Genomic DNA, 144,179 nt, shown 5'->3' with positions numbered 1-144,179 from the left:
CTACATCGACCCTTTCTTTCTTAAGACTTGATAATATCTTCTTCCTTTTGATTGGTAAATTGCTTCCATTGATATTCCAGGTGCACCACCTAAATGAATGGCTAGCCATGTTCGTCCAGGCAAGCCTGAGACCCCCTAGGAGGAAGAACCCCACCCAAAAGGCCTTGAATAAAGACCATAGAAAATTCACAAATGCAAAAATTCTGTAAAACATTTAAACCAACACAATTAAAAACTACTCCTAAATTTAAAAAAATGCAAAACATATTTGAAAGGAGACTTTCCCCCTTGCTCACAGGGGGCATAATTACCTATCAATAACCACACCATAATTTCTCCTAGCTGGGGCCCTGCCCTTGGCCTAGGCATTGTAAAATGGAGTAAAAAAATTCAAGTGTTTTATAAAACTAGTTAAAAGTGAGTGATCCCCCCCCCCCCCCCCCCCACACACACACACACCCCAACACCAACAGACTGCCTGCAACAGTAGTAGACAAACACAGTAGTTTAACAAACACAATACAAAATAGAAATATATAAAGTTACAAAATTGCAATCCCAGCAAGTATTAAGCAACTAAGTAAGATGAAGAAAGACGAAAACCCCGGTCCAGAATAAAAAGCAAAATAGAACAAACCTCCCTCCCCACAAATCGAGTAAACCGCACATACGATAAAAAAAAAGCGACCAAAAGAAGGTTAAAGAACTAACGCCCCCCGGGAAAGATGAGTGGAAGAGAAATGAAGAAGGAAAAAAAATGGGTAAACAATGGGGCAAAATAAAGTTGTTACCATATGGTTCGAGTCCCGCAGTCTATTTAAGAGAGTCCAAGAATTCTTTTGCTTTCTCCAGTGATCCAAAGTTATAAATGGATCCTCCATGGCTGAGGCGCAGCATTGCCGGATAACGCATGGAGTGTTGAATATTTAGGTCTCTTAGACGCTTCTTCGCCTCATCAAATGCCCTCCTCTTGCGGACCAGGACTGAAGAGAAGTCCTGAAATAACATTATCCTTGTGCCTGCGGGTCCTTCCCCAGGACTCTGGAGGTTTCCAGGAGCATTTGTTTTTCTTTGTAGCATTGGAGTCGGATTAGGACTGGGCGGGAGCGTTGGTCCGACCCGGGCCTGCGTACAGCAACCTGGTGGGCCCACTCCACCCGCTACTGGCCCAATCCAGACTCCAACTTCAATAATTGTGGGAGCCATTGCTCCAAAAAGTCCACAACCTGGTCTTCCTCTTCCCGTTTGGGAAGACCCAGCAACCGAATATTTTTCTGACGACCCCGATTATTGAGGTCGTCGATGCGCTCCCTCCAGGGTCTGGATTCGCTGCTCGAGAGCCTGGACCTGACCCACAGACGACTTGGCAGCCATTTCCGAGTCCGCGGTGCGTTGCTCTTCTGACACGCTGCTTGAGTTTTTCGATCTCTCGGTCATGCTTCTGCAGCATGATGGAGATCAACTCCCACCTGGACCACGTCTCTTCAATGAAAGCGTCAATCTTCTCCTGGAGTTTGGTGATCCTGGAGAGCAGGCTCGCCACCGAAGGTAGGTCCCCCGAAGCAGCCGCGGATGTCTCTGCTGCTGCGGGAGGGGTCATTGCCAGTTGCAAGCTGCGGGAGTTTTTCCCCTTAGACATTTAAAAAAAACACCAAACTATCCAAGTTTGAAGTAAAATGACTGAGTACACTGGGCAAAAGCTATCCTAAATGATTTAAAGGGTGAGGTGAAGGTGGGTGCCCCACTTTGCCTGAGTCTTATGCAGAGCACTGCAGACTCAGACTTACTGGGTCGCTGCAATCTTGAATCTCCCAGCATAACATGTTTTTAATGCATAAAATCCATAAAAACCACCTCAGAAAGTGACGTATAAAGTTCATGTGTTATATCTGCAAGGGGAATATCAAGGTTTTCTTCAGACATTCCATTTGCTTTTCCACCTTTTCAAATGACATAAAGAATGACTGCACATCTACTTCCTCATTCTATTCAGGCCTGTATGAGTTTAGACATTTGTTTATTGGACTTTATAGGATGTGTTCTCCTGTTCAGAACCTCCTTCTGCCCTATGGCTTCTTTTATAACCTGCAACCTTTTTTTTTGCTTATCTTGCTTTCTCAATTTCCAATTTATCCTTTTCTCTCGAATTTCTAGTTCCAGCCTCCTAAATGCTCTGTATCTTTCCACTCTCTCCGAAGTTCAAGTTCAATTCTTTTCATCTCCATCTCCATTCTATTCGATTCCAATGTTCTTTCCTTCTCCATATCATAATTTCCTTTTTGTGTTCATGCTGCTTTAAGAGTAACTCAGTCATAATTACATCTAATGACTCACTCCTTGGAGTATTTGGTCTTTCTCATATTTCCAACACTCTGAAACACTGTGATAATATGTTAATTATGTCCATTTTCTTAGCTTTTGCAGGAAATTCTGCCTTTATATCCTTTGTCAATTCTGTGGTCTTAGCCATTGTCAAGCTGCATCCAGTGCCAACTTATTTTATAGTGTGGGAAACCTGGTATCTATCCTTTGATCCTTTACCAATTAATCTATTTCCAATTTCACATATGCATTTAATGATCCTGCACAACAAGCCTCCAAACCTTTGTAACAATGCTGATGGGAAGAGCGGGTTGAAAATAAAGTTCCATCATTCCATGAGTCACCACAAATGTAAATATGAGTCGAAAGTGTGGTGCTGGAAAAGCACAGCAGGTCAGGCAGCATCCAAGGAGCAAGAGAGTTGACATTTTGATCAAAAGCACCTCATTGGCTGACTGGATGATTAATTTGCCTAACTGTGTCTACACCAGGTTTAATTAAAAAAAAGGAAAATTAGAATTTATTTATTACAACAAACTCATCTTTTAATAATTGTCAAAACGGATTATTAATTACTACTATGCAAACTGAATCATACTCTGAATTTAAATGCACAGATTAATTCACAAATAGGATGGTCAAAACAGAGTTTCGCAGAAATATTGTTGATTGAAAACAGGCAAAAAGGAACAACTTCTATGGGTCAAGGGTCCAAACATGTAATTGGAATGAGATAACTTTCTCACAGTTCTTTTGCTTTTTGATGATGGTATCACATTGTTGCTGACAGTGGCACTCCTCAATATGGTAGCGAGTTGTTTGGAACTAGGTGTTTGCTTGAGTTAGAAGTTCTTCTTTTCAAAGTCTTTTAGTGCTGATTTTCTTCCATTCAGAGAATGAGAAGAGAGAGAGAGCTGGTGTAATTAGAGGCCTGAGTGCAACTGCCCTTGCAGTTTTCAGATTAGATTCCCTACAGTGTGGAAACAGGCCTTTCGGCCCAACAAGTCCACACTGACCCTCTGAAGAGTAACTCACCCAGATTCATTTCCCTCTGACTAATGCATCTAGCACTCTGGGCAATTTAGCATGACCAATTCACCTGACTTGTACATCTTTGGACTGTAGGAGGAAACTGGAGCACCCGGAGGAAACCCATGTAGACAATGTGCAAACTCCACACAGACAGTCACCCAAGGCCGGAATCGAACCTGGGACCCTGGTGCTGTGAGGCAGCAGTGCTAACCACTGAGCCACTGTGCCAAACTACCTCATGTACCTGTACAGAATTTGTTGCTGAACTGTTCTTTTTTTTCCCCAAATGAAAGGCACCTGGTGCCAGCTAGTGTCATAAAGGATTAAATCTAGCTTCTTCAAAAGTTACACGCTACTGTGTAATCATTCAGTGAACAGCATACAGTTCCACTTTTGCTGAGTTTTTAAAAGAAGCTAATTCTTTTCAATACAGCAGTCCAAGCGTCTCTTCTCCAGTTTAAATTTCAAATAAGATACATAAAGTCCTTACATAATTATGATGGAACATATCGCACAAGAATTGTGCTATTTTTTGAATTAGAATCCCTAAAGTGTGGAAACAGACCATTCGGCCCAACCCTCCGAAGAGTAACCCACCCAGACCCATTCTCCTACTCTATATTTACCTCTGACTAATGCACCTAACCTACACATCCCTGAACACTATGGGTAATTTAGCATGACCAATTCACCTAACCTGCACATCTTTGGATTGTGGGAGGAAACCAGAGTACCCAGAGAAAACTCACGCAGACACAGGGAGAATGTGCAAACTCCACACAGTCACCCGAGGTTGGAATTGAACCCGGGTCCCCAGCACTGTGAGGCAGCAGTGCTAACCACTGCTAACCATTTTCTGTGAGACTTATTCAAAAATTGGTTTGAGTGACAAAAAAAAACTATAGGGTGAACATTAAACTAACAAAAACTGCTTGCTTGATATTCCTATATTATAGAGGTTGAGGAGCTGGGAGTTGCACAATTTTGACCCAATAGCACCACTGCGAGTGGGTGGTGGAATTGCAGAAGGACACATTTGTATAGGTAGTTTTCATTTTAAATATGGACTTGGAAATTTATCATTCTATACAGGTGTATGTTTTTAATGTTATGGAGTAGCTTGAAACAAAAAGTCAAAAATGCTAAGAGGATATGTAGAGAAAAACTGGTATGCCGTATGGGTAACTAACAAAATTAGGTACGGGCCTTTCCAACAGGGCGAGAGAGAATTCTTTTCAAACGATTTTATCATTACTGTCCCCAGGTTGGAAGGGACGCATTGGCTCATTACTAGGTATGGGAATGGAATTTTTTTACTAGGTTATGATTTTTGGTAATCATCTTGCAGAGTGCTCTGACATAATCCAGTAAAGCCAGTGTTAGAAGCAGTGCAACATCCACAGGAAAGTTTGGAGGACTTGCCCCTGTGGGCATCAGTCTTCCCACCAGGACTTCGAATAGATTGAGTCCAGTGACTCAGTTGCTCTGATTTCTTATAGTATACAGAGCTAGGGGTAAGGCTTCGGGCCAAGGTAGGCGCGTACCTTGAGTAATCTTGGTCAGGGTAGTTTTAAGGGTACCATTCATCCATTCCACCATACCTGAGGATTGGGGTTCATAAGGAATATGATATTTCCATGCAATGCCTAGAACTTCACTAATACCTCCTGTCACTGTCGTAGTAAAATGAATGCCTCCGTCACTATTAATGCCACCTGGAACTCCAAACCGGGGAATCACGTCTTTCATAAGGCACTTGACCACTGTTATAGCAGTATTATCAGTCATTAGGATGGTTTCGATCTATCTACTAAATACATCTACTATTATTAGACAATATTTGTAACAATGTACTCGAGGTAATTCTATAAAACCAAGTTGTAGACAAGTAGAAGGGCCCACCAGGCAAGGGAGTAGTTCCAGAACCACAGGGACATCCCTTTTACAGCACAAGATTTACTTTTCCCCAACAGAATGTTAAACAAATTAAGTTGAACAAGTAATTAAAGATCATGTATGGCTATTGGATATGAAACATGAAACCTTTGGAAACTAACTGAATAGTACAAATCCTAAATGAGCTCAGTGGTTAGCACTGCTGCCTCATAGCACCAGGGTCCTAGGTTCAATTCCAGCCTCAGGCGACTGTCTGTGTGGAGTTTGCACATTCTCCCCGTGTCTGTGTGGGTTTCCTCCGAGTGCTCTGGTTTCCTCCCACAGTCACAAAGACGTGCAGGTCAGGTGGATTGGCCATGCTAAATTGCCCATAGTGTTAGGTGCATTAGTCAGAGGGAGATGGGTCTGGGTGGGTTTCTCTTTAGAGGGTTAGTGTGTACTGGTTGGGCTGAAGGGCCTGTTTCCACACTGTAGGGAATCTAATCTTTTCTCAGTTTTTGCAGCAAGGGTACAAGATAAGGAAGTGGAACTGTTTGAAAGAATAACTAAATAAAAGAAAATAATGCTGGAAAGAAAAGTGATGGTAACAAAGAATAAGGGCATCAGATCTCTGACAGCAGACAGACCAGAATGTTGGAGGATGTCAGAAGGAACTAGCAAGGCCATGACTATAGCCTTGAGGCATTGATGTGTATGGAAGTTGTGCTGCAGAAGTGCAGAGTTTTCAATTTCACATTTGTTGAACAAAGAAGAAATGAATTAATCCAGGTCCAAGGTTGAAAGTGGCTAATTTAAATATTCAACAGTAAAGTTTGTATACATGCATAAAGGCATGGTGTTACAACATGGGCACAGCAGGTCAAACCCAATCATACCCCCTTTCCATGGATTTGCAATGCAGTAAAATTAAAATATTCAATGACCTTTAAAATCATCTACTTGTCCTAATCAGGCTTTGCAATAACAGATATCAGATACAAAATTTATACTTAAACAAAAAACTTAATGATTTATTATTATAGTGTAACTTTAGCAGAACATGGATAAACCACAAACCACGGTGGCACAGTGGTTAGCGCTGCTGCCTCACAGCGCCTGAGACCCGGGTTCAATTCCCGCCTCAGGCGACTGACTGTGTGGAGTTTGCACGTTCTCCCCGTGTCTGCGTGGGTTTCCTCCGGGTGCTCCGGTTTCCTCCCACAGTCCAAAAGATGTGCAGGGTCAGGTGAATTGGCCATGCTAAATTGCCCGTAGTGTTAGGTAAGGGGTAAATGTAGGGGTATGGGTGGGTTTCGCTTCGGCGGGTCGGTGTGGACTTGTTGGGCCGAAGGGCCTGTTTCCACACTGTAATGTAATCTAATCTAATGTAATCTAAATCTAATCTAATCAATCCACTTAATATCTATGATCCAAGCCAAACCTTCGTAAAACACCACCCCTACTCATATACAGATGGACAGAAAGACGCAATTGAGGGATAAATTAAAAGAAAAATAAAAAATTGTAATATGCTAGTTCAATGGATTCATAATTGGTACTACTTCAAAAATCCTTGAACAATGTGTTATATTCCAGGCACGTAGGATTATAGTTTCTTTGAATTCCAAAGTCATTGGTTCATACAAATAACCTTTGCAGATCTCTGGAGACTTTTATTTATGTCTAATAAATTCTTTCCTCAAATCTTCAACAACATTATTTGATTGGGTATAAAACCAGAGAGGGAAAAAATTCGTATAGCTTCTAGTAAGCAGCTTCTATGCACACAGCCTTCTGCCCAAAACCCATAATTCAAACTATGGTTTCTCTTTCTTTTACAACATTCTCTGTGACTGACTAGTCAACACCATTTCCTCCCTTGATTGACCCATTCAACAACCAATCAGCTGCCAGTCCCTACGCAACAGATCACTGCTGAAAATTGCATAGTGTTTTGGGAGCAGCAATCAAACAATAATTATCTCTTCAGGCCAGTTCTCATAACAAATGTCAGTTTTGTTTGTCCTCTCTTGTTTTACAAAACAAGTTACTGTTCAAAGGTCAAATTTCGACTTCAACTTAGTTCCAAACCAAAAATGAGATAAAATAATGAAAATCTCAACAATAGATTAACGAAAGCGGGTTTAAGCTATTACTCTGCGCTGTACTCCATGTTGACTTAGGGGATTGTGTTTTCAGCTTTTCTTCCAGAGACTTGAGCACTCCAGTGCAATACTGAATGAGTTCTACACTGCCAGAGGTATACCTTTCAGAACGGACATTAAACTATATGCCATTTTCAATAGATCAAGCTGTAATAGTCAGTACATTTATTTTTTTCTTGGAGATAGCACAAATTTGTAAAATAAATTTATTTGATGAAGCATGAGAGTATGTTAGTGAAGGAAGTGCAGTCTATGTATAGTTGTTGGATATTTCTCAGATAGTTGACAGCCTCCTTGTATAGTTGTTGGATATTTGTGGGCGGCACGGTGGCACAGTGGTTAGCACTGCTGCCTCACAGCGCCAGAGACCCGGGTTCAATTCCCGCCTCAGGCGACTGACTGTGTGGAGTCTGTACGTTCTCCCCGTGTCTGCGTGGGTTTCCTCCGGGTGCTCCGGTTTCCTCCCACAGTCCAAAGATGTGCAGGTCAGGTGAATTGGCCATGCTAAATTGCCCGTCGTGTTAGGTAAGGGGTAAATGTAGAGTATGGGTGGGTTGCGCTTCGGCGGGTCGGTGTGGACTTGTTGGGCCGAAGGGCGTGTTTCCACACTGTACGTAATCTAATCTAATCTAATCTAATCTAATCTAATAGTTTTTCTGTCATCATGGATGTTTCAAAGAGCTGTTTCTAGTCCTGAAAGATGATTGGGGATCAGCAAGAAGACAACAAAGAACCTGAGCAGCTTTTTCTTGAGGCAAGTGAAGAGAGCACTTTGCAGAACACTCTTCCAGGACCACTTTGTTTCATGTGCCTTTGCTTCATCAAGGAGGCTGTCACTAAGTTATTTCATCTGTTGCAGCCACAATTGCAGTCTTGCAGCATGACATGAACAGCACTGTTTGTGACTGTCAAATTAATTGTGAACTTCAGCTTTCAATGCATGCCAGGGTTGAAAGCTTGAGCTGTAGGGAGAGGCTGAATAGGCTAGGGCTGTTTCCCTGGAGTGTCGGAGGCTGAGGGAAGGGACCTAAGGGGCAATCTTTTTCCTCCCGCAGAGAGTGGTACAAGTATGGAATGAACTGCCAGAAGAAATGGTGGAGGCTGGTACAATTACAACATTTAAAAGGTATCTGGATGGGTGTATGAATAGGAAGGGTTTAGAGGGATATGGGCCAAATGCTGGTAATTGGGACTAGATTAATTTGGGATATGTGGTTGACATGGACAAATTGGACCAAAGTGTCTGTTTCCGTGCTGTACATCTCCATGACTCTGTGACCAGTTTCCAGGCTTCAGCAGGTCATAGCAATGATATTTCCCAGCTTGCAGTTTGGGTGTTCCATTTGGGTGGTAGTCGAGACTTTGTTTGCTAGGAAGAACATATACATTTTGTTCCCATTAGAAAGAGAGATGGACGGCAAGAGAATGATAAACACTTCCTATAGGAAAAGCTTTCCAAAGGTCCCATGATGTCATCAATAGCACATATTGCTTTGTAGATTTGCTTAATGAATGCAATATTTTAATCAAGCATTAAGAAATTCACAACCTTATTCAGCTGGATTGTGATCACAGGCACATATGCAGACCACTGCCACTATTCTGTTTACAGATATGAGGGTTTATTCCAACTAAATTACAAGCTGAAATAAAAAGCAGTAAGTGCTGAAGAAACTCACCAGGTCTGGCAGCATCTGTAGAGAGAGAAAAACAGAGTTCATATTTCAAAATCTGTGGTACTTTTTCAGAACCCTGTTCTCCAGCATTTTCTGTTTTTATTTTGGATCTCAAGCATCTGCAGTATCTTGCTTTTCTTATTTTGAGTTAAATTTGAATTGTTAGTCAAATAAGCAACCAAAACTCAGGTATACAGTTAACAGCCAATTGTTACATGTATCTATTTAGGAACAGCCTGCCTTTTAGCTGTTCTGTTTTGTTCTGGCAGCTGAGGTTATACTTTAAATTTACTTTAAAATTCAGAAAACACTTTCCTTTTTAAAGTGAACAGACACTCTTTTGAGTTTGTAACAATATGATATAAATAATGTTTGATAAAGATATGTAAATAGCATGCCAACCATTGCATAAACCAGTAACATGACTATATAAATGTTCAGGGCAACACTGTGACTTATGAATGCGCACAATCCTTATGGTTGCCCTTTTGCCCTGGGGTAGCAGTCAATTTTTATTGAGTGGTGTAGACTATGAAAAGAGTTGTTGGCACTAAGTCGATGTAAGTACAATAAAAGACTATAGAGATGAGTGGGTGTGTAGGTCATGAATTAAAGCTAAGTTGTCATGGGGCTGGGAGGAGGCATGGGTTGGCATGGTGGATATGAGGACTTTTGAGAGTTGGAGGAGGGTGTGGTGTGAAGGGTGAGATCAGGAGGGCCTAATGCTCAACAATATGAAGACATAGAGCACTGAATTGTGTCTTGTTTACAGCCCATCTTGGCACTTGGTAGCCCATGTGGCCACATTCAGTCAGCTTCTGAAGATGATGTGCCCATGTCTAGTTGGTTTGGACACATTTGGAATATTGTGTGCAATTCTGTTCTCCTTCCTATAGGAAGAAGGTTGTAAAACTTGAAAGGGTTCAGAAAAGATTTACAAGGATGTTGCCTGGGTTGGAGGGTTTGAGCTATATGGAGAGGTATATAAAATCATGAGGGGGGTAGATAAGGTGAATAGCAAAGGACTTTTCCTTAGGGTGGGAGAGTTCTAAACTAGGGGGCATAGATTTAATGTGAGAGGAGAAAGATTTAAAAGGGATCTGAGGGGGGAGATTCAAGATGGCGGCGACCCAGCAAGTCTGAGTCTGTAGTGCTCTGCCTAAGACTCGGGCAAAGTGGGGCACCCACCTTCACCACACCCTTTAAATAATTTTAGATAGCTTTTGCCCAGTATAGTTAGTCATTTTACATCAAACTTGGACAGTTTGGTGTTGTTTTTTAAATAATTAAGAGCAAAAATTCCCGCAGTTCGCAACAGGCAGGACCCCTCCTCCACCCCCTTCCACAGCAGCAGAGACATCCGCAGCCGCTTCAGGGGACTTACTTGCAGAGGCGAGCCTGATCTCCGGGATCAACAAACTTCAAGAGAAGATCGACGCCTTTATTGAGGAGTCCAGGCCCAGGTGTGAGTTGTTCCCAGTTATGCTGCAGAAGCATGACCGAGAAATCAAAAAACTTGAACAGTGCGTCGGAGGGGCGGAGCAATGGGCCATGACTTCGGAGACTGCTGGTGAGTTGTCCATAGGTCAGGTCTGAGCTCTCGAGCAGCGAATCCGGAACTTGGAGGAGCACATTGATGACCTCGGCAGTCGGGGCCGTCGAAAAAATATTCGGTTGCTGGGCCTTCCCGAACGGGAAGAAGAAGGCCAGCTTGTAGACGTTTTGGAGCAATGGCTCCCACAATTATTGAAGGTGGAATCGGGACCAGGTCAGGTGCGGGTGGAGTGGGCCCCCGCCTGGTTCTATTCTGACTCCAATGTTATAGAGAAAAACAAATGCTCCTGGAAGCCTCCAGAGTCCTGGGGAAGGATCCCCAAGCCATGATGTACAAGGGTTCCAGGATTATGTTATCTCAGGACTTCTCTCCGGCAGTGGTTCACAAGAGGAGGGCATTCAATGAGGCGAAGAAACATCTAAGAGACCTAAATATTCAATACTCCATGCATTACCCAGCAACGCTGCGCTTCAGCCATCCATAACTTTGGATCACCAGAAAAAGCTAAACAATTCTTGGAGTCTCTTAAATAGACTGTGGGACTTAAACCGTATGGATAACAATTTTATTTTGCCCCCACCTTGTTTACCCTTTTTTCCTTCTTCATCTCTTTTTCATTATCTTTCCCTGGGGCTGGGCATATTCTTTACTCTCTTTTTTCCAGGTCGTGCGGCTTATTCGATTTGTGTTGGAGGAGGGTTTGTTTTGTTCTACCTCTCTTTAGAGCGGGGTTTTATTTTGTCTTTTTATTTAGTTACCTAATACTTGCTGGGATTGTAACTTTGCAGTTTTATATATTTAGATTTTGTATTATGCTTGCTAAACACACCTAGGTGTTGGTGTGGGGGTGGGGTCACTCACTTTTAACTTTGGCTTTATAGAATATTTGAATTTGTCTACTCCATTCTATAATGCCTGGGCCGAGGTCAGTGCTCTAGTTAGGAGAGGTTATGGTGGAGTTATTGACAAGTAGTCATGCCCCCTGGGAGCAAGGGGGGAAGTCTCCCTTCAAATGTGTTTTGCGTTTTTTTTAGATTAGATTAGATTACTTAGATTAGATTCCTTGTGTGGAAACAGGCCCTTCAGCCCAACAAGTCCATACCGACCCTCTAAAGACCAACCCACCCTTAGGATTAGTTTTTAATTGTGTTGGTGTAAATGTTTTAAAGAATTTTTGCATTTGTGAATTTTCTATGGTCTTTATTCAAAGTCTTTTAGGTGGGGTTCTTCTTCCTGGGGGTTCTCGGGCTTGCCAGAACGATCATGGCTAGCCATTCATTTAGGTGGTGCACCTGGAATGTCAAGGGGAGCAATTCACCAATCAAAAGGAAAAAGATATTATCAAGTCTCAAAAAAGAAAGGGTTGACATAGCTCTCTTACAGGAGACACATCTACTTGACAAAGAGCACATAAAGCTACAATAAGGTGGATTTGATCAGGCTTTTTTCTCATCTTTCAGTTCAAAAAGTAGGAGAGTAGTCATTCTTATTCGGAAGAATCTTCCTTTCCAAATGTTAAGCCAGATAAAAGATGAGTCTGGACGGAATATACTGAACAAAGCCCTAATATATAGAGAGGAATATGGAATTTTGAATCTTTATTGCCCCACCCAGCGCGCCCCTGTAAATTTGTAATGAAAGTTTTCTCTAAGTTGATGGCTTTTGGGGTCCGCCATAAAATTATAGGAGGAAATTTTAACTGTATTATGAACCTAGAGACAGATTGCATAGCTAAGAATACAATGGGTATATCTCTTAGATCTAGACAACTGGTGGATCTGAATAAGGAGCTAGGGCTAATAGATGTGTGGAGGTGCCCCTGCTCATGACTCCCTCCCCCATTCCCTCCACCATCGCACCCACTCCACTTACTGGCTCCGCCCCCACTCCCAGCTCCACACCCACACCAGATCCCAGCTCCCAGCCCAGCCAAGTTTTCACCATCCCTCCAGACCTTCCCCTCACTGAGGACGAACGATCAGTCCTCAGCAAAGGACTCACCTTCATCCCCCTCCGTCCACGCATCAATGAATTTAATACACGCTGTGACGTCGAACACTTCTTCCGCCGCCTCCGCCTCCAAGCTTACTTTCACAATCAGGACTCCCACCCACCTTCCGAGGACCCCTTCGCCCACCTCCAACACACTGCATCCACCTGGACACCCCGCGCTGGCCTATTACCTGCCCTCGACCTCTTCATTTCCAACTGCCGCCGGGACATTAACCACCTCAACCTGTCTACCCCACTCCCCCACTCCAACCTCTCACCCTCACAACGCGCAGCCCTCCAATACCTCTGCTCCAATCCCAACCTCACCATCAAGCCAGCAGATAAAGGGGGCGCAGTGGTAGTCTGGTGCACTGACCTCTACACCGCTGAAGCCAAACGCCAACTTGAGGACACCTCTTCCTACCGCCCCCTCGACCATGACCCCCCCCCACACCATCACCAAACCATCATCTCCCAGACCATACAGAACCTCATCACCTCAGGAGATCTCCCACCCACAGCTTCCAACCTCATAGTCCGGGAACCCCGCACTGCCCGGTTCTACCACCTTCCCAAGATCCACAAGCCTGACCACCCTGGCCGACCCATTGTCTCAGCATGCTCCTGCCCCACTGAACTCATCTCTACTTACCTCGACACTGTCCTATCCCCCTAGTCTAGGAACTCCCCACATACGTTCGAGACACCACCCACGCCCTCCACCTCCTTCAAGACTTCCGTTTCCCCGGCCCCCAACGCCTCATCTTCACCATGGATATCCAATCCCTCTACACCTCCATCCGCCATGACCAGGGCCTCCAAGCCCTCCGTTTTTTCCTCTCCCGACGTCCCCAACAGTACCCTTCCACCGATACTCTCATTCATTTGGCTGAACTGGTCCTCACCCTTAACAATTTCTCCTTTGAATCCTCCCACTTCCTCCAGACCAAAGGGGTAGCCATGGGCACACGTATGGACCCCAGCTATGCCTGTCTCTTTGTTGGCTACATAGAACAGTCAATCTTCCGTAATTACACCGGCACCACTTCCCACCTCTTCCTCCGCTACATTGATGACTGCATTAGTGCCACCTCATGCTCCCGCGAGGAGGTTGAGCAATTCATCAACTTCACCAACACATTCCACCCTGACCTTGAATTTACTTGGACGATCTCTGACACCTCCCTCCCCTTCCCGGACCTCTCCATCTCCATTAATGACGACCGACATGACACTGACAATCTTTACAAACCCACCGACTCCCACAGCTACCTGGATTACACCTCTTCCCACCCTCCCTCTTGCAAAAATGCCATCCCGTATTCCCAATTCCTCCGCCTCCGCCATATCTGCTCCCAGGAGGACCAGTTCCACCACAGAACATACTTGATGGCCTCCTTCTTTCGAGACCGCAATTTCCCTTCCCACGTGGTTAAAGATGCCCTCCAACGCATCTCGTCCACATTCTGCACCTCCGCCCTCAGACCCACCCCTCCAACCGTAACAAGGACAGAACTACCTGGTGCTCACCTTCCACCCTACCAACCTTCGCATAAACCAAATCATCCGCCGACATTTCTGCCACTTCCAAAAAGACCCCACCACCAGGGACATATTTCCCTCCCCACCCCTCTCCGCCTTCCGCAAAGACTGTTCCCTCTGTGACTACCTGGTCAGGTTCACGCCCCCCTACAATCCACCCTCCCATCCTGGCACCTTCCCCTGCCACCGCAGGAACTGCAAAACCTGCGCCCACACCTCCCTCACCTCCATCCACATCCACTAATATCATTTATTGCATCCGTTGCTCCCGATGCGGTCTCCTCTACATTGGGGAGACTGGACGCCTCCTAGCAGAGCGCTTTAGGGAACATCTCTGGGACACCCGCACCAATCAACCACACCGCCCTGTGGCCCAACATTTCAACTCCTCCTCCCACTCTGCTGAGGACATGGAGGTCCTAGGCCTCCTTTACTGCCGCTCCCTCGCCACCAGATGCCTGGAGGAAGAATGCCTCATCTTCCGCCTCAGAACATTTCAACCCCAGGGCATCAATGTGGACTTCAACAGTTTCCTCATTTCCCCTTCCCCCACCTCACCCAAGTTCCAAACTTCCAGCTCAGCACTGTCCCCATGATTGTCCGCACTTGTCCTACCTGCCTATCTTCTTTTCCACCTATCCACTCCACCCTCCTCCCTGACCTATCACCTTCATCCCCTCCCCCACTCACCTGTTGTACTCCAAGCTACTTTCTCCCCATCCCCACCCTCCTCTAGCTTATCTCTCCATGCTTCAGGCTCTCTGCCTTAATTCCTGATGTAGGGCTTTTGCCCGAAACGTCGATTTTGCTGCTCCTTGGATGCTGCCTGAACTGCTGTGCTCTTCCAGCACCACTAATCCAAAATCTGGTTTCCAGCATTTGCAGTCATTGTTTTTACCTACAAAGGATCACAGCGCTTAGGGTAGCCTGGAATACCGCACTTACCCAAACAGCAAAGAGGGAAATATTACTCACAAAGCAGAGATTATATGAATATGGCGACAAACTTGGCAGATACCTAGCATATCTTGCTAGGAAAAAAAAGGCTCCTCAAGCTATTATGTCCATTAGAGAAAGTGCTGGTACTCTGACTTGTGCTCATAAAAAGATCAATACAGCCTTTAGAAAGTGTCATTTTGAACTGTGTACATCGCAGGACTGTGAGGATAGAACTGAGAAGATGGAGTCCTTCTTTAAAAGCTTGGCCTTTCCCAGCTTAACCTCGGAGCAGGTGTCGATCTTGAATGCCCCCCTGAGAACCCAGGAAGTACTCAACGCAATTAGACAGCTTCAGAGTGGGAAAGCTTCTGGACCAGATGGATTCCAGGTTGAGTTTTATAAAGAATTTAAAGGGGAACTGGCTGGGCCAGTTATAAACATGTACAATTACTCACATAGTCAGGGCTGCCTCCCGCCTTCATTGAGAGAAGCAAATATCTCTCTCATTCTTTAAAAAGGAAAGGCCCCAGAAGATTGCTCATCATATAGACCCATATCCTTGCTAAATGTGGATTTTAAAATTCTTTCTAAAATGTTAGCATTAAGATTGGAGAGGGTCTCATAAAAGACGGCCAGACGGGGTTTATAAAGGGTCGCACGTCAACTAATAATATTAGAAGGGTCTTAAACATGATACAAGCCTGTCAACAGGGAACAATACCGGGGTTAGTTGTCTCCTTGGACGCAGAGAAGGCATTTGATCGGGTAGAATGGTCATATCTTTTTTATAAACTGGAAAGGTTCGGTGTCGGAGAGGTATTTTCTAAATGGGTCTCAGTATTATATAATGACCCCAAAGCAGCTGTGATCACCAATGGTTTAGGTTTGGATAGCTTCAGTGTTGGTAGGTGCTGTAGTCAGAGATCACCATTATTTTTCACGCTAGTAATCGAACCACTAGCAGAAGCTATACAAACTGAGGAGAAAGTGAGGACTGCAGATGCTGGAGATCAGCGCTGAAAATGTGTTGCTGGAAAAGCGCAGCAGGTCAGGCAGCATCCAGGGAAGAGGAGAATCGACGTTTCGGGCATAAGCCCTTCTTCAGGAATGAGGAAAGTTTGTCCAGCAGGCTAAGATAAAAGGTAGGGAGGAGGGACTTGGGGGAGGGGCGTCGGAAATGTGATAGGTGGAAAGAGGTCAAGGTGAGGGTAGTAGGTCAGACTTGGGTGGGGGCGGAGAGGTCAGGAAGAAGATTGCAGGAAGGCGGTGCAGAATTCAATGGATTTGACTGAGACAAGGTGGGGGGAGGGGAAATGAGGAAACTGGTGAAATCCGAGTTCATCCCTTGTGGTTGGAGGGTTCCTAGGCGGAAGATGAGGCGCTCTTCCTCCAACCGTCGTGTTGTTGTGGTCTGGCGATGGAGGAGTCCAAAGACCTGCATATCCTTGGTGGACTGGGAGGGGGAGTAACAGGATTCTCCTGTTCCCTGGATGCTGCCTGACCTGCTGCGCTTTTCCAGCAACACATTTTCAGCTATACAAACTGACCCTAACATAGTGGCTCCGAAGGTTGGTTTGGATAAACATAAAATTACTCTCTATGCAGTTGATGTCCTCCTTAAGTGATCCTTTGATATTCGTGCCCTGCCTAATTCAAGTGGTCAATCTATTTAGTATGTTCTAAGGCTATAAAATCAATATTATGAAATCGGAGGCCATGTCATTGCATGGTCTCGCCAATCTATCCAGTTGCTGGACGGATCTTGCTTTCCCTTTCGGTGGTCACTGGAAAGTTTTCTATACTTTGATATTTTTATCACCCCTGTATATGGTCAGCTGTATAAAGCCAATTTTGTGCACCTATTAGAGAAAATAAGGCAGGACTTTCAACACTGGGGAGATCTCCCAATATCCTGGCTAGGCAGAGTAGCCCTAGTTAAAATGAATATTCTACCTCGTCTTCTATATCCTGTGAGAATGCTCCCCCTGATGTTGCTGAGACTGGCATTGCGTAAGCTCCGCAGCTGGCTTGGTTCCTTTATCTGGAATTATAGACGGCCCTTTATCAAATTAGAAAAGTTGCAGCTTCCACAGGCAAGGGGAGGACTGGAGTTTCCAGACTTTAGGAGTTGAGCTCTTTTTTGTGCAAGGAAAAATATTTTAATGAATTGGGCAACTGAAGGCCCTCCAGGACTTTCAAACTGGCACAGGTTAATCATGGAATATATCCCCCTTGACTTACTCACAAATATGGTGCACCAAAAAACTGAATTATTCTATAAAATATGGCAGCCCTTTTATGTAGCTGTTCGGGTCTCTTGTGACCCACAATCAATTTGGTTAGACATTGAGACCTCCCAAGCAAGGTGTCCCCTTATCAATCTTTTATTTATGGATAAGATGAGAGCTATTATGGACTATTGCAAAAACCCTATTGTATTAAGTACATTTACAGCCTGGAGGATACTGCGACAAGATGAGAGTAACTTGCAAAGAAACCTCCCCTTATACTCCTATAGTGGGAGCATCAGGATTTCAGCCAGGGCTAACAGATGCTACATTTAAAACTTGGAAGTCCAGAGGTATCTCTTGCTTGGGGGACCTGTTCAATGGGAGGTTATGATGTCTTTTGAGTAGTTGCACCAGAAGTTTGGACTGCCTAACAGGGTCCTTTTTTGGTATTTTTAAATACGAGATTATATACAGAAGAAGACCACATTGATAGGCAATCCCTAGAAATCAGATAGGGAAAGAAGAGTGCTATGGCCGATGTGGCCGCCCTTGGTCAGTACTATTTATCACTCATCATATAATGAGGTATCGAAAGACATGGAATGATTATTTAACACATGGAACCAAGAATTGGGGTTAGAAATCTCTTTAGAAATATGGGAGGACATCTGGGAAAATGCCAGAAAGATCTCTATTTGTAATAGAACTCAGACTATTCATTGAAAGATACTTCACAGGGCTTATATAGCATCTGAACGACTTGCAAAATTTAAGGTAGGAGATTCCCAATGTGTCCTAAATGCAAAATAGAAGTTGGCACTCTCACGTATTGTCTATGGACATGCCATAAGATCTGCAGGTATTGGAATAGAGTAGCGAATGCCTTGACAGAGATCTTGGGTACGGAGATTAGATTGGACCAGTGTCTCTACTCTTGGGCTTTTCAGATTTTCCCTCCCTGGACATGCACGGGAGGAAACTATTTGTGCAAGGAAAAATATTTTAGTGAATTGGACAACTGAAGGCCCTCCAGGACTTTCAAACTGGCACAGGTTAATCATGGAATATATCCCCCTTGACTTACTCACAAATATGGTGCACCAAAAAACTGAATTATTCTATAAAATATGGCAGCCCTTTTTGAACTATATTGACACAGATATTTCGGCCATATTGTCATATGTGGTAATGGTTCTGGATGGTCCGCGGACCTCCGGGAGGAGGAATCCCGTATAAATACGGGTTTCACTATGACTTGGTGTACATCTATTTTGAGCATGTACTTAGTTATTTAATTATTCTGTTGTTTATCGTTAGTAATGTATATTATCCTATTTTATGTTTTGGTTGTTTGTAGGAGAAATCAGTAGTTAGTTGGGTTTTTCTCTTCTTTTTTTGATTATTATTTATTTATTTTCTTTTTTCTTATTTATTTAATTTTATATTAGTGTTTATACTTGTTTGTATTACTTTTGTAATTTTGTCAAAAAATGTTTAAAAATTTCCTTTTTTTCAATAAAAATACCTATTTAAAAAAAGGGATCTGAGGGGTAACTTTTTCATGCATAGGGTGATTTGTATGTGAAATGAACTGTCAGAGGAAGTAGTAGATTTAGGTACAGTTACAGCATTTAAAAGATATTTGGACAGGTACATGAATAGGAAAGGTTTGGAGGAATATGGGCCAAACACAGGCAAGTGGGACTAGTTTAGTTTGGGAAATGTGGTCACCATGGTCGAATTGGATTAAAGGGTCTGTTTCTGTACTGTATGACTGACTCTATCTGAAGTTAAAAATAGTTCGGCAATCCACTCAATTTGTTTCCATTTTCATTCATCATTTTCTTTTCCTTTCTACATTTGAGGTTGGAGTTCTCAGTGAATTTAAAGTGATTGAAGGTTTGTCGCTGCAGGAAATTATATCATTATAATTTGTACTCCTATTTGAGAGATTCACTGACAGTGATTGCTTTTAGTCAGAAATGCTTTGATTTGTGTTACACTGTATATTTTACCTAATATAGATGTTGTGAAATAATGTATTGAGAAAGGCGTCTCCACCAGTATTTTTATTAAAGTTATTTTCTCTCTTTATAGTGGTGTTTTAAACCCTGGATTAAATGCTATCCTTGGCCCAACAGGCAGTGGAAAATCTTCGTAAGTTGAAATCTAAGATTTATTGCAGCTACATTAATATTGTATATTTTTGTGTGTAATGTGTTAGATGTAGCTCTTCAATATCTACATTGATGTTCTGTTGCACAAATGCTAAGTGTTAATTAATGTTTCCAATAAATACTAACAATTCAAATGAGTTACTAACTTAATTTGAGAATTTACACAAACATACAGTAGTTGGATGCTATTTTATGATCATTCCTCACCACTGACCACCTTTTGTATGAGCTGTCTGCACTCTTGCTCACTGTGGAGTAGGTTTGCTCCCATCAATCTCTTTTAAAGTAGGTATCTACAGGGCCTGCTTAATCTGATATGGTGGAGGAAGATTATTTGCTAGTAAAATGAGAAAAAGCTCTTGTTTGAAACGAGTTGAAGTTTACCATGTGGTGGAATTATGTACAAGTTACAGTTATATGATGCATATTGTTACAGAGACTAAGAGAGGTGTTGATTATTAGGTCTAACACAAAATCACCCCAAGCTCTTTTTCTTCTTATTATATCTTACATTATGTGTCTCATTATATTTACTATTATACCATCTTTCTTCCCACTCTCCAACCCCTCCAAATTCTCTGACTTGTGTGAATATGCATGATGTGGAGGGAAGGTCTTACGAGGAAAGGCTGAGGGACTTGAGGCTGTTTTCGTTAGAGAGAAGAAGATTGAAAGGTGACTTAATTGAGACATATAAGATAATCAGAGGGTTAGATAGGTTGGAAAGTGAGATCCTTTTTCCTCAGATGGCAATGGCTAGCATGAGGGGACTTAGCTTTAAATTGAGGGGTGATAGATATCGGACAGATGTCAAAGGTAGTTTCTTTGCTCAGAGAGTATTAGAGGCATGGAATGAACTGCCTGCAATGGTAGTAGACTCGCCAACTTTGAGGGCATTTAAATGGTCATTGGATAGGTCAAGAGTGGAATAGTGTAGGTTAGATGGGCTTCAGATTGGTTCCAAAGGTCGGCGCAACTTCGAGGGCCAAAGGGCCTGTACAACACTGTAATGTTTTATGTTCTGTGTTCTATGTTCTAAGACTGCAAGAACCTTTAAACTTGAGGATATTACATGTCACAGAGAATCTCTTTCCTGTTGAAACAGACAACCACTCCATTGCCTCATCTGGAGGACCTTGACCTTTGCCAAGGACAACTATTGCACTGAAGCACATGATTTTGTCTTCTCAGTAATCTGGATCACTGAACCAGGCAATGTCTTATTGACCAAATCTCAGGATATTGATCATCCTTTCTCAGTAGTGGCTTCCCAGAATTGAATGCACGACATATTCAATCTGTGTCAGCAGATATTTAATCTTCGTCTGCCAGTAAATCTGTGTTAAAGTGTATAGATTCATTACTTTAACTTGATGATTAACTTAGATGTTTTCATTTGGCCTAAGTGGTGAAAACAGTATTGGTGAAAATGCCAGGTTTACTTCCTTAGTTCTCCTATTTAAGGATTTCTTCTTGTTTGGCACAATCTCTACCACCGTTACTGAGGATTCTTTCTGGGAAGATAAGGAAATGAAATTCCATGTTGAACTTATGTCTTATTAATCAGGTCATGTCTGATATCAGAATTAAAGCTATCATGAAATGTGTTGCTTCTGAGTTACCTAAGTTTAAGATTCATCTGTTGAGCTTGAGGTATTTTGCTCATTGGCTTTCATTGCTTATGTTTGTTGACAGTTCTTGCTGACTGAACTCTCATCAGTATTGATAGCACTGGAAAATATTTTTGTCAATGCAGTATAGTTACAGGTTTCCATCTTGATGACAATATGGAAAAATGTACCAAAATAGCTATTCTCAATGGATTTCGGCTTTGATTTAGCTCCCGTGATGAGTCTAAGGAGTTTTATCTTCTGTTAGTTGTCCTTTGATTGATTGTTAGACAACTGGCTGTTCCTTAACTGGATGTTAATTTATCCAATATTCCATGACCAGCTGTTCCTAGACCAGTTGTTTCTTGATTTTGACTAGTTTGACTCCTTCCACCATTTTGTTGAAGATTGAGATCAAAATACATGTTCAGATTCAAAATTCAGAATTCTTGATTGTGAAGTGCACGTTAGTTATCTATTAACTGATGCTTGTCGAGTTGGAGAGTTGCTTCGAGCATACTTTCAATTTTAAGTGCCATACCTCTTTAATCATGTAATTGCACTGTTGTCATCTCTAGACAATTTTCTCATCCCTGGTTCATTACCTGATAATATAGAGATAAGTACTCCTGCATTAAGCTTCAAATCAGTGAGATGGTCATTGACATAAATATCCTCTTGCCAAATAGGTCTGAACAACCTATTTCCCCGAAGAACTCATTTGATTCTTCTTCTATTGTGGACTATTCTACCAAATTAACCACTGTGTGAGTAGCTATTTGACAGCTTGCTTTCTGTGAGTATGTCCTGCTTTTGCATATTTTTCTGCAAGGACCTATAGGTAATGAATTCCTTCTTAATAATTGGGCACTGCCTGTGCTGTGAGGGTTTCTTGCTCCACAATGCTGGTAAGGACCTTTAATATATTGTGCCTGTCCTACTTATTGTATGATTTTATATGTTAGGAATTGAATGCATTCTGCTGATCTCCTGTGATAAGGTTCATTTTTTCATGAAAAATTGATGTGTGCTGCTTCTGAACTTTGGCTTAACTCACTATCTGTTTCATTTTCTCTAGAATCAATCTTCTTTTGATTGTAATAAATCTGACAAAGGCTCATCAGCAATTCGAAGAACTATTCTTTCTGTAATGTACTTATGACTTTTAATCACCATTTTTTCTCTAATCTGAGGAGCTAATCAATGAAATTATCTATGATGCACCTATGATGCTGAAATCTTCGATCTGTTCTGAGGTTAAAGTAGTTTCAAAGGCTTTCAGTATGTCTTGAAATGTATGTTGTTTTATATCTTGATACCTTCGCATTCTATAATGTCACCAGCTAAGATCTCAATTGGACGTGTTGCACCTGAACTGGAGGGGCACCAATATTCTGGGCAGTAGGTTTGCTAAAGCTCTTTGGCAGGGTTTAAACTAGTTTGGCAGGGGGATAGAAACCAGAGATATGGATCAGAGGACAGAACAGCTGGTAAACAAGAGATACAGTGTGCAAAGAGTCCCTGAAGAAGGGAGAGTTTCTAGGGCAAAGTTACAGTCATTGTGATGGGGCGAAGTGTATTTTAATGCAAGAAGTGCCAGGAATAATAACGATGAACTTAAAGCATGGATCAGTACTTGGAGCTACAATGTTGTGGCCATTATGGAGACTTGGATATCATAGGGGCGGGAATACTTGTTGGATGTTCTGGGGTTTAGATGTTCAAAAGGAATAAGGAAGGAGGTAAAAGAGGTAGTGAGTGGCATTGCTGATCAGGGATACATAGAAACATAGAAAAATACAGCGCAGTACAGGCCCTTTGGCCCTCGATGTTGCGCCGATCCAAGCCCACCTAACCTACACTAGCCCACTATCCTCCATATGCCTATCCAATGCCCGTTTAAATGCCCATAAAGAGGGAGAGTCCACCACTGCTACTGGCAGGGCATTCCATGAACTCACGACTCGCTGAGTAAAGAATCTACCCCTAACATCTGTCCTATACCTGCCACCCCTTAATTTAAGGCTATGCCCCCTCGTAATAGCTGACTCCATATATGGAAAAAGGTTCTCATGGTCAACCCTATCTAAACCCCTAATCATCTTGTACACCTCTATCAAGTCACCCCTAAACCTTTTTTTCTCCAATGAAAACAGCCCCAAGTGCCTCAGCCTTCCTTCATACGATCTTCCTACCATACCAGGTAACATCCTGGTAAGCCTCCTCTGCACCCGTTCCAGTGCCTCCACATCCTTCCTATAGTATGGCGACCAAAACTGCATACAATACTCCAGATGCGGCCGCACTAGAGTCTTATACAACTGCAACATGACTTCAGAACTCCGGAACTCAAATCCTCTACCAATAAAAGGCAGTACGCCATAAGCCTTCTTCACCACACTATTTACCTGGGTGGCAACTTTCAGAGATCTGTGTACATGGACACCAAGATCCCTCTGCTCATTCACACTACCAAGTATCTGACCATTAGCCCAGTACCCCATCTTTTTGTTACTCTTACCAAAGTGAATCACCTCACACTTAGCTACATTGAACTCCATTTGCCACCTTTCTGCCCAGTTCTGCAACTTATCTATATCCCGCTGTAACCTGACACATCCTTCCTCACTGTCTACAACTCCTCCGACTTTCGTATCATCCGCAAACTTGCTCACCCAACCTTCTAGCCCCTCCTCCAGGTCATTTATAAAAATGACAAACAGCAATGGTCCCAAAACAGATCCTTGCGGAATACTGCTAGTAACTGCAATCCAAGATGAACCTTTACCATCAACTACTACCCTCTGTCTTCTTCCAGCCAGCCAATTCCTAATCCAAACCTCCAACTCACCCTCAATGCCATACCTCCGTATTTTTTGCAGTAGCCTACCATGGGAAACCTTATCAAACGCTTTACTAAAATCCATATACACCACATCTACTGCTTTACCCTCGTCTACGTCCTTAGTCACCTTCTCAAAGAATTCAATAAGGTTTGTGAGGCACGACCTGCCCTTCACAAAACCATGCTGACTATCCTTGATCACATTATTCCTATCCAGATGTTCATAAATCCCTTACAATTCTCTCTAAGACTTTGCCCACAACAGAAGTGAAACTCACCGGCCTATAGTTACTAGGGTTATCCCTACTCCCCTTCTTGAACAAGGGAACCACATTTGCTATCCTCCAGTCTTCTGGTACTATTCCTGTAGACAACGAGGACATAAAAATCAAGGCCAATGGCTCTGCAATCTCCTCCCTTGCTTCCCAGAGAATCCTAGGATAAATGCCATCAAGCCCAGGGGACTTATCTATTTTCACCCTTTCCAGAATTTCCAACACCTCTTCCCTACATACCTCAAAGCCGTCCATTCTAATTAATTGTGACTCAATATTCACATCGGCAACAATGTCCTGTTCCTGAGTGAATACTGACGAAAAGTATTCATTCAGTGTCTCCCCAATCTCTTCAGCCTCCACACGCAACTTCCCACTACTATCCTTGACTGGACCTATTCCTAGGTAAAAACAATGACTGCAGATGCTAGAAACCAGATTCTGGATCAATGGTGCTGGAAGAGCACAGCAGTTCAGGCAGCATCCTAGGAGCTTCAAAAAAATCGACGTTTCGGGCAAAAGCCCTTCATCAGGAACCTATTCCTACCCTAGTCATTCTTTTATTCCTGACATAGTATCACAGCTGCAGAAAGGGAGGTCATTGAGGAGGGTTTGTCTACTGAATCAGTATGGGTGGGAGTCAGAAACAGGAAAGGAACAGTCACTTCATTTGGAGTTTTCTACAGACACCCCAATAGCAACACAGACACGGAGGAGCAGATTGGGAGGCAGACTTTGGAAAAGTGCAAAAGTAACAGAGTTGTTGTCATGAGTGACTTCAACTTCCCTAATATTGATTAGAACCTCCTTAGTGCAAATTGTTTGGATGGGGCAGATTTTGTCAGGTGTGTCCAGGAAGGATTCCTGACATAATATGGAGATAGGCCAACTAGAGGGGAGGCCATATTGGATTTTATTCTTGGCAACAAACAAGGTGTCAGATCTCTTGGTGGGAGAGCATTTCAGTGATAGTGGTTATGGCTCCCTGACCTTTACTGTAGTCATGAGGAGCGATAGGAGCAGACGGTATGGGATAGTATTTAATTGGGGGAAGGGGAATTACAATGCTATTAGGCAGGAACTGTGGAGCATAAATTGGGAATATATGTTCTCAAGGAAATGCATTACAAAAATGTGGAGGTTGTTTAGGGAGCACTTGCTGCGAGTGCCGGATAGTTTGTCCTGCTGAGGCAAAGAAGGGATGGTAGGGTGAAGGATCCTGGATGACAAGAGATGTGGAACATCTAGTCTAGATGAAGAAGGAAGCTTACTTAAGGTTGAGGAAGCAAGGATCAGACAGGACTTGAGAGGTGACAAGGTAGCCAGGAAGGAACTGAAGAATGGACTTAGGAGGGGGCATGAAAAAGCCTTGGCAGGTAGGATTAAGGAAAATCCCAAGGCGTTCTACACTTGCATGAGGAACAAAAAGATGACCAGAGTGAGGGTAGGGCTGAATGGAGGGAACTTGGGTCTAGAGTTGGAGGAGGCAGGCGAGGTCCTTAATGAAAACTGCTTTAGTATTCACGAGTGTGTTTGTGAGGATAGTGTGAAACATGCTGAAGTGCTCGAACAGGTTGATGCTAGAAATTTTGAAAAATGTGAGGATGGTTAAGTCCCCGGGGCCAGATGGGATAGACGCAAGGTTACTACAGGAAGCGAAAAAAGAGATTGCTGCGCCTTTGGCGATGACCTTTGCATCCTCATTGTCCACTGGAGTAGTACTAGATTATTGTAGGGTGTCAGATGTTATTCCCTTGTTCAAGAAAGAGAGTAGGGATAACCCAGGAAATTACAGACCACTATGTCTCACGTTTGTGGTGGGCAAAGTATTGGAGAGGATTCTGAGAGACTGGATTTCTGATTATTTGATTAGATTAGATTAGATTCCCTACAGTGTGGAAACAGGCCATTTGGCCCAACAAGTCCACAACAATCCTCCGAAGAGTAACCGACCCAGACCGATTTCCCTCTGACTAGTGCACAAACACTATGGGCAATTTAGCATGGCCAATTCACCCGATCTGCACATCTTTGGACTGTGGCAGGAAACCCATGCAGACACAGGGAGAGTGTGTAAACTCCACACAGACAGTTTCCCGAGGCTGAATGGGTCCCTGGCACTGTGAGGCAGCAGTGCTAACGACTGATCCACCATACCGGAAAAGCATAGTTTGATTATACATAGTCAGCATGGCATTTTTAGGGGCAGATCATGCCTCACAAGCCTTTCTGAATTCTTTGAGTGTATGACAAAACATATTGATGAAGATAGAGCAGTGGAAGTGGTGAATATAGATTTTAGCAAGGTGTTTTGATAAGGTTCCCTATGGTAGGCTCATTCAGAAAGTAAGGAGGCATGGGATACAGGGAAAGCTTGCTGTCTGGAAGACAGAGGGTGTCAGTAGATGGAAAGTATTCAGTATGGAGCTCAGTGACCAGTGTTCCGCAGAGATCTGTTCTGCACTTCTGTTCTGTATGATTTTTATAAATTACTTGAATGGGGGAGTGAAGGGTGGGTTAGTAAGTTTGCCCATGATACAAAAGTTGGTGGAGTTGTGGATAGTGTGGAGGGCTGTTGTAGGTTGTAACGGGACATTGACAGGTTGCAGAGCTGGACTGAGGAGTGGCAGATGGAGTTCAATCTGGAAAAGTGTGAAGTGATTCATTTTGGAAGGTCGAGTTTGAATGCAGAATACAAGGTTAAAGGCAGGATTCTTGGCAGTGTGGAGGAACAGAGGGATCTTGGGGTCCATGTCCATAGATCCCTCAAAGTTGCCACCCAAGTTGACAGGGTTGTTAAAAAGGCGGATGGTGTGTTGGCTTTCATTAGCAACAGGAATGACTTTAAGACCTGTGAGTTTATTCTGCAGCTCTGTAAAACCCTGGTTACACCACACATGGAATATTGTGTTTAGTTCTGATCGCCTCATTATAGGAAACATGTGGCAGCTTTAGAGAAGGTGCAGGGGAGATTTACCAGAATGCTGCCCAGACTGGAGGGCATGTTTTATGAAGAAAGGTTGAGGGAGCTAGTGCTTTTCTCATTGTAGTGAAGAAGAATGAGAGGTGACTTGATAGAAATGTGCAAGATGTTGAGAGACATGGGTAAATTGAATAGTCAGAGACTCTTTCCCAAGGCGGAAATGGCTATCACAAGAGGGCATATTTTAAGGTGGTTGGAGGAAGATTTAGGGGAGCTGTCAGAGGTCAGAAAGTGGTGTGTACGTGGAATGCACTGCCAAGTAGAGTCAGATACATTTGGGATATTTAAGCAACTCTTGGATAGGCTCATGGATGACAGCAAAATGAAGGACATTTAGGTTAGTTTGATCTTAGAGTAGGATAAAAGGTCAGCACAACATCGAGGGCAGAGGGGCCTGTACTGTGCTGTACTGTTCTATGTGTCTGCCGTACATGATCTAATTCTCTAATTAACGCAGGAGGTTGGGTACTGTGGCTGCTCTGTAGAGCTGTGCTGGGTTTAAAAATTGTAGAAGAAAGTGAGGACTGCAGATGCTGGAGATCAGAGCTGAAAATGTGTTGCTGGAAAAGCGCAGCAGGTCAGGCAGCAACCAAGGAGCAGGAGAATCGACGTTTCGGGCATGAGCCCTAAAATTGTAGACTTATATAACCATATTCAGTTTATGACATTGTTTCTAATTTAAAAACTGTTCTGCATCTTTGTTTTCACCAAGCTGTTCAACTGTGTTCTATTTGGTTGATCTGTAAAATTAAGTCTTCCTGGCAATGTTATTTCAGATACTATTTCTTATTGATGTGGTGATCATTTATTTTCCTTGCTTCAAAGGCTTTTATTTTCACTAAGCAATGTTGCTGCTTTGTGTTGCTTCTTGTGGGTTTTCCTGCATTTTTGTATTAATATGGAGGATTTCTCATCATAGAATCACTAGACTGTGGAAACAGGCCATTTGGCCTATCAAGTCCCATTCCCCTACCCTATTAATCTGCATTTCCCTGACAAATGCACCTAATCCACACATCCTTGAACACTATGGGTAATTTAGTTTGGACAATTTGCCTAAGCTGCACATCTTTAGACTGATGGAGGAAACCGGAGCATGTGGAGGAAACCCACACAGACATGGGGAGAATGTGCAAACTCCACACAGACAGTTGTCTGAAATTGATCGAATCTGTGTCCCTGGCACTGTAAGGCAGCAGTGCTAGCCACTGTGCCACACATTTCTAAGTTCTCATGCCTAAAATTTAAGTCTACCACTTTATGTTGCTAAAATTGAGGACTCCTGCTTTCTTTGGGTAAAATGGAGGACTCTCTCATTTTTTGTGGTTTATCTGAATGAATCCCACTATTGTGGCTTAAGTAAACAATTCCTTCCCCTTAATGACTTTATGAAATGAACCCTAGATTCAGAGTGGTTAACAGCTCAGAAGAAGGCCCTTTGGGCCATTGCATCTGCACCAGTCAAACACAACTACCTAACTATTCTAATCCCATTTCTGGCACATTACCTTGTATGCCTTAGCGTCACAAATGCACATCTAAATAATCTTTAAATGTTATGAGGGTTTCTGCTTCCTGCTGCCAACAGCTTTAATAACCACTTTAATCATCTATTTTTCTGACCATTTTTTGTTATCTACACCTATAATAATAATTTATGTTTCTTTCATGAATTTTTTAGGAGTATTTCCCTATGTCTGTGATTTCAATAATGGTAAGACACTTTAGTTTTGGGAAAGAGTAGAGAAAGAGTTTTGGGGAAGGAGCTACAAATCTTCTCAAAACTCGCAAAGAGTAGAGAAGTTTAGACTGTTTTCCATGGGGAGGAGAAGGCTAAGAGGACATTTGGTAGAATTTTTCAAAGTGTTAAAGGGTTTGGATAGAGAGTAATGCTCCCACTTGTAGATGAATTGATAGCCAGAGGGCAGAATTTTAGAATGTTTTGCAAAAGAAGCAAATGCGAGGTGAAATGAAACCTTTTCATGCCAGCAGATAGTTAGGGTGTGGAATACATTGGCTGGAAGTATGGTGGAAGCAGATTCAATTCAGGCATTCAAAACAGATTGGATAATTATTTAAGTAGAAGCAATATACAGGGTTATGGGGAAATGACAGGAGATTGACACTAAGTTAAAATACTCAAACAGCAAGAGTATAAGTGATGGGCTAATGGCCTTCTTCTGCATCTGTGCATTCTCCCTTTGCTTCTTTTAAATGCCACGAGTCATCCCTCGACCTTATTTACCTTGACTAGCCTTGCTTCAATCTTTTTAATTTTTCTGGGTTCTATCCTGACTCTTTTGTACTATGCTGACCTAGTGTAATCTCTTTGTAACAAAAGTGGCTTCCTCTGAGTAGCTTCAACCCTTGGAGGTTCTATACCCTTGAAGGACCTCTGAGCCTTTCTTGTCTTTCGGCATCTGTTCCAAACTCTGCATGCTTTCTTCACCTTCTCAGCCTCTCTGGACCATCCTTAACTACTTGCCACTAATTCATAAGTACTCAGGATAGTATTCCTAGATGTTCAAGATATACTGAACATTTATCAGACAGCAGGGAATATATATCTTGGGTTTTCCTGGTCAGTTATTTTGAAGTAATAGGATCCACATCTCCACTGGACACTTAATTGCTTTGCAACATTTTTCAAATGCGATGACATAGGCTTCCGCATCCCTTTCATCGAAGTTCATGCTTAACTGCAAAAACCTCAAACTCAACACTTGGTTCAGAGCTAGATCCAGTCCCTCACCAGAGGTACCTTTCCTAATGTCAGGAGCTCTGTCCCTATGCATTTCAATTTGCTTTAACTTAAATCCCTTCTCTGCTTCTCTCTCTCTCTCTCTCTCTCTCTCTCCTCCCCCCCCCCCCCCCCCACCCCACCTTTGAAATCCATTGCACCTTTTTGTTCTTTACCTTTCTTGAAATTCTAACTTCGTTGCTCCAGTTCAATTTTTCTAAGGCTGAATGGTATGTTTTGTAACCTCACTCATACTCAGTTGAAGTTTGCCAGGACCATTTAACTCTTAACTTGATTGCAACCTTAGTTCATACATAGACAAAAGAGCTGAACTCCAGAGTTGAAATTATATGACTGATGCAGCCTCCTGCCTGTCTATCTTGATATCAAAGCTGCATTTGACAAAGTGTGACATTAAGGAGCCTTAGCAAGACCAGAGCCAATGGGATTCGGGACAACTTCTCCACTGGTTGGAATTATGCCGACCACAAGTGAAGATGGTTTAGGTTAGTCGTCTCAACCACAGGGCACCATTGAAGGAGTTTCTCAGGGTAGTGTTCTCGGCTCAACCATCTTCAGCTGTTTCATCCATCCATCTTAATGTCAGATGTTTGCTGATCATTGAATAATGTTGAACACCATTCACAACTCTTCAGATATTGAAGTTGTCCTTGTCCAAGTGCAGCTAGACCTCACAATATCCAGGTGAAAGGTGAGAAGTGGCAAGTAACATTTACAGCATACAAATGCCAGGCATTGACCATCACCAAAAGGAGAGAATTTAACCATCGCCTGTCGATGTCCAATGGTATTACCATCACTGAATCCCTCACTATCAATATCCCCAGGGGTTACATTGACTTCGAAACTGACTTGGACTATCCACTTAAATACTACGATGACCAGAGCAGTTCAGCGGCTTGGAATCCTGAAGCAACTAATTCATCTTTTGTGAAATCAGGACAAAATAGCTTGGTTGACCAGTTCCATAAGCTTTCATTTCGTCCACCATTGATGTACTGTGGTAATAGTGTGTACGATCAACTGGATGCATTACTGAAATTCACTGAATAGTTTTCAGTTCCTACTTCAAACTTCATTCCCTAATTATTGATTCCATACCTCATCCATGCAACAGTCTGACACTAAACTAGGCTGTTTGCAGTCTTGGCCTCATTTTTGATCCCAAAGTGATGTTCCAACCTCAGATTCATGCCATTATTCAGGCTGCCATTTCCACCTCCATTAAGTGACCTGACATGCCTCTGTCTCAGGTCATCCATACTTTTATTCTGTATGTTGCAATGCACACCTTGCTGGTCTCTCACATTTTTGTTTTCCCTAAATTCAAAGTTTCAAACACTCTGCTGCACATATTTTAATTCACATAATGTTCCACTCACTAATTATGCAAGCGTTCACTGACTCTTGGGCAGGCAATATTTTGAAATGGGAAATCCTCATCCTTGTTTTCAAATCCTTGCAATCTCCTCTTAATCCGCAACCTCACACATAATTGCTTATGTAAATCTGATCTCTTGGGTATCTTAATTGTCTTATCACTGGTTGGCATGCTGACAGCTGCATAAACACTGAAATTCCCACTACACCTCTCTGCCTCTCTACTCTTGCTTTCCTCCTTTAAGACATTCCTTAAAACTATCTTTTTGACTAAATTTTTGGTCATCTGACTTAATATCTCTTTAAGAGGCTTGGATTCATACTTTGTTTTCTACTGGTTTTGCGAAACACCTCAGGAACATTTTATAATTTTTGAATGCTATCTGAATATATGTTGTTGTTGTCACCATCACAGATACTCACATTCATTATTTAAATGAATCTCTAGAATTTGGAGCAATGTCATGGTGAGGAAAAAATGTTAACAGTTTAACTTTCTATGGATATTTTTATTGTTTTATGGGATGTAAGAGTTGTTGAGTCAGCCAGCTTTTATTGCAATCTCTGATTACTTTTGAGATGCTGGTAGTGATCTGTCTTCTTGGTGTTGCCTGCAAGTAATGGGCATATGACAGATTTTTAAAATCATTTACATCAGATTGTTAGATATTCTGGCTGCAAGAAAGGATCGCAGAGGGCTATCTGGGGAAGTCCTGATTGATGGAATTCCGCAACCTTCCAATTTCAAATGCATCTCTGGTTATGTTGTTCAGGTAAGTGCATTTATATTTCTTAAATATCAGCCTCACAAAATTACATTCTGCTCTGTCCGAGACGTGGTTGGCACTGTGATGTCTGAACAAAGTTTTCTAGGGTCATGTCACCGGACAAGTAATCAAAAGGTCCAAGCTAATGCTCTGAGAACATGATTTCAAAGTAGCTATGCTGAAAGTATCAGATTGTCAAAATTAGAGGTTTACCAGGATGATATCATGTTTAAGGGACTTCAATTATAGGGAGAAATTGGAGCAGTCAGGATTGTTCCTTAGCATAGAGAAGATGACGCCATGTGCTGGAAAATAGAATTAGAAGAGATGGTAATTTGACAACCATACAGACATAGTGGGCTGAAGGGCCTCTTTCCCTGCTGTAATACCTCCATGATTATATGGGTAGTGCATTAAATTTAAAAAGGGGGCAATATTGGCGCTGCTCTATTGACTTCCTAAAAGATGGAACAACAGGTATGTAGGCAATTTTCAGACAAGGTGGAAAATAATTCTGTAATCATAGTAGGGGATTTAAACTTTCCCAATATTAACTAGGGTAATTAAATGGGGTGGTGGGGGTGGGTGCATTGCTGGAGCCAAATTTATCAATGGGGTGTTTCTTGTTGATACTGACCATAATTTAGTAACATTTAAGATAATTAAGGACAAAAGTGTACTGGAAAAACCTTTGAACTGGTGGAAGGTCAGCAATAATATCTGACCAAAAATGGTCTGAAAGCAGCTATTTGCAGGAAAATTTACATCAGAGTAGCGTGAGCCCTTCCAAAGGTAAACAGTGAGACTGCAGGGCCTGTAAAGGTGAAGGGTGTGATCAACCCTCAGAGAAAACTGGGTATAAAGGAATGTATTAGATGAAGGGAAAAAAAGAAGCATTCGGTAGGTAGTGGAAGCTTAAAATGCCAGAAAGCCTCAAGGTGTATAGAAAGTGCAGAGGGGGAGGTCACTTTAAAATTAAATCTGGAAAGCGTAGAAGGAGCATGAAAAAAAGCACACAAAACAAAATCCAAAGGTTTTAAGAATATATATATTAGGGGCACGAGGATAACCAGGGAAAGTGTTATGTTCATTTGAGACCAAGGTGAAACTGCATGTGGAGTCAGAAGACGTGAGTGAGGGTTTAAAAGAGTAGTTTGCATCCGTATTCACTATATAGAAAGAGTTTTACATTTACACACAAGAGATTGACTACCAGCATATAGTCTAGGAATCCTGCAGAGAGTAGCTCCTCCTGATTCCAAAGTATGTTCACATTCCAGAAGGCACAAGTAAAGAATCTGATGGATTATTCTTCACTTGCCTGGATGCCCTTGAGAAGGTGGCAAATTGTAGAACCGTTGGTGTAGCTAGATTCTCAATACTGTTAAGGATGGAGTTCCAGGATTTTGACTCAGCAACACTGAAGGAATGAGGACGTTTCCAAGTCAGGATGGTGTGTGGTTTGGAGGGGACCTTGCAGTTGGTGATGTTCCCATGTATTTGCTGCCCTTATCCTTACAACTGTTAATCGTCATAGGTTTGGAAGATACTGTTTAAGGAGCCTTGGTGAATTTCTACAGTGCATGTGATGGAATGTGTATACTGTTGCTACTGAGCATCATTGGCGGGGGGAGTAAATGTCTGTGAATATCATGCCAAATAAGCAGGGTGCTGTGTCCTGGTGGACATGATGTGTTGTTAGAGCTGCACTAATTGATGCAAGAGGGGAGCATTTCATTCCATTCCTAATTTGTGGACAGATTTTGGAAAGTCAGGAGATGACTTACTTGCTACAGCATTCCTAGCCTCTGACCTGGTTTTGTAGGCACAGAATTTATATGGCTAGTCCAATTCAGTTTCTAGTCAAGAATAACCCAGAAGGCTTATATTGGGGGTGGGGGGCATTCGGTGACAGTAATGCCATTGAAAATTAAGGGAAAAAGTTAGATTTTCTCTTGTTCAAGATTAGGTAGTGTTGTAGAATAGAGGGAGTTAGGTGTTCAGGTACATAATTCTTTGAAGTGTGCATCACATATAGACAGGGTAGTTAAAAAGGTGTTACCACGCTTGCCTTCATTTCTCAGTCCTTTGAGTATAGAAATTGGGAAGTCGTGTTGTGCAGGACATTGGTGAGGCCTCTTCTGGAATACTGTGTCCAGTTCTGGATGGCTAGTTATATGAGGGATATTATTAAGCTGGAGAGGGTTCAGAAGAGATTTACCAAAATGTTGCTGTGTATGGCAAGTTGAGTTATAAAGACAGGCTGGATAGGCTGGAACTTTTATCACTGGAGCATAGGAGGTTGAGGGACAACTTCATTGAAGTTTATAAAATAAGGAGGGTTATAGATAGAATTAATGGTAGTTCTCTTTTCCCTATGGGGGATTTCAAGGTTAGGGGGCACAATTTTAAGGTGTGAGGAGAGAGATGTAAAAGTTTTTTACAGTGAGTGGTTCACGTGTAGACTGAACTTCCTGAAGAAGTGATAGATTTGGGTACAATTACAACTTTTAAAAGACGTTTGGATAAGTACATGATAGGAAAGATTTGGAGGGATATCGGTCAGGAGCAGGCAGGTGCAACAACTTTAGTTTGGGATTATGTTGGACCAAAGAGTCTGTTTCCGTGCTGTATGACTCTATGACAAAGGTAGCTTCTATAGTCATTGCCTTATACTTGTGGGGCATGAATGTTACTAATCACTTTGTCAGCACCAACCTGGATAATGTCCATATCTTGCTTCAAAGGTGTGCAAGTTAGATGGATTTGCCATGCTAAATTGCCTAGAGTGTTCAGCAATGTGCAAGTTAGTTCCATTAGCCATGGGAAATACAGGGATAGGGTAGGGAGATAGGTGTAGGTGGGATGCTTGTCGGAGAGTCAGTGTGGACTTGTTGGGCTAAGTAGCCTGTTTCCACACTGGTGATTCCATGAATTTTATGAATTTACCATAAACTGTTTCAGTATCTGAAGAGTTTGTCAGGTTTGTCTCCAACTGGTGGAGAGATTTCATCCAATTCGCATTGACTCTAGATTTGCAAGGGCTCTTTCATGTCACACTCGGTCAAATTGGCCTTGATGTCAAGGGCAGTCACTTTCACCTCAACTCTGAAATCAGCTCTTTTGTTCCATGTTGGAAGTAAAGCTGTAATGAGGCCAGGAGCGTTCACTCCTGCGCGTCAGGAGCAGATTATTGCTTAATCGTTACTGCTTGATATCCGTACTGATGCCACTTTCCGTCTTATTACCTGTGATCAAGAGTTGACTAATGGAGTGATGATTAGCTGGGTTGTATTTGTCCTGCTGTTTGTGTAGAGAGCATGAGGGCAATTTTCCAAATTGTTGGGACAATGCCAGTGTTGTAGCTGTACTGGAACAGCTTGGCTATGGTTGTGGTAAGTTCTAGAGCATGTTTTTATTCCTATTTCCAGAATGTTGTCAGGTCCCAAAGTCTTTGCAGTATCTAATGCTTCCAGCCATTTCTTGATATCGCACAGTGAGATTTGAATTGGCTGAAAGCTGGCAACTTGTAACACTGGAAACTTTTGGAGGCGGCCAAGGTTAATCCCTGAGTATGGACTGTTGCTTGATGAGTCTGTGAGGCATTACTCCTCATTTTGGCAGTCGTTCCACATATTTGTAAGGAGGGCTTTGCAGGGTTGTCATTGTCTTTGCTGAAACTTTATTGCTGGAACAGCACAGCAGGTCAGGCAGCATCCAGGGAACAGGAGATTCGACGTTTCGGGCACAGGCCCTTCTTCAGGAATGAGCAGAGAGTGTTCAGCAGGAGAAGATAAAAGGTAGGGAGGATGGACTTGGAGGAGGGGCGTTGGAAATGTGATAGGTGGAAAGAGGTCAAGGTGAGGGTGATAGGTCGGAGTAGGATGGAGGCGGAGAGGTCAAGGAGAAGACTGCAGGTCAGGAAGGCGGTGCCGGGCTGGAGGGATTCGGCTGAGACAAGGTGGGGGGAGGGGGGATGAAGAAACTGGTGAAGTCCAAGTTCATCCCCTGTGGTTGGAGGGTTCCCAGTCGGAAGATAAGACGCTCCTCCTCCGACCGTCGGGTTGTTGTGGTTTGGCGGTGGATGAGTCCAATGACCTGCATATCCTCGGTGGAGTGGGAGGGGGAGTTGAAATGCTGTGCTACAGGGTGGTTGGATTGTCTTTGCAGTTGTGTTTCTTGTGCCTCAGTCAATCCCAAATGGGCTGTCCAGCTTCATTCCTTTCTTGAGGCTCGTAAGATGGAATGGCTTGTACAGCCATTTCATAGAGAAGTTAAAAGTCAACCACATTGTTATGGGCCGGGGATGCATTTAGGTCAGATGATGTAAGGATAGCAATTTCCTTCCTTAAAAAACATTAGTGACCAGATGGATTTTTACAACTGTCAACAATGGTTTCAAGACCACCATTAAAGTTTTACTTCCAGATTTTTGTTGCATATTAGAACATATGAAGGTTGGTAAGTCTTCTGGTCTTGACAGATATATCCAAGAACACTGAGAGTGGTTGAAGGAGAAATTGCAGGGACGCTGGCTGATATTTTTGCATCATCGTTGACCATGGGTGAGGTCCTGGAAGATTGGAGGGTAGTGAATGTTGTGCTCTTTTTCAAGAAGGGCTGCAAAGGAAATCCTGGGAACTATAGACCAGTGAGCCTAACATCTGTGGTGGGTAAGCTACTTGAAAAGATTCTGAGATAAGATATACATGCATTTAGAAAGGCAGGGTTTGATGAGAAGTAGTCAGCATGACTTTGTGCATGGGAGATTGTGCCTCAAAAATTTGTTAGAGTTCTTGGATGAAGTGACCAGGAAACTTGACGAGGGCAGGGTGATCGACTTAATCTAGTTATTTCAGTAAGGCCTTTGATAAAGTTCCACAAGGTAGGTTGCTCCAGAAGATTAGATCATATGGAATTCAGGGAAAGCTGGCAAATTGGACTTAAAATTGTCTTGATGGTAAAAAGCAGAGGGTAATAGTGAAAGGATGCTTGTCGGACTGGAGCCCTGTGACTAGTGGAGTGCCTCAGGGATCGGTGTTGGGCCCTTTGCTGTTTGTTATCTGTATCAATGATTAGGATGAGAATGTATAAGGCATGATTAGCAGTCTGCAGATAAAATAGGCAATGTTGTGGACAGTAAAGAAGGTTATCAGAAATTTCTGCAGGACCTTGGGAAGTGGGCCGAGAAATGGCAAATGGAGTTTAATATAGACAACTGGGAGGTCTTGCATTTTGGAAAATCAAATCAAGGGAGGAGTTTCATGGCTCCTGAAGGAATGTAGTGGAACAGAGGGACTTTGGAGTTCAGGTGCATGGTTCTCTAAAAGTGGGGTCAATGATTGGTAGAGGAATCCAGGAGATGGAGTTGCAGGAGCCTCAGTCCCTGTCCCTGTCCAATTGGCTCATGAGTTTTGCTCCCTGTGTGGATGGGAATGGGGACTGCAAGAGGATGAGCCGACTGACAACAGCACCACGGTGCAGGGAGCCATTCAAGTAGGGGAGAGAAGAGAAATGTTGTTATAGTTGGGGATAGTATAGTTAGAGGCATTGACACTGTTTTCTGTGACCAGGATCGAGAGTCCCAAAGATTGTGTCACCTGCCTGGGTCTGGCATATCTCATCTGGACTGCAGAGGAACTTGGAGCGGGAGGGTAAATATCCAGTGGTTGTGGTCCACATGGGTACTAATGACATAGATAAAACTAGGACAGAGGTTCTGCGCAGGGAGTATGAACAGTGAGGAATTAAATTAAAAAGCAGAACCAAAAAGGTAATAATTCTGGATTACTACTTCAACCACAAGATAATTGGCACAGGATCAATAAGCTTAAACAGGTAAATGCATGGCTCAAAGATTGATGTGGGAGGAATGGTTTTGAGTTCATGGGACATTAGCACCAGTACTCGGGAAGAAGGGATCTGTTCCGATGGGACGGTCTTCATCTGAATTGTGCTGGAACCAGAGTCCTAGAAAACTGCATAACTGGGGCAATAGACAGGGCTTTAAACTAAATAGGGGGAAGAGTTCAGTTATAGGGGAAGTTAGAAAACCCGAACTAAAGGAGGAGATAACAGTGCAGAACTCAAGAGAAGTTATTAAAATCTCCAGCACAGGCACAAATAAGGAAAGAGTGTTTGGAAAAGATTAGCAATCAAACTTCAAGCATATTGGACAAATGAATGACAATGAGAAGAGGGATGGCTAATGCAGGATTGAAGGTATTATATCTGAATGCATGCAGTATAAGGAATAAGGCAAATGAGGTTGTGGCGCAATTGAAATAGGCAGGTATGATGTGGTGGGCATCACGGAGACGTGGCTGCAAGGGGATCAGGATTGGGAGCTGAATATTCAAGATATACATCCTATTGAAAAGATAGGCAGGTGAGTAGAGGGTGTGGGGTTGCCTTATTAGTAAGAAATGAAATTAAATCAATAATAAGAAATAATGTAGGGTCAGATGGTGTAGAATCTGTGTGGATAAAATTGAGGAACTCAATTCCTAAAGTATAAAATTCATAATTGGAGTTCTGTACAAACAATAGTCAGGAGCTGGGACGCAAGATACACCAAGAGACAGAAACGATGTGAAGGAAAAGCAAATTTACAGTGATCATGGGGGATTTCAATATGCAGGTGGAGGTTGGTATCAGGTTGGTAGTGGATTGCGAGAAAGGGAATTTGTGGAATGTCTACGAAATGGTTTTTTGGGGCAGCTTGTGGTAGAGCGTGCTAGGAAACAGGGCAAAAATAAGGACTGCAAACGCTGGAAAACAGAGTTTAGATCAGATTAGAGTGGTGCTGGAAAAGCACAGCAGGTCAGGCAGCATCAAAGGAGTAGGAAAATCGACATTTTGGGCAAAAGCTCTTCATCAGGAATGAAGGGTTTTTGCCCGAAATGTTGATTTTCCTGCTCATCGGATGCTGCCTGACCTGCTGTGCTTTTCTAGCACCATTTTGATCTAAACACGCTAGGAAACAGGCAGTACTGGATTTAGTGTTGTGCGATGAGGAAGGCTTGATAAGGGAGCTTAAGGTAAAGGAACCCTTAGGAGGCAGTGATCATAATATGATTAAATTTACTCTGCAATTTGAGGGGGAGAAGATAGAATCAGAAGTAATAGTATTACAGCTGAATAAAGGCAATGACAGAGGCATGACAGAGAATTGACTGGAAGAATAGCCTAGCAGGAAAGACAGTGGAACAACAATGACAGGAATTTCTGGGACTAATTCAGGAGACACAGCAGAGATTCATCCCGAGGGCAAAGAAGTAGGGAGGATGAGGCAACCATGGCTGATTAGCAAAGTCGGGGATACCGTAAAAGCAAAAGAGAAAACATGTAAGGTGGCGAAGGGCAGTGGGAAACCAGAGGATTGGGAAGCTTACAAGGATCAACAGAGGGCATGAAAAAAGGACAGAATGAAGAAGAAGATTAAATATGAGGGTAAGCTAGCCAGTAATAAAAAGGAAGGCTGTAAGAGTTTCTTTAGATATGTAAAGGGCAAAAGAGAAGCAAAAGTGGACATTCAGCTGCTGGAAAATGATACTGCAGAGATAGTAGTGGGGAACAAGGAAATGGCTGAGGAACTGAATAATTACTTCATGTCAGTCTTCACGGTGGAGGACGTGAGTAATATCCCAAAAATTCAAGAGAGTAAGGGGGCACAGAGGAGTATGGGAGCCATCACCAAGCAGAAGGTGCTAGAAATACTGAACAGTCTGAAGGTGGATAAATCACCTGTACCAAATGCAATACATCCCAGAGTTCTAAGGAAGATAGCTGAAGAGATAGTGGAGGTGTTAGTGGTGATCTTTCAGGAATTGATAGAATCAGGAAGGGTCCTAGAGGACTGGAAAATTGCGAATGTGTGACACTCCTGTTTAAAAGGATAGTAAGGCAAAGGATGGAAAATTTCAGACCAGTTGTTGTTTGTCACCATAGTCTTGCCCGACCATAGTGACTGCTCTCTTACTAGAAGTGACTGGTTGTGATTTAACCTGAGGGCCACCAGAGCTTAGACAAGGGAAGAGGTTGAGAAAGAGAGTCCTTCATGGTAACCTCAAACTGGTGATGGGAATTGAACCCACACTGTTGGTATGACAGTGCTCTGTAGACAAATGATCCAGGCAACTGAGCTAAACCAATTCCCACAGACTGATTAGCCTAACCTCGGTTGTCAGAAGATCCTGGAATCCATTGTGAAGAATGAAATTTCTGAATACTTGCAAGTGCATGGTAAAATAGGGAAAAGTCAGCATGGTTTCATCAAGGCCTGACAAATTTGCTAGAATTCTTTGAGGAAGTAATAAGCATTAATAAGGACAGCCAATGGATGTTATCTACCTGGACTTCAAGGTGCCGCACAGGAAGCTACTGAGTAAGATAAGGGCCAATGGCGTTAGAGGCAACGTGCTGGCCTGGATAGAAGCCTGGCTGTCTGGCAGGAAGCAGAGAGTGGGGATAAAAGGGTCTTTCTCAGGATGGCAGCTGGTGGTAGCAAACAAGTGGTGTTCTGCAAGGCTCAGTGTCGGGACCACAACCTTTCACTTTATACATTTACAATCCAGGTGAAGGAACTGAGGGCATTCTGGCTAAGTTTGCAGATGGTACAAAGATAGGTAGAGGGACTGGTAGCATTGAGGAGACGAGGAGGCTGGAGAAAGATTTGGACAGTTTAGGAGAGTGGGAAAAGAAATGGTAGATGGAGTACAACATGAGAAAGTGTGAGATCAGAAAAATCCATGGAATTAATTGTCACAGAAAACTGTGGATGCCAGGTAATTAAATATACTTAAGACTGAGATATAGAGATTCTTGATTATCAAAAGAATCAAGGGTTATGGGGAGAAAGTGGGAGGATGGGGTTGAGAAACTTAATAGCCATGATTAAATGGTGAGCAGATGCCATTGGCTGAATGACCTAATTCAGGGCAGTGAAGAAGGTTTTTGGCACACTGGACTTCATCAGGCAGGGCATTGAGTGTAGAAGTTGGGAAGTTATGTTGCAGTTGTATGTTGATGAGACCACATTTGGAGTATCGTGTTCAGTTTTGGTCACCTTGCTATAGGAAGGATGTTATTAAACTGGAAAGAGTGCCGAAGAAATTTACAAGCATGTTGCCAGGAATCAAGGGTCTGAATTATCGGTCAGGTTGGACAAGCTAAGACTTTTTCCTTAGAATGTAGGAGACTGAGGGGGGATCTTATGGAAGTGTATAAGATCATGAGAGTAATGAATAGGGTAAATGTACTCAATCTTTTTCCCAGGGTTGCAGAATTGAGGACAAGAGGACATCATAGAACATAGAACATAGAACAGTACAGCACAGAACAGGCCCTTCAGCCCATGATGTTGTGCCGACCACTGATCCTCATGTATGCACCCTTAAATTTCTGTGACCATGTGCATGTCCAGGAGTCTCTTAAATGTCCCCAATGACCCTGCCTCCACAACTGCTGCTGGCAACGCATTCCATGCTCTCACAACTCTCTGTGTAAAGAACCCACCTCTGACATCCCCTCTATACTTTCCTCCAACCAGCTTAAAACTATGACCCTTCGTGTTAGTCATTTCTGCCCTGGGAAATAGTCTCTGGCTATCGACTCTACCTATGCCTCTCACTATCTTGTATACCTCAATTAGATCCCCTCTTCTCCTCCTTTTCTCCAATGAAAAAGGTCCGAACTCAGTCAACCTCTCCTCATAAGATAAGCCCTCCAGTCCAGGCAGCATCCTGGTAAACCTCCTCTGAATCCTCTCCAAAGCATCCACATCTTTCTTATAATAGGGTGACCAGAACTGGATGCAGTATTCCAAGTGCGGTCTAACCAAAGTTTTATAGACATTAGTTAAGGTTAGAGGGGAAAGGATAAATAGGAACCTGAGGGGCAACTTTTTTACACAGAGGGTGGTATGCATGTGGAATGAGCTGCCAGTAGAAGTGGTTGAGGCAGGTACATTAACAACATTTAAAAGGCATTTGGACAAATACATGGATAGGAAAGGATTAGAAGGATATGGGCCAAGTGGAGAGTAATGAGGTTAGTGTGGATGGACATTTTGGTGAGCATGGACCAGTTTGGGCTGAAGGCCCTGTCTCTGTGTTGTACGACTATGAATGCAGTGACAATATCACAATCCTATGTTGTGGAAATTGAATCCATGAGCATTAGATCGGACCTCAGGATTTCTAGCCTAATAACGTACTGGGACCTCAATCTATGTTTTAAACTTTATAAAGTGCTAAGGATGCCAATATATTGTGCATTGTGCATAATCCACATCCAAAGGAAAAGGACAATGTCTAACTTTTGAGTTATTCGCTTGTGTAGATAGACAGTTGGCTGAGATTCACTGATAGGATGTTAGCAAACTGATTCTCTTAAGAATACTTGAGATGTACATTGTGATATGTCTTGCAGGCTAGCTGAATAATATATGTAGTGATTGTAACAAGGTGAGCCACGTGGACCTCAAAGAATACAAGTTCTTGATTAGGACTGTTACCCTGGTTCAATCAGGGAGCCCTGGTTGATAGATATAAGCAGGAGTGTCAGAGGTTCTATTCCCTCTGTGAGGTGGCTCTGAGGAACCTGGGCCAGTGTCAAGTGCTATGCATGTATAAATAAAGGTTGATGTGGTGACAGGATACCGTTCTCTATGGAGTCATTTCAGTGGTGACGAGAGAAGAAAAAAGACCAGATAGAGAAGGAAGGTTTGGGGGTCATCTTTGATGTGAGAAATGTCCATCCATACCTTAATGGGCGTAAATTTGTAATAGTTAAGACCACAAACCCCTGCTAGGGCTACTCAAAGAGAATAAGGCTGAGCCACTCACAGCTTCAGATCGGATTCGGCGGTGGGCTTTCATTCTGAATGTGTACAATTCCAAGTTGGAACACTGTCTGGAAGGCCAAGTAGCAAATGTGGATTCCTTGAGCCACATCCTGCTGGCAGATACACCACCTGTTGTTCCGCCACTGGAAGAATCGAGACTGTGTTGCTGGAAAAGCACAGCAGGTCAAGCAGCACCCGAGGAGCAGGACATTCGATGTTTTGGGCATAAGCCCTTCATCAGGAATGAGGCGGTCGATGTCATGGCAACAGTTTGAAATGAAGAGGTCAAGGCTGGGTAACAGGCCAGCACAGGACGTCCAGGTGGATGGAGTGTGTTGGAGGCGGGAGAAGTACATGAATGTTAGTTTAACTTGCATTCTTTTATGTCCATGTGGCGGAGAAAAACTGTTTGCTGAGCGCATGAACCCTTCTGAGAATGTAGAAATGCAGAGGTCCATTGGGTCTGGGAAAGTGTGGCTCTGAGCTGGGGTAGGACTGACTACAGGTAGAGTAGATGGTGGCACATGGCTGATAGCGTGGAGCGGAGGATCCGGAAAGAGAATCGTTGTTGAAGGTTTCTGATTTGTAGTGTGTACTGGGTATCCTGTTCCAAGTCCAAACTGGGTTGGTCTGAATGTGGTCTGGAGTCCATGTGGGATCAGATGGTTCCGTAGGCAGGCACTGAGGAAGGAGATGCGACTGTGGTAGCGAGTCCGCTTGAGGACGTGGCGGAAGAGCTTCAGGGCAGAGGGGAGGACTTGGGGGGTACAGTGAGAGAGGGACTCACTGAGATCTTTGTAGAGAGAGGAGGACAATTTCTTCAAGGTAGGCATCCTTGCAAGAGGCTTCGCAGTAAGGTTAAAATCAACTAGGAGAAAGTGAGGACTGCTGATGCTGAGGATCAGAGTCGAGAGTGTGTTACTGGAAAAGCAGAGCAGGTCTGGCAGCATCTGAGGAGCAGGAGAATCGACGTTTCGAGCATAAGCCCTTCATCAGGAATGAGCACTGGAAGAGTTTGTTCTGGTTTTAAACTTTCTGAATACGCTTCCTGTCATTGCTGATAATATCAGAGACTCTGAACACAAAAAGATCTTGTCCTGGCAAAACTAAAACAGGTGGTAGAGATGGGGGAAACAAAAGGGCCATCACAACCAGAATTGAAGCCTTTTTTAGACCTGGTGAGACCTGATCACCGTAGAGAATAACATTCCATTATGGGAAGCAAGAGTGATTGTCAAATTGTCAAAGCTTGCTGCAATATACTGGCAAAACTCCAGCAGGGGTCATCTAAGGTTGTCCAAATGAAGATGTTGGCAAAATGTTAAGACTGATGTCCAGGATTGGATAGCCGTGTTGGTGGGGCAGTGCCCAGAATACAAAGGACAAAAGTTACACCAGCAGCACTCGGGTGGGCTCCCAGAAGTATTGATCACAGACAATGGGCCAACATTTACCAGAATGGAATTCAACTATTTCCTAAAGTCGAATGGCATTTAGCATATAAGGACAGCTCCATATCATCCGTTGTCCAATAGTCATGTGGAAACAGCAGTCCAAACATTAACGGCAGGCTTAAAGAAACAGCCTACAGCTTCACTCAATACCAAATGTCCTGGTTTCTGTTTGATTATTGGACCATCTCTCATGCAACTACAGGGATAGGTCCAGCAGAGTTGCTAATGGGGAGGAGATTCCGCACCAGTTTAAATCTGATCTTTCATTCCTCTGTGGTGGAGGGTGAAATGGCATCAGGAACGTCAATGCCGGACACAAGACTCCTCTAAGCAAGAGAGACAGTTTACTTTGGGACCGAAGTTTGGTGCCAAAAATGTGCAACTGTCATCCTAATTTATTTCCACAGGATTTGCAAGGACAGCCAAGAACTCTTTTCTCTTCCCTGTAATTGCCTTTACCATACTTAAGCTTATGTTCACAGCAGTTTAAGAATAATACTTGTTGTTGATGGAATTGTTTTGTAAATATAGTCCGCATTTTAATCCAGACACAAAAAAAAAATCAAAGTCAACACAAAGGCAACACAAGTCAATTGTCCCAAACACTTTAGTAACCCACAGTTAATCCACGAGTAGTATCAACAATTTATTTTATAGAGATGAATAACAGTTGTTGACTTAGTTAAATGTTAAACTGTTGCTTTACAGGATGATATTCTCATGGGAACATTGACTGTGAGAGAAAATTTGCTGTTTTCTGCAGCTTTGCGATTGCCCAGTTCAATTAGGTTCAAGGAGAAAGAAGAAAAGGTGGAGCAAATCATCTCTCAACTTGGACTAACCAAAGTGTCTGACAGCAAGGTATGTCAGAGGCAGTTGATCAATGAACATTTTGTACTTTGAGAAGAGTTGAGGAGATCACAGAAAATAACTAAGAGAAAAAATGACTATGATTGAGTCAACTGTTGAAATTTCACTTGGCAAGGTTTTATTCCCTTAAATTTTCAACGTTCTAAATTTATCTGTACTTATATTTTCATAAACAATGACCTGTTTGTGTATTTCTACCCTCCTAATCTCCCAGGTACTGGGAATTTCAGCAAACTCAGCCTTGTTGATTCTGCAAAGTCCTCCGAACTAACATCTGTGGGTTTGTGCTAAAATTGGTCGAGCTGCTCCACAGCTTGTCAAGCACCCACTTGACATATTTCTATTTAGGAAATCGTACCTGACAGACAATGTCCAGGAAACGTAATCACATTGCTTGAATATGTCCTATCGTGCCAGCAGGATAGACATTCCAGAGGTGGTGACAAAGTGGCATGCACTCAGGAGGGAGTTGTCTTAAGAGTCAGCAACATTGACTCAGGATCCCATGAAGTCTCATGGCATCAGGTCAAACATGGGTAGTGAAGTCTACTGCTGATTACCACCCACCCACACCACCCCAATTCCCACCATTTGGAGAAAGCACTGAGGGAAAAACCTACTTGACACAGTCATTGCCAATTTAGCTGCTGCAGATGCATTTGTCTTTGACAATTTTGATAGATGTGACCACTGCACAATCCTTAGAGACAAAGTTCTATCTTCACTTTGAGAAGTCTCCATTATTTTGTGTGGCACTGTCATCGTGCTAAATGAGATAATTCAAAACTAGTCATCCACAAGGCAATTCAAGTCATCAGCAGCAGCAAAATTGTATTGACCCATAATTTTTTCTGTGTATAAGAAGCATCATCAGAAGACAACTGACTTTTGAACAAAGTCCAAGCCTACACTTTTAGCTTTACTTCAGTTAACCAAAATCAATAAAACTTGAAAATGATTGCTTACTAGTTACTCATATTTATATCACCAACTCATATACAATTAAATCTTAATTAATATTACCTGTTCCCTTGGTCCGTTAGATCTCAGGCATAGGTGGTAGCAGATTTTCTTTTATCTTTTATAAATAGATTGATATACAAGCAAAATACTTCAAAAACAAAAAGAATGACAGTATTCCTGTTTTCTTTTCTTTGCACAATAAAGTTTCAAGCATTCTTTTCTCAGTATGGCCAACAGTTTCTTGGAGTTTAGAGGTCTACAGCACAGAAAAAGCCCTTCCCGATGAAGGGCTTTTGCCTGAAACATTTTTTTTCTTGCTCCTTGATGCTGCTGACCTGCTGTGCTTTTCCAGCACCACACTCTTGACTCTAATCTCCAGCATCTGCAGTCCTCAAGTTCGCTTAGCACAGAGAAAAGCCCCATTAAGTCTCCACCTGTCAAAATCTAGTACCTCGCTTGCTCCTTAATTTGTAAAACAATCAAGTAACTGATAGAATAGTACAGCACAGTACAGGCCCTTTGGCCCTTGATTTTGTGCTGACCTTTTATCCTACTCTAAGATCAAACTAACCTACATACCATTCATTTTATGTGCCTATCCAAGAATCGCTTAAATGTCCCTAATGTATCTGACTCTACTACAGCTGCTGGCAGTGCATTCCACGTACCCACCACTCTCTATGTGAAGAACCTACCAATTACATCCTGGTAAATCTCCTCTGCACCCTCCCTAAAGCTTCCACATCTTTCCTATAATGAGGTGACCAGAACTGAACACAATATTCTGAGTATAGTCTAACTAGGGCTTCACAGGGCTGTAGCATAACCTCGCAACTCTTAAACTCAACCCCGTGCTAATGAAAGCCAACACACCATATGCCTTCCTAACAACCCTATCATTTTCATTGGCAACATTGAGTGATCTATGGACATGGATCCCAAGATCCCTTTGTTCCTCCACACTGCCAAGAATCCTGCCTTTAACCCTGCATTCTGCATTCAAATCACTTCACACTTTTCTAGGTTGAACTTCATCTGCCACTTTGCAGCCCAATTCTGCATCCTGTCAATGTCCTGGAGACGCTTCTCTGAAGCGTTCTGTAAGTAGGCGTCTTGTCTCTCCAATGTAGAGGAGAACACATTGGGAGCAACAGATACAGTAAATGGCATGTGTGCAAGTGCAGGTAAAACTCTGATGGATGTAGAAGGTTCCTTTGGGGCCTTGGATAGAGGTGAGGGGGAGGTGTGGGCACAGGTTTTGCAATTCCTGCAGTGGCAGGGGAAGGTGCTGGGAAGGGAAGGTAGGTTGGTGGGGGGCATGGACCCCAAGGGAGTTGTGGAGGGAATGGTCTTTATGGAAAGCGGATGTGGTTAGGAGGGAAATATATCTCTGGTGGTGTGGTCCACTTGCAGTTTGTGGAAATGGCAGAGGATGATGCAATGTATATGGAGGTTGGTGGGGTAGAAGGTGAGGACCGGCGTGGTTCTGTCCTTGTTACAGTTGGAGGGGTGGGGTTCAAAGGCAGAGGTGTGGGGAACAGGTGATTTGCGCTGGAGGGCATCATCAACCACTTGTGAGGGGAAATTGTGGTCTTTAAAGAACAAAGCCAATGATGTGTTTTGTGATGGAACTGGTGCTCCTGGGAGCAGATGCGGCAGAGGCGGAGGAATTTGGAATCAGGGATAGTGTTTTTTACAGGAGGCTGGGAACAGGTATAGTCCAGGTAACTGTGGGAGTTGGTGGGTTTGTAGAAGATGCCTGTGTTGAGTTGGACACTGTTGTTGGAGATGGAGCGGTCTGGAAAGCGGAAGTGGTCCAGGTGAACTTAAGGTCGGGGTGGAGTGTATTGGTGAAGTTGATGAATTGTTCAATCTCCTCGTGGGAACACAAGTTGGTGCCGATATAGTCATCAATGTGGCGGAGGAAAAGGTGGGGAATGGTGCCGGTGTAACTCCGGAAGATGGACTTATCCAGGTAAACGACAAAGAGACAGGCATAGCTGAGGACCATGCAGGTGCCTATGCCTACCCCTTTCTTCTGGAGGAAGTGGGAGAATTCAAAGGAGATATTATTGAGGGTGAGGACCAGTTCAGCCAAACGAATGAGAGTGTCAGTGAAAGAGTACTGGTGGGGAGTACTCTGGAGAGGAAGAAATTGAGGGTTCGGAGGCCCTCATCATGGTGGATGGAGGTGCATGAGGTGGCCCGAATGTATGTGGGGAGTTCCTGGATCGGGAGGGGGATAGGACATTGTCAAGGTATGTGGAGATTACTTTGGTGGGTCAGGCGCATGCTGAGATGATGGGTCGACTGGGCTAGTCAGACTTAGATAGAAGCTGAAACATGTGTTGCTAGAAAAGCACAGCAGGTCAGGGAGTATCCAAGGAGCAGGAGAATCGACGTTTTGGGCATAAGCCCTTCTCCTGCTCCTTGGATGCTGCCTGACCTGCTGCACTTTTCCATCAACACATTTTTTCAGCTCTGATCTCCAGCATCTGCAGCCCTCACTTTTTCTCCTAGACTTAGATAGGAGATAGAACCGGGCGATGGGGGGGGTTCCCAAACTATGAGGTTGGAAGCTGTGGATGGGAGATCCCCTGAGGTGATGAGGTTGTGTATGGTCTGTAAGATGATGGGAGGTGAGGTAGTGTTTGAGAGGGCAGTAGGAGGAGGTGTCTTCGAGTTGGCGCCTGGCTTCAGCGGTGTTAAGGTCAGTACACCAAACTACCACTGTGCTTTCTTGTCTGCTGGTTTAATGGTGAGGATGAGGTTGGAGCAGAGGGAATGGAAGACTGTGTGTTGTGAGGGTGAGGAGGGAGTGGACAGGTTAAGGTGGTCAATGTCCTGGTGGCTGTTGGAAATAACAAGATTGAGGGTGGGTAACAGACCATCATGGGGTGTCCATGTGGATGGGGTGTGTTGGATGCGGGAGAAAGGGTCCTCGGAAGATGGACGGGAGTTTTGGTGGAAAAAGTAAGCCCAGAGGTTGAGGCAATGGATGAAATGTTCGATGTCACAACACGTGTTGAATTTGTTCGTCCAGGAGCAGAGGGGGATGAAGGTAAGGCCTTTGCTGAGGTCTGATAATTGGCCCTCAGTGAGGGGTAGGTCTGGGGAATGGTGAAAACTCGGCAGGGCTGGGAGCTAAGAGCTGGTGTAGGGATGGAGCTGGGAGGGGGGGAGATTCACACCACTTCCTTGGTGGAAAAGATGGGCTCCAAGCTCTGGAGGAAGCTCCTGTTCCAACATATTTCCCGGCTACCAACTGAAGGTGACCTGCCCATCTCCTCGACAGCATTTTCATTACAGTTTGCCACAGTGAAGTCTTCATCTGCATTCTCCACAGTGGAATTTGTCTTTAATCTTGCCCTCCTGGCAGCTGGAACCTTAGCTATCCTTTCTCCCTGACCTGACACAGGCCTTCTCTTGGCTAGTGACTTACCACGTACTACATCCATAGGAACCTATGACAGGCACAGGAGCCGGCCATTTCAGCCTCTTGAGTCTGCTCTGCTATTCAGTTATGTTTGATCTGATCCCACCTACCACTGATAACTTTTCATCGCTTGCTCAACAAGAATCTATTTATCTCTGTCTTGAAATGTTCAAGGACTCTGCATCGATCACCTTTTCACGAAGAAAGCTCCAAAACTGACAACACTTCAAGGGAAAAAAAAACATTTAGCCTCCTCTCTGTTTTAAATGGGTTGCCATTGATTATTAAACAGTAACCTCTGGTTCTCTCACAAGATGAACATCCTACCGACTGAGTCTGTTTGCAATTCAATGAGATCGTAGGAGATCTGATTATCAACCCCACATTCTGGCCTTTTCGCCATAACCTTAGATCCCCTTATTGATTAAAAATCTATCTTCTGCCAGTGTCTACAGACCAAGGTGGTAAAGAATTCCACAGATTCACTACCCTCCGAGAGAATAAATTCCTCCTCATCTCTCTCTTAAAGGTGTAACTTCTTATTGTGAGATTATATCCTCTGGTCCTAAATTAACGCATCATGTTCCATGTCAAGGCCCTGAATAATTTTATAACTTTCAATATGGTCTCGTCTCATTCTCCTAAACTCCAATGACTACAGGCCAATTTTACTCAGTCTCTCCTCATAAGAAACCTCTCCATATCGGAGATCAACTTATTGGGCCTCTGTGGACTGCATCCAATGCTACTACATCTTTTCATTGATAAGAATACCAAAACTATTCACAGTATTTCAGACATAGTCTGAATAGTGCTTTGTATACTCTTAGCAAGATTTCCCTACTGAACTTGCCTTGTTATTTGCTGAGCTGAAAATGTGTTGCTGGAAAAGCGCAGCAGGTCAGGCAGCATCCAAGGAACAGGAGAATCGACGCTTCTTCCCCTGAAGAAGGGCTTATGCCCGAAACATCGATTCTCCTGTTCCTTGGATGCTGCCTGACCTGCTGCGCTTTTCCAGCAACACATTTTCAGCTCTGATCTCCAGCATCTGCAGTCCTCACTTTCTCCTTGTTATTTGCTGAGCTTGAATGAAGGGGATGATGCTTTTCATGGTTCATGTAAGAGGCTCTCCAAATCCCTTTGTGCTGTGGATTTCTGTAGTCTATCTCCATTTTAAGTAAATCTCAGCTCCTCTAATCTTCCAGCCAAAGTGCATATCCTCAAGTTATATTCCATCTGCCAAGTTGTTGCCCACTCACTTAACCTGTCTTTATCGCTGTGTAGATTCTTTGTGCCACCTCACTTTTTGCCTTCCAACCAATTTTTGTGTTATCCATATACTTGGCAGTAGTACATTTATTTCAGTCAGCCAAGTCATTAATAAATATTGTAAATAAATGTGACCCAGTACTGATATTTGGGGTACTCCACTAGTTACATGTTGCCATTCCTGAAGAAGGGCTTATGCCCGAAACATCGATTCTCCTGTTCCTTGGATGCTGCCTGACCTGCTGCGCTTTTCCAGCAACACATTTTCATTCTGAATAAGCTCCCTTTATCATAATTCTCTCTCTCGTCTATCAAATGACCAATCCTTTATCCCTTTGAATCTATCTGTAGTGAAAGGGAGATAGATGCCTTACAAACCTAATTGAGTTCTTTGAGCTGGTGACCAAACAGGTGGATGAGGGTAAAGCGGTTGATGTGGTGTATATAGATTTCAGGAAGGCGCTTAATAAGGTGCCCCACAGTCGGCTATTGCACAAAATACAGAGGCATGGGAATGAGGGTGATGTACCGGTTTGGATCAGAAATTGGCTTACTGAAAGAAGATGACAGAGAGTGGTGGTTGTTGGTTCATCCTGGAGTTCAGTTACTAGTGGTGTACCACAAGGATCTGTTTTGAGGCCACTGCTGCTGGTCATTTTATAAATGACCTGGATGAGGGCATAGAAGAATGGGTTAGTAAATTTGCAGATGACACTAAGATCGGTGGAGTTGTGGATAGTGCTGAAGGACGTTGTTGGTAACAGAGGGACATAGATAAGCTGCAGAGCCGGGCTGAGATGTGGCAAATGGAGTTTAATGCGGGAAAGTGTGAGGTGATTCACTTTGGAAGGAGCAACAGAAATAAAGGGTACTGGGCTAATGGTAAGATTCTTGGTAGTGCAGATGAACGGAGAGATCTCTGTGTCCATGTACATAGATCCCTGAAAATTGCCACCCAGGTTGATAGGGTTGCTAAGAAGCCATACGGTGTGTTAGCATTTATTAGTAGAGGGATTGAGTTCCAGAGCCATGAGGTCTTGCTGCAGCTGTGCTTCTGGTGTGGCCGCACTTGGAGTATTGCGTATAGTTCTGGTCACCACATTATAGGAAGGATGTGGAAACTTTGGAAAGGGTTCAGAAGAGATTTACTAGGATGTTGCCTGGTATGGAGGGAAGGTCTTATGAGGAAAAGCTGAGGGACTTGAGGCTGTTTTCGTTAGAGAGAATAAGATTGAGAGGTGACTTAATTGAGACATATAAGATAATCAGAGGGTTAGATAGGGTGGACAGTGAGAGCATTTTTCCCCAGATGGTGATGGCTAGCACAAGGTGGCATAGCTTTAACTTGAGGGGTGATAGATTTAGGACAGAGATAGTTTGTATACTCAGAGCGTAGTAGGGGGATGGAATGGCCTGCCTGCAACAGTAGTAGACTCGCCAACGTTAAGGGCATTTAAATGGTAATTGGATCAGCATATGGATGAAAATGGAATAGTATAGGATAGATAGGCTTCAGATTGGATTCACAGGTCGGCACAACATCGAGGACCGAAGGACCTGTAGTGCACTGTAATGTTCTATGTTATATATTCTAACATGTCCATGCCGACCAGTTATCCTAACCTAATCTAGTCCCATTTGCCAGCACTTAGCTCATATCCCTCTAAACCCTTCCTATTTGTATACCCATTCAGATGCATTTTAAATGTTGTAATTGTACCAGCCTCCACCACTTCCTCTGGCAGCTCATTCCACACACACACTCTGTGTGAAAATGTTGCCCCTTAGGTCCCTTTTATATCTTTCCCCTTTCAATCTAAACCTATGCCATCTAGTTCTGGACTCCCCCACCTCAGGGAAAAGAGTTTTGTCTATTTATCCTGTCCATGCTCCTTGTGATTTTATGAACCTCTATAAGGTCACTTCTCCGCCTCCAACGCTCCAGGGACAATAGCCCCAACCTATTCAGCCTCTCCCTATAGCTCAAATCTTCCAATCCTGGCAACATTCTTGTAAATCTTTTCTGAACCCTTTCAAGTTTCAAGAGGCCAGAATTGCACGCAATATTTTAAAAGTGGTCTAACCAATGTCCTGCACAGTCACAACATTACCTCCCAACTATTTTACTCAATACTCTGACCAAGAAAGGAAAGCATACCAAACACCTTCTTCACTATCCTATCTACCTGCGACTCTCAGCAGCGACACCAGTAGTGACCCTTACCTCCCACATCCTGCAAAAGGTGCATGTAGCTGCTCTAGCTTCCATCCCCTCTGCTCTAAGTTGCCAAAAGAGATTTTAAAAACCCTTTCCTTACCAACCCTCCACACAGAGTCTTTCATTTTGGTTAGTGGGGGAGGGCGGGTGGGAAATACGACAAGTGTAGTTTTTCGGGTTTACGAACATAGAACATAGAACATTGCAGCGCAGTACAGGCCCTTCGGCCCTTGATGTTGCATCGACCTGTGATATCAATCTGAAGCCTATCTAACCAAACTCTTTGTTTATCATCCAGCTGTTTACCCAATGACTATTTAAATGCTCTTAAAGTTGGTGAGTTTACTGCTGTTGCAGGCTGGGCATTTCACCCCCCTACTACTCTCTGAGTAAAGGAATTACCTCTGACATCTGTCCTATATCTATCATCCCTCAATTTAAAATTAGGTCCCCTTGTACTACCTATCACCATCTGAGGAAAATGGCTCTCACTGTCTACCCTACCTAATCCTCTGATCATCTTGTATTACATTAGATTAGATTAGATTACATTACAGTGTGGAAACAGGCCCTTCGGCCCAACAAGTCCACACCGACCCGCCGAAGCACAACCCACCCATACCCCTACATTTACCCCTTACCTAACACTACGGGCAATTTAGCATGGCCAATTCACCTGACCTGCACATCTTTGGACTGTGGGAGGAAACCAGAGCACCCGGAGGAAACCCACGCAGACACGTGCAAATTCCACACAGTCAGTCGCCTGAGGCGGGAATTGAACCCGGGTCTCTGGCGCTGTGAGACAACAGTGCTAACCACTGTGCCACCGTGCCGCCCACTTGTATGTATCTATTAAGTCACCTCTCAACCTTCTCTAACAAAATCAGTCTCAAGGCGCTCAGTCTTTCCTCATAAGACCTTCCCTCCATACCAGGCAACATCCTAATAAATCTCTGTACCCTTTCCATCTATATTGCTCCTATAATGCGGCAACCAGAACTGTATGCAATATTCCACGTGCAGCCATACCAGAGTTTTATACAGCTGCGACATGACATCATGGTTCCAAAACTCCATCCCTCTACCAATAAAAGCTAACACACTGTATGCCTTCTTATCAACCTTATCAAATCTGGGTGGCAACTTTCAGCGATCTATGCACATGGACACCAAGATCTCTCTACTCATCCCTACTGCCAAGAATCTTACCATTAGCCTAGTACTGTTTATTCCTGTTGCTCCTTCCAAAGTGAATCACCTCACACTTTTCTGCATTAAAGTCCATTTGCCACCTCTCCGCCCACCTCTGCAGCTTATCTATGTCCCTCTGTAACCTGCTACTGCCTGACTTTATTAGTTCACTTAACAGCAGTCCCCATGTGCCCTGTTCAGCCTTCAATGTGCCGATTCATGAGGTAAGTATTTTATATTCAAATTTACTTCCTGTCTGTCCCCGACTCATGTTCTCTAGACTCCCACTGTTTAAATGGAGACTGCTCAATAATGAGGTAAGTATTTTGTATTCAAACTTACATTCATTGCTGCCTCTGGCTCGCGCTGTCTCGACTCTCACGCTGAAATCAAGGCTGCTGATAAGGTTTTTATAAGAAGCTTTGCTAATAATAGCAGGATCCTAATTAGTTCTGATGATGTAAATTTTAAAATACATGCTCCATTTGTAACCTTTTCAGCATTTTGTTCACCCAAATAATATCTTCCACATTGGGATTTTTCATAGTTGTACTCAACTCTAATACTTCAGAACTGGCATCTAGCCTTACATTAGTACCCAGTCAATTATGCTGTCCAAATTGACTTTGCAATTTCTCCATTTCATTTTCGATGCCGCTGCCTCTTTTTGTGAGCTCCTACTTATTTCCCAAGTAAGATTGCTGATGCAAAGTGATACTTGATTGATTCTGCCTGATTCCTGAAGAAGGGCTTATGCCCGAAACATCGATTCTCCTGTTCCTTGGATGCTGCCTGACCTGCTGCGCTTTTCCAGCAACACATTTTCAGCTCTGATCTCCAGCATCTGCAGCCCTCACTTTCTCCTCCTGATTCTGCCTGATTTCCAATCCATTGTACTTAAAAGCCCCAGAAACCTGACTTCCAATTTTAAATTCTGTTTTAAGCCCATTCATGGCAACGTTTTCAACTTTATTGTTCCCGCCCCCACAAAAAGTTACGTATACGCGGCAGAAAAAAAGCCTGTAAGATGCCCCTCGGGGTGCCAGTAAAACATGGCAGAGTCTGTTCTTAACTGAAGATGATCCAATTTTAATAAATCTTTAATAGAGCTTACTTAGAAGTACCAAACTCTTGACACATTATTTAGGGCATATATATATTTATTTAACTACTGGAGTGTCTCCACAGCATTTGATTCTTCTTTTTCAAGATAAGAAACCCTTGGTTCTTAAGCTGATCTTCGTGCAGAAATGTCAGTTGATCTATATTCCCTAGCATTTGTTTCTAAAACAGCCAAGAAATTTTTCAAAATTACTTTACCAGCCATTGGTGAATGTATTTTTATGGCTTGGCTTTTCTTCAAAACCTTGTATCGCTAGTTTTGCTTTAATCTCATAAATCCCATCAGGTGACACCTTTTCTGTATATATTCACCTCTGTGATAGGGCTGATTGTATCCTATCTAGCACCTCTAGGTACACCCCAAATTTTCTCCATTTTATAGAGTCGTGTTTTTGACATGTTTTATTAATTTGTCTTCTAGTTTGTTCATGGTCATTAAGATTTCTCAATCATAAAGGCTTCTGCTTATGGTAGTATTTTTGGTTTGTACTATATTTTTTTGCCCTTATTAAACGATGTTCTGTATCTTATCATCCATCACTTTCTGGATTGCTACTTTTTGACCTCCTGCCTGTGCTAAGAGGATACTTTTCAACAGTTCATGATCTCTTTCTCATGGCATGTTGCTATCAGGCCAACCATTTGATCTTACACTGCACTTTCTTGCTTTCCATCTTTATACTTGTTCTCAATTCACGGGCCTAATTTTCTGCCCCTGATCCTATACGTTCATCTAGGTTTTGTATTATCCGGTGTACTGGAATACTGTACAATCTCCTGCTGTACTTACAATAGTTGCATTTCTCCAGTGACTAGCCACTTCTGATAAATATTTGACTTTAGTACCCACTTTTGTTAGTCGCCTTTTGGGACCAATGGGTTCATGTTGACCATCAGAACTGATCTGTCCACCAGCAAACAAACAGTGAATTGTGGCAGTTTGATCCACATAAAAGTGTAATGTTTGGATTTGAAAGGTACCTGCCACCTCATTATTTTCTATATGTCTTTCAACACGGCATTTATTCAGCAGTGTATAAAATTGCCTAAGTATGTTCTGTCTACAAAAAGCAGGAGAAATTCAACATGGCTTATTATTGCTATATCAGTCTACAGATTCAAGGACAGCTTCTTCCCTGCTATCAGACTTTTGAACGGACCTCTCAAATATAAATTCAGGTCTCGCTCTCTCTGTACCTTCTTTGCAGTTGTAATACAGTATTCTGCGCTGTGTTCTGCTACTCTGATGCACTTTGTATGGTATGGGCCACTTGTATAGCACACAGAACAGTTTTTACTCAATTTCAGTATGTGACAACAATAAATCAAACTCAAACTCAAGCATCAGCAAAGAAGTGGAAGGGGTCACAACCTTATCAAGTAGCACTCACTAACCAATAAGCTGCTCACTGATTTTCACATTTGTGTTCCACCAAGGCCACTTACTCTTGACCTCAGTATGGCCATTATCCAAACATATACACATGAGCTGAACTCCAAAGTGAGGTGAGACTCACTGTGATATTAAGGCAGTATTTGATAAAGTGTGACATCAAGGAGCTTTTGCAAAACTGAAGCCAGTGAGAATCATGGGAAAACTCTATGCTGGCTGTAATTAAACCTTGCAGAAAAGAAGATGATTGTCATTTTTGAACATCAATCATCTCAGTCCCAGGACATTACTACAGGTCTTCCTCACTGTAATATCCTAGCCCCCAATATCTTCAGCAAGAACAAAAACAGATATTGCTGATAAAGCTCAGCAGGTCTAGCAGCATATATGAAGAGAAATCAAAGTTAACATTTTGGGTCCAGTGACCCTTCCTCAGAACTGATGGTAGCTAGGAAATGGGTGAAACTAAGGACTGCAGATGCTGGAGAGTCAGAGTCGAAAAAGATGGTACTAGAAAAGCGCAGCAGGTCAGGCAGCTTCTGAGAAGCAGGAGAGTCGACGTTTTGGGCTTTAGCCCTCCATTGGGAATGTGGAGGGAGAAAAGGGATGAGAGATTAATGGGAGGGGTGTCGTCTGGGGGAAGGTAGGTGGGAAGGCGATAGGTGGATGCAGGTGGAGGGTAATTGTGATAGGTCAATGGGAAAGGTGGAATGGATAGGTGAGAAGGAAGATGGACAGGTCTAGAGGGTGGTGCTGAGTTGGAGGGTTGGATCTAGGATGGGGGGGGCGGGGAGATTTGGAAACTCATGAAGTCGATGTTGATGCCTTGTGGTTAAAGGGTGCCAAGGCAGAAGATGAGGCACTTTTCCTCCAGTTGGCGGGTAGCTTTTATTTGTGGTGGAAAGGCCCAGGACTTGCATGTCCCTGGGGGAGTAGAGGGAGGAATTGAAGTGGTCAGCCACAGCGCGCTGGGTGTTTGGTGCCTGTGTCCCAGGGATGTTCCTTGAAATGCTCCGCAAATTGGCACCCTGTCTCCCCGAGGTAGAGGAGATCACATCAAGAGAAATGGATTTTTATGTAGAAAATAGGGTGGGAGGAGGGGATAAGGAGTGAATGATAGGTGAGGATAGAGCCCAAACAGAGAGAATAATAGTTGAACAAGCAAATGAGTAGACAATGATCTGGCTAGGAGAGTGAATAGCTGTTAATAGACACTGTTAGTGGCTAACAATGGGTTGTGTGTAATACAGACTGTGTAATAACAAGGTCTGATGTGTGGGGTTGGGGGCTATGACATAGCAGAATTCAAACTCTTAAGGTATTGAACTCGATATTGAGTTCAGAATGCTGCAGGGTCCCCAAGCGGAAAATGAGGTGTTGTTCTTCCAGCTTACGCTGAGCTTCACTGGAGCACTGCAGCAAGTCTGAGACACAGATATTGGCCTGGGAACAGGTTGGTGTATTAAAGTGGCAGACAAATGGAAGCTCAGGGTCATTTTTGCAGGCAAAATGTAGGTGTTCTGCAAAGCAATCACCCAGTCTACGTTTTGTTTCCCCAACATATAGGGGACCACATTGCAAGCTTTGCCAGTAATTTCTGTTTTTGTTTCTGACTTACAGCAGCCGCAGTTCTTTTGGTTTTTACCTTCAGCAAGACCTGGAAAATATTCAGACTTGGGCTGAAAAGTGACAATCAGGAATGTATTGAAATACTCCCCACCTGCCTGAATGAGTGCAAATCCAACAATACTCAAGAAGATTCATACCACCGAGAACAAAGCAACTCGATTGGAACCATATCCTCAAACATGCATTGCCTTCACCATCAACACTCAATAGCAGCAGTAGGTACTATATATAAAGTCCAGTGTAGAAATTCACCAAGGCTTCTTAGATAGCACTTTCCAATCCCATGACTACTACTTCCTAGAAGGACAGGGGCATCAGATACATAGGAATGCCACTTGCAAGTTCTATCCAAGCTAATCACTTTTGTGACTTAGAAATATATTGCTGTTTCTTCAGCGTCATTGGGTCCAAATCCTGGAATTCCTTCCTTAATGACATTATGAGTCTACCTACAGCACAATGGACTGCAGCAGTTCAAGAAGGCAGCTCACTACCACCTTCTCAAGAGCAACCAGGAATGGACAATAAATGTTGGTCTAGTCAGCAACAGCCTAATTTGTAAATTTAAAAATGAATTGCACATAACTGTTTTAAAATTCCAGCTCCCTCTGTACTTTAGAGTCCTTCAATTTCTCACCAAAAAGTTTTTTTAAAAATTCTTTCTGCCAAAATGTCAATTTTATATTTTCCCATATTAAGATTCACATTTCATATCTTTGGCTACTCACCTAAACTACCTGTACCCCTTTGTTGCTTGCTTCTTCCTCACAGCTTACTTTACCTGTATTTGTATTATCAGCAAACTTAACTATCATGCCTTCCATCTCTTCATCCAAGTCATTATGATAAATTATGAAAGTTGAGGGCTCAGCACTGATTCCTGTGGTACATGACTTGGCACATCTTGTGAAACAGATAATGACCTGTTTAAGTCTATAGGTGGGCCTCCAATTTATGGATGTCGGACATACAGTCGCTTGTACTTATGAATGTGGTCTTATACAGTGTGTAATTTTAAAGACCCAACATACAAATTTCTGTACTTAAGTTTGATGCTTTATATTGTTCTCTAACGTGTTCTGACTTGCGTACAAATCAACTTGCAAATGGACTCCATTCACAACATGGGAACTGCCTATATTGCAATTTTCTGTAGCTAGAGAGTGCTTTATCCATACCAATATGCTTACTTCTACACAGTGAGTTTTCATTTTCTGCAATTTGATGTGGCATCTTATCAAATGCTTTTTGGAAATTCATGTACAGCATTACTTCTCCAAGAACTTCAAAAAACTGGTTAAACATGACTACCTTTTAACAAATCCATGTTGACTCCAACTATACAGTTTGAGCTTCTCTAAATACCCTGTGATGATATATTTAATTGTAGCTTCTAACATCTTCACTGTGACAAATGTCAGGCTAAATAGCCTGTAGTTTCCTGCTTTCTTTCTCCTTTTTTGAATACAGCATAGAACATTGAACATTACAGCACAGTACAGGCCCTTCGGCCCTCGATGTTGCGCCAACCCATGAAACCAATCTGAAGCCCATCTAACCTACACTATTCCATTTTCTCCGTATGTCTAATCCAATTACCATTAAAGTTGTCAAGTCTACTACTGTTGGGGGCAGACTGTTCCACGCCCCTGCTACTCTCTGAGTAAAGAAACTACCTCTGACATCTGTCCTATATCTATCACCCCTCAATTTAAAGCTATGTCCCCTCTTGGTAGAACACCATCCAATGAAAAAGGCTCTCACTGTCCACCCTATCTAACCCTCTGAATATCTTATATGTCTCAATTAAGTTATCTCTCAACCTTCTTCTCTTTAACAAAAACAGCCTCAAGTCCCTCAGCCTTTCGTCGTCAGACCTTTCCTCCGTACCAGGCAACATCCCAGTAAATCTTCTCTGAACCCTTTCCAAAGCTTCCACATCCTTCCTATAATGCAGTGACCAGAACTATACGCAATACTCCAAGTGCGGCTGCACCAGAAGTACAGCTGCAGCAAGACCTCATGGCTCTGAAACTCAATCCCTCTACTAATAAATGCTAACACACCGCATGGCTTCTTAGCAACCCTATCAACCTGGGTGGCAATTTTCAGGGATCTATGTACATGGACACCGAGATCTCTCTGTTCATCTACACTACGAAGAGTCTTACCATTAGCCCAGTACTCTTCATTCCTGTTGCTCTTTCCAAAGTGAATCGCCTCACACTTTTCCGCATTAAACTCCATTTGCCACCTCCTAGCCCAGCTCTGCAGCTTATCTATGTCCCTCTGTAACTTACAACATCCTTCGGCACTATACAACTCTACCAACCTTAGTGTCATCCGCAAAGTTCTACACCTGTATTCCTGATGAAGGGCTTTTGCCCGAAACGCCGATTTTGCTGCTCCTCGGATGCTGCCTGAACTGCTGTGCTTTTCCACCACCACTAATCCAGAATCTGGTTTCCAGCATCTGCAGTCATTGTTTTATCTACACCCTCATCCAGGTCATTTGTAAAAATGACAAACAGCAGTGGCCCCAAAACAGATCCTTGCGGTAGACCACCAGTAACTAAACTCTAGGATGAAAGTTTCCCATCAGCCACCACCTTCTGTCTTCTTTCAGCTAGCCAATGTCTGATCCAAACCACTAATTCATCCTCCATCCCATGCCTCTGTATTTTCTGCAAAAGCCTACCGCGGTGCACCTTATCAAATGCTTTACTGAAATCCATATACACCACATCAACGGCTTTACCCTCATCCACCTGTTTGGTCAGCTTCTCAAAAAACTCAATAATGTTTGTGAGGCATGGCCTATCCATCATAAAACCATGTTGACTATCCCTAATCAACTTATTCCTTTCTATAAGATCATAAATCCTATCTCTTATAACCTTACTCTAGTCATTCTTTTATTCCTGATATATCTATAGAAAGCCTTAGGGTTTTCCGTGATCCTATCTGCCAACGACTTCTCATATCCACTCCTGGCTCTCCTTAGCTCTCTCTTTAGGTCTTTCCTGGCTAACTTGTAACTCTGAAGCACCCTAACTGAGCCTTCATGTCTCATCCTAACATAAGCCGTCTTCTTCCTCTTGACAAGACCTTCAACGTCTTTAGTAAACCATGGCTCCTTACTCGACCACTTGCTCCCTGCCTGACAGGTACATACTTATCAAGGACCCGCAGTAGCTGTTCCTAGAACGAGCTCCACATTTCAGTTGTGCCCATCGCCTGCAGTTTTCTTCCCCATCCTACGCATCCTAAATCTTGCCTAATCACATCATAGTTGCCTTTCCCCCAGCTATAATTCTTGCCCTGCGATATATACCTATCCCTTTCCATCACTATATTCATTTATATTGTTAAAAATCACATCTTTGTCGCTCCGAAAGCTAGTGTGCTTCCAATTAAACCTGTTGGACTATAACCTGGTGTTGTGTGATTTTTAACTTTGTACACCCCAGTCCAACACCGGCATCTCCGAATCATTCATTTATATTGTTATTACCAGTTATATTCATTATTTTACAATCTAATGGAACCTTTCCAGAATATTGGGAATTGTCACCAGTGCATAACAATGGTATGACTAGCCACTTCTTTCAATGTGATTGGATTAAGTCCATCAACACGTTGGGATTTGTCAGCCTGCAATTCCAACAAGTTGCCCAGTAACACTTGTAATTTTCTCATGTTTTCCCTTCTTCTAATTTCATAATTTGCAGATAATTCTGGGATGTTACTTCTGTCCTCAGCATAGAACATAGAACAGTGCAGCACAGGAAGAGGTCCTCCAGTCCATGATATCTGTGCCGACCGTGATGATATTCTAAATTAATCTAATTTGCCTGCACTTGGTCCATATCCCTCTATTCTCTGCTTTTGGAGGAGCTGTTGATGGACTGGGGAACCTGGTGTCGTGTGATTTTTAACTTGATTTTCTGCTTGTTCATGTGTCTTTCAAAATGCCTATTAAACTTTGTTGACATATCTATATCTGTTACCTCCCTGGCAGTGTGTTCCAGTCACCTGCTACCGCAGTGTAAAAATCTTTCTTTGCACATTTCTTTTAAAATTTCCCCTTCTCACCTTAAACCTATTGATCTAGTGTTTGACATTTCTACCTGGGAAAAAGACTCTGCCTATGCACGCTTCTCATAATTTTATATACCTCTATTAGGTTGCCTCTCGGTCTGTGACCTTGCAGTGAAACATTCCAAGTTTGTCCAACCTCTCCTTATAGCTAATACACTCCAATCCAGGCAACAGCCTGATAAACCTCTTCTACACCCTCTTTAATGCATCCTCATCCTTCCTATTGTGTGGCAACCAGAAATGCACATTATACTCCAAATGTGATCTGACCATAGTCTTGTACAGTTACAGGATGACTTGCCAGCTTTTATACTCAACCCCTCAACTGATGAAGGCAAGCATGCCATAGGCCTTTTTTACCGTCTTTGTGATAATACTGTCACTTTAACAAGGTTATTTTGCTCTTGGTTCTTCTCAAGAGAGGTGGTAAAGGCAGAAGTGGCAAAATGTCTGGGCAAGAGCCAAGTTTAACAATAGCAGGAGAAAGGTCAGTTCTCCCAGTTCAGGTTTTTTTCTAGTAGATTAGATTCCCTACAGGAAACATCCACACCAATCCTCTGAAGAGTAACCCACCCAGAACCATTCCCCTACATTTACCCTGAACACGATAGGCAATTTAGCTTGACCAATCCACCTGACCTGCACATCTTTGAATTGTGGGAGGAAACTAGAGCACAGACACAGGGAGAATGTGCAAACTCCACACAGACAGCAGACCGAAACACGAAACATGAAACATGGCCTTACTGAAACATGTAAAATCCTGGAGGAATTTCACAAGGTGCCTCCAGAGAGTATATTTTCACTTGGGGAATAGAATTGGGGTATGCAGTTTGAGAATGTTGATCTCCCATTTAAGGTAGAGATGAGGATAAATTTTGACTCTCCAGAGAACAGTGGAGCCTGTTCTAGTGATTGTAACAAGATCAGCCAGGCGGAACTCATAAAATATGAGTTCTTGATTGGGGCTGTTAATCTGGTTCACTTAGGGAGCCCCAGTTGACAGATAAGAACAGGAGTTTCAGACATCCTGTTCACTCTGAGAGATGACTCTGAGGGAGCTGGATCAGTGTCAAGGAATGTCACTTGTAAATAACTTGGTGACACAATATTGGTTTCTGTGGAGTTATTTCATCTGAGCAATTGAATATGTTCAAGCTTGAGTTAGATAGGTTTTTGGTTAGGAAGGTGAAGAGTTATGAGGAGCAAACAGGTCAGTGGATCTGAGATCATGTTAGATCAGTCATAATTTTATCAAATGATGGAGCATGTTTGAGGGGCTGAATGGCCTACTCCTGCTCCTAGTTCTTGTGGTAACCTTTCAACTTAGCCACAGATGGATTTCTTTTCATGTTGACTTTTTATTTCCACAAGGTAATTAATTGATCCTCACCATGAATTCGTTGACTTTGCATTTAAAAACTGAAGAAATTCAAATACACATGCACATCTTCACTAAATGGCAATGCTAAGAGAAATTTGTTTATCGCTTCTGTTCTTATGCTGGCCATTACTGCAGGGAAAAAAGAAACCAACTGCAGTATTCTTTGACACAATATCATTGTTAAAACATTTAAATTCAATGAACAAGTCAATCCCACTAATCTAATAAATTCCTAATACTGTTGACATCTGTGTTACAATTAACATTTCAGAGCAGAATTTCACGATTGAAACACGTGTTTGTTACTGAATCCAAAACTTAAAAATTGTAATTCCTTGTAAAACTACATACTGGGGTAAATAAATTAATAGGAGGAGAAAGTGAGGACTGCAGATGCTGGAGATCAGAGCTGAAAATGTGTTGCTGGAAAAGCGCAGCAGGTCAGGCAGCATCCAAGGAGCAGGAGAATCGACGTTTCGGGCATGAGCCCTTCTTCAGGAATGAGGAAAGTGTGATTTACTATAACACGGACATTTACTATAAACCGACCAACTCCCACAGCTACCTAGACTACACCTCCTCCCACCCTGCCCCCTGTAAAAACGCCATCCCACATTCCCAATTCCTTCGTCTCCACCGCATCTGCTCCCAGGAGGACCAGTTACATACCGTACAACCCAGATGGCCTCCTTCTTCAAAGACCGCAATTTCCCCCAGACATGATCGACGATGCCCTCCACCGCATCTCCTCCACTTCCTGCTCCTCCGCCCTTGAGCTCCGCCCCTCCAATCGCCACCAGGACAGAACACCACTGGTCCTCACCTACCACCCCACCAACCTCCATATACATCGTATCATCCGTCGTCATTTCCGCCACCTCCAAACGGACCCCACCACCAGGGATATATTTCCCTCCCCTCCCCTATCAGCGTTCCGAAAAGACCACTCCCTCCGTGACCCCCCACCAACCCAACCTCCACTCCTGGCACCTTCCCCTGCAACCGCAAGAAATGCAAAACTTGCGCCCACACCTCCCCCCTTACTTCCCTCCAAGGCCCCAAGGGATCCTTCCATGTCCGCCACAAATTCACCTGCCCCTCCACACACATCATTTACTGCCTCCTCTATATTGGGGAGACAGGCCGCCTACTTGTGGAACGTTTCAGAGAACACCTCTGGGACACCCGCACCAACCAACCCAATCACCCCGTGGCTCAACACTTCAACTCCCCCTCCCACTCCATCAAGGACATGTAGGTCCTTGGACTCCTCCATCGCCAGACCATAGCAACACAATGGTTGGCGGAAGAGCGCCTCATCTTCCGCCTAGGAATCCTCCAACCACAAGGGATGAACTCAGATTTCTCCAGTTTCCTCATTTCCCCCTCCCCCCACCTTGTCTCAGTCAAAACCCTTGAACTCAGCACCGCCTTCCTAACCTGCAATCTTCTTCCTGACCTCCCCGCCCCCACCCCCACTCCGGCCTATCACCCTCACCTTGACCTCCTTCCACCTATCGCATTTCCAACGCCCCTCCCCCAAATCCCTCCTCCCTACCTTTTATCTTAGCCTGCTGGACACACTTTCCTCATTCCTGAAGAAGGGCTCATGCCCGAAACGTCGAGTCTCCTGCTCCTTGGATGCTGCCTGACCTGCTGCGCTTTTCCAGCAACACATTTTCAGCTCTAAATAAAGTAATAAAACGATCTGTAAGAATTTAAGAAGATTGTACAATGGCAATGTTTAAACAGCCTATTTTTTTCCAGGTTGGTACAGAATTGATCCGAGGTGTCTCTGGTGGGGAAAGAAAAAGAACACATATTGGTATGGAACTCATAACTGATCCTCCTGTTTTATTTCTGGATGAGCCCACAACAGGTTTGGATTCCAACACTGCAAAATCTGTGTTGACACTATTGAAAAGGTATGAGTTTTATTATGACACTACAATGCTTTAATTCTAACAATGAATGAAAAACATTTAAACCACCTCAAAAACATTGTCCTAAGATTACAAGACCAGGTTCAAGTCTTACCTATTTTAGAGTGTGTCATAACATATCTGCTTCAGAGGAAATGTTGATTTAGATAGGAAATTGTAAGTTTACCTCATTACAGCTTTGGTTCAAACGTGGGCAAAGAGCTGAAATCCAGAGGTGACATAGGAGTGACAGTCCTTGACATCAAGGCTGTTTTCAACTGAGTGCATCATTGAGGAGCCCGAGCAAAACTGGAATAAATGGGAATCAAAGGAAAAATCTCTGTTCGTTGATGTCATATTTGGCAAATAAGAAGATGGTTGTGTTTGTTGATCAGTTACTTTGTTCCAAAGTTCCTCAGGGTAGTGTCCTAGGTCCAACCATCTTCAGATGTTTCATCAATGACTGTGTCCCTCCCCCCCCCCCCCCAATATAAGGTCAGAAGTGGGCATGTTTGTCAATGGTTACAAGACATCCAGTGCTATTCTTGACTCCTCAGAAACTGAAACAGCAATAGTTCATCTTCAGATTCCCAAATCCAGTGCACCATCTACAAGGCACAAGTCAAGACTGTGATGGATGCAATCCAACAACACTTAAGAAGCTTGACACCATCCAGGATGAAGCAACCCATTTGATTGGCATCACATCCACAAACATCTACTTCTCACACCACTGAAGATACATAGCAGCAGTGTGTACTATCTAGAATGTGCACTGCAAAAATTTGCTGAACATCTTTACACAGCACTTTCAGTCTAAATGTCCAAGGGCAGATGATACATGGGAATACCATCATCTGCAAGCTCCCTTCCAAGCAACTCATCATTCCAACTTGAAAATATGTTGTCATTCATTGCCTATTGCTGGGTCAAAATCCTGGCATTCCCTCCCTCACAGCATTCTGGATCTACCTATTGCACATAGACTGCAGCGCTTCAAGAAGGCAGCTCACCACCTTCTCACCTTCTCAAAGGCAACTAGGGACAGGCAATAATGTTGGCCAGCTAGCAAGCCCAGGTCCCATAAGAAGATTTAAAATAAAGTTATTTTGCCAGTTATTTGACCTGTGTTTCTATCAATTGAAAGACTTCCCCGGGTTTATTGGAGATGAAATTTTAATCTTTACCATATGGTATTTCACCACATGGGCGGCACAGTGGCTCAGTGGTTAGCACTTTTACCTCAAAGCGCCAGGGATTCGCATTCAATTCCTGCCTCAGGCAACTGTCTGTGTGAAGTTTGCGCATTCTCCCAGTGTCTGCGTGGGTTTCCTCCGGGTGCTCCAATTTCCTCCCACAATCCAATGATGTGCAGATCAGGTGAATTGGCCATGCTAAATGTCTCGTAGTGTAAGGTACATTAGTCAGGAGAAATGTAGAGAAATATGGGAATGGATCTGGGTGGGATACTCTTCGGAGAGTCGGTGTGGATTTGCTGTGCCGAAGGGCCTGTTTCCGCACTGTAGGGATTCTAAGTTGTAAACCATGCTGGTTGCCAGGTACCATTTGAACCTAAAAATGGCTGAGTTGACATCACCTTATAGTGATCATCAACAAATTCGATGATCATGGTGAAAAATGTATATTAACTGCTACGACACGGGGTAAATCCCCCTGTTTAATTTAACCCAGCAACGCAGAAAAGATTTATCCCATGTGGTAATCTGTGAAAATTCGATAGGCCAAGAACTTGTTAAAGTAAAAGTAAAAACTTTATTTCTTTAAGTATAATAGAGGATAATTAACTAACAATTATTTACAACTCCTTCCTCTAACCTAGCTTTTACTTCCCCTTCTATAATACTAGTCCAATAAAACACCTGATGAAGATTTACAAAAGAAAGCTTCTTATCTCAAAACCAGCCAGCTTTCAGTTCTTCTCTGTTTTCCGGTCTTCTTTTCTTCTTCTTGGAGATTCTGCCTCACATGCCCCTGATCGATAAAGGTACCTTTAAAAGAGGTATTTTTCGAGTCGTCTCTACATGCTGGCTTGGCGGTTCTCCTCCCAACTGTTCAATTTTCCCTGGTCTTATACCCCCAAAGCATCAGATTGTGTCATTGGCTTTTAAGATTGTCAACTTCAAACTTGATTGGGATTTGGATTTTCGGGGGTATAATTTAAACTGATTGGCCTAATTCAAATATGTATTTGTCTCCAGACAACCAGCTACACTAAATGCTGGAACAAAAGGTTACATTATATCTTTTTTTCAGAACACTTGGTAGTGGCTTGGCTGTCTTGTAGTTCTGTTGCTTTTAACTGTCTTAAAGCTACAGTGCACCCACATCTTCATAACATAACAAACTCCATGTGAAAATCATCCCACAATAGTTATATATTTTTAAAATGTCTCTAATAAATCAATGCTGTAATTAGGGATCAGGAATACTAGCAACAGGTCAGAAGGGAGACATTTGGAAAGGTAGCCAAAGATTTGTATAGACATGGACTTTGAAGCAATTGTTAAAGGAAGAGAAGGAAATAGAGAGGAAGGATGAAGTTTCAGACTGAGGCCAGGCTTTGAAGATGGGGTCATACTCAAATGTCAGGCAGACTGGACTGAGGGAAAGAGGGTTATAGAGCTAGAAGAGAGTACCCAAATAGGGTGGAGTGAGATCATAGAAGATAACATTTTAATTTAAATTGTTGAGAAACCAGAAGTGGAAGTAGATCAACTACTTAGTGTGGAAGAGGATACATAGAGTCATAGAGTCATACAGCATGGAAACAGACCTTTCTTCCCAACTCATCCTTGCCGACCAGGTTTCCCAAACTAAACTAGTCCTACTTGTCTGCATGTTGCCCATATCCCTCTAAACCTTTCTGATTTAGCTACCATCCTGGTTGATCTTCAGGTCCCTTTTAAATCTTGCCCCTCTCATCTTAAACTTGTGCCATGTAGTTTAGGACTCTACTAAATAGAATAAGATTTTTGCTATTCACCTTACTTATGCCCCTGATCATTTTATGAACCTCTATGAGGTCACCCCTCAGTTTCCAACACTCCAAAGAAAAAGGCTCCAGCCTATCCAGCCTCTCCTTACAATTCAAATCTTCCAGTCCTGGCCAAATCCTTATAAATATTTTCTGCATCCTTTCTAGTTTAACATCCTTCTTGTAGCAGGGCAACCAGAATTATACACTGTATTCTAAAAGTGGCCTACACCATGCCGCAGAAGTTTGCATAGTAGAAGTTTATGAAGGGTGCAGGAAAGGGGCTCATATGGAAAACATTTGAGTAGTTAAGAGTCAAAGGCAAATGTAAAAGTTTTGGTGGCAGAGGGCAGGAAAGAATTGACAGCAAAGTGAATTGACCTTTTGTCTCTGGTGCTGAGAGCTTTTGTTTCTCATGTGAACATTTATACAAATATATCAGGTAAGGCATCAACTGGAATTTTCTTGGCAAAAATTTCAACAAGAAAGAACTTGCATTTATATCTTTTACATTTCAAGGTGCACTTAGAGTTAGTAGAATCCCTACAGCGTGGAAACAGCCCCTTTGGCTCAAAAGGCCCACACTCTCCAAAGGGAAACCCACCCAGACCCATTCTCCTACCCTATTATCCTATATTTATCCCTGACTAATGCATCTAGCCTCTACATCCTTGAATGCTATGGGCATTTTAGTAGGGCCAATTCGCCTAACCTGCATTTCTTTGGATTGTGAGAGGAAACCGGAGCACCTGGAGGAAACCCAGAAAATGTACAAATTCCACACTGACAGTCGCAAGAGGCTGGAATCGAACCGGGTACTTGGCACTGTGAGGCAGCAGTGCTAACCACTGTGCTGCCCCTTTGCTAGGTTGATGTGTCTGTTTAGAGAAATAGAATGCCTCTGCACTGCAAAATGATAATGTTGGATGTGATAATTGAATTAGAGTCATAGAGTCATAAAGATGTACAGCATGGAAACAGACCCTTCAGTCCAACCCGTCCATGCTGACCAGATATCCCAACCCAATCTAGTCCCACCTGCCAGCACATGGCCCATATCCCTCCAAACCCTTCCAATTCATATACCCATCCAAATGCCTCTTAAATGTTGCAATTGTACCAGCCTCCACCACTTCCTCTGGCAGCTCATTCCATACACGTACTACCCTCTGTGTGAAAAACTTGCCCCGTAGGTCTCTTTTATGTCTTTCCCCTCTCACCCTAAATCTATGCCCTCTAGTTCTGGACTCCCCAACCCCAGGGAAAAGACTTTGCCTATTTACCATGCCCCTCATAATTTTGTAAACCTCTATAAGGTCATCTCTCAGCCTCCAACGCTCCAGGGAAAACAGCCCCAGCCTGTTCAGCCTCTCCCAATAGCTCAAATCCTCCAACCCTGGCAATATCCTTGTAAATCTTTTCTGAACCCTTTCAAGTTTCACAACATCTTTCCGATAGGAAGGAGACCAGAATTGCACGCAATATTCCAACAGTGGCCTAACCAATGCCCTGTACAGCTGCAACATGACCTCCCAACTCCTGTACTCAATACTCTGACCAATAAAGGAAAGCATACCAAATGCCTTCTTCACTATCCTATCTACCTGCGACTCCACTGTCAAGGAGCTATGAACCTGCACTCCAAAGTCTCTTTGTTCAGCAACAGTCCCTAGGACCTTACCATTAAGTGTATAAGCAATTAGATTAGATTAGATTAGACTACGTACAGTGTGGAAACAGGCCCTTCGGCCCAACAAGTCCACACCAACCCTCCGAAGAGCAACCCTCCCAGACCCATTCCCCTACACCTAACACTACGGGCAATTTAGCATGGCCAATTCACCTAACCTGCACATTTTTGGACTGTGGGAGGAAACCAGAGCACCTGGAGGAAACCCACGCAGACACGGGGAGAATGTGCAAACTCCACACAGTCAGTCGCCTAAGGTGGGAATTGAACCCAGGTCTCAGGCGCTGTGAGGCAGCAGTGCTAACCACTGTGCCACCGTGCCGGGGAAAGATATAAAATGTTAAGATTTGCTTTCCCAAAATGCAGCACCTCGCATTTATCTGAATCAAACTCCATCTGCCACTTCTCAGCCCATTAGCCCAACTGGTCAAGATCCTGTTGTAATCTGAGGTAACCCTGTTTGCTGCCACTAGACCTCCAATTTTGGTGTCATCTGCAAACTTACTAACCATACCTCTTATGCTTACATCCAAATCATTTATGTAAATGACAAAAAGTAGAGGACCCAGCACCGATCCTTGTGGCACTCCACTGGTCACAGGCCTCCAGTCTGAAAAATAACCCTCTACCACCACTCTCTGTCTTCTGCCTCTAAGCCAGTTCTGTATCCAAATGGCTAGTTCTCCCTGTATTCTGTGAGATCTAACCTTGCTAATCAGTCTCCCACTTCCTCAAAAAACTCAGTCAAGTTTGTGAGACATGATTTCCCACGCACAAAACCATGTTGACTATCCCTAATCAGTCCTTGCCTTTCCAAATACATGTACGTCCTGTCCCTCAGGATTCCCTCCAACAACTTGCCCACCACCGACGTCAGACTCACTGGTCTATAGTTCCCTGCTTGTCCTTACCACCCTTCTTAAACAGTAGCACCACATTTGCCAACCTCCAGTCTTCTGGCACCTCACTTGTGACTATCGATGAGACAAATATCTCAGCAAAAGGCCCAGCAATCACTTCTCTAGCTTCCCACAGAGTTTGTGGGTACACCTGATCAGGTCCTGGGAATTTATCCATTTTTATGCGTTTCAAGACTTCCAGCACTTCCACTTCTGTAATCTGGACATTTTGCAAGATGTCACCACCTATTTCCCTACAGTCTATATCCTCCATATCCTTTTCCACAGTAAATACTGATGCAAAATACTCATTTAGTATCTCTCCCACTTTCTGCGGTTCCACACAAAGACCGCCTTGCTGATCTTTGAGGGGCCCTATTCTCTCCCTAGTTACCCTTTTGTCCTTAATGTATTTGTAAAACCTTTTTGGATTTTCCTTAATTCTATTTGCGAAAGCTATCTCATGTCCTTTTTTTGCCCTCCTGATTTCCCTCTTAAGTATACTCCTACTTCCTTTATACTCTTCTAAGGATTAATTTGATCTATCCTGTCTATACCTTACAAAAGCTTCCTTCTTTTTCTTAACCAAACTCAATTTCTTTAGTCATCCAGCATTTCCTATACCTACCAGCCTTTCCTTTCACCCTGACAGGAATATACTTTCTCTAGATGTAATTATTTTGACTGTTCCATCATTGCTCTGAATAGTCTGTTAAAAATTCACAAGATTCAATAGTCCTGCCTTTTGAATGCTTTGATGTATTCCAGGCATGTTGAATATGCAGTGATACCCAGATAGGATTATCTGATGAGGAAAGGCCAGATAAGCTGGACCGATTTCCACTGAACTTTGAAAGAATGAGAAGTGATCAAGGCCCTTGATGGGTGAGCACTGAAAGAATATTTCAGCATGGTGGCTCAGTGGTTAGCACTGCTGCCTCACAGCGCCAGGGACCCAGGTTCAATTCCCACCTCGGGCAACTGTCCGTGTAGAATTTGCACCTTCTCCTATGTCTGCGTGGGTCTGCTCCGGTTTCTTCCACATTCCAAAGATGTGCAGGTCAGGTGAATTGGCCATGCTAAATTGCCCGTAGTGTTAGGTGCCTTAGGTAGGGGAATGGGTCTGGGTGGGTTGCTCTTCGGAATGTCAGTGTGGACTTGTTGGGCCGAAGGGCCTATTTCTACACTGTAGGGAATCTAATCAAACCTTGTGGGAGAGAATGGAACTGGGGGCACAGCACAAAGGTAACACTTAACACAGCATAAAAGTAACATTTAACACTGAGATAATTGAATTTTTGTCTGTCAGAGAGTCTTTGGTACTCCTCTCCCCACAGAGCAGTGGAGGCAGTCAATAATTTTGAATAATTTTGGGTCCAGAGGTAGCTAAGGATATTGACAAAGGAATCAAAATTTATCTGTGATAAGTATTATGCGGGCATGTCAGCCCACTGTGTTGCTGCTCATAATTAAAATTATTAATATTATCATTTAACTAAGGGGAACTACAGGGCCTGCTTTGTCTAGCACAGTAGAGAAAAACCACTTCCTTGTCCAACTAGAAAGGTCTCTTGTAATTAACAAGATACAGCTAATTGCCAGTTCATTTTGTCCATGTAAAAAACGTTATATGTCATTAGAGCAAACTAAATAAAAATTGTCATCTCAGAGGTGCAAACATTAATGGAAATAACTTAAAAGGTGTGACTGCTGGACAAAAGCACCCATCATTTGTGGAAGTTCCAAGGATGCTGCAAGTCAAGAGGAACATCTAAGTCATGTAAATATGGAATCTAATGAAAGCAATAGAAAGTGAATTGGTTGAGGAGGATTTGGGATGGAAATGGTGCCAGACCACAGCAGGCATTCCCTGCACATCCCATTGGATGCAATGTGTTGGTCACTCAGCTGGTGCAGTACCTTTACCAAATTGATGATTCAATAGATGAGAGGGCAGCTCAAGGTAGGGTTCCAACTGGGTATCATTCAATGTCGTCCAGATAGATTGTGTCGCATCATCCTGGCGTGCTGTGCTCTGCACAATTGGAGCTGAGGATGAGGCGATGTGATAGATGCTGAGGAATTAGGAGAACGGGAGCAGATGTCCAAGAAGAATGATGAGGTAATTGAGCTGGAGGAAACTCTCCTTGATAGAACTCGGCTGCATTAGCACAAGGCAGACAGGACCTAATTAACACTTGGTTCCAGTAGATGCCAGATGGGTGAGAAGACCATCACGGACTGTCAAGGTCAAGATGCGAGCATCTGGTTTGCATTGTGAGTATGAACTGCAGCCTGTTTGTTGGCTGTCATAAAAGTTCATGTTTGTTCTTACCTGAATAGCTTGCTAGTAATTAACAAGATGTTCTCCTACTGGGCAATGACAAGATGTGGGTTTCCAGTGGGTATTGGAGGAAGAGTAGAGGGGAGTCCGAGAAGGTCTTCACATAAAAATGTATCTAAGAACAGGTGAAGTGTGTAACCTCGTGGTTAAACAGTTATGGGGGTGAGAGACTGGGGTTGTATGTACAAGGGAGTGCCAGCCATGCTGCAGTGTGCCATGGGCAGTGTGGCTGCTATGCCATTACACTGCCGGTTAGGGGGCAACACTGGCTTTGCCAACACTGATCCATATGCATAGCATCCTTTTAAAGATGGCGTGGGTGTCAATGATGCTAGTCTTTTGGTGGATGTCTGATAAGTAGTGGGAACATGTGTGGTGAGATTGGAATCGAATCGGATATGAGGGACACCATAAGGGTGGGTTAGGTAGTTAATGAGGCATGCTTGAAAAGATATGTTGAGAAATTCTGTTGGTCTCACAGAGAGAATCCCTCCAAAAAAGTTGATGCAACTCACACTCAGCCAAGGATGCACAAGATTCAGCTCTCTGAAACAATCGTGATCAAGCTTACATGCACTTAGATGTAATAATAATTTAAGACTAAAAGCTTGCATAACAATTTCATACATCATGGCCATTTTGAATTGTTAGATGTTTTGGGTTGCAGCAGCTGAAGGTTTTTTGTTAACCCTAATTGTACTTTTTTGGGGAGTGTTTGGAATTGTTTAATATAATGAGAAGTTCTATTGCAGATGTAATTAAGTTCCTGCCTCACTGCTGGGTGAACAGCAGCCATTGAAAATGGAGAATCTGAAAGTAGCAGGTGTAAAGGCCAGTTAATCACAACCATTTTTCCATGATCATGGGAAGACTTTTAGGGATGTTTTGGATAGCAGCCAGAAAGCTCCATGGCTGGAAGTTAGCACAGGACTCATAGTCAATTCCCCTTTCCGTTTCAAGCACCCTACTCTGTCTCCTACCTTCAAGCCAATTTTGTATCCATATGGCTAGTTCTTCCTGTATTCCATGTGATCTACTTTTGTTATTGTATGTCAAAGGATATAAAGAGACACTTAATGACACTGGTGATAGGAGTTAGACCTTGTCTACTTGTGATGGAAGGTCCATGCTAGTTTAAAGTTTTGTGAAGAGAGCTGGTTGGATTTGTTGTTTGTCTATTTATTGAGCTGGTACATTTGTTGGCAGACATTTCATCCCCTTTCTAGGTGACGTCATCAGTGTTATGTTGCCTCCTGTGAAGCACTACTGTAAAGTTCCACTTTGAATTTATGTGGTTCTATTTGGTGAGGCTATTTGGTATGTCCTGCTGAAGTCGTAATGATCATTCAAGAGACCTTGTGGAGTTTCTTGTGAGATTTGAAGCATATTTTCAATATACTTCGTGATTTTTTCATTTTTTTCATTCTAGCCTATCGAGATATGGTCGAACTATTATATTCTCTATCCACCAGCCTCAAATGGATGACCTAATGATCTGAACCAATAGCATGTTCAAATCATTTCAGTGGGAGAGATTAGCACATAAACAGTTCCAAGTATATCTTACCAATTGAAAAACAGTAGGCAGAACAGAATTTCCATTTAAACCCCTGGAAACTGCTTCTCCTGATTATTCAAATGTCAATTCAAATGCCCACATTATTTCTTTGCACACTTTTCCCAGAAATAGTACAAATGACTGTGATGTTTTCGGTAGATTCTGGTAATGGATTAACTTTCTTGTCATTGTCCCCAAGTATTAGAAAGCCCTTACTGTATTTGGCAGTGGATCCGTTATTTGAAATTTGCTTTGTGCTAACTCCCAGGAATTTTTGTCTTCTGTTAAAAATTGGCAATGACTCTGCCCAGATGTGAAAAAGAAAGTTTTTGTGATGTCCTGCTGAAATCGTAATGATCAATCAAGAGACCTTGTGGAGTTTCCTGTAAGTTTTGAAGCATATTTTCAATACATTTTGTGATTTTTTATTTTTTTCATTCTAGCCTATCGAGATATGGTCGAACTATTATATTCTCTATCCACCAGCCTCAATACTTCATATTTAAGCTATTTGATAGCCTGACACTGCTGTTGAATGGAAGAATGGTATATCATGGTCCAGCCAGCACAGCATTACAGTACTTTTCATCTATTGGTGAGAAACACTTTTTATCAGATGTTAATTGTACAGGTTAGGATTAAGTATACAAAGGTTGGGGGCACTCATTGGTAATTACATACACTCAGAGAATGTTGAGGCTTTGGATTATCTGTCCAGAGGAGTGTGAACATTCATTCATTAGAAATGTTCAAAACTGAGATTGATAGATTTGTTCTCATTGGAATTGCAAACAGATATGGGGAACGTGCAGGATAATTGTATTGAGATAGAAGATCAAAAATGATCTCATTGAACAGCACAACATGTTTGAGGAGCTGAATGGACTCCTCCTGCTCCTGTCTCTTTTTTGTATTCTTTTCTGTTTTTTCTGTTACAAAAATGCTATAACACACCTCTGGGTTTTCTTTAACACTACCAAATCATTCGTGTTACATATTAAATTAATAATTATCAAGCATCACCCTTGGGCCTGCTTCTATTTCCTATATTCTTAATTGTTTGATCACTGGATAATATGTTTACAGAGACGTAGAATTATAGAGATGTACAGCACGGAAACAGACCCTTCAGTCCAACTCATCCATGCTGACCAGATATCCTAAATTAATAGAGTCCCATTTTACCCATATCCCTCTAAATACTTCCTCTAAACCCTTACCCATTTATGTGCCTTTTAAATGTTATAATTATACTAGCTTCCACCACTTTGGCAGTTCATTTCATACTTTCCACCTCTATGTGAAAAAATTGCCCCTTAGTCCCTTTTAAATCTTTTCCCGCTCTCTTTAAACCTATGCTCCCTAGTTTTGGACTCTCCTACCCTGAGGAAAAGACCTTGACTATTCACCTATCCACGCCCCTCATAATTTATAAACTTCTACAAGGTCACCCCTCAAGCTCCAACACTCCAGGGAAAACAGCCCCAGCCTTTTCAGCCTCTCCCTATAGCTCTAACTCTGGCAACTTCCTTTTCTGAACCCTTTCAAGTTTAACAACATCTTTCCTATAGCAGGGAGGCCAGAATTGAAGACAGTATTCCAAAGGTGGCCTAACAAATCTCCTGTACAGCTCCAACATGACCTCCCAATTGCGATGCTCAATTCACTGACCAATAAAAGTAAGCATACCAAACATCCACTAACCTGTCTCCTTGCGACTCCATTTTCAAGGAACAATAATCCTGCACCCCAAGGTTTGTTTGTTCAGCAACATTTCCCAGGCCCCTACCATAAAATGTATACGTCCTCCTCTGATTTGCCCTACCAAAATGTTGTTATTTATCTAGATTAAACTCCATCTGCCACTTCGCACCCCATTGGCCCATGTGATCAAGGTCCTATTCTACTCTCAGGCAAATTCCGTCTTCAAGCTTACTAACCACACATATGTTCACATTCAAATCATTGATATAAATGACAAAAACCAGTGGATCCAGCACTGATTCATGCGGCACACCACTGGTCAGAGGCCTCCAGTCCAAGAAACAATCCTCCACCACCCCACTCTGTCTCCTACCTTCAAGCCAATTTTGTATCTGTATGGCTAGTTCTTCCTGTATTCCATATGATCTACTTTTGTTATTGTATGTCAAAGGATATAAAGAGACACTTAATGACACTGGTGATAGGAGTTAGACCTTGTCTACTTGTGATGGAAGGTCCATGCTAGTTTAAAGTTTTGTGAAGAGAGCTGGTTGGATTTGTTGTTTGTCTATTTATTGAGCTCGTACATTTGTTGGCAGACATTTCATCCCCTTTCTAGGTGACGTCATCAGTGTTATGTTGCCTCCTGTGAAGCACTACTGTAAAGTTCCACTTTGAATTTATGTGGTTCTATTTGGTGAGGCTATATTTGTAGTACTGCATGCAGTTCTGGTCACCCTACTATGGAAAGGATATTAAACGAGAAAAAATGCAGAAAAGACTTAGAAGGATGAAATGTGGACTTGAAGGTTTGAGTTTTAAGGAGAGCTTGGATAGTTTGGGACTTTTTTTCCCCGGAGCATAGGAGACTGAGAGGTGACCTTATAGAGGTTGATAAAATCATGAAGGCATAAATAAAGGAGATAGCCAATAACTTCTCCCCAAGGCAGAGCAGTCTAAAACCACAGGGCCTCAGTTTAAGATGAGATAGGAGAGATACAAAAGGATTCTGAGGGCATTTTACAGTGGATGGTGAGTATCTAGAACGGCAGCCAAAGGTAGCAGGAGAAGTGAATACAATTTCTCATTTAAGAAACATTTAGACCAGTACATAGGTGGGTTGGTATGGAAGGATATGGATCAAACGACGGCAAATGTGACTAGTTTAATTGTGAAAATTGTGGAGCATGGGCAAGTTGGGTCGAAGGGCCTGTTTCTGTTCTGTAGACTTCTATGACTCTGTGAATATTGGCACAGGGCTAAATATTGATCACACCATCAAGAAATAGGAAAGGAACCGTCACTTTATTAGGAGTTTTCTACAGACCCCCAAATAGCAACAGAGACATGGAGGAGCAGATTTTAGAAACTTGCAGAAGTAACAGAGTTTTTGTTATGGGTGACCTTAACTTTCCTAATATTGATTGGAACCTCCTTAGTTCAAATAGTTTGAATGGAGCAGGTGTGTCCAGGAAGGATTCCTGACTCCGTATATAGATAGGCCGACTCGAGGGGAGGCCTTGTTGGATTTGGTGCTTGCCAACGAACCATGCCAGATGTCAGATCTCTTGGTGGGAGAGCATGTTGGTGATAGTGATAAAACCTCCCTGACCTTTTATTATAGTCATGGAGAGGGATAGGAGCAGATGGTATGGGAAAGTATTTAATTGGGGGAGAGGTAATTATAATGCTATTAGGCAGGAACTGGGGCACCTAAATTGAGAACAGATGTTCTCAGAGAAAAGCACGACAGAACTGTGCATTTAGGTTGTTTGCGGAGCGGTTGCTGATAGTGCTGGACAGGTTTGTCCCATTGAGGCAAGGAATGGATGGTAGGTAACAGGGGATGTGAAGCATCTCGTCAAGAGGAAGAAGGAAGCTTATTTAAGGTTGAGGAGGCAAAGATCAGACAGGGCTTAGAGGATTACAAGATTGTCAGGAAGGAACTGTAGAATACATTTAGGAGAGCTAGAAGGCGGCATGAGAATGCTTCAACCGGTAGGATTAAGGAAATCCTGAAGGCATTCTATATTTAACATGAGGAACATGAGGATGGCCAGAGTGAGGATAGGGTTGATCAGGCATATTGGACAGAACTTGTGTCTGGAGTTGGAGGAGGTAGGAGAGGTCATAGAGTCATAGAGATGTATAGCATGGAAACAGACTCTTCGGTCCAATCCGTCCATGCCGACCAGATATCCCAACCCAATCTAGTCCCACTTGCCAGCACATGGCCCATATCCCTCCAAACCCTTCCGATTCATATACCCATCCAAATGCCTCTTAAATGTTGCAATTGTACCAGCCTCCACCACTTCCTCTGGCAGCTCATTCCATACCCGTACCACCCTCTGTGTGAAAAACTTGCCCCGTAGGTCTCTTTTATGTCTTTCCCCTCTCACCCTAAATCTATGCCCCCTAGTTCTGGACTCCCCAACCCCAGGGAAAAGACTTTGCCTATTTACCATGCCCCTCATAATTTTGTAAACCTCTATAAGGTCACCCCTCAGCCTCCGACGCTCCAGAGAAAACACCCCCAGCCTGTTCAGCCTCTCCCAATAGCTCAAATCCTCCAACCATGGCAATATCCTTGTAAACCTTTTCTGAACCCCTTCAAGTTTCACTTCTTTCCGATAGGAAGGAGACCAGAATTGCACGCAATATTTCAACAGTGGCCTAACCAATGTCCTGTACAGCCGCAACATGACTTCCCAGCTCCTGTACTCAATACTCTGACCAATAAAGGAAAGCATACCAAACACCTTCTTCACTATCCTATCTACCTGCGACTCCACTTTCAAGGATCTATGAACCTGCACTCCAAGGTCTCTTTGTTCAGCAACACTCCCTAGGACCTTACCATTAAGTGTACAAGTCCTGTTATGATTTGCTTTCCCAAAATGCAGCACCTCGCATTTATCTGAATTAAACTCCATCTGCCACTTCTCAGCCCATTGGCCCAACTGGTCAAGATCCTGTTGTAATCTGAGTTAAACCTCTTCGCTGTCCACTACACCTCCAATTTTGGTGTCATCTGCAAACTTACTGCCTCTTATGCTCGCATCCCAATCATTTGTATAAATGACAAAAAGTAGAGGACCCAGCACCGATCCTTGTGGCACTCCACTGGTCACAGGCCTCCAGTCTGAAAAACAACTCTCCACCACCACCCTCTGTCTTCTACCTTTGAGCCAGTTCTGTATCCAAATGGCTAGTTTTCCCTGTATTCCATGAGATCTAATCTTGCTAATCAGTCTCCCATGGGTACCTTGTCGAACGCCTTACTAAAGTCCATATAGATAACATCTACTGCTCTGCCCTCATCAATCATCTTTGTTACTTCTTCAAAAAACTCAGTCAAGTTTGTGAGATATGATTTCCCACGCACAAAACCATGTTGACTATCCCTAATCAGTCCTTGCCTTTCCAAATACATGTACATCCTGTCCCTCAGGATTCCCTCCAACAACTTGCCCACCACTGACGTCAGGCTCACTGGTTCCCTGGTTTGTCCTTACCGCCCTTCTTAAACAGTGGCACCATGTTTGCCAACCTCCAGTTTTCTGTCACCTCACTTGTGACTATCGATGATACAAATATCTCAGCAAGAGGCCCAGCAATCACTTCTCGAGCTTCCCACAGAGCTCGCGGGTACACCTGATCAGGTCCTGGGGATTTATCCACTTTTACCCGTTTCAAGACATCCAGCACTTCCTCCTCTGTAATCTGGACATTTTGTAAGATATCACTATCTATTTCCCTACAGTCTATATCTTCCATTTTTTTTCCACAGTAAACACTGATCCAAAATACTCCCCCATTTAGTATCTCCCCCATTTTCTGCGGCTCCACACAAAGGCCACCTTGCTGATCTTTGAGGGCCTCTATTCTCTCCCTAGTTACCCTTTGTCCTTAATGTATTTGTGAAATCCCTTTGGATTCTTCTTAATTCTATTTGCCAAAGCTATCTTTTGTCCCCTTATTGCCCTCCTGATTTCCCTCTTAAGTATACTCCTACTTCCTTTATACTCTTCTAAGGATTCACTCGATCTATCCTGTCTATCCTTTACATATGTTTTTTTCTTAATGAGTACTTTACGTCAATATTCACTAGTGGGAGACACCTTGACGTTTCTAAGAACAACGTGAAACAGACAGATGTGCTCGAACAGGTTGATGTTAAGAAGGAGGATATGCTCAAACTTTTGAAAATCATGAGGATAGATAAATCCCCTGGGCCAGACGGGATATACCTGACGTTACTATAGGAAGTGAGGGAAGAGATTGCTGCGCCTTTGGTGATGATCTTTGCATCCTCACTGTCCACTGGAGTAGTGCCAAATTATTGGAGGACAGCAAATGTTATTTCCTTGTTCAAGAAAGGGAATAGGGATAATCCTGGGAATTACAGACCAGTTAATCGCACATCTACGACGAGTAAAGTATTGGAGAGAATTCTGAGAGACAGGATTTATGATTACTTGAAAAGCCACAGTTTGATTAGAGATAGTTCGCATGGATTTGTGAGTGACAGATCGTGCCTCACATACCTTACTGAACTTTTTTGAGGAGGTGACAAAACACATTGATGAAGGTATAGCAGGGGATGTGGTGTACGTTGATTTTAGCAAGGTCTTTGATAAGGCTCCCCATGGTAGGCTCATGCAGAACATAAGGAGGCTTGGGATACAGGGTAATCTGGCTGTCTGGATACAGAATTGGCTGGCCCATAGAAGATGGAGAATGTTGGTAGATGTGTTGGTATTCAGCCTGGAGTTTGGTGATCCGTGGTGTTTTTGCAGGGATTGGTTCTGGAACCTCTGCTCTTTGTGATTTTTATAAATGACTTGGACAAACAAGTGGAAGGGTGGGTTAGTAAGTTTGCTGATGACACTAAGGTTGGTGGAGTTGTGGATTGTGTGGAGGGCTGTTGTAGGTTGCAACTGGACATTGACAGGATGCAGAACTGGGTTGAAAAATTGGCAGATGGAATTCAACCTGGAAAAGTGTGAAGTGATTCACTTTGGAAGGTTGAATTTGAATGCAGAATACAGGGTTGAAGGCAGGATTCTTGGCAGTGCGGAGGAACAGAGGAATCTTGGGCTCCATGTGCATAGATTCGTCAAAGTTTCCACCCAAGTTGATAGGGTTGTCAAGAAGGCAGAAAGTGTGTTTGCTTTCAATAGCAAGGAGGATTGAGTGTAAGAGCCAAGAGGTTATGCTACAGCTCTGTAGAGCCCTGGTTGGACTACATTTGGAAGATTGTGTTCAGTTTAGGTCACGTCATTATAGGAAGGATGTGGAAGCTTTGAAGAGGTTGCAGCAGAGATTTACCAGGACGCTTCCTTGACTGGAGGGTATGTATATGAAGAAAGGTTTAGGGAGCTAGGGCTTTTTTCATTGGAGTGAAGAAGGATGAGTGGTGTCTTTAGAGGTGTACAAGATGATGAGAGGCATAGATAAAGTGGATGGCCAAAGACTTTTTCCCAGTGCGGAAATGGTTATCATGATGGGGAGTAATTTTAAGGTAATTGGAGGAAAGTTTAGGCGAGATGTCAAAGGTAGGTTCTTTACACAGAGTGGTGAGAACAAAGAACAAAGAAAATTTACAGCCCAGGAACAGGCCCTTCGGCCCGCCAAGCCTGAGCCGATCCAAATGTACTGTCTAAACCTGTTGGTCAATTACTAAGCATCTGTATCCCTTAGGAGAGCTAAGAGAGGGCATGAAAAATCTTTGGCGGATAGGATCAAGGTTAACCCCAAGGCATTTTTATGCGTATGTGAGAAACATGAGAATGACGAGAACGAGGGTAGGTCCGATCAAGGACAGTAGTGGGAGACTATGTATTGAGTCGGAAGAGATAGGAGAGGTCTTGAATGAGTACTTTTCTTCAGTATTTACAAACGAGAGGGACCGTATTGTTGAAGAGGAGAGTGTGAATCGGACTGGTAAACTAGAGGAAATACTTGTTAGGAAGGAAGATGTGTTGGACATTTTGAACAACTTGAGGATAGACAAGTCCCCCAGGCCTGACGGGATATATCCTAGGATTATGTGGGAAGCAACAGAGGAAATTGCAGTACCGTTGGCAATGATCTTTTCGTCTTCACTGTCAACGGGGGTGGTACCAGGGGACTGGAGAGTGGCGAATGTTGTGCCCCTGTTCAAAAAAGGGAATAGGGATAACCCTGGGAATTACAGGGTTACTTCGGTGGTAGGCAAAGTAATGGAAAGGGTACTGAGGGATAGGATTTATGAGTATCTGGAAAGACACTGCTTGATTAGGACAGCCAGCACGAATTTGTGAAGGGTAGGTCTTGCCTTACAAGTCTTATTGAATTCTTTGAGGAGGTGACTAAGCATGTGAATGAGGGTAGAGCAATAGATGTAGTATACATGGATTTTAGTAAGGAGTTTGATAAGGTTCCCCATGGTAGGCTTATGCGGAAGGTCAGGAGGCATGGGATAGAGGGAAATTTGGCCAATTGGATAGAAAACTGGCTAACCGGTCGAAGTCAGAGAGTGGTGGTAGATGGTAAATATTTAGCCTGGAGCCCAGTTACAAGTGGAGTTCCGCAGGGATCAGTTCTGGGTCCTCTGCTGTTTGTAATTTTTATTAATGACTTGGATGAGGGAGTCGAAGGGTGGGTCAGTAAATTTGCAGACGATACGAAGATTGTTGGAGTTGTGGATAATGAGGAGGGCTGTTGTCGGCTGCAAAGGGACTTAGATTAGATTACATTACATTACATTACAGTGTGGAAACAGGCCCTTCGGCCCAACAAGTCCACACCGACCCGCCAAAGCGCAACCCACCCATATCCCTACATTTACCCCTTACCTAACACTCCGGGCAATTTAGCATGGCCAATTCACCTGCACATCTCTGGACTGTGGGAGGAAACCGGAGCACCCGGAGGAAACCCACGCAGACACGGGGAGAACGTGCAAACTCCACACAGTCAGTCGCGTGAGGCGGGAATTGAACCCGGGTATCTGGCGCTGTGAGGCAGCAGTGCTAACCACTGTGCCACCGTGCCGCCCACGGTGCCAGATATGGTGCAGAGCTGGGCTGAGGAGTGGCAGATGGAGTTCAACCCTGCCAAGTGTGAGGTTGTCCATTTTGGAAAGACAAATAAGAATACGGAATACAGGGTTAACGGTCGGGTTCTTAGTAAGGTGGAGGAACAGAGGGATCTTGGGGTCTATGTTCATAGATCTTTGAAAGTTGCCACTCAGGTGGATAGAGCTTGTAAGAAGGCCTATGGTGTATTAGCGTTCATTAGCAGAGGGATTGAATTCAAGAGTCGTGAAGTGATGTTGCAGCTGTACAGGACTTTGGTTAGGCCACATTTGGAGTACTGTGTGCAGTTCTGGTCGTCTCACTTTAGGAAAGATGTGGAAGCTTTGGAGAGGGTGCAGAGAAGATTTACCAGGATGTTGCCTGGAATGGAGAATAGGTCGTACGAGGATAGGTTGAGAGTGCTAGGCCTTTTCTCGTTGGAACGGCGAAGGATGAGGGGTGACTTGATAGAGATTTATAAGATGATAAGAGGAATAGATAGAGTAGACAGTCAGATCCCCGGGTACAAGGGGACATCAATTTAAGGTGAAGGGTGGAAGGTATAGGGGAGATGTCAAGGGTGAGTTCTTTACCCAGAGAGTGGTGGAGGCATGGAATGCGCTGCCTGTGGGAGTGGCAGAGTCAGAATCATTGGTGACCTTTGAGCAGCAATTGGATAGGTACATGGATGGGTGCTTAAGCTAGGACAAATGTTCGGCACAACATCGTGGGCCGAAGGGCCTGTTCTGTGCTGTATTGTTCTATGTTCTATGTTCAACTCCCCACCTACTCATGCATTTATCCAGATGCATCTTAAATGAATCTACCGTGCCTGCCTCAACCATCTCTGCTGGCAAAGTGTTCCAAACGCTCACCACCCTCTGTATGATGGACTTGCCGCATGTATCCCCCTTAAACTTTCTACCTCTCACCTTGAAAGCGTGGCCTCTCATTATTGAATCCATCACCCTGGGAAAAAGCTTGTCTCTATCCACCCTGTCATAGTCTTCATGATTTTATAAACCTCAATCAGGTCCCCCCCTCAATCTCCTTTTCTCTAATGAAAATAAACCTAACCTACTCAACCTTTCTTCATAGCTAGCACCTTCCATACCAGGCAACATCCTCGTAAACCTTCTCTGCACCCTCTCCAAAGCGTCCACATCCTTTTGGTAATGTGGCGACCAGAACTGTACACAGTATTCTAAATGCGGCCGAACCAATGTATTATACAATGTTAACATGACTTGCCAGCTCTTATACTCAATGCCCTGTCCAATGAAGGCAAGTATACTATATGCCTTCTTGGCTTCTCTATCCACCTGTGCAGCAACCTTCAGGGTACAATGGACCTGCACTCCCAGATCTCTCTGCCCATCAACTTTTCCCAAGGCTCTTCCGTTCATTGTATAATTTGCTCTAGAATTAGTCTTGACTAAATGCATCACCTCACATTTGTGTGGATTGAAATCCATCTGACACTTTTCCGCCCAACTCTCCGGTCTATCTATATCCTCCTATATTCTCTGACAGTCCCTTATGCTTTCTGCTACTCCACCAATCTTCGTGTCATCTGCAAACTTGCTGATCATACCAACAGTGCCCTCTTCCAGATCATTTATGTATATTACAAACAACAGTGACCCCAACACTGACCCCTGTGGAACACCACTGGTCACCTTTCTCCATTTTGAGAAACTTCCTTCAACTACTACTCTCTGTCTCCTGTTGCTCAACCAGTTCTTTATCCACCTCGCTAGAACACCCTGCACACCATATGACTTCACTTTTCCATTAGTCTACCATGGGGAATCTTGTCAACTGCTTTACTAAAGTCCATGTATATGATATCAACAGCCCTTCCTTCATCTATCAACTTGGTCACTTCCTTGAAGAACTCTATTAACTTGGTAAGGCACGATCTCCCCCACACAAAACCATGTTGCCTATCACTGATAAACCCATTTTTTTCTATATATAAATAGATCCTATCCCTCAGTACCTTCTCCAGCAACTTTCCCACCACCGACATCAGGCTCACTGGTCTATAGTTACCCGGAATATCCCTACTACCCTTCTTGTACAGGGGGACAACATGAGCAACCCTCCAGTCCTCCGGCACCTCACCTGTATTTAAGGATGCCACAGAGATATCTGTTATGGCCCCAGCTATTTCCTGTCTCGCCTCCCTCAGCAACCTGGGATAGATCCCATCCGGTCCTGGGGATTTGTCCACCTTAATGACCTCTACCCAACACATCTTCCCTACTTATGTCAAGGTGATCCAGACTAATCAAACTTCTATCTCTAATCTCAACATTCATCATGTTCCTCTCCTCAGTGAGCACTAATGCAAAGTAATAATTCAGAATCTCACCCATTCACTCAGGTTCGACACACAGCCTTCCTTCATTATCCTTTAGTGGACCAATCCTTTCTCTAGTTACCCGCTTACTTCTTATATAAGAATAAAATGCTTTGGGGTTCTCCTTAATTCTGCTCGCTAAAGCTATTTCATGACCCCTTTTAGCCTGCTTGATTCCTCATTTAAGACTTGTCCTACTCTTCCGATATTCTTCCAGGGCCCGTTATGTTCTTAGCTGCCTAGACCTTATGCATGCTTCCCTTTTCCTCTTGGTCTGGAATGCACTGGTAATAGAGTCAGATACATGAGGGACATTTAAGCGACTCTTGAATAGGTGCATGGAAGATATGTAGGGTATGTAGGTTAGTCTGGTCTTAGAGTAGGATAAAAGGTTAATACAACATCAAGGGCCGAAGGTCTGTACTGAGCTGTACTGTTCTATGTTCTAAAAGCACACTTCTGTTTTCTCTAAATTCCAATAAGCAATCATTTATATCTACCTAAACAGATGAACAGGCTGTTGGCTCCACTTTTCTTCTGAAAGCTAGATTTCTGTCAATGGAAGAGTCCCATAAACTTGCTTGGAAGTTCTAACTGCAGAGATAATAGGGCCCCTTAAAGATCAACAAGGTTGTCTATGTGGAGATTGGAGAGATACTAAATGAATATTTTGTGTCAGGTTTTACTGTGGGGAAAGTTATGGAGTCTAGGAAACGCAAGGAAATAAATACTGATTTCTTGAAAATGGTTCATATTATGGAAGAGTCGGTGCTGGAGATCTTAAAAACATAAAAGTGGATAAATCTCCGAGACCTGATTAAGTGATAATCCCAGAACATGGTGGGAAACTAGGGAAGAAATTGCGAGGCCCTTAGCAGTGATATTTGTATAATTGACAGCCAAATGTGTCCTTACTAATGTCTTGTACAACTGCAACAAGACATCCCAACTCCTATGCTCAATGTTCTGACCAATGAAAGTAAGCATGCCGAAAGCCTTCTTCACCGCTCTGACTACCTGTGACTCCACTTTCAAGGAGCTATGAACCTGTAACCTAGATATCTTTGTCTTATAACACACCCCAGGGCCCTACCTGCCCTGGTTTGACACACCAGAATGCAAGACCTTGCATTTATCTAAATTAGAACATAGAACATTATAGACCAGTACTGGCCCTTCGGCCCTCAATGTTGTGCCGATCTTTAGAACCAATCTGAAACCCATCTAACCTATGCTATTCCATTATCATCCATATGCCTATCCAATGACCATTTAAATGCCCTTAAAGTTGGCAATTCTACTACTGTTGCAGGCATTGCATTCCATGTCCCTGCTGCTCTCTGAGTAAAGAAACTACCTCTGACATCAGTCCTATATCCAATCTTATATCCAATCTTATATCCAATTTAAAGCTATGTTCCCTCGTGCTAGCCATCGCCATCTGAGGAAAAAGGCTCTCACTGTCCAATCTATCTAACCCGCTGATTATCTTGTACATCTCAATTAAGTCACCTCTCAACCTCCTTCTCTCTAATGAAAACAGCCTCAACCAAAGTAAGGTTCACAGATCTATAATTTCCAGGGTTGTCTCTACTCCCCTTCTTGAACAAGGGGACAGCATTTGCTATCCTCCAGTCTTCTGGCACTATTCCTGTAGACAATGATGACATAAAGATCAAAGCTGAATGCTCGACAGTCTGGCTTCCCAGAGAATCCTGGGATAAATCCCATCCGGCCTAGTGTGAATACTGATGAAAAATATTCATTTAGCACTTCCCCTATCTCCTCTGATTCCACGTATAACTTCCTACTACAATGCTTGATTGGCCCTAATTTTACTCTCGTCATTCTTTTATTCCTGATATACCTATAGAAGGCCTTAGGGTTTTCCTTGATCCTATCCGCCAGTGACTTTTCATGTCCTGTCCTGGCTCTTCTTAGCTCTCTCTTTAGGTCTTTCTTGTTAACTTGTAACTCAAACGTCCTAACTGAGCAATCACAGCTCATCCTAACATAAGCCTTCTTCTTCCTTTTGACAAGAGATTCAACTTCCTTAGTAAACCACTGCTCCTGCGCTCAACAACTTCCTCCCTGCCTGGCAGGTACATACTTATCAAGGACCCATGGTAGCCTGTCCTTGAATAAGCTCCACATTTCAACTGTGCCCATCCCTTGCAGTTTCCTTCCCTATTCCATGCATCCTAAGTCTTGCCTAATTGCATCTTAATTGCCTTCCCCCCAGCTATAACTTTTGCCCTGTGGTACATACTTATCCATTTCCATTGCTACAGTAAACATAACTGAGTTGTGGTCACTATCACCAAAGTGCTCACCTACCTCCAAACCTGGCCTGGTTCATTACCCAGTACCAAATCCAATGTGGCCTTGCCCCTTGTTGGCCTGTCTACATAAACCCTCCTGCACACATTCGACAAAAACTGACCCATCTAAAATACTTGAACTATAGTATTCCCAATCAATATTTGGAAAATTAAAGTCCCTCAGTTCCCCATAACAACTACCCTGTCACTCTCACTCCTATCGAAGATCATCTTTGCTATCCTATCATCTACATCTCTGGAACTATTTGGAGGCCTATAGGAAACTCCCAACAGGGTAACCTTTCCTTTCCTGTTTCTAATCTCAGCCCTACTACCTCAGTAGACAAGTCCTCAAATGTCCTTTCTGCAACCGTAGTACTATCCTTGACTAACAGTGGCACACCACCCCCTCTTTTACCATTTTCTCTGTTCTTATTGAAACATCTAAATCCTGGAACCTGCAATAACCATTCCTGTCCCTGCTGTACCCATGTCTCTGAAATGGCTACAACATCAAAATCTCAGGTACCAATCCATGCTACAAGTTCACCCACCTTATTCCGGATGCTCCTGCCACACTTCAAACCAACTTCTTGCTTCTTGAAATCTTAGTTCTGACCTCACTACTCACAATCTCCTGGACACTGGAGCTACAATTTTTGTTTCCATCCCCCTGCTGAATTAGTTTAAACCCACCTGAAGAACATTAGCAAATTTTCCCCCCGGGATATTGGAAGCCCTCAGGTGAAGACCATCCTGTTTGTAGAGGTTCCACCTACCCCAGAAAGAACCCCAATTTACCAGGAGTCCAAAACCTTCCTTCCTGCACCATCCCTGTAGCCATGTGTTCAAATCCTCTCTCTCCCAATTCCTCACCTCGCAACTCGTGGCATGGGCTACAAAACCGAAGACAACAACTCTGTTTGTTCTAGCTCTAAATTAAACTCCATCTTCCATTCGTCAGCCCACTTGCCCAGTTGATCAAGATCTCACTGTATTCCCAGATCGCTCTTTTCACTATTCCACCAATCTTCATGTCATCTGCAAACTTACTAACCATACCTCTTAAATTCTCATCCAAATCATTTTTATAAGTGACAAATAACAGTGGACCCAGCACCAATCCCTGTGGCACACTGCTGGTCACAGGCCTCCAGTCTGAAAAACAAACCTCGACCATTACCTTGTACTTTCAAGCAATTTTGCATCCATTTGGCCAGCTCTCCCTGGATCCCATGAAATTTAACTTATTCAAGAACCTACATATGGTACCTTGTCAAAGACCTTGCTAAAGTCCATATACACAATGCCATTCAATGATTTCCCACACACAAAGCCATACTGACTATCCAAATGAGTTAGTGAGTTTTGAGAAGATTTGTAGCTCAGATTGAGGTTCTGGATGTAGGCTTGCTTGCTGAGTTGGGAGGTTCATTTCCAGATGTTTCATCACCTTACTAGGTAACATCTTCAATGGGCCTCAGGCAAAGCAGTGTACATGATTCCTGCTTTCTATTTATATGTTTGGGTTTTTTTGGGTTGGTGATGTCATTTCCTGTTCCTTTTCTCAGGGGGTGGTAGATGGGGTCTAACTCGATGTGCTTGTTGATAAAGTTCCGGTTGGAATGCCATGTTTTTAGGAATTCTCGTGCATGTCTCTGTTTGGCTTGTCCTAAGATGGATGTGTTGTTCCAGTTGACCGGAATAGGAAGGGTTCAGAGAAGAATTTCAAGAACATTGTTGGGACTGGAGTGTTTGAGTTATAAAGAGAGGCTGGATAGGCTGGGACATTTTTCACTGGAGTGTAGGAGGTTGATGAGTGGCCTTATAGAGGTTTATAAGATCATGAGGAGCATAAATAAGGTGGATAGCAAAGGTCTTTTCCCTAGAGTGGGGGAGTTCAAAACTAGAGAGAGTATTTTTAAGCTGAGTGGAGAAAGATTTAAAAGGGACCTGAGGGACAATGAGTAGTGTCGAATAAACTGCCAGAGGAAGTGGTAGATGCAGTTACAGTTACAATATTTTAAATACGTTTAGATAGCTACATGAACAGAAGAGGTTGAGAGGGATAGGGACCAAATGCAGGCAAGTGGACTAGTTTTGATTGGGGAAACTTGGTTGGCATGGAGGGGTTGAACTGACCGTTCTGTTTCCATGCTGTATGACTCTATGATTCTAAAGCTGTACACAGTATCTAGCTGTGCCCTAACCAACATTTTGAATGGTTCCAGCTTAACCTCCCTGCTCCTAAACTCTATGCCTTGACTAATATGCCATCTGAACCATTTCATCCAACTGTCCTGATACCTTAAGAGACCGATGTACATGCTCAACCAAGATGCCTCTGATCCTTGATGCATCCAATATCTGATGAATGGTAGGATCATGGTGAGCATGTACATTGGTGTCTTGAGGTATTAGGACAGGTGAATGAAATGGCATACGGTATAATTTTGTATCATCTGTGAACCTACTTCCTACAATCAAGTTTAAATCACTTAGAGTCATAGAGATGAATCATCCTTTGGTCCAATTTGTCCATGCCAACCAGATATCCTAAATTAATCTAGTTCTAGTTGCCAGCATTTGGCCTTTTGCCCTCTAAATCTTTTCTATCATACACCCATCCAGATGCCTTTAAAATGTTCTTATTGTACCAGTCTCCACCATATCCTCTGGCAGTTCATTCCATACATGCACCATTCTCTGCATGAAAATGTTGCCCCTTAGATCCCTTTTAAATCTTTTCCCTCTCACCTTAATCCAATGCCCTCTCATTTTGGACTCCCCTACCCTGGGACAAAAACCTTGACTATTCACCCTATCCATGCTCCTCAAAATTTTATAAACTTCAAATGGTCATCTTTTATCCTCCGACATTCTAGGGAAAACAGCCTCAATCTATTTAGCCTCTCCAGCAATTTCAAATCCTCCAATCCTGGCAACATCTTGTAAATCTTTTCTGAACCCTTTTAAGTTTAACAACTTCTTTCCAGACAGACGAGAATTGAATGCAGTATTCCAATGCAGTAAATCCCAAACAGCAAGAGCACCAACACTGATTCCTATTGGAAAAACACTCCTCAACTGTCACCCTCTGCTTCCTGCTACTCAGCCAATTGTGGATCCAATTTGTTAAATTTCCTTGGATCCACAATTGGCTTTGCTATTGGTCTCCCATTCAGCCTTGCTGAAATCCCAGTAGTCTACATCAAAAGCATTGTACCGATCTACCTGCCAAACATCTTTGAAAAATTTAGGTTGGTAAGCCATGACCACGCTTTAGCAAAACCATGCTGAAGTTCTTGATTAATCCCTTCTACTTCAAATGCAAAATAACTTTGTCCTGCAGAATTGCTTCCAATAGTTTCCTCATATTGAAACCCTGTTATCCCATAGACCTTCTGACGAACACTGACAAGGCAGCAGCTGTAGAGAAAGGTTCTGCCAACTTAGCTTTCAAGAACTGAGAAGCTTAATAACAAACCTTCCAGCATGGTTTCAGAGCTTCAGGTTTTCCTGTAAGGAAATTAGACCCCTGATATAACAGCCGTAAATGCATGTCTATGTAACCTGATGAACAGCATTCTCTTCAATGAAATCTGCAATTATTTTGGATACTCCATCCTAGCTACTTGAACTTATCCCAAATCCAAGTCAGGAGTGGGAAAGACTTCCTCCTTCACTGGATTATCAAGAATCCATGAACTGATAACTACACTGTCAGTTTCATACTTGTAGAAGAGCACTATCTGAATGTACGCAATTTGACTGATGCAGTATTAGATCTTTGAGGATGAGTGTATATTTGTCTAAACTCACAAAATGTTTGCTGCTGCTGGTCCATATAAAGTGACTATCAGAGGTTTAGACACACACACCTTTTCAAAACTAAACCACAGTGATTGCAGATAGAGAGGAAGGCAATTAGGGGTTTGAGTTTGTCTCTCCTCCTTTGTCTGTAATAGTCGGAAAGGCCTGTAAAGGGGAATATAAAGTAATTGGTTTCATTAAAATTCCTAGGTACTTGATTTTGCAAGGTATTCCAGTATATAAGCATTGATGTTGTGTCTTTTGTTTTAGGCTATGAATGCGAAACCTTCAACAATCCAGCGGATTTCTTTTTAGATGTTATGAATGGAGACTCTGATAATAAAGAAAATCGTCAGCTGGCAGCAGGTTTAGACAATGAAAGTTCAGGTATTTATGATGATATTTCAGATATTTGAGTTCATTATTCCTCCTAAAACTAATGATTTTTGATTTACAGAGAAATGAAGCATATTGTGGTTAACGTTTTGAACATACAACTGAAGAAAGAAAATGACAAGTTTCATTATGTGTGTCCTAATGCAGGAGTTCAAATTACTGGTCTGTTAGGATGGGACTTTGGCCAAACAGATGATTAGATTATATTAGATTCCCTACAGTGTGGAAACAGGCCCTTCGGCCCAACAAGTCTACACCGACCCCTCCAAAGAGTAACCCATCCCCCTCTGACTAATGCACCTAACACTATGAACAATTTAGCATGGCCAATTCACCTTACTTGCACATCTTTAGATTGTGGGAGGAAACCGGAGCACCGGAGAAAACCCACGCAGACACAAGGAGAATGTGCAAACTCCACACACAGTTGCCTGAGGCTGGAATCAAACCAATTTGATTCTCCACATTGTTTAAATACTATGCACTCTTATACTGAACTCTATTCAAGTTTCCAAAGTACATGTCCTGATGCAGAGCTGCCATGAACACAAACTTGTAAAATGTATTCTTTGGATCTCTTTTGAATAACTAATACCGCAACAACTGGCAGAATAACTGATACCACCAAAAACTTTAGTTTTTCTAAGTAAACTGAAACCCCAAAATTTTCTTTAAGTATTATTTTAGGCAGGTATGGCCAAATGAATGACAAGGAAGAAAAATTAAGGGGCACATGGAGTGGGCAGCAGATAAAAAAGAATTGGTTGTTGGACCAGTTCTTCAAGTTTTATGGGTGGCACAGTGGTTAGCACTGCTGTCTCACAGCATCAGAGACCCCGGTTCAATTCCCGCTTCAGGCGACTGACTGTGTGGAGTTTGCACATTCTCCCTGTGTCTGCGTGGGTTTCCTCCGGGTGCTCTGGTTTCCTCCCACAGTCCAAAAATGTGCAGGTTAGGTGAATCGGCTATGCTAAATTGCCCGTAGTGTTAGGTGTAGGAAAATGGGTCTGGTTGGGTTGCGCTTTGGCGGGTTGTTGTGGACTTGTTGGGCCTGTTTCTACACTGTAAGTAATCTAAACTTAAGGATTCAAGTTTACTTATTACTAGGTCACATTTCCCTTACCATTAAAAGAGGGAACCTGAGGATGCTCTTTAATATTAAAAGTACTATGTAATTGAAAATTTTCATGATTAATTATTATTACCACAACAAAGTACAGAAATTGTCAAATTCTTAAACTAAACAGTCAAACTCCGCAGGTCAGGCAGCACCTTTGCAGAGAAATGTGGTTAATGTTTCAGGTCTATGACCTTTCAAGGTGAAATGCTGGTATTTTTATAGATTTGTTTATTTTTTTCAGTTGCAGGAAAATCAACATCAGACATGAAACAGGAAAAAACTTTTGCAGAGAAGCTGGCTGAATCCTATATGAAATCAAGCCAGTATCAAGAGACAGTGGAAATACTTATGCAGATAGAAGGAAACAGAGGTGATAAAGAAATAAAAGAAATGCAAATGCAGTCAATTACATATACAACAAGCTTCTTACATCAACTTTTCTGGGTTAGTAATCGGATATTTAAGAATTTTGTTCGAAACCCACAATCATCTATTGCCGAGGTGAGAGGAATCTGATTTAAGCATTAGTTTAAATATATGTGAATTTTGTGCATATCTGCTGAAGTGACTTAACATTATTCTACAATCTCAATGCAGGTTTTTCTTAATAGTCTTCTGGGATTCTTTCTTGGTGCAATCTATTTTGGAGTAAAACTTGATTCAAGTGGAATTCAAAACAGGTACATAGATAATTCATTGTGGAAAAGGGTTTGTTAACTTCTTGCAGTTTACCAATTTGTTTGTCTCCTGAAAGTGGTCAGGACATCAAAAAAAATCAAGGGCTATGATCCTGGAATTTCTGAGTTAATGAAAGGGACTAGTAGATGACTGTGCAACTGACATGTGGCCTGCCATTTGCATGGGGCAGTGGGTATCTGCTCAGGTCACATTGGATCTCACAGGTCCCTGGATCTCTGTAATGGATCTCTCAGCATAATTTTGACACTTCCTTCAACTGTGAACTTAGATGAATAACATTTTAAGGAGCAGGACCTTGCAAGATCAAATGGAAAATCTAAGAATTTGCAGGAACTCAATATAACCTTCTACCTATTGCTTTGTAATGAATTCAGCCAGATTTGTATAGTCTGATAGCAGGAATTTAGTAGAATCTACCAATTCATCCAATCACTGTATCTATTGATTGTATATTATAAATAATTAATCTACGTAGATTTCTTCCTGCCTTTGACTATTATATGTTGCTATCGCTATCTTTATAATGGAAATCAGCTTTATAAGCATTTCATATCTTTTTGCGAATGTAAGCTTTCCAGTCGCATCACAGGTATGGTTATTTTAGCAGTTCCCATTATAAAATAATTTATAATGGGTATATAAAAAGATTATTTATGGTGTAACCCTAAATACCAGGACGTTGCCAGGTAAGAAGAAAAGAAGAAGGACTTGAGACTGGTTTCGTTAGAGAGAAGGAGGTTGAGAGGTGACTTAATTAAGACATATAAGATGATCAGAAGATTAGATAGGGTTGACAGTGAGAGTGTTTTTCCTCGCATGGTGATGGCTAGCACAAGGGGACATAGCTTTAAATTAAGGGGTGATCGATACAGGATAGATGTCAGAGGTAGGTTCTTTACTCAGAAAGTAGTAAGGACGTGGAATGCTCTGCCTGCAACAGTAGTAGACTTGCCAACTTGAAGGCCATTTAAACGGTCATTGGATAAACATATGGATGAAAATGGAATAGTGTAGGTTAGATGAGCTTCAGATTGGTTTCACAGGTCAGCGAAACATCGAAGGCTGAAGAGTCTGTACTGTGCTGTAATGTTCTGTGTTCTAATCCCACTTAAGAACTAGAGGAGTGCAGATATTGTGAAGAAATATGAGCTGGAGGGAGACGTGAGTTTGTATGGAGGGTTCTGAAAATTAGATTTTTAGGTCTATTAGAGTTGTTGTCAAAGTAGGAGTCAATGCAGTTGAGCAAACACAAATGGAGCAATCTAGAATGAGAGATCATAGTTTTAGGATAAGGGATAGCAGATTTAAAACAGAGGTGACAGTAAATTATTTCTCTGAAATTTCCAGAATTCACTACCTCAGAATGCAGTGGATTCTTAGATATTGAGTAAAGTTAAGGAGGAGAAAGAGGAGTTGAGACCGAGATAACATCAGCCATTATCGTACCAACAGGCTCAAGGAGCTGAAATCCCTACTCCAACCCCTATTTACTATGTTCTAAAGCTGATAAGTGAAAAGTCCTTCATGCAACAATTTAATCTAATCTTAAAAAAAAGTTAGGGTGCGGGCAGCAACGCTTTGAATGAATTCAAATGTATACAATGTGGAAAGCAGGATGTTTGTCACATTTCATTATGAAAGCCACAATTATATTTGCCTTCACCACCCTTTCTATAAGTGTATTCTAGATCATAACCATGCACATAGTCTGGGGGTTAAGATAGATAGAGAGAGAGACAGGGGATGGGAGACAGAAGAAGACTGAGAGGTGGGGTTGAGAAAGAAAAGAAGACAAGGTGTGGTGGGAAAGAAAGAATTGGGGTGGAGAGTAGTTGGTGAAGGGATAAGGGGAGCCAGGATTGGTTTGAAGGAAGTCAGGAGGAGAGTAGTAGTCTCATGGAGGAGTGAGGAAAGAGGTTTGAGGAGACAGATGGCAAGATGGCAAGATGACAAGGCTGAAGGTGGAGTTAGAACCATCTTGAGCAACCTAGGCTTTCTCTCAACTTCCTCAAGCATCTTAAGCCCTTACTGCTTGACGCAGTCACCTGGTTCTGGTGCTGCTGCGGTCTGCTCCAACTAATTGAGGATGTGAGTGACTAAATCAATGCCTGAGTGGCAGCAAGCCTGTAGTCCTTTAGTCAAAGTTGCCAGCCACCACTAAATGATAGCCAGTGTATTTTGTTTAATATTTCGGGCCCATACTTACTCAAGAATAAGTTATTCCTTCTCCTGCAGGTAAAAAACAGGCTAAAGACCAATAAATACAATAGACAATATAAATGCTATCAATTGGTTTTTCCTTCCAAGAAGGTTATTTCTCAAGTTGGCTTTGACTCTTTGCTTTTAATCTACATCATCTGTCTCTTAACCTTTCTTCCAGAGAAGAGTGTCTTTCTATCTACTCTAAGTGGGCGGCACGGTGGCACAGTGGTTAGCACTGCTGCCTCGCAGCGCCAGAGACCCGGGTTCAATTCCCGCCTCAGGCGACTGACTGTGTGGAGTTTGCATGTTCTCCCCGTGTCTGCGTGGGTTTCCTCCCACAATCCAAAGATGTGCAGGTCAGGTGAATTGGCCTTGCTAAATTGCCCGTAGTGTTAGGTAAGGGGCAAATGTAGGGGTATGGGTGGGTTGCGCTTCGGCGGGTCGGTGTGGACTTGTTGGGCCGAAGGGCCTGTTTCCACACTGTAATGTAATCTAAAGTCCGTAGGATTTTGAATATCTGTATCATGTCTGCACTCAATTCCAGCTTCTCTACTTCAACACATTGTTAAAGTCTCTCAACCGTGGAAACATTCTTTTGAATCTTTTCTGCATTTCCTAAAATGTAATGTTCAAAATTGAATGCTCTACTCTACTTGTCACCAAACCAGTGTAGTTTTTTAAATTATCTTTTTTAAAAATTTTATTCTAAGTTAATATGAGTGGCGCTTACGTAAACAATTTTCACTGTATTTTATACTGAATACAAGTGACAATAAATGATTCAATTCAGTTCAGAATGTGCAAGTTTAGGTAGGATATTGGAGCAAAGGGATCTTTGAGTACAAATACAGTTCACTAAAAGTCATGCCATAAGTTAACAAAGTCATTAAAAGCAAAGCAAAAGGATAAAATTGAATAGCAAGGAAGTTCTGCTAAACCTGCATCGAACCACTGTTAGAACATATTGTATGGGTCATCATTTTTTTAAAAGATTATTAGACTGGATCTCTTTTCCCTTCAAAAAAGAAATGGTAACCTGATGGTGGAACTTTAACGGGTTTTGAGAAGATTTGTGACTCAGATTGAGGTTCTGGACGTAAGTGTGCTCACTGAGCTGGAAGGTTCATTTTCAGACGTTTCGTCGCCATACCAGATAACATTATCAGTGAGCCTCCGGTGAAGCACTGGTGGTATGGCCTGCTTTTTATGTATGTGTTTATGTTTTCTTGGGTTGGTGATGTCATTTCCTTTGGTGATGTTATTTCTTGTGGACAAAACCTACAGACAAACCAATGGAACACCCAAGGGATCTCCAATATCAGGGTTCTTAGCAGAGGCAGTAATGCAGAGACTCGAACAAATAGCTCTGCCAACCATCCAACCCAAACTTTGGGTCTGCTACGTGGATGACACCTTTGTCATCACTAAAAAAAACTTAGAGGAAACCTTCAAGACCATCATTTTCCCTTACTGGCATAAAATTCACTAAAGAGGAGGAAAACAACAACAAACTGCCATTCCTAGATTTCGCAGTAGAGCAAACAGCCATGGGGAACTTCAAACCAGAGTCTACAGGAAAACAACACACCGACCAAATACTGAACTACAGAAGCAGTCATCCCAAAACCCACAAACAGCGCTGCATTAGAACGTTATTTCCACAAGCCACCACACACTGCAGCACAGAGGCACTATGAAGGGCAGAGGAAAATCATCTTTACAGAGTATTCAAAAAGAATGGGTACGCAATTAACACAGTCCACTGATTTCTCAGCATCAAACCCAAGCAAGCAGACAAAACACGTCCAGAAACCCTAGCCACTTTCCCCTACATCAAAGATATCTCCGAAATGACTGCCAGACTACTCAGATCTCTTGGCATCATGGTAGCCCACAAACCCACCAACACACTAAAACAGCGGCTAATTAACTTGAAAGATCCTATACATACAGCAAGCAAAACTAATGTAATTTACAAAATACTTTGCAAGAAATGTAACGAACGCTACATTGGACAAACAGGCAGAAAACTGGCCACCAGGATAGATACATGAACATCAACGAGCCACAAAAAGACATGACCCACTCTCACTAGTATGTTTACATACAGATGAGGAAGGACACCACTTTGACTGAGACAACACATCCATCCTAGGTCAAGCCAAACAGAGGCATGCATGAGAATTCCTAGAAGCATTGCACTCCAACCGGAACTCTATCAACAAACACGTTGATTGGATCGCATTTACCCCCCCCCTGAGAAAAAGAACAGGAAATGACATCACCACAAGAAATGACATCGCCAACCTAAGGAAACCTGAACACATAAATAAAAGGTAGGCCATGCCACCAGTGCTTCACCGGAGGCTCACTGCTGATGTTACTTAGTATGGTGATGAAAAGTCTGAAAACAAACTTTCTAGCTTATTTCCTCATAGAGAAGTCTACTAATATAAGATAGTCACTGAGGAATCTAACAGAAAATTTAGAAGAAATTTCTTTACACAGGTGGTGAAAATGTGATACTCAGTACCATAGTAATGGTTTTAATACATAGTGTAAATGTAGTTCAAGGAAAGCGACACAAGCAAATGAGAGAGAAGGGAAAAGGTGGTTATATTGGTTCATTAAAAAAAATTGAGTGACAGAGTAGTTAGGCAGGACACTAGGATAACTCCCTGCTCTTCTTTGAAATAGTGCTTTAGGATATTTTACATTAATCTGAACAGGGTGTCTCAGTTTTATGTTTCAATCAATGGTGCAATGCTCCCTAAGTATTGTATTGCAATGCCAACTTTGATTTTGGGGCCCAAGTTCTACAGGGGAACTGTAATGTTGCAGAGATCGAGGCTTTTGTCATATAGAGGAGGCGGCAAGGATAGATCTTTACAGGACTTCAGAAATACTGTTAATTAGAGCACAAGAGAAGGAACCAAGAAAGGGCAGTTTCAACAAGCAAAACAATGGAAAAGAGAATTTGGGAAAGAATACTGATTTTGACTATAAAAAGGTTGCACTGAAGTATTAGTAGGGAAAAAGGGATAGTACATAATTGCTGTAAGTGTCACTGGTGACTCTACTATTTTATTGCTGTGGTAGGGGCATAGGCTTGATTGAAGATATTCAAAAGGGAATTGCTGTAAAGGTGGCATCAAGTTGGGAAGCTCAAATATTTTGGTTAGCAAAAGCAACTGATAATGATTGTTGTCCTTCCAGATCAAAAAACTTAATGTACAGACTCATCAACAGTGAACACTGATAGTTATATAGCCCCAGTCTGCGTGCACTGTGTCAGAGGCAGAAGGGGCATTGGAACTCATGTGTCAACATGGTTAAACGCTGCTTCATGACATTGTTCATGGACTGCAAGGAGTCATTGGCATGATTCTTTTTAAAAATGACAAAAACTCTGGGTCAGAGTTCTCCAGCTGATATTTCCAGCTTGTTAGTCTTGTGGTCATACCACTTTGGAATTCCTTTAAACTTGTCTTTGTTGTTTTCTTTATACTGTAACTATGTCAGAATGCAATGGTCTTCCCTTCTAATTGCTTGCCCTAGCCAGTGCAGTAATGCTTTCAGGAGCATCTCCTCAATATGTGTTGTTTGAACTCAGTCTAAGATCTTGAGTATTGTAATCTGTCAACAGATCCTGAGGATAGAGTGAAGACCATACATGTGAAATTGTTCCAACTTTTTTAAGTTGTAATAGAGTACAGGGCTCAGAAGCATAAAGAGAGAAGTAATCGCACAAACATTATACAACTTGATCTCGGTAGTCAGTCTAATGTGATAGAACATAGAACATAGAACAATACAGCACAGATCAGGCCCTTCGGCCCACGATGTTGTGCCGAACATTTGTCGTAGCTTAAGCACCCATCCATGTATCTATCCAATTGCCGCTTAAAGGTCACCAAAGATTCTGACTCTACCACTCCCACAGGCAGTGCATTCCATGCCCCCACCACTCTCTGGGTAAAGAACCCACCCCTGACATCTCCCCTATACCTTCCACCCTTCACCTTAAATTTATGTCCCCTTGTAACACTCTGTTGTACCCGGGGAAAAAGTTTCTGACTGTCTACTCTATCTATTCCTCTGATCATCTTATAAACCTCTATCAAGTCACCCCTCATCCTTGGCCGTTCCAACGAGAAAAGGCCTAGCACTCTCAACCTATCCTCGTACGACCTATTCTCCATTCCAGGCAACATCCTGGTAAATCTTCTCTGCACCCTCTCCAAAGCTTCCACATCTTTCCTAAAGTGAGGCGACCAGAACTGCACACTAGTGATGGTTTAGTACTCTGATTTGAGACCTTTCAAGCAACTGGTTCAGTTTGCTAATCTTAGTTTATAATCCTTTATCAAGCAAACTATTGTTGGAGATAATGATTCCTCAGTGTATAAAGCTATCAACATTTTGCACCTTTGTATCATTGTAAATGTCTTATTGAACAGCACTGGAATTTGATAAGGGCTGATAAGACTGATGATCAATACAAATAGTTTTGGAGCCTGTGAAAATCTGTCAATGACAATCCGAAAATCTCTTGCTGAGTGAGCCACTGGATACAGTTATCAGCAAAATTGACTTCCTGGATGTGTTCCAAAGGCATTTTGGTCTTTGCACAAAAACACCACAGGTCAAAGAGTGAGCTATCAAGATGATATTGGAGATGCACTCTTTTCGAGATTCTTAACAGCATGGTGAAGGTCACAAGATAAAAGGATTGATGACCATAGGCCTGCTTCATTCCATTCAAATTCTGAAAGGAGGCTAATGATATTCTATTTAAAAGGACTTGGCTTGTCATTCCAACATGGAACAGCTGTATGAACATGACTAATTCTTTTTTGCAACTATGTTGGTTCAGGATTGCCAGAAGATTACCTGATTGAGTGTGTCAAAGGCCTTTGTCTGGTCAGTGAAAAAGTGCCAAGCTCTGTTTGAGGCATTTTTCCTGAATTTGTCTGATAAACATCATGTCAACAATGCTGAGACCTGGGCAAAAATTATACTCAGCCTCAGATAGATTTGTTTCTGCCAGAATGATAAGTCTGTTTAGGATAAAATGAGCAAAAATCTTCCAGCTATGGACAGAATTGAGATTCCTCTGCTCGCCACAGTGCACTTTGCTGCCTTTTTTTTTGTACAGAGCAACAATCGTAGCATTGCAAAAAGCCATTTATGTATTCTTCATTCCAAATGCATAAGACGACATCATGGAAGACCTCTATCGCGTCATGGTTTGCCATTTTAAAACTTTTCTGCTGGAATTTAATCATTTCCTAAAGCCTTGTCTGAGTTAATCTGTTTAATTACTTGCTTGATCTCAAGAAAGAAGAAGGAGGCAAATCAGCCTCATTAAGGAAAAGTCACTGAGGAATCTGATCAAGGGCCGTGGAGTTGGCAGTAAGCGGTCCAAGTACTGCTTTATTCGAGCATTATCTCTGGGGCTGAAAAATGACACTTCACCACATATCTATAAGTTTATCATGTGGGAGGTGACACTGGGCAGCTTACAGCAGAAACTGAATGGTATAAAACAACTGGAGTGATTCATATAGGTATGGCCCCAACATATGATTGAAGGCATTGAAATGATGAAAGCATAACATTTAGTAAAGTTGCCTCACAGATGCACAAGCAACACATTTCTTATTCACTTCTAAAGCAACAAATGTTAGCAAACATGAATAGCCCTGGTCTGGGGCTATTCATAGGGCCAGTCAGCAAGCTGCAGCTGCATGCCTTCAAGTTATTTGTGCTCTAGCAAAGTTGGTGGAAGCAGTGTGGATAAACTGAAGGAGTTGAAGATTGCTGCTGAAAAAAAAAAGGCAGAGACAATTACGAAGGGTCATGCCCAGTTCAGATATGCCATACTGTGTTGTGAATGTTCACTCTACACATGCTTTAAAAATGGAGGTCTCAAATCATGTGATTATTGTCATGGCAAAACACAAGAAATCATTCATAGCTGGTGAAAGAAGCAATGACCGCGGCCACTTATTTTTTATTCAAAGAATGTAAGAATGAAGAATAAATAATAAGAGCAATCCACATGTGTCACTTGGTCCATCCATAGTAGTAAGACAAGTGGAAGCTTTGTCATATTTCAGCAAATGAAACAGGGCCTGAAGATCTGTGAATGCTTCTCACTGCAGTTCAATGAGTCCATTGTTATGACTAACATAGTCTAGCTGCTTGTTTTTGTGTGCATGGTTTTCAAGGACATAACAATTAAAAAAGACCTTTTCACCTTTGTGCCTCTTAAAAAGAAGAACAAGGGTGACGATCTGCAACTTGTCCAAAAGGTACTTACTTGAGAAAAATATTCCAATCAAGAAGTTGGTTTCCGTCATAAGTGATGGTGTATCTGCTATGCATATTGCCAATGCAAGCTTTGTTACATTTTGCAGGAATGATCCTAGTTTCTCTTGTGACTTGCAATTGTACTCGCAAGCTTTGGCAAGTAGATGGGCTCTTTTTATATTATGAAATTTGTTATTAAGAATGTAAATTCAATTTGAGCTAGAGTCCTTTAGCACTGCTTGTTTCAATCCTTACTCACTGAACTCAATGCTGCCTATGGAGAACTAATCCTCCATACTGATGTGAGGTGAATAAGTTCAGGGAAGGTCCTGCAAAGATTTTTAGATCTGATGCCTGAAATCGTCACTTTCTTTAAATCAAAAATCAAGTGACCAGCGAGTGGACTTCAGGTTCCTTACAGACATGCTAAAACTGAATGAGCTGAACTGCGAATTGCAGAGAATTCACTGAGACGTAGCACATATGATCGGTGTTGAGAATGCTTTGAAATTGAAATTAGGTCTATGGTCTTCTCGGTTAAAAAATAAAATGCTGAAACATTTCCTGAGTTTGGAGAAAATGTTATAAAAACAAATCAAAGAAGAAATCTACTCTAAAAACCTCAATACACACCCGAGTAAATTAGCAGAAGAATATAACAAATATTTCAGGAATTAGATGTGATAGAACAAATCGTTATGTTTGTTTCAAATCCATTCTTCCCAAATAGATTACTTTACAGTGTGGAAACAGGCCCTTCGGCCCAACAAGTCCACACCGACCCGCCGAAGCGTAACCCACCCCTACCCCTACATTTACCCCTTACCTAACACTACGGGCAATTTAGCATGGCCAATTCACCTAACCTGCACATCTTTGGACTGTGGGAGGAAACCGGAGCACCCAGAGGAAACCCACGCAGACACGGGAAGAACGTGCAAACTCCACACAGTCAGTCGCCTGAGGCGGGAATTGAACCCGGGTCTCTGGCGCTGCGAGGCAGCAGTGCTAACCACTGTACCACCGTGCCGCCCACAAGTAGATATTGGTGGGTTAGTTACCAAATTCCACTGGCTGTTTGACTTATAAAGCAGTGGACTTGATATAGTAATGATTATTCTACAAAATTATATTGAGATGAAAATCAGATGAAGGAGCAGTGATTTTTGATGACGTAAACAGAGAAAAATAAGTAATTTCAAAACAAAAGCTTACTTTGGCTTCATATTCCCCTATGGGATATCATTCTCCCAACTGAAGCTAATCAAGTTAAAGTATTGCACCCACCACACAGTCAGCTATTTGATTGATTGTATAAAACAGCTGTCTCAAATAATAATCCAGATTTCAAGGCACTGGCAGATAATATGCAGTCACACGTGTCACACTTAGACTTGGTGAGTTGAAGACAAAATGAATAATTACATATAGAATTGTATTTTAAAAATAAGCAATTTATTCTGTATTTTCTCGGGGTTAGATTTTGGGTAGTACTTAAATTCAAAAAGTGATCTTGTGATTCAAATTTGAAGACCACTGATCAAGTCATTTATATAAATTGTAAATGTTTATACTCAAGTTCCCACCACCAATTCTTGTGGCACACTACTCATTATGTGTTGCTACTGTGAAAAAGAACCACCTATGTCTTCATTCTGCTTCCTGTTAGCCAACCAATCTTCTATCCATATTAGTATGCTCTCCCTACACCATGAGCTTCTATTTTTTGCAATCATCTTTGATGTGGCACCTTATCAAATGCCTTCTGGAAATCTTAGTACAAAATATTCACTTGTTCCTCTTGATTCACAGCACATATTATGCCCTCATAGAACTCCAATAGCTTAGTCAATAGTTACAGAAAATCATATTAATTCTGCCTGATGACTTTGAACTTATCTAACTGCCCTGTCATATCTTAGAGTCATCAAATTGTACAACACAGAAACAGACCTTTCAGTCCAACTCATCCATGCTGACCAGATATCCTCAATTAGTCTAGTCATATTTGCCAGCGTTTGACCCATATCCTCCTAAGCTCCATCCTGATGCCTTTTAAATGTTGTAATTGTACTAGCCTCCACCATCTCCTCTGGTCACCCATTCCATACATGCAACGCTCTCTGCATGAAAAAGTTGCCCCTTAGGTCCTTTATAAATCTTTCACCTCTTACCTTAAACCTAAACCCTAGGTGGCCCCGACCCTTGGAAAAAGACCTTGGCTATTCACCCTAACGATGACCCATTTGATTTTATAAACCTCTATAATATCACCCCTCAGCCTCCAACGTTCCAGGAGAAACAGCCCCAGCCTATTCAGCTTCTCCCTATAGCTCAAACTCTTCAACCCTTCAAAAACATCCTCGTAAATCTTTGCACCTTTTCAAGTTTCACAACATCTTTTTTAAGCAGAGAGACCAGAATTGAATGCAGTATTCCAAAAGTGGCCTAGCCAATGTCCTGTACAGCCGCAACTGACCAATAAAGATAAGCATAAAGATCAATAAAGACAAATACTTTTTTCACTACCCTATCTACCTGTGACTCCACCCTCAGGAAACTATGAACCTGCACCTAAGGTGTCTTTGTTTGGCAACAAGTTTGCCAATAAGAGTATAAGTCCTGCCCCCAAAAATGCAACACCTCACATTTATCTAAAATAAACTCCACATGCCCATTGGCCTATCTCATCAAGTAGGTAAAAACTATGACTGCTGATGCTGTAAACCAGATTCTGGAATTGAACTGCTGTGCTTTTCCAGCACCACTAATCCATCATCTGATCAAGTTCCCGTCGCACTCTGAGATAACCTTCTTCACTGTCTACTCCACACCAATTTTGGTGTCATCTGAAAACTTACTAACCATTCCTCCTACATTCACATCCAAATTATTTATATAATTAACCAAAAGCAGTGGACCCAGCACCTATCCTTGTGGCACACTGCTGGTCATAAGCCTCCAGTCCAAAAAAACAGCCCTCCAACACTCTCTGTTTCAATATCTTCAAGCCAATTTTGTATCCAAATGGCTAGCTCTTCCTGGATTCTATGTGATCTAACTTACTAACCAGTCAACCGTGTAGAACCAATTTTTTAAATAATGGTTTCTAACATTTTTCCTGTGATAGATATTAAGCTAATTTTCAACTTTCCTTTTGGAATAGAAGAAATATATTAATTATCTTCAAATCTAATGGAATAGTTTCCAAATGAAGAGAAATTTGGAAAATGAAAAGCAATGCATCAACTATCTCAGTGGTCCTTTAAGATCCGAGGACGAAGACCATTTGGAGCCAGGGAATTTTCAGCCTGTGGCACCAGCAATTTACACAGTAACACTTCTCTGGTGATTATGATTTTCCTGAGTTCCTTCTTCCCTTCTATTTCTTGACTTCTTGTTGCTTCTGGGATGTTGCATGCATGCTTTATAGTGAAGAACAATACAAAATACCTGTTCAATTTTTCTTATTTTCCATTATTGATGTTCCAGTCTGACTTTCTATAGAACCAAATGCTTATTTTGTTAATTTTTAGTTTACAGAAATTTACAGAAATTGTCACTATCCGTTTTTACATTTCTGGCAAATTTTGTCTCAGGCTCTATTTTTACCCTCAGACATTTTGTTTATATGATTTTTAATATTTTTACTTAACCACAGACGACAGGTCTGTCATTTCAAATCTCTCTTATTCACTGGAATGTGTCTATACTGTATATTCTGAAATATCCTCGTAAATGTTTTTCACTCCATCTCTATTAAACTATCCTTTAACCTCATTTGCCAATTCACTTTAGCCAACTCTGCTGTCATGCCTTCATAATTTATCTTTTTTATGAGCCCTGAATCTATTAATCTCTCCCCAAAACTGAATGTAAAATTTAATCTTATTACAATTGCTGCTACCGAAGGGAAACTGGAGTCCTGCCTCAGGACATTTCATTTTACTAAGGTTATGATGATGGAATTCTGTCATTCCCTTAACTGAGACCTGAAACCTTCAAAAAGGCGTGTCAGTCTTTCAAATGTCAAAGAAGATTGTCATTGCCTTTTCCTTTGCAACTTTTCAAGTGCCAGCTGGCGACATAAGTAGTGTCACCACTCACCAGCCACAGAAGAACCCACAAGATGATAGAGGACTTCATTCTCTTCTCTGAGGAAGGACGATCAGGATGAAAAGACATCTAAATTTCCCAGGATTGTTGGTCTGCTGATGTTACAGGGCATAATCAACCAGACACAAATGCTGTGTGGATCTCCAGGTCAGCGGAATATGATAACACAACCACAAGAGTTGCCACACAATAAAAATATAGTTGATTGACAATCAGTTTTAGTGAATGCTTGTTTACTTGGAATAATGCATGATGCTTTTGCCAGGCTGAACCACCCTTCCACTATCCACAACCCGCAATCTGAGGGCTTTCATGAGAATCATGCATTTAACCCATCCATCAGCTAAAACACAAATTTCATTGCTTAGATTGATTGGTGTGATTGAATTGGTATGTACAATTTACACTTGATATGTGTTTGTGATAATGTGTAGTGGTACTATACTTTTCAACTCTGGTCTCCAGCATCTGCAGTCCTCACTTTCCCCCAGTTTCCAATAAGTTCAGCATGCTGATCCACAAACCCCTGCATCCTTTTTTTGTGCATAATGTCCAGCTAAGTGAGGAATATTTCAAAATGTTTACCACAATAAAATCAGATTTTGTAATATTAGGAAAGTGGAGCAGACTAATATGTAGTACTGACCAAAAAGCATGCATTTGTAATGTTTATTGCATACTTTAAATGAACTTTGCTAATTATTGTATTTCTTACATTGTAGAGTCGGTTCTTTCCATTTCCTTGCTTCCTATGAATGCTTTAGTAGTGTGTCTGCTGTGGCATTGTTCATCCAAGCCAGGAAAATCTTCATGTAAGCATACAGTTGTTGTAACTATAAACTATAAATGGTTGTTTATGAATTTTTTAGCTGTTCTGATTATTGACATAACACAGCATATCTACAGAATCTTTTTTTTATCATTGACTTTGGAAAACACTCAGTGCTGCTTAGTACTGTTTCAACCAAAATTAGCCATTGTCATTCTGTGATTCTCAAGCCTTTGCAGGATGGGTCTAACCATCTTAAACACTATTGAGCTACAATTCACATCGAAACTTTTCGGCTGGGCTCCACCATCTCAAATCTTTTGGAATGCTGGTGCTGGTAGCTTGGGAAACTTTAGGCTATTTTGCCTACATAAAAATACAGAGGAAGTCTCTGGAGTTTAGCAGAAACCTACTAACTGTGAAGCACTAAAGAAATATTGATGGTATGATAAGTCACAAATATAGATATTTTAGGGATATAACTGACAAAGAAAATTCCCCCTGCTCCAATCAGCCTATAAAATGGCATAGTTTCCCTTTTTGGCTTCATGACTTCTATCGGAAAGGATTTTATTTGTGAAGCTCTTCTGAACAGAGTATCATTAAGCTTGCTGGTGAGAACCTGCTTGTCTCATCTACCATAAGTCACCTGATATTTTTTGAAATTTGCAAAAAGTTTAAGGTCACGTAAACTGGGACCAGCATCACTATTCTTCTAATCTTCAGGCTGCAGAAGACATGTTTTTCTGATTGTTTCAGGAGAAATCACAAACTTCTGAGGAACAAATGTTCATTCTGCTGTTTACTTTGATTACAAATATCCTCTTATCAGGAAGGGACAAGATGGGAATTTTAGTATGGAGACGTGTGGAGGAGTACGCTCAGGTGTGATTGAGGGTTACAGTTGGCAAAAATGTAATCATATCTAAATACTAGCTCCAATATGCCTAATTTTAGGGCCTGAATTTGCAGCCTTATAAATATTGGATCTAGTACTGTTTCTGTTAAAGAAAAGGCCATTCCCAGTTCTAACATTGTTCACCAGGGAGCAGGGAAACCATTTGCCTTCCAGATGAAATTAAGTGAGAGAATCAGAGGTGTCATTTTAGACATTTTTAATTAATTCATTCAGATGTGCTGACACACCTCTGGAGCAAGTGGGACTTGAGCTCAGATCTCCTGGCTGACACTGCCATTGCACCTCGAGAGCCCTCACCATTTTCCTTCCAATTGAAGCTAATTAAATTCTGTTTAAAAAACCCCTTTAACACATTGCGTCAGCTGAATATAGAAATGTTTGCAAGTGATGTACAGATTATTCATGCCTTCAGAAGCAAAGTAACTGAAAAGGAATAGTGAAGAGTGGAAAGCAAATCATAGCTGCCCAGGGCCTCACCCTAGCTAGTCAAAGGTTACTGTGAAAGTCCATAGTGTTGGGGGTAAGATTGGCTAGCTAACATAAACAGAGATTAGACATAAATGAACTATTTTCTGGTTGACAAGGTGTAATGGTGTAATGGTGATCCACAGGGATCACTTCTGCGGCCTCAACATTTTAAAATTTAGACTTGGATGAAAGGGCCAAATGCATGGTTGCCAAATTTACTGATGTTGAAAAGAAAGGTAGCAAAGTATGTTGTACATAAGACATGATGAATATTTTCATTGTGTGAGGAGAATGAAATACAAACATGGTGAAGTTCAGTTATACCCGACACCAGTGAGACAACACCTGGAAAACTGTACGTAGTATTAGTGTCCTTCTTTAAGGATGTAAATACATTGAAGCCAGTTCAGCGAAGTTTTACTAGACTAACACGTGGTGTGCGGTGAAGGGTAGTGAGGAGCCAATGGCCCAGTGGTATTATTGCAGCTCTGTTAATCCAGAGACCCAGGTCATGTTCTGATGACTCAGGTTCAAATTCCACCATAGCAGATGGTATAATTTGAATTCAATAAACTCTGGAAGTAAGAGTCTAGTGATGCTCATGAATCCATTGTCGATTGTTGAAAAAACCCATTTGGATCACTAATGTCCTTTAGGGAAGGAAACTGCCACCCTTATCTGGTCTGGCCAACATGTGACAGCAATGTGGTTGACTCTTAACTACCCTCTGGGCAAATAGGGATGGGCAATAAACGCTAGTCTAGCCAGATACACCCTCATCCTGGGAATGAATAAAAACAAGCACAGGTCTTACAAGCTGTCCAAAGCAGACTTTAAGTAGACGACTAAATATATGTTGTTAACAATGTAAAACTTTAAGTCACATGATTAATCCAATATGGTAGAAAAGACAACAAAAATTTTAACAATCTCATTAAAAATTGTTATTTTTATTTTACTAATGCAATTATTTTCTTTCTTAGACATGAATATATCAGTGGATATTACAGGATTTCAGCATACTTCTTAGCAACAATAATAGGGGATTTATTACCCATACGAACACTGCCTGCCATTGTATTTTCATGTATAACCTATTGGATGGTTGGTAAATATATATCATTCACATGGTTTTAATGTCATTTTTAGAATGCATGTATAATTGACACCTATGATGCTTTTCCAAATATGGATGCATAGACTATGTTCAGAGATCTTGCATACCTAATAAACTGTAATACTTGACATAAGTAAAGGTACGATAAAATCACCATAATCCCAGAAGACCATGGAGCTGCTCTCTCATTAGAGAGAGACAGAGAGAGAGAGAGTTGCTGGTGAATTTAACCTTAAGGTCACCACACCTTAGGTAAGGGTGAGTCACAGTAACCAAAGCCAGTAAAGGAATAAACTCATACTATTATTGTCACTATGAATTGTAAATCAGCCATTCAGCCAATTGAGCTAACCAACACCTGAATCCAATGTTAATTCTATACAGATAAGAAAATGACTGTATCTACAGAATATATCCACTTTGAAACTTTACAAGATTATTTAAATATTGTTTCATTCCTAACTACCATTATGATTATTTTGATAATTGCTTGTGTATCTGTATCTCCTGAGATTTGTTATATCATCCATCTCAAAAATAGTTACAAATAGTTTCCAGTCCCATTGGAAGGGTTTTCCTTAAATCTCGTAGTGACTATTAACATTCAGTCTCTGGTCTTGGTTTCAAGTATATAGATTCAATTCTACAGGGTTGCAGGAGGGGATGTTGGAAGACTGCACTGACATGCCAGGCATCTAGAAGCCCTACTAACCTCATGTTTGCAGGCAGGAGCACACATGTGGTAACTGTGCCTGGCTGTAAGTGGGCTTTGTAATGCCTCAACAATTCCATTTAGAATTAGATAGATAAATAAATCTCCAGTTCTATCAGTGGAATCCAGAAAGTGTATCACGATATTAGTGATTACAATGAGATTGGTTAGATAGCCTTTATGTGATCTAAGAGATGGTAAACTGGGTTGTAAATTCACTGAATAGTGGAAGAATCTAGGGCCAGGATAACTCAAGGATGTTCCATGGAGCATTCTTTCATGGTCCTTGAGAAGTTCAAAGAGAAGCTTTTCAAACTTACCTTGGTCCTATTGTCACTCATCTATTAAAACATATACAAGTTTTGACACAGCAAGGAGTCGGGGCATATGAAGTTGCCAACATCCTTTGAATGTATCTTTTAAATGGTTCCCAAATTCAAATCATGGCTTCCCCATTGTTTCACATCTGTGCTGGTGTGAAATGCAATCAACTGAAAGCAACCCAAGGCCATAAAAATGTGGAAGGTCTGAAATATCCACTACTGCAACTTTGAGACCAGCAATTTTGGGACAATTGGGTGCAGGATTGGAACTCAGCACCTTTCCCTCACCAATGAAAATTTCCAGTGCACAATCTTGAAATTAGTTGCAAGCTGCTACTTTTAAAGCCCACAGATGCAATGAACACTAAGTTGGGTCAGGAAAATCCAGCCTATAGTCTGTTTCTGTGGTGCTGGAAATCTGTAAGTCTGTCTAGAAGGACCATAGAATAAATTAACAAAATCTTGTTTGAATAGTTCCAGAGAACGATCAATTATGCAATAATTAAGGTCTCTTAGTCTTTAATTTTATATTTATCCAGCATACTCATCTCTAATACACCTTGATTCAGTAGGCCTTGGCTCTTCACTTTGGTTTCTCAAAGAGTCACACTTATGGTGCAGAATATACAAAATAATAACAAGCCAGATATAAAGGCAAATGGAATGGTGGTAGTTTCCATTACTATGAGCCAGTAGGCCCAAATTGAGGTCCTATCTGCCCCAGCTTAATAACATCGCCAAGGATGTTGTTTAGAAAATATCTATCAGGTTGCTTGTGCACTTAGAAAAATAATCATGAATTGTTTTTCTTTTTGCAGGTTATCAGAGGAATCTTGCCAATTTTTTATTCTTTATGCTAATTCTGTTACTGACATCATATGCAGCTACATCCTTGGCTATGGCCGTTAGTGCTGGATTAGATACAATGACTACTGCAGGGGTGGTAATCAATGGTATTTTCGTTTTTGCAATGGTAAGTTAGATATTTTATGGCGTGAGGGCATTGCTCATTTCAATGCTGCCTCTTTCAATATAGTGACTTAGTCACTGTCGACACACCATTTTATCATGAATAACCCTTTACCTGCTATCATTGTTATAGAGTAGTATAGAGGAATCTTAATCTTGAATAATGCAGCTTGTGGCAGAATCACGAAAAGTCAAGCAAGGCTCATTTCCACTTTGGGGACATCTTGTTGCATCTTTTATGTTTTTGACAAATGGTGTGGCAAGTTTCTCACTAAGCAACAATGATTTGCTGATTAAGGGGGAATATTGCTCATTAAATGCCTTATTAATGAGCCACCTTGTCTCATTAATATTTTAGTTTTCTGTCCTACCAAATGAGTCAACCAAGATAGACATTGAGAAATTTTACATTGAGACTAGAGAGGGGCACCTGCTGCAAAGGATCTCTATGTTGCATACAACCAAACTAGTCGCAGGGTATGATCCACAGAAACCACCTGCTCATCCAAGGACATTGGCATCTGACATTTGCCAACCCCTTATGCCGATCACTTCTGGTATACTGTCATGGCCCTCTGGAAACAAGGATGTGCATTGCAAAGTGCACAGGTAGCTAGCACTGAAAGGCTGCAGCAGGGACACTTTATGAGCACAGACAGGTACCCAGCCCACAGCTTGGACTAGACTTCATTTCAGAGCTGTTGTCTTGATTTCATACATCTTGCTCACATTGCACCTACATGCATATTTGCACTATTATGCTTTGCATGCCAATGCATGCAGTCACAACCAGGGAGTTTGTCTTGCTGACCAGTGGTCCTCAGTCAAGGGGATGCACATCTTGCTGTAAGGCAGTGGGCTACATCAATCTCACAACTACATCATTTGCCAGTAGCTTATGCATAAACTCATGACATGTGCAACAGGCATCTCTGAAAGTTTCAGGGGAGTAATCCTCACCTACATCATGATGCAGCTGTCAATTAGGACGTTTTAGTACATTCAGTCAAGGGTAGCCTCCCATAGCAATCCAGGGAATTAACCATGGTCAGGCATCTCCTTGGAGGAATCACAGTGAGTGGCTTCCTAGCTCTGCAGTATAGGGGGGTTAGATAACAGTTAATCCTGTGACTCCATGATACCAATCCAGGTGGTAGCTGTAACACTGGCAGAGGACTTTATAACCACCAGTCAGGGGTCTGGGCACTTCTCAGACAAGACTGGTTAGGTTACTTTAGGGATGGGCCATAGACTGTCAACTCCATGGGCGGCACGGTGGCACAGTGGTTAGCACTGCTGCCTCACAGCGCCAGAGACCCGGGTTCAATTCCCGCCTCAGGCGACTGACTGTGTGGAGTTTGCACGTTCTCCCCGTGTCTGCGTGGGTTTCCTCCGGGTGCTCCGGCTTCCTCCCACAGTCACAAAGATGTGCAGGTCAGGTGAATTGGCCATCCTAAATTGCCCGTAGTGTTAGGTAAGGGGTAAATGTAGGGGTATGCTAAATTGCCCGTAGTGTTAGGTAAGGGGTAAATGTAGGGGTATGGGTGGGTTTCGCTTCGGCGGGTCGGTGTGGACTTGTTGGGCCGAAGGGCCTGTTTCCACACTGTAATGTAATGTAATGTAATCTAATCTAATCCATCTGCAGCAACTAAGGGAAAAGGGGGTGGTTAGGTATGGACAACTGCTAGCATGGAAAGGAGGCTTCCCAAGTTAATCTTAGGGACTGGGGCTTGCAGTTGTGAATGACAATTGTGAAGGGAGAATACAGTATCTGTAGGTTGGGGTACAGTGAAATGTGAACTGGAAAGGGGTCATACAAGAGGGAGGGTTCATCCACAATCATGAGCATCCTGGCTTCAAGATTGTGGGAGAGGTATGGTTACTTCATATGCATACACATTAAGTTGGAGGGGGAAAGCCATGGCCAAGAAGTGCCTTCCATTGTGCTGGAGATTGAAAGTTGCAATGGGGAAGAAAATGACGCAACCACACTTGGAATGGGTGAGGTAAGTGACTTAATCTCTGAGGGAGGATGATGCAGGACCCATGATGTTAGAACTTTTAAAGGGAAAGAACATTGTCCACAGGCCCAGTGCTGTACAGAACAAATACAGCTATTATCTGGTCATCCAAATACATTGCCCCACTGTTTGTGTTGAACATTCCTGCCCCAGACATCACTGACCAACTTATTCACGCCAATACATTAGGACAGTGGGGCTGCAAAAGAATAGGTATGTGCAAGGAGGGCCTTGTACAAGGTATTAGCAGCACCCGTAGCTCTATATAGGCCTTGTTTCTTTTATTTCCAGAACATGCAACAGACTCTCAGCACATATCTCCATCCTTTGTGGCCATGAAGTACATCTCATCCTATAACAATGATAATAATAGCTACACAGAGAGCTGAACAACTAAACATAAGGAGAAGTCAATCTCAATTATTAAAAAAGTGCAAAATAACATTTAGCGCATTGTCTTCCTTGCCACTATATCTTACTATATTCCAGTTTCCCCAATGGGGTGGGGAGCTGGGTGTTTCACCATGGAGGTGGTATATGTGCTGGAAGCATCTCCAACACACAAGAAAGAGGTGTTGCGGCCAGTGTGTGGATGCAATGTGCAATGTATGAGTGACAGTAAAGTTAAGGTGAGTGTTGCAATGGAATGGAGATTGCACTGAATCAGTTGATAGAGTTAAAAATCAGACAACATCAGGTTACAGTCCAACAGATTATTTGGAAGCACTAGCTTTTGGAGCACTGCTCCTTCATCAGCTGAAAGGACACAAATATCTTGGCATCCCTGCAAGAGAGGTCCTGGTCTTCTGCTAGAAGGGCTAAGATTCTCTCCTGGGGGATGAGCAGGATCATGGAGGATCTGTACAGGCTCTCTATACCCTGTTATAAGCTGAATTCTCCTAGGATGAAAGAAAGGCAGGAACTGAGTGGAATTACTTCTGATGCAGGTTTGTGAAAGGTGGTGAGGTGTTTTGAGATAGTGAGGAAGCAGTGCAGAGGCTCAGTAGGCTAAGTAGCGTGGGAGGTTGGAGTGTGTGAATGAGGGACGATATTGCAGGCAATAATGTGGGTGGCAGTGCATGAGACTTGGTGGGATGTGGGTGAAGTAGGAGAAATGGAGTGAGTGTGAGGAGGCAAAGAGCCTGAAATTACCCTGGCAGAGCTGAACAGTTAATTGACATTCTTATAGTACTTCTAGCCCTTCCTCCAGACTGTGGAGACCGCACTGATCTGGGTGATGACCTCAGGTCAAGTTCTGATGACATGGCCTTCTCTCCTGGTCCTTCAGGAAGAGGGTGGCCCTTCTCTGCATCATTCCATCCATTAGGTTAGGATTAGGGATTTTAAGAAGAAAAACATTTGAATGCAAGAAAGAACCAAAGTCTACCCAATTGGCTACAGAACTAAAGATTGACCATCTCCCTGGGACAACACTGTCTTCATTGCTAAAAATACAAAAGGACTGTGAGAATTAACTCATCCCACCCTTGTGGTCTGGTTTCTGACCAGAAGAATTTATTTTTCTCTGACTATATTTTGCTACCTATAAGATTTTGTTGTACTTTGTGTTTTTGTTTGTCTTATTCATGAATAAATGTAAATGTATTGGGTGTTTTAAAGTGGTTTAGTATAGCAAGTTAGCAATCCATTTTTGCTCTTTGTTAAATACTATATTTTTCACATTATTGTTCTGTTAATAACATTGATAACATTATTTTTCTGTTAATGATAAAAATTAGTGTGAAATTTTCTCTATTCTGAATAGCAGTCAGGTAAATTGATCACCTTCATGGTTTAATTAGGTAGTTGCTATTTGCATGGGTTGTGGAGATGTACAGCCCAATTATTCGCATATTCTTCCCAATTTTATTGTGACAATTGGCAAGGGCATGCCTAACTGTTCTTGAATCACTGTAGACTAAATATGTTTTGACGGATTTGTTTCCTTTTCCCTACCCCTTTCTCTTTCTTTTTTCATTTTCCTTTTTTTATTTTCTTCCTCTTTCCTTTTTCTATTCCTTCCCTTTCTTGTCAGCTTATTGTCTTATTTACAAGTGGTTGCTGCCCATGTGTGTGCTGTTTTTGGTTATCTACTGGTAACAGTTCAAGGGAAGGTGTTGTTAAAGAAACCTTGTCTGCTGCAAGCATGCTTTTTGCAGATTGAAAATACTGTAGCCAGAGTACATTAGAAACGGAAGGAGAATACGTCTAAGATGGTGAAAAATGTGATGCAATAATTACTTTAATATGAGTAATTAACAAATAACATAAAGCACTACACATTTATAATTACATGAATACTTTTTATCCTCAGACCTTTTCTGGCCTTCTTGTGAACTTACCAACTATTTCAAAGGGGCTGAACTGGTTGCAATATTTCAGTATTCCTAGGTACAGCTTTGCGGTAAGTTATTGCTTATCTTAATGTTACATTAACAATAGCAGAACAGTTTGTGTTTGGTTTCCACAAACGTCAAACCCCAAAGCCTACATTTTGAATTTAAAACTGTTTGTGACAAGGAGGTATTAAGATAGACATGAGTGGCTTTTATACATCTGTTAAAAATCACACAATACCAAGTTATAGTCTAACAGGTTTATTTGGTTAAAAATCACACAACACCAGGTTATAGTCCAACAGGTTTAATTGGAAGCACACTAGCTTTCGGAGCGACGCTTCTTCATCAGGTGATAGTGGAGGGCTCGATCGTAACACAGAATTTATAGCAAAAATTTGCAGTGTGATGTAACTGAAATTATACATTGTAAAATTGATGTATAATTTCAGTTACATCACACTGCAAATTTTTGCTATAAATTCTGTGTTACGATCGAGCCCTCCACTATCACCTGATGAAGGAGCGTCGCTCCGAATGCTAATGTGCTTCCAATTAAACCTGTCGGACTATAACCTGGTGTTGTGTGATTTTTAACTTTGTACACCCAGTCCAACACCGGCATCTCCAAATCAGGTTTGTTTGGAAGTACTAACTTTTGAAGCACTGTTCCTTCATCAGGAACATAAACATGTAGGCATAATTTAGTGTTGAGCTTCATTGAAATGGTCCTTGAGTTGGAAAATTGGCCCTGTTGTATTATAGACTTTTCACTGTCTCATGCTGCTGTTCATCAAGACTCTGTACTGGTAATTTAGTTCATTAAATGACTCATTGGAAATGCAATTTTTCAGTTAATTTCACTCCAACTCTATGCACTGGGTATCTTAATAGGCAACAAATAAAGCAACAGCAATATATGCACCTGTATATCACTATTAATGCTTCACAAGAGCATTACCATAATTGGATATCGAGCCAAAGGAGTAGAAATTAAATTAACTTGGTAAAAATAGTGTAATTGTGGTGACACCTTCAAGGGAGTAGAGAGGCTGAGAGGTTTATTGAGGGAATTACAGCACTTGAAGCCTGAGGGCATAGATACCAATGGTGGGTGGTGGAAGTCGAGAATGCACAACAGGCTAAAGTTGGAAGAATTCTCAGACAATTTTAATGCTAGAGAAAGTTACAGAAGAAGGGCTATGCCATTGTTGGAATTTAGCAGATGGACGAGAAGTTTAAACAGAGTCTTGGAGCTCAAACCTAGATCAGTGAGCACAGAGATGATGAGTGCATGGGAGTTGCTGTGAATGTGCACATAAATACCAGAGTTCTGGATGAGCTTACATTTATAAATAGTGGAAGTTGACTGAGAGACCATTAGAAGTGAGTGCATAGGATTTGATACACTTTGAGATCTTTTATATGTTTGCCCACATAATGTATAACACAGAGGGCTGTGTTCTTGTCTTAAAGTTGTTTACAGCATTAATTAGGAGAAAGAAACTATATAAGCTGACTGACTCCCACAGCTACCTAGACTACACTCCTCCCACCCTGCCCCTGTAAAAACGCCATCCCATATTCCCAATTCCTTCGTCTCCGCCGCATCTGCTCCCGGAGGACCAGTTCCAATACCGAACAACCCAGATGGCCTCTTTCTTCAAGGACCGCAATTTCCCCCAGACATGGCCGACGATGCTCTCCATCGCATCTCCTCTACTTCCCGCTCCTCCGCCCTTGAGCCCTGTCCCTCCAATCGCCAATAGGACAGAACCCACTGGTCCTCACCTACCACCCCACCAACCTCCATATACATCGTATCATCCGTCGTCATTTCCGCCACCTCCAAACGGAACCTACCACCAGTGATATATTTCCCTCCCCTCCCCTCTCAGCATTCCGAAAAGACCACTCCTCCGTGACTCCCTCGTCAGGTCCACACCCCCCACCAACCCAACCTCCGCTCCCGGCACCTTCCCCTGCAACCGCAAGAAATGCAAAACTGCGCCCACACCTTCCCCCTTACTTCCCTCCAAGGTCCCAAGGGATCCTTCTATATCTGCCACAAATTCACCTGCATCTCCACACACATCATTTACTGCATCCGCTGCACCCGACGTGGCCTCCTGTACATTGGGGAGACAGGTTGCCTACTTGCGGAACGTTTCAGAGAACACCTCTGGGACACCCGGACCAACCAACCCAACCACCCCGTGGCTCAACACTTCAACTCCCCCTCCCACTCCATCAAGGAGGGGAAATGAGGAAACTGGAGAAATCTGAGTTCATCCCTTGTGGTTGGAGGGTTCCTATGTGGAAGATGAGGCGCTCTTCCTCCAGTCGTCATGTTGCTATGATCTGGCGATGGAGGAGTCCAAGGACCTGCATGTTTATGTTCCTGATGAAGGAACAGTGCTTCAAAAGTTAGTACTTCCAAATAAACCTGATTTGGAGATGCCGGTGTTGGACTGGGTGTACAAAGTTAAAAATCACACAACACCAGGTTATAGTCCGACAGGTTTAATTGGAAGCACATTAGCATTCGGAGCGACGCTCCTTCATCAGGTGATAGTGGAGGGCTCGATCGTAACACAGAATTTATAGCAAAAATTTGCAGTGTGATGTAACTGAAATTATACATCAATTTTACAATGTATAATTTCAGTTACATCACACTGCAAATTTTTGCTATAAATTCTGTGTCCCTGAGTGCATAGTGTCCTTGCTGTACAATGATAGTTGCCAATGGAGCATTGGAGTCTAGAAGAATCATGTAAGTAGGTTGGAGTTGTGCCCTGAGGATTCTTAGAGGCTGACGCACAGCAATTGCCAGTTAATGTTTTTGGTTCCATGGTGTTTGCCCTAAGATGTTGGTGCCTGATGTCCAACATAATGTTTCTGTGGAGTAAACAAAGGAACTGAATTCAGCAGATACTTGCTCTGGTTTCCATCTTGATTTGATACAATGTATAACTTGGTTGGCACATTAGGTAAGATAGAAAGCTGATATTAATGAGGTGAGTTGGCTTTCAACAAGGAGAAAGTGAGGTCTGCAGATGCTGGAGATCAAAGTTGAAACTTTATTGCTGGAACAGCACAGCAGGTCAGGCAGCATCCAGGGAACAGGAGATTCGACGTTTCGGGCACAGGCCCTTCTTCAGGAATGAGCAGAGAGTGTTCAGCAGGAGAAGATAAAAGGTAGGGAGGAGGGACTTGGAGGAGGGGCGTTGGACCTATCACATTTCCAACGCCCCTCCTCCAAGTCCCTCCTCCCTACCTTTTATCTTCTCCTGCTGAACACTCTCTGCTCATTCCTGAAGAAGGGCCTGTGCCCGAAACGTCGAATCTCCTGTTCCCTGGATGCTGCCTGACCTGCTGTGCTGTTCCAGCAATAAAGTTTCAACCTGGCTTTCAACAAGGCATTTAACAAACAATAATCACCCTTAATTGGCAATTCATTGCTGCCTAGTGAGAAACTCACTATGCTCCTGGTCCAAAGCATAAAAGATGGAGCAATGGACTCTTTTGCTGCAGTAGTAATGTCCCTCCTTCTGAGCCAGGAGACCCAGGTTTAAGTCCTACCTCCTCCAGAGATGTGTAATGACATCTTTGAACAGGTTGATGAGGAAATATCTAAAAGATGGTGCAAAACACTCCAAAGTCAAATTTGATTCTGCCACAAATCTCACCATAGCCCACACTGTTCAGACTAATAAGATTCCACCCACAATCTGGATTCTGTGCTTACTAATGTTACTCTATATGCTCACCTAACTGAATGTACTGCACTGACTTCATTCAACAAATAGAATAACTGAGGGTAAGGAGGTTACCTTTTTAACCAACTATTGCATGCCATGATGTCATGTAGCTTTCCTGCTCCCAGTGGTCTGGAATCAATTTCACAATACACCAGAGTTTGAAGTTCAGCTCAGCATCATATAGGACACTGTGAACCGTTTTTGCTCTTCCTCTGTGGCTAAGCAATCCAGCAACACATTGCTAATGAAAGGGTCAAGAAATACAATTGTGAGGTAGATTGGCTATCATCAGCATTCACATGGAACCAGACATACTTTTTGACGATAAATTTAAGCAATTCTTGATTTTTTTAAAGGCACTGCAGGTGAATGAATTCAGAAACCTGTACTTCTGTAATCACGAACAAAGGAATGACACAATACTATCACAGGCAGTAGCCAATTGCTCTGGGAACCTGTCACCAAGTAAAGGAATGTAAGTGTCCATTTGTTATGTATGCACAAGAGAAAGTTTAAATTTATTATCTGTATTAGAAATGTCTGATTGACTTCAACAAAATAGTTGAAAGGATTGCTTCCATCTTCTCTGAGCTTTTGGCATTTACATTGCTAGATCATTTTGATCTCATGGCACTTTGTAGAGAAGTTAAGTTGTAATGGAAAGATTACAAATATGCAGTTTCTTCCAGTCTTCCTGAACCGACATCATTGATTTATGATTTCTCTTCAGACATTGTTTAATCCAAATATTTTAAAAGAATTGCCTAACACACCTGTATTAAAAAAATTCTCTGCACAAATCCTGTCATCCTTTTACATTACAAATATTTGCCATAGTAACTCTAACCTGGCATTGTTAAAATTATTACTCTAGAAATGGTGGAAAGGTATAGTTACAACATGAGCAATTTCCATTAAAAGTGTTGAAATAGGAATTATTAATGTAAATATAAAAATTCAGACAGGATGTATGATCTTAAAATGAGAACTGAGTTACATTAGTTTGTCCTGGACCAGTTATTCTCACTGCTTGAGCCCATTTCAGTTGAAAATTAAACAATGACCAGGTTTGTATCTTGTATAATAAGTAAAACAAAAAACTTTGGATGCTGGAAACCTGAATAAAAACAGAAAATACTGGAGAAACTCAGCAGGTCTGGCAGTATCTGTGGAGAGAAAGCAGGGTTAATGTTTTGGATGCAGTGACCCTTCATGTCCCGAACTCTGTATGTCCAATGGAAATGGGTTTGCAGGTGGTTAAAGCCCACAGAACTGCCACTGTGTTTCCATCATTAACTATCTTCATCATGCAACTTTCTAACTCAACTAAGTTATTGCTTGAAACTGGCAGGAATATCCTAAAATGTAAATCCAGGTTCTGTGGTGTACTTCAAATTCCAACACCATTTTAATAGTAGCTAACAGTTGAATTTACCAGTTGCAACCTACCAGGAAAACCCATCAGTTGAATTTACCATGTGGTCATAGAAAATAGTTAATGGAGAGATGGGCAGTAGTCTCTCAAAGCCACTAAATTAGTATTTAAAGGGATAGTGACATACAAATAAATGAATCTGTTTGCTATTTGTATTCCCAAGATTGTTTACAGCTTCCAGGCTTTTTTTTCTGATACAGTGTATCTTACTTTTCCTCAGTAAACTATACTAGCTTATCATATATGCTAATTTATTCAAAACAAACAGCAGCTGGAGGGAGGGGCAAGACAGTAGCAACAGTCCTTCCTAACAATAACATGATCAAAAGAATGGTGATCACCAAATGCCCACAAACAAAAATTAATGGATTGGATTTCACCTTATTTTTGTATTCAAATTTAATGGTCATATTCAAAAGCACTGTGAATTACACATTACCACTTTGAATGAAGCAAAGTCAGATCTTATTTTATTCCAAGGTTGTTTACTAATAATACATGGTGAATGCTTAGCTGCAATTATGATGACTGTGAGCTCACATGTAAGTTCTTTTTATTTGTTCATTGGTTCATTTGTTTATTGCTAAATCTTAATGCTTTGGAGAAGGCACTGTTGGACTGCCCTCTTGAAATGCTGTGGTTTTCATTTATAGAAACAACCACAATGGCATTAGGAAGGGCGTTCAGGATTTTGAACCAGAGACAGTGAAGGATTAATCATATTGTTCCTAGTTAGGGTGATATGTGGCTTGCATAGGAACATGCATATGATAGTGTTCCCATGCATCTGTCCTTGTTTTTCTAAGTAGCAGAGGTTGCAGATTTAGAAAATGCTGTTGGAGAAGCTTTGGTGAGTTACCCCAGTGCATTTTATAAATGGTACACACTACTACCACTGTGCATTTGTGGTAAAGGGATTGAATGTTAAATGTAGTAGATGGACAGCTTTATTCCAGATTATGTCAACCCTCTTGAGTGCTGTTGGAGCTGTAATCTTCCAGGCAAGTGGACAGCATTCCTTCATAGACCTGATCTGTGCAGTGTAATTGTGGAAACGAGAGATGAATTACTCATGGTAGGAATTGTCGCCTCTGACTTGCTCTGGTAGTGACAATATTGATATGGCTTGTTGAGTTTGGTTTCTAGTCAATGGTAACCCCCACAGTGTTGATAGTGGAGGATTCAATGATGGCTATGTCATTGAATATCAAGAGGCAATGGTATGATTTTCTCTTCTTGGAGATGACAGTTGCCTGGCGTTAGGTGACATGAATGCTACTTGCAATTTATCAGTCCAAACTTGTTCTCTAGGTCTTGCAGAATATGGACACAGCCTGCTTCAAAATCTGAGGAATCGTGAATGGTGCTGAATATCATAACTCCATTAGATTCAAGATTGTAGCAATTATAACTCTAATGGATTCAATATTGTTATGGAAAAGGATAATGGTTGGCCTAAAGTTAATGATCTAAAATGGAAAGGCCAGCTTTACTAAGGTCAGATATGATTTGGCCAGAGTGGACTGGGAGCAGATAATCTCAGGTAAATCTATCTGAGAATGGTGGGATGCATTCTAGAACGAATTATGGAGAATACAGGGCAGGCATATTCCAATTAAAAAAAAAGGGTGGGTCTATCAAATCCTGTGAACCCTGGATATTAAGGGATATACAGTATTGGACTAAGATAAAAAGGAAGGGATGTGACAAATACAAAGGGCTCAAAACAATAGAAGCCCAAGAGGAATGTGCAAGAGGGAACTTAAAAGGGAGACTTGGAGAGCTAAAAGGGAATTATGAAAGGATACTGGCAGATAAAAATAAAGGCAAATTCTGTAAGTGTATTAAGGATAAAAGGATAATGAGGGAATGAGTAGGACCCCAAAGGTTCATAGAATCAGACGATATAGGTAGGATTCGAAATGCATACTTTGTATCGTTGTTTAACAGTGAGAGGTGTGATATGGCTATAGAAATCAGGGAGAAAGTTTGTGATACAATTTAAAAATAGACTGAGGTGAGGTTTTGAGCAGTCTGGCAGACTTAAAAGTAGATGAAATGTGTCCCAGTTTGTTGAGAAGGCAAGGGTGGAAATAGTAGGGACACTTGCAAAGAGCTTTTATTCCTCTCTGGCCACGGGAGAGGAGCTGGAGGAGTGGAGGACAGCCCATAAGGTTTCATTATTCAAGAAAGGAGTACGGAATAATTGGGAAACTATATGTTAGTTAGTCTAATCTTAGTGGTGGGGAAACTATTGGAAGTAATTCTGAGAGACAGAATTAATCTTCATTTGGAGAGGCAGGGATTATTCAAGAATAGTCAATGTGATTTTGTTAAGGGGAGGTCATATTGACTAACTTGATTAAATTTTTTGAAGAGGTGACCAGATGTGTAGATGATGGAATTGCTTTTGATGGAATATACTTGGACTTCAGCAAGATTTTTGATAAGTTGAGTCTGGTAGACTAATAGCAAAGATAAGATCCCATGGAATTCAAAGAAATTTCTCAAATTAGATCCACAATTGACTGAGTGGCAGGAAGCAGAGGGTGATGGTTATGGGTGTTATTCTGAATGGTAAACTGTGTCCAGTGATGTCTCATAGGGGTTAGTGTTGGAGCTTGCTGTTTGTGGTTTACACAAATGATTTGGACTTTAATGTAGGAGGGTTGATCAATATGTTTGCAGACAATATAAAAGTTTGTAGGACAGTAAATAATGAGGATGATCTTAGTTTACTAAAGGATATATGGGCTAATCAGTGGCAAATGGAATTCAATCCAGATAAATGTGTTGGTGCATTTGGAGAAGGCAAACAAGGCATACAAATACATGGTGAATGGTAGGACCCTGGGAAACACTGAAGATGACAGGGACCTTAATGTACATATATACTTCAGGTATCAGGATAAGTGCAAAAGTGGTTAAGAGGGCATGTGGTGTACTTGCCTTTATTAGATAAGGCACAGAGCTTTGGAGCAGGGAGATTATGCTGCAACTGTCTATAACATTGGTGAGGCTACGGCTAGGTAATTGTGTGCAGTTCTGGAATTCCCATTAAAGGAGGGATGTGATAGCACTGGAGAGGATGCAAAGGAGACTTAGCAGAGCGCTGCCTGGGCTGGAGAGTTTAGTAATGAAGAGAGACTGGATAGACTGGGGTTGTTTTCCTAGAGCAGAGAAGATTTGAGATGTACAAAGTTATGAGGGTTATAGATAGGATAGACAGGAAGAAACCTTTCCCCTTGATGGATGGATCATTGATCAGAGGCCATAGATTTAAGATAAGGGACAGAATATTTAGAGGAGATATGAGGGAAAATGTTTTGACCAAGAGGATGGTGAGAATCTGGAAACAACTGCCTGGAAGGGTGGTAGTAGCAGTAACTATCATCACATTTAAGAAATATTTAGATATACACTTACGATTTAAGGTATACAAGGACTTGGGCCAAGTGGTGGAAAATAGAATGAGAACAGTCAGGTGTTTGTTTTTCACAGGCGTGGATGCAATGGGCCAAAGAGTCTTTTTTGTGCTGTTGATCTCTTGTTTTAATTAGCGAACATCTCCACGTCTGATCTTAAGAAGGACAATATGTCATTGATGAAGCAGCTAAAAATGGGTCCAGAACACTACCCTGAGATACCCTAGGGCTGAAAAGATTAATCTTCAACTGCTACAACTATCTTACTTTGTGATAGGTATGACCCCAAGCAGTGGACAGTTTTTGTTTCAAATTCCCATTGACTTCAGTTTTTCTTGGGCTCCTTGATGTCATTCTTGGTCAAACGCTGCTTGATATCAATGTATATGCCTCATCTCCACTCTGGAGTTTAGCTCTTTTGTCTGTCTTTGAACTAAGGCTCTAATGAGTTCAGGAGGTGAGTGGCCGAGACAATCTCAAACTGAGCTTCATTGAGCAGCTTATTCCTTTGAAAATGTTGCTTGATAGCATTGTCAGTGTACTCTGATAATCGAGAGTAGACCAATAGGACAGTAATTAACCTGGTTTGTGTTATCCTGCACAGGGTATAGCCAAGGAATTTTTCGCATTGTTGGATAGATGTCAATGTTGTAGCTGTACTTAAACAGCTTGGCTATGAGCATGTCTAGTTCTGGAGTACTAATGTTGGGATGTATCAGAGCCCATTGCCTTTGAAGTATCCTGTGCTTTCAGCTGTTTCTTGATGTTATGTGGAGAGTTCAGATTGGCATCTAAGATTAACTCAGTTAGCTGACGGCTGATTTAGATTTTTTTTAGCTTTTGTTGTCACGTGTACTCAAGTACAGAAGTACAGGAGTACAGTGAAAAGTGTATAATATGGTGCCATCTTAGGTACCTAGATACAAAAAACCTTAGGTACAAAGGAGTAAGAGAAATGAGAGTTAAAAAGTTAAGCATAACTTCATATAATACGCTAAAAACAGTAATAAGGTAATAGTTAACATTAACGTCTTTCATAGTATAAACTAGGAAAATGAAGAATTAAGTAAAAGTTCAACAGTCTTTGATGAGTCTTCCACTTATCTCACTGCCGGGAAGCCTCAGCTGCATGTTTTCGGCGCTCCTACCACAGATACGGTCACTGCTGCTCAAACTGCCACCTTTTTGATTTCCCCTGGTGCCTTGGGAACATGCCAGGCAAGATCCACTTACACACCAAGCCAAGACATTGCCATGAGTCACCAACAGACTGGCCGACATACCATCAAGAGACCAAGCCGGGATCCGCCGCAAGCCATTGAGAGACCAAGCTGGTTAGCAATGCAAAGTGACACCAACAGTATGGTTTCAATTCCTCACACCAGCTGAGGCTACCATAAAAGACTCTCCTTCTCAACCTCTCCCTTCGTCTGAGGTGTGGTGACCACCACAGTTGTCTCTCCAATAAGACAGCAGCCCTCTAATCTCCTGGGACTTTACCTTTATCTTTACCTTATGAGTCACTGCCTGCCATTTGGAAAAAGACCTGTTTATTTATGTCTTTGTTTCTTGTCTGCCAACAGTTTTCTATCTATCTAAATACACTCGTCCCAATCCCATTTGATTTGATTTTATACTCTAATCTCTTCTGTGAGACTTTGTTGAAAGTATTCAAATATTCAAATAAACCATATCCACTGGCTGTCCTTCATCAACCCTGAGTTACATTCTTGAAGAATTCCAATAGATTTGTCAAGCATGATTTCCCAATAATAAATCCATGCTGATTCTGTATGACCCCTCCCTCCCAAGTACTCAGCTGTTAAGTTTTTGTAGAATGGACTCCAGCATTTTCCCCAACGACCAAATCAGGCTGACAGGTCTAATTTCCAGGTTTCCCTCTTTAAAAAGAGTTACATTCCAATCTGTAGGAATTGCTCCAGTATCTCTTGAATCTTGGAATCCTTACACAAATGCCTCCTAATGCTTTTTGTTCCATATTGTTAAAGTTAGGATCCTTCCTCACTATTGTGTAACTTCCTCTTTTACCAGCAATGCAACTCCACTGCCTTTTCCTTTTTATCTGACTTTCCTTGGTGATGGGAAACCAGGCTCTGAAGTTAATTCAATACCCACCTCATTAACTACCTACTCCTCCTCTGGTACCCCTCTCATCCAACATTGGATCCTCCAACTCAACATAGTCAGAAGAAACCACCACTGGTCTGATATCCTATATTAACTGGCATTCCTGATGCTGGCACCATATTTAAAACACTTGTGCACTCAGAAAGGTGTTGATATTCTGAAGCTGTTCTGATGGCTGTAGGCGCTCCCAGAGAACATGGCAGATGAGGGGAAATTGATGCAGTGATTTTTGAGTTTGTAATTTGTGGGTTTTCTGTGTGTCTGAAGTTTAAAGTGACTTAAGTACTTCAGTATTCATAGTGATTTCTTCCAAAATAGTTTTTGAGGCTTGGGAGTGCAGTGAATGGGCTTTTGTGCATGGATTGTTTTATTGTTTGTTTTTGATTGCTTGGTTCCTTCTATTTTTTTCTTTATTTCTTTTGTTCATAAACTTCTGTTTATTATTAAAGCAATGTATGCAGTATTGCATGCTTATGTTTCAGTGAGAGACCACTTTGTTAAAATCAGTAAGATACCAGAACTTCAATAGGTACAGGGAACAGAGCTCAATGCAGTGGCCATCATGAAAGGAGGCGCTGGGGAAGCTAAAGGCCTCAAGATGATAAATAATTCGGACCAGATGGACTACATCCTAAAGTTCTGAAGAGGGTAGCTGAGGAGATTGTGGAGGTATTGGTGGTGATCTTTCAGAAATCACTGGAGTCAGGGAAGGTTCCAGAGAACTGGAAATAACTAATGGAGCACCCCTTTTTAAGCAGGAGGGAGGCAGAATATAGGAAATTGTAAGCCCATTATTGGAAAGATTATAGAATCCATTATTAAGGATAAGATTACAGAGTACTTGCAAGTACATGGTAAAATAGGGCTGAGTCAGCACGACTTCATCAAGGGGAGGTCATGCCTGACAAATCTGGTAGAATTCTTTGAGAAGATAATGAGCAAGTTACACAAAGGAGAGCCAGTGGACATGATCTATTCAGATTTCCAAATAGACACAGGAGACCATTAAAGAAAATAAAAGTACACAGACAGGAGGCTGGAAGAATACAGCAAACCAGGCAGCACCAGGAGGTGGAGAATTTGACATTTTGGGTCGAGATCCTTAATCAGTCCTAGTCAAGGGTCTTGACCCGAAACGTTGACTTCTCCAACTCCTGATGCTGCCTGGCTTTCTGTGTTCTTCCAGCCTCCTATTTGTCTACTTTGGATTCCAGCACCTGCAGTTTTTTTTCTCTAAATAAAGTATTTGGTACCATGGCTAGGTAATGGAATGGATAGAGGATTGACTATCTGCTAAATAAGGTAACACTTTAGGTACCATGGCTAAGAACCGGTATGGATAGAGCACTGGCTAACTAGCAGGATGCAGAAAGTGGGGATAAAGGGATCTTTATCAGGATAGCAGCTGGTGACTAGTGGAGGTCTGCAGGAGTCAGTGTTGGGACTATAACTATTCACATTATACGTTAACGTGAATGAAGGAACTGAGGGCATTGTTGCTAAGTTTGTAGAAACAGGTAGTATTGAAGAGAAGTGTGCAGAAGGACTTGGACAGGCAAGAAGAGTGGGCAAAGAAATGGCAGATGGAATACTACGTGGAAAAGTGTGAGGTTTTGCACATTGTAGGAAAAGCGCAGCAGGTCAGGCAGCATCCAAGGAGCAGGAGAATCGACGTTTCGGGCATAAGCCCTTCTTCAGGAATCTGGCTTTCGGGCTTATGCCCGAAACGTTGATTCTCTTGTTCCTTGGATGCTGCCTGACCTGCTGTGCTTTTCCAGCAACACATTTTTCAGCTCTTATCTCCAGCATCTGCAGTCCTCACTTTCTCCACGATGTAGGAAAATACAGGTATAGATTATTTTAAATGAGGAACGACTTTGGAATTCTGAAGCACCAAAGGGACTAGTGAGTCCTAGTTCAGGATTCTCTTAATGTTAACATACAGATTTGGTTGGCAGTTGGGAAGGTAAATGTAATATTAATATTCATTTCAAGAGGGCTAGAATACAAGAGTAGCGATGTACTGCTGAGCCTATATACTGCTGTGTTCAGACCACATTTGGAATATTGTGAACAGTTTTGACTCCATATCCAAGGATGGGTGTTCTGGTGTAGCACGGGATCAAAAATAATGGTTCAAATGAATGATCCTGGGGATGAAGGGCTTGTCATATGAGAAGCAGTTGTGGACCCTGGGTCTGTACACAATGGTGTTTTGAAGAATGAGGGGATATCACATTGAAACTTACAGAATATTGAGAGACCTGGATAGAGCGGAGGTGGAGAGGATGTTTCCATTCGTAGGAGAGACCAGAACCTGAGAACTCAGCCTCAGAGTGAAGAGATGACCCTTTAGAACTGGAATGACCGGGAATTTCTTAAGCAGAGGGTGGTTAATCTGTGGAACTCAATTCCACAGAAGGTTGTGGAGGCCAAGTCATTGATTGTATTTTAGATAGAGATAAATACGTTCTTGATTAATAAGGGGATCAAAGGTTATGGGGATAAGGCTGGAGAAGAAGGTTGAGAAACATATCTGTAATGATCAAATGGTGGAACAGTCTTGATGGCTACGGGATGGTGCAGGTGGGAGGGTTTTGGATTCCTGATAAATTGGGGCTTTTTCTGGGGTAGGTGGGACCTCTACAAACTGGATGGTCTTCACCTGAACCAGACGGGTAGCAATATGCTGGGGGATAAATTTGCTAATGCTTTTTGGGTGGGTTTAAACTAATTCAGCAGAGTGATGAGAACTGAAATTGTAGTTTGGTACCTGGGTTGGTACCTGGGATTTCAATGTTCTGGCCATTTCAGAAACATGGGTAGAGCAGGGATAGGAATAGTAATTGCAGGTTCTGGAAGTTAGATGTTTCAGTAAAAACAGAGAAAATGGTAAAAGAGGGGCTGATGTGGCATTGCTAGTCAAGGACAGTATTACGGTTGCAGAAAGGACTTTTGAGGACTTGTCAACTGAGGTAGCATGGGCTGAGATTAGAACCAGGAAAAGAAGAGGTTACCCTGTTGGGAGTTTTCTATAGGCCTCAAAATAGTTCCAGAGATGTAGAGGAAAGGATAGCAAAGATCATCCTCAATAGAAGTGAGATTGACAGGTTAGTTGTTATGGGGGACTGAGGTCTTTAACTTTCCAAATATTGACTGGGAATACGATAATTCAAGTACTTTAGATGGGTCAGTTCTTGTCCAATTTGTGCAAGAGGGTTTCCTGACACAGTATGTAGGCAGGCCAACAAGGGGCGAGGCCACATTGGATTTGGTACTGGTAATGAAACCAGCCCAGTATTAGATTTGGAGATAGGTGAGCATTTTGATGATAGTGATCACAATTCAATTAATTTTTTTTAAATAATGGAAAGGGATAGGCATATATTGCAGGGCAAGAGTTATAGCTGGGGGAAAGGCAATTACAATGCAATTAGGCAAGATTTAGGATGCATAGAATGGGGAAGGAATCTGCAGGGGATGAGCACAATTGAAATGTGGAGCTTATTCAAGGACCAGCTACTGCATGTCCTTGCTAAGTATGATTCCTGAAGAAGTGCTTATGCCCGAAACGTCGATTCTCCTGTTCCCTGGATGCTGCCTGACCTGCTGCGCTTTTCCAGCAACACATTTTCAGCTCTGATCTCCAGCATCTGCAGACCTCACTTTCTCCTTGCTAAGTATGTACCTGTCAGGTAGGGAGGATGTTGTCGAGCGTGGGACCTGTGGTTTACTAAAGAAGTTGAATCTCTTGTCAAGAGGAAGAAGAAGGCTTGGGTTAGGATAAGATGTGATAACTCAGGGCATTTGAGAGTTACAAGTTAGCTGGGAAAGATCTAAACAGAGAGCTAAGAACAGCCAGAGGGATCATGAGATTCAGACCAATCAAGGATAGTATGGGAAGTTGTGTGTGAGGTCAGAAGAGATGGGGAAGTGCTAAATGAGCACTTTTCATCAGTATTCAGACTTGAAAAAGACAATGTGGTCAAGGAGAATACTGAGATACAGGCTACTAGAACAAATGGGATTAAAGTTCACAAGGAGGAGGTGGTAGCAATTCTGGAAAATGTAAAAACAGATAAATTCCCTGGGCTGGATGGGATTTATCCTAGAATTCTCTGGGAAGCCAGGGAGGAGATAGCTGAGCCTTTGGCTTTGATCTTTATGTCATCATTGTCTACAGGAATAGTGCCAGAAGACTGGAGGATAGCAAATGTTGTTTCCTTGTTCAAGAAGGGGAGTAGATACAACCCTTAAAATTATAGACCAGTGAGCTTTACTTCAGTTGTGGGTAAATTGTTGGAAAGGGTTATAAAAGATAGGATTTATAATCATCTAGAAAGGAATAAGTTGATTAGGGATAGTCAACACAGTTTTATGAAGGGTAGGTCATGCCTCACACACCTTATTGAGTTCTTTGAGAAGGTGACTAAACAGATGGATGAGGGTAAAGTGGTTGATGTGGTGTATGTGGATTTCAGTATGGCATTTGATAAGGTTCTCCACGGTAGGCTACTGCACAAAATACAGAGGCATGGGATTGAGGGTGACTTAGCGGTTTTGATCAGAAATTGGCTAGCTGAAAGAAGACAGAAGGTGGTGGTTGATGGAAAATATTCATCCTGGAGTTCAGTTACTAGTGGTGTACGCAAGGATCTGTTTTGGGTCCACTGTTGTTTGTAATTTTTATAAATGACCTGGATGAGGGCATAGAAGGATGGGTTAGTAAATTTGCGGATGACACTAAGGTCGGTAGAGTTGTGGATAGTGCTGAAGGATGGTGTAGGTTACAGAGTGACATGGATACACTGTAGAAATGGGCTGAGAGGTGGCAAATGGAGTTTAATGCAGAAAAGTGTGAGATGATTCACTTTGGAAGGAGTAACAGGAATGGAGATTACTGGACTAATGATAAAATTCTTGGTAGTGTAGATGAGCAGAGAGATCTCGGGTATCCAGGTATATAGATCCTTGAAAGTTGCCATCCAGGTTCATAGGGTCATTAAGAAGGCATACGGTGTGTTAGCTTTGATTGATAGAGGGACTGAGTTTCAGAACCATGAGGTCATGCTGCAGCTGTACAAAACTCTGATGCGGTCGCAATTGAAGGATTGCGTACAGTTCTGGTCACTGCATCATAGGAAGGGTTCAGGGGAGATTTACTAGGATGTTGCCTGGTATAGAGGGAAGGTCTTACGAGGAAAGTCTGAAAGGCTTGAGACTTTTCTTTAGAGAGAAGAAGATTGAGAGGTGACTTAATTGAGACATATAAGGTCTCAATCCGAATCAATCTGATGCCAAATTAAGGTCTCATAGGGTTAGATAAGTTGGACGTGCTAGCCATCGCCATCTTTTTCCTCAGATGGCGAAAGCTAGCACGAGGAGACATAGCTTTAAATTGAGGGGTGATAGATATAGGACAGATGTCAGAGGTTTTTTTACTCAGAGAGTAGTAGGGGCGTGGAATGTATTACCTATAACAGCAGTAGACTCACCAACTTTAAGGGCATTTAAATGGTCATTGGATAGGCATACAGATGACAATGGAATAGTGTAGGTTACATGGGCTTCAGATTGGTTTCACAGGTCGGCACAACACCGAGGGCTGAAAGGCCTGTACTGTGCTGTAATGTTCTATGAATGGTATAAAACAAATTAAAATACGATCTGTTACCAGGTTTCTATCTGGCATCGGATTGATTCGTTAATAGACCCAGCTGAAATCATAACACTTTCTTTTAAAATTGCTATTGCAATAACTTCATAAGAATGTTAATCAACCAAAGTAACAGAAGCTATTAGCTCTTGACATCTCCTTATCTTGTCTAAATAAAGTGACAAAATAAATCCCAGCAAGTATAAATATATAAATATAAACAAGTATAAATAGGTAAGGATATCTAGTCGGCATAGATGAGTTGGACCGAAGGGTCTGTTTCTATGCTGTACATCTCAATGACTCTATGTACCCACCCTAGAAAGAAGATTCCTTCACTTTGTTTGAGATAGTCAAAACATTTCCCAACTTTGTGTACCTGCCTCAGGCCCAAAAAGCTGGCTGAGTTATTTATCTGTCATTGCAATTGAGCTACATTGAGTATTGAGTATAGGAGTTGGGAGGCACCCTGCCTCTATTCCTGATAAAGGGCTTTTGTCCGAAACGTCGATTTTCCTGCTCCTTGGATGCTGCCTGACCTGCTGTGCTTTTCCAGCACCACTCTAATTAGATTACTTAGAGTGTGGTCCAACAAGTCCACACCAACCCGCTGAAACGGAACCCACCCAGACCCATTCCCCTACATTTACCCCTTCACCTAACACTACGGGCAATTTAGCAAGGCCAATTCACCTAATCTAGACTCTGGTTTCCAGCATCTGCAGTCCTTGTTTTTACCTAGCTGATTTTAACCCTACTGCGAATCCTCTTGCAAGGATGCCTGCCTTGAAGAAGTTTTCCTCCTCTCTCTACAAGAATCTCAGTGAGGCTCTCTCTCACTGCAACCCCCAGTCATTCTCTATGCTACTTTCTCCCCACCCCCACCCCCCCCTCTCATTTATCTCTCTACTCTGCAGGCACTCTGCCTCTATTCCTGAAGGGCTTTTGCCCGAAACGTCGATTGTCCTGCTCCTCGGATGCTGCCTGACCTGCTGTGTTTTTCCAGCACCACTCTAATCTAGACTATAGCAATTGGGAGGTCATGTTGCTGTTGAACATGACATTGGAAAGACCACTTTTGGAATATTGCTTGCAATTCTGGTCTCCTTCCTTTCAGAAGGATGTTGTGAAACTTGAAAGGGTTCAGAAAAGATTTACAAGGATGTTGCCAGGGTTGAAGGATTTGAGCTATAGGGAGAGGCTGAATAGGCTGGGGCTGTTTTCTCTGGAGCATTGGAGGCTGAGGGGTGATCTTATAGAGATGTATAAAATCATGAGGGGTATGAATAGGATAAATAGGTATTTTCCCTGGGGTGAATGAGTCCAGGACTAGCAGGCATAGGTTTAGGGTGCGAGGGGAAAGATGAAAAGGGACCTAAGGGGCAAAATTTTCATGCAGAGGATGGTGCGTGTGTGGAATGAGATTCCAGAGGAACTGGTGGAGGCTGGTACAATTACAACATTTAAAAGGCATCTGTAATTGTAAGGGTTTATCGGGATATGGGCCAAGTGCTGAAAACTGGGACTAGATTAGGTTAGGATATCTGGTCAGATAGACGAGTTGGACCAAAGGGTCTGTTTCTGTGCTGTACATCTCTATGACTCTAAGTAAAGCTTGTAAATCTACCAATAACACAATGTTTTCCTTCTCTGTTTCAATAATGTGACTTTGTTATCAGATCCACTGAGTTTCACCAACAATTTCTGTTTTGTCGTATTATTCATGCTTGACTGACAACTTCTGCACATGTGTATATTTTGGTTCATCCTCAGAGTCCCAAGGTGCATCAATGACTTAAGTCGAGTTATTTGCTGCTGCCATTCCAGACGATTTGACTATTGTGCTGGTTTGTTTCAAAGGCTTGATTTTCCAAAGTTGCCTTCTCAATGGAAAACCTTATCCAATGGGAACATGGCTAGAGAATGATTTATGTTTGAGTTGTGGCTATCTCACTCATGGATTGATTTTCTAATAATTAGATTTCAGCATTGCCAAATTTATATCTTACATGTGTTCATGATATAAGATATGATTTGTACTTTTTCAGTGCATCTAAAATTGAATTTTGTTTTTCTTTTAGATGTTATGGTGAAGAGTACTTGTGTGGGCAAGGAAGTGGATTTGATTTGTGGGCCATATGGAAGAATGTTATTGCACTTGCTTGCATAACAATAATTTTTCTGATTGTAGCATATGTCAATCTTAGGTGTATGAGGAAATTCACATAACCCTCTTAAAATGATATTCATATTTTATAATCTAGTTCTATATAAACTATTTCTCCGTTGTTACAATGGATAATCATAACTGAGATAAGATGTCAGGCTTGGCAAGCTAGCAACCCCCTAATTTGTGGGACAAAAAAAACTCATTCCTGAAATTTCAGCACATAATGTAAATTGAGAGCATTATGCAGAACTTGAGGGAGTGTATCACTGTCAGAAGTATTGCCTTTTGATGTAATACTCAATTTGATGCCTTAACATTTCTTCAAGTTGATGTGAAAAATCCCATAGCACTATTTAAAAAGAATAGGGGATCTGGTTGAGCCAACATTTATCTTTCAGCTGGTATAATCATTTCTTTCATAGCTATTTGTGGGACTGTGCACTGTTTGACTGATGTGTTTTCCTATGTTACATCAGTGATAACACCTGAACTTGACTTTTCAGCACTGTGATATCATGAAAGGTGCTGTATAGGCAAGAATATTTTCTTATATTTATCCTTTTTAAAGTGAAGAAAATTACTCAAGATTCTGGTCCTTTGAATTTTAATAACAGTGATAAGTTATGCGTAAGTTTGTATTAGAAATATTAAAATTGGAAAAAGGCACGTTCTGCAACTAAGAATGAATGCTGTACTTTTGCATAAGCACTTTAATGGATGTCTTTGTTTATTAATTAAAACTGATTAAGCTAAACAGTTTTGAGAATATTTTAGTGCACTAGATAAAATTTATGAGTTACACTTTTACCTAACAATTCAAAACTGGCATTCCATGAGATGCAGTGGGCCACTGACAGCAGCATTATTATATTCAACCAGAATCTATGACCTCGTAACCTGGCATACTCCCTGTCCATTGTTCCTGTCAAGCCGAAGGTCAACCCTGCTGCAACAGAGAATGTGGAAACAGCAGCATGCACATTTTAAATTGAAACCGTCAACCTGGTGGAGTGACAACACAGAAGTAAGAAGGCATAGTCAAGTCAGAGAAGAACAGTTTTGAAGAAGGGTCATAGACAGCATGGAAACAGGCCCTTCAGCCCAAACCGGTCAATGCTGATCGTGGTGCCCACTCAGCTAGTTCCAATTGCTCACATTTGGTCCTTCTTAATTCTTTCTCCTCTCACCTTAAACCTATGCCCTCTAGTTTTCAATTTCCCATTCCTGGGAAAAAGACTATTTGCATTCATCCTATCTATGCCCTTCATGATTTTATACACCTTAATATGGTCACTGGACTTGAAAGATTGACTCTACTTTCTCTTCACTGATGCTGCTAGTTTCTCCAGCGATTTCTGTTTTTGTTCTTGACATGGATATTGTAGTTGTAGTTGTTGGAGATTAATCATCTCCACTCTTAGACATCACTACATGAGTTCCTCAGGCCTCAAACTAGTATCGGGCCTATTATCCTCAACCAAACCATCTTCAACTGCTTCAACAAAACCTTATTTCATGATTGGGTAAGAAGTGGGAATATTTACGGATGATTGCAAAATGTTTAGCACTATTGTTATTAGATAATGAAGCATGTCGACATGCAGAAATAGCTGAACAGTCTTTAGGCTTTACTTGATTAGTGGAATGTAACATTTATACTACACAAGTGCCAGGCAATGACTATTTCCAACACCACCTTCAAAATTCAGTGCTTCCACCTCTAACACACAGTGGCAGCAGTATGTGCCATTTCCAAGATGTATTACAGCAACTCAACCAGTCTTCAAGAGCACCTTCCAGGCCCACAATTTCTGTAATCTAGAAGACTAGGGCAGCAGAAGCACGGAAACACCACCAACTGCAAATTCTTCTACAAGCCACACACCACCCTGACTTGGAATCTCACCACCATTTCTTCACTGTTGCTGGGTTAAAGGCCTGGAACTCACTTCCTAACAGCTCTGTGGATGAACATATACAACATGTACTACAGTTCAAGAGGCAGTTCAATATTAACTTCTCATGAGCAGTTGGGAATGAGCATTAAATGCTGGACTTGACAGAAATGCCTACATCCCATGAAAAGAACAAAGTTTCAGGAATGGCCTTTCCCATGTGGAGCACAAATTAAAAAAAAATGTGTATTGCTAACCTTATTTCCTGAATAAGTGTCTCGACTAGAATGCATGTTTATAAAATTGGTTTAATTGTCTTGTGACTTTGAGAACATCACTCAAGCACAAATGAGAAAGGCAGAGCAGTAAGTTTTACTTTTCAGTGGGGCATTTCATAGCTCAACAATACCATGTGACAGGATTGAAAGGACTAAGTTACACAGAAGAGAAGGCTGCAGAAGTACATTAAGAGCAAGACAGCAACCAGAAAGAGAGTAGGGCCCCTTAAAGATCAAAGAGGTCACCTTTGTCATAGAGTCATATAACACAGAAACAGACCCTTCGGTCCAACCAATCCCAAACATAATCCCAAACTAAACTAGTCTCACCTGCCTGCTCCTGGACCATATCTCTCCAAACCTTTCCTATTCATGTATCTATCCAAATGTATTTTAAATGTTGTAATAGTACCACATCCATCACTTTCTCAGGAAGATCATTCCACACGCGAACCACCCTCTGTGTAAAATGTTTGCCCCTTATGGCTTTTTTAAAATGCCCTCCTCTCCCTTAATAATGTGCCCGTTAGTCTTAAAATCCCCTATCCTAAGGAAAAGGCAACTACCAATAATTCTATTTATATCTCTCATTATTTTATAAACTTCTATCAGATTACCTCTCAACCTCCTGTGCTCCAGTGAAAGAAGTTCCAGCCTATCCTGCCTTTCTTTATAACTCAAACCTTCCATACCTGGTAACATCTTGGTAAATCTCTTCTGAACCCTCTCCAGCTTGGTAATATCCTTCCTATAACTGGGTGACCAGAAGGTTGAACGTCAGGAGATATTAAATGAATATTTCACATCGGTTTTTAATGTCTAGAAAGAATGAGTCCAGAGAACTCAATGAAATAAATATTGATGTTTTGAAAACAGTTCACATTACAGAAGAGGAAGTGTTGGAGCCTTTAGAGAATATAAAGGTGGATAAATCTCTGGGACCTGATCTAGTGTATCCCAGGAGTTATGGGAAGTTAGGAAGGAACTTGTGGGTCCTTTTGCATCTATAACTATGGGTGAGGTGCCGGCCAGATGACTGGTTAATGTTGTGTCTTTGTTTAAGAAGGGATGTAATGAGAAGTCTGGGAACTGTAGACCTGTGGGTCTGACTTCGTGGTGGGTAAATTGTTGGAAGTGATTCTGAAAGATAGGACTAATATGCATCTGGCGAGGCAAGGAGTCATTAGGGATAGTCAGCATGATTTTGTGTAAGGAAAATTGTGTCTCACAAACTTGATTGAGTTTATTGAGGAAGTAACCAAGAAAATTGAGGACACAGTGGTAGACTTGGTTACTTGGACTTTAGTAAAGCATTTGACAAGGTTCTGCATGGTGGAGTCATTAGTAGAGTTAGATCACATGAGATTCAGGGTGAACTTACCAATTGGATACAAAATTGGCTTTATGGATGGAGACAGGGAGTGATGGTTAAGGGTTGTTTTTTGGACTTGAGATCTGTGACCAGCAGAGTTCCATAGAGATTGATGCTTTGTCCATTTTTATTTATCATTTAAAAGTTTATAAAATAATGAGAGGTATAGATATAGTTGACATAGTCATCTTTTCCCCGTGATGGGGAATTTCAAGACTAGAAAGCATATTTTTAAGATGAGAGGAGAGAGATTTGAAAAAGATTAGGCAATTTTTTTTACACAGAGGGTGGTTCGAATGTGGAATGAACTTCCTGAAGAAGTGATGGATGCAGGTACAATTACAACGTTTAAAAGACATTTGAATGGATATATGAATAGCAAAGCTTTGGAGGGACATGGGCCAGGAGCAGGCAGGTGGGATTAGTTTAGTTTGAGATTACGTTTGGCATGAACTTGTTGGACCAAAGGGTCTGTTTCTGTGCTATATGACTCTGACTCTAAATAGATTACTTACAGTGTGGAAACAGGCCCTTTGGGCCCAACAAGTCCACACCAACCCGCCAAAGCGTAACCCACCCATTCCCGTACATTGACCCCTTTACCTAACACTACGGGCAATTTAGCATGGCCAATTCACCTGACGTGCACATCTTTGGACTGTGGGAGGAAACCGGAGCACCCGGAGGAAACCCACGCAGACACGGGGAGAATGTGCAAACTCCACACAGTCAGCACAAATAGTTTAGATGAGAATAGAGAAGGCATGGTTAGTTAGTTTGTGGATGACAGTAAGAGTTGATTGTACATAGGGCAGTGAAGGTTATTTAAGATTACAAAGAGATCTTGATCAATTGGGTCAATGGGCTGAATAGTGGCAGATGGAGTTTAATTTGGATAAATATGAGGTATTGCATTTTGATAAAACCAATAAAGACAAGACTTATAGAATTAAAAGTAGGGCCCTGGGTAGTGTTGTAGAACACAGACCTGTTTAGGTACATAATTCTTTGAAATTTGCATCACATATAGAGAGGGTCGTTCAGAAGGCATTTAGCGTGCTTGCCTTCATTGCTCAGACCTTTGAATATAGAAGTTGGGACATTATGTTGAGATTGTACAGAATGTTGGTGTCACCTCTTCTGGAGTACTGTGGCCCATTCTGGTCGCCCAGTTTTCGGAAGGACAGTATTAAACTGGAGAAGAAAAGATTTACCAGAATGTTGCTGCGAATGGATGATTTGAGTTATGGAAGAGGCTGGATAGGCTGGGACTTTTTTTCACGAGCATTTAGGAGGTTAAGAGGTAATCTTATAGAGGTTTATAAAACCATGAGCCATATAAATAAGATGAATGGCAGATGGTGGGGCAGGGTTCAAGACAAGGGGGCATATTTTTAAGATAAGAGAAGCAAGATTTAAAAAGGACATGAAGCAATGTTTTTACACAGAGAATGGTTCATGTGGCAATGAACTTCCTGAAGAAGTGGCGTATGCGGGTTCAGTAACAACATTTAAAAGACGTTTAGATAAATACATGACTAAGAAATGTTTGGAGGCATATGGACCAAGCATAGACAGATGGGATTAATTTAGTTTGGATTACTGATTGGCATCAACTAGTTGGACCAGAGAGTCAGTTTCTGTGCTGTCTGACTCTGTGACTCTAATTGTCTTGTTAACCCTCGCAACAATCACTAAAAATTTCTCTGACTGTAGTCATGCATTTCTTCATATTGTTCTGAATTCTCGTTAGCTATGTCAAAGCAGTCTTGTTTCTGTCTCATTGGATCTGAGTTGACATTAGTAGCAGAGGATGGTCACCTAAAGATGAAGATTGGAAACATATGAGTGTTTTTTAGGATAATAATTTTGAGTTTTGTTTGGGAAGAATTGAGTGTAGCTGAAAATGTGTTGCTGGAACAGCGCAGCAGGTCAGGCAGCATCCAGGGAACAGGAGAATCGACGTTTCGGGCATAAGCCATTCTTCAGGAATTCCTGAAACGTCGATTCTCCTGTTCCCTGGATGCTGCCTGACCTGCTGCGCTGTACCAGCAACACATTTTCAGCTCTGATCTCCAGCATCTGCAGACCTCACTTTCTCCTCAAAGAATTGAGTGTAACCTAGTCCAAAGTGTCAGGATAGTATAACTTCTAATGGATGTACTGTCAAGCTGAACTGTATGATGATGAAAAAGTGAAGTGAGAAATCATAATACAGCTTTGACACTGTCATTTCTATCTGGAAGTAAGATCAGATGTGAAGTATTCTCAGAGTGAGAGGTTCAGAATTAAATACTGAGGAAGATTTGGATAATCTATCAACATTTATGGACTAAATTTACTAAAAAAAAGTTAAGGAATTTGTGTTTGCTACCTACTTCAGGTTTAGGGTTGACAACAAAGTTGAAATGTCCATAAAATAGCTGGAACAAGCTACTTTATTAGTAAAGATCTAGTGGCAATTGAAATACCTGTACTGTTGAGTAGTCCATTTCTGAAAAAGGTTTAAATAAGACTGGATAGGGACCAAACAAGGCAATTATTTTTGGAAAGTCAGTGGATTTACATATTTCAAACATAATGTCTGGATAGTATAATAACTTCACAGAGACCGGTATCCCGTCATGAAGTCACCCTTTATTGAATTGAATAATTTACTCTCACTTGTGTTTAACAAATACATTGAAAAGTGTAATATGTCATCATGCTCTGGTGCCATTTTGAGTTACAAAAGATATTTAGATACATTTAAAATATAACGAAAAACAGATTCTTCCTCCCTTCTTGTGCTCTGCTTGACATACAGAGGGGACCGCCTCCACAATGGGCACTAATGCTCCCGCATCACAATCTAAAAATGGGACTCCTGGAATAGACTATCATCACTGCTACCGCTCTGCTGCTAGGAATACCATTCCATCACCAATGCAACTGTTGCTGCTCTGAACCTGCCAGGAATATCAACTCAGGCCTACCATTTTGCTGGTGCTGGTGCTGGAGCTAGAGCTGAAGCCGAACAGCACGGTGGCACAGTGGTTAGCACTGCTACCTCACAGCTCAAGAGACCCAGGTTCAATTCCTGCCTTGGGCAACTGTCTGTGTGGAGTTTGCACATTCTCCCCATGTCTGTGTGGGTTTCCTCTGGTTTTCTCCCACAGTCCAAAGATGTGCAGGTTAGGTAAATTGCCCATAGTGTTAGGAGAAGGAGTAAATGTAAAGGGAGTGGGTTGCTCTTCGGAGGGTCGGTGTGGACTTGTTGGGCCGAAGGGCCTGTTTCCACACTGTAAGTAATCTAATCTAATCACGATTACAATGCTGACAACCTTCTCCACTGATGGCAGAAGCTGTTTTAATATCACCACCATTTTGAAAGCCTGTGCCACTGCCATCACCTCAAGTCCTGCGCGGGAGGGCCCACCAGCAAAGTTGCCATGCTCTGACATTATCTCTCGCTGCTAGGCCCACATTCACTGCTGTTGCAAGCTCTCTGAGGGCTCGCTCTCCCTGAGGAACCATGTCCTGCCACGACTGCCACAGATGTTCGAGAGGCCAGGTCCACTCTTGTACACTGAAGGTGCCAAAAAGGCATTTATAGAAGAAAGAGAAAGAAAAAAAAAGAGCAAAACAAAAGAATTAAAGGAAAAGTAAAAAGGAAAAAAAAAGAAACTAGACATAAGTAGATGAGCCCCAGGCCAGGTGCTCGAATGCAGTATTGTCACTTTGCCATCATCTTGGAGTGAGAGCTTCTTCTGTGTCCAGGCTCACACTTTGATCTGTCACTGGAAGTAGCCTGCTGTTTCCTCGCTTCCTTGAGTGCTGATCTCTACATTGCATTCTATTTATGATCAGCCATGATCATATTGAATGGTGGTGCAGGCTTGAAGGGCATAATGGCCTACTCCTGTACCTATTGTCTATTTCAAACAAATCTCTTCCACTCACTGAGTAACTGCTCCTCAATGACAGAGGAGACTGTCACACTGGAACAGATGCATAGAAAGGGAGCATAACCTTAGAAAGATTTAAGTAGAAGGCTGAGAATTTAATTAGGGGCACAAGAATCCAATGCAGGTCAGTCAAAATGATCTTAATTGACAAATAGGGAAATGGTGACATGGTGGGGTAGTATCACTTTATAATAATCCAGAGGCACAGGCTAATGTCATCCCAAACTAATAGCTGGTGGAATTTAAATTGATTTAACTACTGGAATTGAAGGGTAGTCTCAGCAATGGTGACCATGACAACTATACTAACTATCAAAAACTCCAACCTTCTTTCATTACATTTGCGAGGGAAGAAAATTTGCCTTACCTGGTCTAGCATACATATAATTCCAGACTCAACAATGTAAAATGCCCATAAAATATCTGGAGCAAGCTGCTTTATCAGTAAATGTTTACTGCCAATTGAAATACCTGTACTGTTGAGCAGTCCATTTCCGAAAAAGGCTTAAATAAAACTGGATAGGGATGAAACAAGACAATTACTTTTGGAAAGTCAGTGGACTTACATATTATACTATTCAGACTTTTCATTGTCCTCTGAAATGGCCAAGTGAAACCACTCAATTCAAAGTCAAGTAGGGAAGGGCAACCAATGCTGACATTGCTAGTAATGCTCACATCCCATGACTGAATAAACAACACTGAAATGTGCTGAACAGATTTTGTATGAGCTGAGCTTTAATCAAAGGTGAAGGTGTGTAACTCAAAATTCCTTTTTGTAATGACAATATAAATACATTTTATGTATTACTGTTTAAATGGAACAGTAATGCACTGTACTCATGACATAGTATGCCAGTAGAATACTGGCAGAATGTGCGACTGTTTATAATGTTACAGTCAATTCTTTTTATTGAGAAAAGTGT

The 144,179-nt window shown here is 42.1% G+C and overlaps 1 protein-coding gene across 1 annotated transcript; it reads left to right on the top strand.

Annotated features, from left to right (window-relative positions):
- The first annotated feature begins 30,757 nt into the window (after positions 1-30,757).
- LOC122561374 (broad substrate specificity ATP-binding cassette transporter ABCG2-like) lies at positions 30,758-127,176 on the top strand. The gene is made up of 15 exons (XM_087999274.1): positions 30,758-30,975; positions 32,019-32,133; positions 45,136-45,288; positions 65,774-65,931; positions 75,858-76,009; positions 92,952-93,068; positions 94,445-94,698; positions 94,795-94,877; positions 108,252-108,341; positions 110,669-110,793; positions 112,656-112,810; positions 117,142-117,231; positions 121,284-121,402; positions 123,528-123,582; positions 126,838-127,176. The coding sequence occupies exons 1-15, from the start codon at positions 30,758-30,760 to the stop codon at positions 127,174-127,176; spliced, it is 2,223 nt and encodes a 740-aa protein (XP_087855400.1).
- The last annotated feature ends 17,003 nt before the right edge of the window (positions 127,177-144,179 follow it).

This window comes from Chiloscyllium plagiosum, unplaced genomic scaffold (assembly GCF_037043375.1).
Source record: "Chiloscyllium plagiosum isolate Xiang-an unplaced genomic scaffold, Cpla_swu_hap1 HiC_scaffold_22, whole genome shotgun sequence".
Classification (NCBI taxonomy): Eukaryota; Metazoa; Chordata; class Chondrichthyes; order Orectolobiformes; family Hemiscylliidae; genus Chiloscyllium; species Chiloscyllium plagiosum.
The sequence above is the reverse complement of the archived record's forward strand: the minus strand, read 5'-3'. Positions and strand labels throughout refer to the sequence as shown.

What these genes read in the sequence shown, in the direction of transcription:
- LOC122561374 (XM_087999274.1), top strand. Translation starts at nt 30,758, where the DNA reads ATGTCCAATGGTATTACCATCACTGAATCCCTCACTATCAATATCCCC. An exon ending in ACAGTACTTTTCATCTATTG is followed by an intron (nt 76,010 to 92,951) that starts GTGAGAAACACT and finishes CTTTTGTTTTAG; the next exon opens with GCTATGAATGCGAAACCTTC. An exon ending in GTATTTTCGTTTTTGCAATG is followed by an intron (nt 112,811 to 117,141) that starts GTAAGTTAGATA and finishes TTTTATCCTCAG; the next exon opens with ACCTTTTCTGGCCTTCTTGT.